The sequence below is a fragment of the Chenopodium quinoa genome, unplaced genomic scaffold (assembly GCF_001683475.1).
Source record: "Chenopodium quinoa cultivar QQ74 unplaced genomic scaffold, ASM168347v1, whole genome shotgun sequence".
NCBI classification, from domain to species: Eukaryota; Viridiplantae; Streptophyta; class Magnoliopsida; order Caryophyllales; family Amaranthaceae; genus Chenopodium; species Chenopodium quinoa.
Genome location: NW_018743175.1, coordinates 1975452 through 2116112, shown reverse-complemented (window position 1 = coordinate 2116112; position 140661 = coordinate 1975452). Strand labels below are relative to the sequence as shown.

General features: G+C 35.6%; 16 protein-coding genes, 2 long non-coding RNA genes and 2 pseudogenes across 27 annotated transcripts in view; 11 read left to right on the top strand and 9 right to left on the bottom strand.

The window, feature by feature from the left end:
• Positions 1–6860, top strand: part of LOC110732409 — a 7778-nt gene extending 918 nt beyond the window's left edge. Inside the window, exons 3-16 of the mRNA XM_021912348.1 lie at positions 1141–1395; positions 1549–2094; positions 2351–2414; positions 2490–2552; positions 4010–4073; positions 4158–4251; positions 4360–4443; positions 4549–4638; positions 4759–4786; positions 5224–5757; positions 5842–5903; positions 6088–6197; positions 6268–6355; positions 6470–6860. Coding sequence (XP_021768040.1) covers positions 1141–1395; positions 1549–2094; positions 2351–2414; positions 2490–2552; positions 4010–4073; positions 4158–4251; positions 4360–4443; positions 4549–4638; positions 4759–4786; positions 5224–5757; positions 5842–5903; positions 6088–6197; positions 6268–6355; positions 6470–6787 — 2400 coding nt within the window. The 3' untranslated portion in view covers positions 6788–6860. The remainder of the gene's footprint in view (positions 1–1140; positions 1396–1548; positions 2095–2350; positions 2415–2489; positions 2553–4009; positions 4074–4157; positions 4252–4359; positions 4444–4548; positions 4639–4758; positions 4787–5223; positions 5758–5841; positions 5904–6087; positions 6198–6267; positions 6356–6469) is intronic.
• A 1535-nt stretch (positions 6861–8395) lies between these two features.
• Positions 8396–9662, top strand: LOC110732228 (transcription repressor OFP17-like). The gene is made up of 2 exons (XM_021912148.1): positions 8396–9016; positions 9095–9662. The coding sequence occupies exons 1-2, from the start codon at positions 8687–8689 to the stop codon at positions 9494–9496; spliced, it is 732 nt and encodes a 243-aa protein (XP_021767840.1). The 5' UTR covers positions 8396–8686; the 3' UTR covers positions 9497–9662.
• A 1336-nt stretch (positions 9663–10998) lies between these two features.
• Positions 10999–16245, top strand: LOC110732408 (2Fe-2S ferredoxin-like). Its single transcript, XM_021912347.1, has 8 exons — positions 10999–11194; positions 11487–11574; positions 13590–13672; positions 14989–15044; positions 15182–15288; positions 15468–15517; positions 15646–15728; positions 15808–16245. Exons 2-8 carry the CDS (start codon positions 11517–11519, stop codon positions 15920–15922), a joined length of 552 nt encoding a protein of 183 aa, XP_021768039.1. The 5' UTR covers positions 10999–11194; positions 11487–11516; the 3' UTR covers positions 15923–16245.
• Positions 16246–17255: 1010 nt separating this feature from the next.
• On the bottom strand, positions 17256–19450 carry LOC110732406 (50S ribosomal protein L27-like). 2 transcript variants are annotated; one of them, XM_021912346.1, is made up of 4 exons: positions 19274–19450; positions 18776–18913; positions 18567–18691; positions 17256–17680 (listed from the first exon to the last, which is right to left on the bottom strand). In XM_021912346.1, exons 2-4 carry the CDS (start codon positions 18855–18857, stop codon positions 17447–17449), a joined length of 441 nt encoding a protein of 146 aa, XP_021768038.1. In that variant the 5' UTR covers positions 18858–18913; positions 19274–19450; the 3' UTR covers positions 17256–17446. The 2 variants fall into 2 exon arrangements, with proteins under 2 accessions (XP_021768038.1, XP_021768037.1); XM_021912345.1 differs by having other exon boundaries at positions 18776–18907.
• A 1582-nt stretch (positions 19451–21032) lies between these two features.
• Positions 21033–35890, top strand: LOC110732404 (bax inhibitor 1-like). Its single transcript, XM_021912339.1, has 6 exons — positions 21033–21239; positions 33748–33891; positions 34004–34095; positions 34704–34890; positions 35107–35262; positions 35522–35890. Exons 1-6 carry the CDS (start codon positions 21126–21128, stop codon positions 35570–35572), a joined length of 744 nt encoding a protein of 247 aa, XP_021768031.1. The 5' UTR covers positions 21033–21125; the 3' UTR covers positions 35573–35890.
• Positions 35891–36579: 689 nt separating this feature from the next.
• LOC110732405 (vesicle-associated protein 2-1-like) lies at positions 36580–44862 on the bottom strand. Of its 5 annotated transcripts, none has more exons than XM_021912341.1 (9): positions 44305–44862; positions 44074–44161; positions 42055–42125; positions 41578–41659; positions 39626–39741; positions 39412–39534; positions 39182–39208; positions 38705–38779; positions 36580–37066 (listed from the first exon to the last, which is right to left on the bottom strand). In XM_021912341.1, the coding sequence occupies exons 2-9, from the start codon at positions 44144–44146 to the stop codon at positions 36929–36931; spliced, it is 705 nt and encodes a 234-aa protein (XP_021768033.1). In that variant the 5' UTR covers positions 44147–44161; positions 44305–44862; the 3' UTR covers positions 36580–36928. The 5 variants fall into 5 exon arrangements, with proteins under 5 accessions (XP_021768033.1, XP_021768034.1, XP_021768032.1 ...); XM_021912342.1 differs by having other exon boundaries at positions 38705–38773; positions 44074–44186; positions 44305–44861; XM_021912340.1 differs by having other exon boundaries at positions 44074–44186; positions 44305–44855.
• A 5147-nt stretch (positions 44863–50009) lies between these two features.
• LOC110732403 (50S ribosomal protein L19, chloroplastic-like) lies at positions 50010–53304 on the bottom strand. Its single transcript, XM_021912338.1, has 5 exons — positions 53154–53304; positions 52717–53067; positions 52082–52168; positions 51855–51988; positions 50010–50363 (listed from the first exon to the last, which is right to left on the bottom strand). Exons 1-5 carry the CDS (start codon positions 53175–53177, stop codon positions 50255–50257), a joined length of 705 nt encoding a protein of 234 aa, XP_021768030.1. The 5' UTR covers positions 53178–53304; the 3' UTR covers positions 50010–50254.
• Positions 53305–58065: 4761 nt separating this feature from the next.
• On the top strand, positions 58066–64919 carry LOC110732402 (putative glycerol-3-phosphate transporter 4). 2 transcript variants are annotated; one of them, XM_021912336.1, is made up of 5 exons: positions 58066–58521; positions 59539–59648; positions 59911–60961; positions 61802–62341; positions 64333–64919. In XM_021912336.1, the coding sequence occupies exons 3-5, from the start codon at positions 59929–59931 to the stop codon at positions 64368–64370; spliced, it is 1611 nt and encodes a 536-aa protein (XP_021768028.1). In that variant the 5' UTR covers positions 58066–58521; positions 59539–59648; positions 59911–59928; the 3' UTR covers positions 64371–64919. The 2 variants fall into 2 exon arrangements, with proteins under 2 accessions (XP_021768028.1, XP_021768027.1); XM_021912335.1 differs by lacking the exon at positions 59539–59648 and having other exon boundaries at positions 58068–58521.
• A 3599-nt stretch (positions 64920–68518) lies between these two features.
• On the top strand, positions 68519–68926 carry LOC110732826 (cyclin-dependent kinase inhibitor 1C-like). Its single transcript, XM_021912829.1, has one exon. The coding sequence runs from the start codon at positions 68519–68521 to the stop codon at positions 68924–68926; it is 408 nt and encodes a 135-aa protein (XP_021768521.1).
• A 1587-nt stretch (positions 68927–70513) lies between these two features.
• Positions 70514–73026, top strand: LOC110732401. Its single transcript, XR_002513482.1, has 2 exons — positions 70514–70703; positions 72534–73026. It is a non-coding gene; the product is annotated as an uncharacterized LOC110732401 (long non-coding RNA).
• A 15-nt stretch (positions 73027–73041) lies between these two features.
• Positions 73042–73296, top strand: LOC110732824 (classical arabinogalactan protein 2-like). Its single transcript, XM_021912828.1, has one exon. The coding sequence runs from the start codon at positions 73042–73044 to the stop codon at positions 73294–73296; it is 255 nt and encodes an 84-aa protein (XP_021768520.1).
• A 4140-nt stretch (positions 73297–77436) lies between these two features.
• On the top strand, positions 77437–87951 carry LOC110732398. 3 transcript variants are annotated; one of them, XM_021912332.1, is made up of 7 exons: positions 77437–77714; positions 79084–79172; positions 79311–79386; positions 85910–85959; positions 86035–86367; positions 87041–87088; positions 87332–87951. In XM_021912332.1, exons 1-7 carry the CDS (start codon positions 77522–77524, stop codon positions 87506–87508), a joined length of 966 nt encoding a protein of 321 aa, XP_021768024.1. In that variant the 5' UTR covers positions 77437–77521; the 3' UTR covers positions 87509–87951. The 3 variants fall into 3 exon arrangements, with proteins under 3 accessions (XP_021768024.1, XP_021768025.1, XP_021768026.1); XM_021912333.1 differs by having other exon boundaries at positions 77439–77714; positions 87050–87088; XM_021912334.1 differs by lacking the exon at positions 77437–77714 and adding an exon at positions 77727–77825.
• Positions 87952–88191: 240 nt separating this feature from the next.
• Positions 88192–89503, bottom strand: LOC110732400. Its single transcript, XR_002513481.1, has 2 exons — positions 89352–89503; positions 88192–88839 (listed from the first exon to the last, which is right to left on the bottom strand). It is a non-coding gene; the product is annotated as an uncharacterized LOC110732400 (long non-coding RNA).
• Positions 89504–90788: 1285 nt separating this feature from the next.
• On the bottom strand, positions 90789–94372 carry LOC110732397 (protein ECERIFERUM 26-like). Its single transcript, XM_021912331.1, has 3 exons — positions 93630–94372; positions 92171–92211; positions 90789–91613 (listed from the first exon to the last, which is right to left on the bottom strand). The coding sequence occupies exons 1-3, from the start codon at positions 94042–94044 to the stop codon at positions 91587–91589; spliced, it is 483 nt and encodes a 160-aa protein (XP_021768023.1). The 5' UTR covers positions 94045–94372; the 3' UTR covers positions 90789–91586.
• Positions 90937–91554, bottom strand: LOC110732823. The gene has a single exon (XM_021912827.1). It carries the CDS (start codon positions 91552–91554, stop codon positions 90937–90939), a length of 618 nt encoding a protein of 205 aa, XP_021768519.1.
• A 9807-nt stretch (positions 94373–104179) lies between the features above and the next one.
• On the top strand, positions 104180–106958 carry LOC110732395 (annotated as a pseudogene).
• A 55-nt stretch (positions 106959–107013) lies between these two features.
• Positions 107014–109070, bottom strand: LOC110732396. Its single transcript, XM_021912330.1, has 2 exons — positions 108544–109070; positions 107014–107474 (listed from the first exon to the last, which is right to left on the bottom strand). The coding sequence occupies exons 1-2, from the start codon at positions 108797–108799 to the stop codon at positions 107308–107310; spliced, it is 423 nt and encodes a 140-aa protein (XP_021768022.1). The 5' UTR covers positions 108800–109070; the 3' UTR covers positions 107014–107307.
• Positions 109071–114690: 5620 nt separating this feature from the next.
• LOC110732394 (ras-related protein RABD2c-like) lies at positions 114691–119048 on the top strand. Its single transcript, XM_021912329.1, has 8 exons — positions 114691–114838; positions 116097–116169; positions 117368–117415; positions 117530–117577; positions 118014–118085; positions 118177–118332; positions 118438–118541; positions 118741–119048. The coding sequence occupies exons 1-8, from the start codon at positions 114825–114827 to the stop codon at positions 118832–118834; spliced, it is 609 nt and encodes a 202-aa protein (XP_021768021.1). The 5' UTR covers positions 114691–114824; the 3' UTR covers positions 118835–119048.
• A 1062-nt stretch (positions 119049–120110) lies between these two features.
• LOC110732393 (RGG repeats nuclear RNA binding protein A-like) lies at positions 120111–125177 on the bottom strand. Of its 2 annotated transcripts, none has more exons than XM_021912327.1 (7): positions 124749–125177; positions 123036–123327; positions 122872–122940; positions 122664–122790; positions 121662–121820; positions 121410–121466; positions 120111–120593 (listed from the first exon to the last, which is right to left on the bottom strand). In XM_021912327.1, exons 1-7 carry the CDS (start codon positions 124921–124923, stop codon positions 120414–120416), a joined length of 1059 nt encoding a protein of 352 aa, XP_021768019.1. In that variant the 5' UTR covers positions 124924–125177; the 3' UTR covers positions 120111–120413. The 2 variants fall into 2 exon arrangements, with proteins under 2 accessions (XP_021768019.1, XP_021768020.1); XM_021912328.1 differs by having other exon boundaries at positions 123036–123330; positions 124751–124892.
• Positions 125178–127574: 2397 nt separating this feature from the next.
• LOC110732392 lies at positions 127575–140293 on the bottom strand (annotated as a pseudogene).
• Between the last annotated feature and the right edge of the window lie 368 nt (positions 140294–140661).

Below are 140661 nucleotides of genomic sequence, written 5' to 3'. Positions count from 1 at the left end.
CTTAAGCAGACCTAGGCTTCATATTAGCTTGGTTTATGGATAGGCTGAGTTATTGTCCGGAACTTTTATTTCTATATATTTCGTTTGCGGTGCTTGGACACTCGGCTATAACTATGGTTGCTTAGAGCTAAGTTTGAACAATGATCCAATCAAATGCTGGTCTATGGATTTGTTTAGCGTATCTCTTCAATGATTAGTTAGCCTAGTAATCATGGCTGCTTAGTAGCTTAGTTTAATAGGATGGTTAATCCAAATGTAGCTTAAGGATATGTTTAGTGTGCTACTTCCAAAAGTTCCAATTCCTAAGTTAGCATCTTAGTTCAAGAGAGAGGGAGAGTGTTTGTTGAAGTCTTGGTGCTGTAATGAATAGAGAATGTTTAATAATACTGACAATTACCAGGAGAGGTCCCTAGGTGTGAACTTTAGCAATTGACGAGACAAGATACAGTTTAGTTCTTTTTCTTGTACATGAGCTAACTAGAATCACTGTGTAATAATGATGTCCTAAGAACCTCATGAGGTTTAAGTGTAAAATATCCAAGTGACCTTTTTCACCAATTGAAGGAATATCACTTATTCACCTATACAAGGTCTATGGTGGTTCCCTCAGGTCAATTCTCAATACTATAATCACGGAATTCTTCTCTAGAGAGGATAAAGTTATTCTTTGTATATTTATGGTAAGTGGATTTGACTGAATTGGTATGGTAAGATTATTTTTCAGCATACATGAATTCGGACTCAAATCAGATCCATACAAAATTACAAGTATACTTCACAAGCTCAGAGCCTATCAATTTTTTAATTAAAAATGTTTTTGAATTGTTTGATAGCCAATCAAAGCAATTTTGTTCGGGGACAGTTTCCATTACTTCAATTCCCTTTCACTGATCCCGTCTTTCCCCCCTTTAACCTTTTCATGAGGGTGAATATAAACTTGAACCTTTAATAGCTACACCAATATTATGAAGTGACAAGTATATGTCAGACCACTGTTCCGATCCATTTTTTCCTGTTTGGTCATTTAACACTTTCACTGAACATGTTGAGTTGTCATCTTTGTTTTCTCCTTTCTTTTCGGTGCATAGAGATCTATTCCATTCCAACCTTTTTATGTTATCTGCTAATCATCTGTTGCAGGGAATTGATCTACAAAGTTATCATCCCAGTACATCCTTTAATGCACCATCATTTATCAGATTTCCCAAAGAAGTTAATCCTGTAACCATCAGTGACATGGTTGCGACCACATCTATAGTGAATTCCAGTATTCAATTGTTGGAGTATCAGTTAAATATTGATGATCAGGAAAGTGTACAAGGGCTAGATACATCTGCGGTTAATGCCATGGATACATGTGTAGCAATGGAGAAGTATAATTGCTATACCAATGAGGTATTATCAGATTTTCCTTGTTATTATCATAAAACATTTACGGATGCTCTTTTAGAGAAAATGGCAGAATTTTCAGCCATTCTAAAAGGGCCTGATTATGACTTGGCAGATATGGAGTGTAATATAAACACTGATGGTCCTTTCCATGTACAGCCTAATCAGCATGATAAAAACTCATTGATGAAGCCTATGCCTGTCATTAATACTGCTTATGACTTTAGTCACAGTAAAAAATGTGAAACAAAAATGCTGGACTTGAATGAGCAACCATTGATGGATGATGATGGTCCTGAAGAAAGGGTTGAGAATATTACGTTTGGCTCCTGCACTGAGGTTTTTTCTTCTGTGGATAAATTACGAGAGCTAGATATGGAAATTGTTGATTTTAAAGAGGAGGTGGCAAATATCAAATTAGCAAGTCCGCCTTTGGTTTCTGCTGGTCCACAATCTAGTGCTCATAAGTCACCCACAAAATCTTTAATGCTGAAAGATGTTCCTCAGGTTGAGCTGACAGAGAAACAACAAACTCTGTCCAAGTTAGTGCAACATAATAAAGTTGATATTATCCATAAAGAACAGAGAGGTCAAAAAGGTCAAAATCATCGGATAATATTGGCGATGATGGACAAATCCAAGCCCATTGCTAGGAACAATGCATCCATCCATAAAAGATGTGATGATGTTCATAAGTTTTCCAAGGTAGGCATCTTTATGCAAATTATGCTTGTATTAACGCTTTATATACCCCATTCAAGGCATTGAATTGCACCTTCCATATATTCATAGGTTTCCAATACTGCATTTTCAAAGTTCTGGAATTTCTGGTTTGACATTTAGTTGACAGTGGGATATGGCAGCTGATGTGTTCATTTGTTGCCTTTCAAAGTTTTCTAATGTGAATCTTATCTCTGCTTCAAGTATTCAATTATCTTAGTAATTGATGGATTTGTTGCAGGATCAACAAAAGTTGAAATTTCCTGAGTTCAAGCCGTACACAGTAGAAGCAGAAGAAGGGTCAGGTAAGATAGTTGCTATGCTCGTGTATGGTTAAATGTACCATACATTCACTGATCCACATTTTCTTCACTTTACAGGAGGTTATGGCACTGTATATAGAGCAAGAAGAAATAGCGATGGATTAACATTTGCTATAAAATGTAAGGGAACATAAAAAATACATACGATTTGATATTGTTAATAAAATGCTATACCTGTATTATTGTTATTTAAAATTGAATTCTTTTGTTTCAATATATCTTGCAATAAAATATTTCTGTGATTTGGTGAAGAAGTCATTATTAAATTTATGTTGCTTTTGCTAGGAAATATTGTCTTCATCTTAAATGCCACATTGATAGTTTGATTATACAATCAGATTGACAACTGCTTGTTGATGGTGCTGAAGTTAAAAAAAACTGATCGATTTATTCTTTGTGTTTTTGAATTCTCTATTAAACTTGTGTCTTCAGAAATAAAAAAAATTCTTGTCCTTTTTTGTTGCTTTCTGTTTTGGAGATTGGATTTTTAATATGGAAACTACTGGAATTTATTACTTTCTCTTTCCCTTTTGTCATGTTTGTACATTAATTTCAATTTAAACAAGGTAAAGAAATTAAGATGGCAGCAACAAGGGCTTGCTTTTCTGCTGATTGAACTTTCCTTTCCTTTATACATAGCATAGTAAGATTCTTAGTTTGTGGAGTTTGTTCCTTCCATGAGTTAGTCCAGGAAACTTTTTTTATTCAAGTAAGAAGCAGGTCCGATAGTGAAGGGAGAACACTTGCTTGGTACAACTCTCATGCGGACGTCCTGCTTGATACAAGCAATCAGTAGAAAATAAGACAATAGGCAGAGGCGGCTGCTATATGTCTAAACAGGATAGGGTTTATGAACGTTGCAGAGACACTGCACTAGATGCGCATGAGGCTCCAGTCACTACATTTATGCTAAGTCTGGTTGCTCGGGCCGTTGTACCTTTTGATTATCTGGATGTTGCAGCCAATATATATTTTCATTATGCTGTGTTCTAGCAACACTAAAATTTTTGGAGAACGGCAGTTTACAGTCTGAATTGTTTGTGTGAAGTAAGCTATCGGGAAAGGCTGGACATTTTAGTTTTTGGAATACGTTGTTGGAAATCTTAGCTCACCAGTTATTTTCAGTATATTAACTACAAGTATAAAGTTGTTTACAACAGACTTTCTCCTACATTAACAATCTCTTCTGTATCCAGCTTTTGGTAGGGTTGTTAGGTTGTATAACTGTTTGTAATTTGTAATTTATTAATCAAACCGGTGTAAATTCTGGTTGTTTTATTGAAGAACATAATACAAGTGACTGTAATATTAAATTCGGCGTTCTATATAATCTGCAAAGGCAAAGGCTCTGGAAGTTTGAAATTGCAGAAATGAAACAATAGAACTTGAAGTAAAGTTTAATATCAGGGCTAGTATTTAGGGGGCATGCTTATAGTCATTGTAGTTAATACTTGCCAGTATTACCAATTGCTGCTGCTTCTTTTGTAAAATTACTTTATTAATGTGTTTCCACTGCTGCACAAAATATTCAAAATAATATCCTAACTGATGCAAGGAGCTTTTTTGTGGCAATGTAGGTCCTCATGAGAATGCTCATAAACACCATTTGAAGAATGAGCTTAGGATGCTTGAACGATTTGGGTACGTACTGTCTAGACTCTGAAGCTAATTGTTGTGAGATGAATTCCTGTATGAAATAAAAATATTCGAGATCTTGTTTCTCAGGGGAAAGAATTATGTGATAAAATATGAATGTTCCCTTAAGAGCGATAGTTCTGATTGCTTTGTTCTTGAGCACGTTGAGCATGATAGGCCTGAAGTAAGTTATTTGCATTATTTTCCATTGCTTTGTATATTTGTATCTTAGATTTTTTTATTTTTATTTTTTTGTCTTTCTGACCCTTGTACAATCTTGTTTCTGCTGCAGGTTTTGAGAAAGGAGATAAATATATTTCAGCTTCAGCTGTATGGTTACTGCATGTTCAAGGCACTTGTTAGTCTTCATAAGCAGGTACACAATGCTGCCAACTAGATGTGTATATTTGTAGACGTTTATTTTAGCCTAGTGGTAGGATGTGGTTTCTTACAGAAATAAAGTACAGTTATATGCGTGTAGGGAGTGTTTCACAGAGACATCAAGCCTGGAAACTTCCTGTTCTCACGCAAAACCCTGAAAGGGTATCTGATTGACTTCAATCTTGCTAAGGTGAGTACATACTGCAGTATATATAAATGCTTCCCAATGGGGCCTGCACCCCTCCATTTATCAGTCAATTGTTGTTTTCCTAGTAAGCATTTGGTTTACCATTTTTCTTGTTAATTTCAGGATTTGAATCAAAAGCATGGGAATATAGGTGAGTTTTTCATCAGCTCTTTTTGTTTGATTTTTTATTTTAATTTTTTTACAGGTTCAGCAGCTCTTGATTCAAACCAATTTAGTTTCATTTTTCTTGTTTTATTTCCCACTCTTAGCTAGCTGCTTATAATAATGAAATTCATTGTATTAAAATTTTAGCACTTGCTCTTTTTATATTGTTGGGAAAGAAACAGATTACCTTTGAATGAGAAGTTTGCACAACATAGCTGACTTTCTAAATTAGTGTTTTCACCAACTTGAAGTCTTAAGTTAATTTTAGGTGCTTTGTCAAGTTTATTTGACAGCATAATTCTTAATCATGCCTTTTAACAGTGCTGTTGGTAGTTATTTCCAATTTCTTTGGTATTTGTTAATTGGTGTGACATTGAACACATAAGAGTAAATGTATGACCAAAGATCTTTTTGTTATGACAGAGAAATCACAACCTTGCAATGTGACAGATATTCAACAAATTCCATCAGCACATTTTAAGTCTACTTCCCCCAACAAACGAAAGAAGATTCTGGGTGGTAAATCCTCTGAACTGTTCAAGGCAGGGGCAGAAAGTGGCTCTAATCGTAGCCTGGAGACCAAGGCACTAAAGAAGAAGGATTCGGACAAGGTTAGGGCTTTTGAAAATATAGGTCGTTGCAATTCGCTCACAAGCCAAGGCGCAGAGGGGTCTGGCATAACTTCTGCAAGGGACATGACAAGCACTCGAGCTCCTTCAGCAGAGAGACAGAGGAAACCCCAGCCCCTTTTTAGTAAAGGTCGCAAGGAGCTGATCAGCCTAGCCCAGAAAGCAGTGCAAGGCCCAAATCTTGGAGCAGCAAAAGCTCCAGCTTCTAATCGTAAAAGGGTGGCTGCTTCACCTGGGATCACAGATAGAAAATTCATTCATCCTACTCCAGCTCCACTTCACTCATCTGGCATTGCAATTCCGGGTGCTGGGTCACTGAAGAATAGAGGTTTGCTGCATAAAAATTGTGAACGGAGCTGTCCTAGATTGCATGCTCTTATGTGTGATATGTAATTTTTTTTGTTTTCCTCAGGAGAAGTTAAGCCTATCAAGGATGGCCCATCAGCTGGAACAAAAGGGTTTCGTGCTCCGGAGGTGAGTTTCGTAAATGCCTGTCTGCCTGTGGTTTCTTTTGCTTGTAGCTTTCCTGTTGTCAAAAACTTGTGGAATAGGGAGGATAAAAGGGTTTACCTGTGAGAGGATCATTAGTCCACATCCTTCTATTATTGCATAAAAATCATTTACTTGATTGCATTCTTTGTCCCCCATATCTTTGCAGGTCTTGCTTCGGTCTGCGCACCAAGGTCCTAAGGTTGATGTTTGGTCAGCTGGTGTTACCTTACTTTACCTAATAAGTGGAAGAATGCCCTTCAACGGGGACCTAGAGCAGTAAGCCTTTTCACTCCTCATATTCAAGCGTGTACTACAGCCGTAAACTAAACCGTTTTTATTATTGTAGAAACATGAAAGACATTGTAAATATGAAGGGCAATGAAGAGCTATGGGAAGTGGCCAAGTTACACAGCCGCGAATCTTCTTTTCCAGTGGTAATTAATTTCATATACTTTTGAAAATTTATTCTCTCTAATCTTTAAGAAAAAAAATTGGCTGTTGTCTTCTCTAAGCACATGAATGCTTTATACTATAATTGGATGTTGCAGGAACTTTTGGATATAAGATACTTACAATCAATAACTATTAGAGACTGGTATAGGACACACACGAAGAGACAGGACCTCCTTAAGGTTATCCCTGATTCTCTTTTTGATCTACTTGAGAAGTGCTTAACTGTGAATCCGAGATTGAGAATCACTGCAGACGAAGCTCTTAATCATGAGTTCTTTGCGCCAGTTCAAGATGCCTTGCTTAAAAAAAGAACATTTAGACGGAGTCAAAATGAGGATTCTAAAAGCAACTCGTTGCCTTTGTTATGTGAGGCTGTAAGACAAGAGAATTTAAATGCTTCTGTAAAAGTTTGAAGATTCTTGTTGTAATGTTTGGTTGTATAGTAATCCATTTTCCCAAAAGATTATATGGCTGACTGCTTTATCATAGGAAGTGTTCCTGTTGGAGATGTCCAAAGCCATACAAGGGGAACTATTTTTATCGTACATGCAGGTTTTTTTTTTTTTTTTTTTTTTTTTTTTTTTTTTTTTTTTTTTTTGTATGGAGAAACCTCTACAGGCTAGGAATATAAAAGGGATCTCAATCTGCCAAGAACGAGACTTGATCACATTACCTACTGAAACCGGGGGATGCCCTATTTATTTGGCCAGCCCTGATGCTCAATATATGCAGAACTTGGAGCTTTGGAAGCAACACATTAGTGGCTCGTTTGGCATAAGGATACACAAAGGAATTATGATGAGAAGTGAGTTTTGGTGTAGAATGTCTCATGGAAATGTCAAGGTAATGCATCTTCATTACCATATAATTTGAATGTTTATTCTTCATCAATTTTCACCTCAAACTTACAGTTGATTAAGTTATGAAAATTAATGGGGGATAAAACTCTAAATTTGGTAATGGAGAACTATTACCTTAATTTTTTACTCTGTGAAACAAGCCGATAAAGGTGTTAAAATGTGCAGTTGTCAGGTTTAGCTAGTTAGTGTTTATATTCAGGGATCTTACCCAACAGAGATGTCATGGACACAGTTGAATATGACTATTAGGATTTGGATACTGGTTGAATCAGAACTTCAGTTTGTAAATTTCTGTATTGAATATGATAGTTTATGATAGGTATTCAGTTATTGTATAATGATGAAAGATGCTGTCCAGATTCTACAGCCTTCGTTGCAGTTGCTAAATTACTAACACAAGGCTCAATAGTAATCATTGCAATTGCTAAATTATACGTAGTAATACATCAACATCCATAATTACTTTTTTCTCAAATTTTTGTATGACTCCATGTCTTATGTCGTTGATATGTACAATATGCTTGTCCATACTTTGCAAACCATTTACAAAAAAGGTTGCTCCTTAAGTAGGGAGGATAGGAGGAAATATGGTTCTTTTAGGCTTACTAATTGATGCTTTACCCTGATCGATCTGAGTTTGCTGAGACATACGATTATTCGTATACCACATTGATTTTGCAATTCCCAATGATCCTTCCACTGCCTGCGCCATTGACGGCTGTTGTTAAACTAGATCAATACTGATATTCAGACAGATAAGTTTCAGCTTAGCTAAACAAATTAGGATCATGAAAATTATATAGTGGCCAATCAATGTCCTGAAAAATCAACTCAATTTAGTTGGAGACACCATTATATTGTGCTTTGAACAAGAAATTTATCCTTGTTTTGCATATCTGGAGGATGCTCATGCGACGATGTTACGTTGAGTGTAAAGAGTCACTGCAATTCCATTGTTTTCAAAAAAAAAAAAAAAAAAAAAAAAAATATCATTTTATATTAGGATTAAGCTCTCTGTTTATGCCATGGTCAATCAGAAGATTTGATGACTAGTCAACTAGGATATATAGTAGGATGAGTGGTATTCCAAAAATTGTATAGTAGCAAGAAATATAGTGGTTGTTACAGGTAGGTAGAAGCATATAGTATATGAAAAGTATATGAAAAATTCATAGTAGTCTGTTAATATGACAGTGACACCAAATTTTACTTCATGGGATCCCACTTTCCTCAAGTTTTTCTAGACGTGTGCCCCAGTATTATTAGCACCAATCCTTCAAATTTTAGAATAACCAGAGCATTGGAAATGCTCAACCACCAACTCTTAACAACATCAAAATCATCATATCCTTTCTTTCCTCTACCTAAAGTTCCATGTAGTGCACCAATCCTCCAACAAAACGTCGTCGCTAATCGAAGGCCAACTTCTCCCATAAGCTCAATCATTAAGAAATGGGACTAAAAACATTGTTTCACTTCAAAGCCAAGGTGATTGAACCCTGTAGTAAACTTTTGTCCATCTTCAAGCATAAAAATAATGATATGCCTTCAAGGAGTCCTACATTCCGTTTGCCTGCTGCTCGACGGACAAAACCCAAAAAAGTCAGAACCAAAACTGTCAGGTTTAGGAAACCCTTCTCCATGAAGTCCTTAAGTTTCCCTCGTTGTCGCCCCAAGAAGAAACTTCGTGTAAAGAAAAGCCGGTCTTCATTCTCCTCTAAATTTAGAAAAACATTTCGTCGAAAGAAGCATGCCAAACCATACAAGAAACCTGTTCAAAAGGTACGCATTGCTGAGTACCTAACTGTTCTTTTCTCCCTTAGAAAGGCTAAAGACTTAGACACTGATAGCTGCGATCAGGTGATGGTCATGGGCGATGTAACAAGTGTGAGTCCGTCATCAGGAGGAGGAGGGCACGCAAAAGAGCCTTTCCCATCACCTATAACACCGGGGTATGTACATGTCAGAATAAGCGACGATGACAGCAGCAGCAAGAAAGAGAGCAGTTCCGATGATTTTGTGGATGTACAAGATGTATGCAAAGACTTTGAGAATTATTTAGTGGAGATGATCGTCGAAGAAGGGAAGGTGAAGGACTTGATGGACGTCGAGGAGCTTCTCTATTGTTGGAGGAATCTGAAAAGCCCTGTGTTCATTGATTTGGTATGTAGGTTCTATGGAGAATTATGCAGAGACCTGTTTTCTCCCTCAGAAGACGAGACTCAGAGTCAAAAAACAACTACATCGAGTGATAACATCTAGTGTTCTTTTCTAATTCACACTTATTTTGATGTCTTTCTCTTTTGCAAGTAAGAATTCTTTAAAGGTACATTGTTGTTACATGTGCAGTTTTAACACATTTGTAATCTGTGGAACCAGACATTATAGATTTCCTCCTTTTTTAGCAATGAAACACAAATTTGGTTCATAGACTTTCTCTATCCTCGATAAATTGTACAAAAACGTGTGTCATAATTTTGTCATTTTCTATCCAGGCCACTTCTCATCTTGATTGAGGTACTGGCATATTAGGATGTTATAAAGTCATGAAACATCTAACATCCTACGACTATTAATTTTGTCAATCCAGGCCACAATATTAGAAATGTGGTAAAATTTAACGGATATCTTAACGACTATTAATTCCGGGCAGAAAGAGTGCCATGATTTTTATTGCTCTGCAAAATCTAAACACCCTCACTAAATTTCGGGATGTACTGCAGCAAAGGCTTATCAAAAGAAAGCTTGTAATAATGGTCGTTTCTGAACTAAGGCTTACCAAAAAAAGGTTGATGTTTTGAATAAATTTTTCAAACTAGCCAATCCTTGTATGTTGTCTTTGTATAAAATGCCCCAAGAAACAGCCAATAAATAAGGGAATAAGAGTAGTATGACAATTTCATATGAGATGCATGTATCTTGTCAATGTGAGCCTCTTTCCTCTCCCCATGGCCCTTGATATGGTCTTTTCATTTTTCTTTTCCCGTGAAATACACCAGGAAACTGGAAGGGATGTCAAAAAATATTTAATTTGTTTGACCCATTTGACATATTGGTGATCTGATTCGAAAAATTCTGGATGTTAAATTTGGTTTTTAATTTTAAATTTTTCTTAATGGATATCACGTAAAAAAATAGGTTTTGGAGAGCTCATGGTAAATTAATCATTAGTAGTATTTGTATATGACAATTTATTCATTCATGACGATGATATGTTTACCAAGTACGAACAAAGGTGCTTGGCATTTTTGAACCCACGACCTTTGCTTATAATCATAAAGCTTCTTGGTCGTTGGATATATTCTACGTAGTAATATGTATGCATTGTTAAACCATTTTTTATTACTACGTATAGACCCTTTTTCTAACTCTCACTCACAGTTTTCCATGTCGCATGTGGTGAACACGCAAAGAACTAATGTTTGTGAAGAACCGGTCAATATATAATTTAAGCTCGGGCTTACCTCGTATTTTTATTGTGAGACGGATTGAGCTCTGTTTGGTAAATAGCTGATTGCTGATTGATATAACTTGTTGTATCAACTAGTTTGACCAGGTGGGTATACTAATTGACTGTAAATAGCTGATTGTGTAAAAGTGTGGAAAATAATTGTTAATCATTAGTTATTTTTAGTGTATTTAATAGCAAAATGTTAATTATTCAACAAGCTAATTTCAAAAACTCTTATAATGACTTTTTGAGTCCCCAAAGCTCTTTTAATACTACTGTACTAAGCTATTTATAAACACCCAAATTAACCTTTAAATTGGTCAAACGTTTAATAGAGCTCAATAAGCTAAAAGCTTTCTAAAAAGCTATCTCCTTCCTCATTTTTCCCTTTGTAGTTTGTAGCATTCCACGTTTACGCTGCTCTCCTCTCTCTACCATTGTAGCGTACTCTGAATCTTCTATTTGAGCGGCTTCTAAGCTTTCTCTCCTCCATTGAAGCAGCTTCTCAGGCAAGATGTTTTGACTTTATTTTTTCTTCTTTAATCATCGAATATCAATTTAACAATCTAGGGTTTATCGTTAATTTGTCAATTTAGGGTTCTTCTAAGGTAAATTATTCAAGTATTTGTTATAATTACTGAAATTATGAAAATGGAGCTTTTCGGAAACTGGCCTGGAGCTGCCCCTTTAATGTTGCCTGCCAAGTGTTTGATTTTATGCCCAACTTATTGGTGAAGAGTTTCTCCAATGTTGAGAATATGTAAATGCTGGAATCATTTTTGTTCATTTCTTCTGTTTCAGATTGATAGTGCTTAATAATCTTCCAAGATTATGTGGGTTTCTAGAATTTCAAGTTTTGGAGCTCAGGCAATCAAGAAATTGACTCAAGGTTTGGTTCTGAATCCTCAAATTTCCATGCTTTTTCCTAATTTTGAATAGTAATAGTAACTATTGGTTAATGCTTTACAATTCGCTCGTTCGGTTGAAGTTTCTGATATTTGGTTGATGCTATTTTTGTGCTTCATTGAAGTGACAATTCCCTTGTATGCATTTTTGAGTGCAAAACACTTTTTTATATGATATTTGTAGATTGTTGAACTCCGTCTACCTTAACCTTAGCACTTTGGATAAGAGGAAATGGAGAGAAAGAGATGGAAGGGAAAGGGAGGGGAACAATTTCTTTTGTTTGGATAAGGGGTTGAGGGAAGATAAGGCAGGAATCTATTTTCCATCCTATAATAAACACAATCCCTCCTAATTTGGATACTTTGGAGGGAGAATGGAGCTCTATGGCTCTACCTCCCCCTCTCCTTCCTTTCTCTTTTATCTTGCTATCCAAACAAAGTGTAAAAGATAGAATTTTTCACTAGGAAGTCTTTTGGTAGGATGGTGAATGGGAATATGTTATGCTTCTAGATACTCAGAGTCAGTCAGAGATTGAGAAGTATTCTTGTATGCCAATAGTTTTTCCTCGAAGGTGAAAATTGGGGTTATCAAGTGTTAGCCATGGATTAGAATTCTGCTTTAACAGTTTGGAGATAATAAACATTAAGAGTATTAATACTAAGTTGTTGCTGTTACAGAACGTCTAGATTGATTGGGATGCTTAGGCATTAGCACTGGTGTATGTGGGTAGAGGAAGGGAAGGAAAGAGAGGGAATGGAGGGGAGGGAGAACTGTGCTTGTCTTTTCTCTCCAAATTCCAAATCCAGAATGATTTTGTTTATTAAAAGGGAAACAGAGTTGGAGTCTTCCATTTACCTTCCCATAATCCCATCTCCCCCATTCTATATGCAAATGAAAATGGGTCCTCTATAGTGCTCCCCACCACTTTCTGTTCAAATCCTCTCATCTAGATACTGAAATACATTATCAAGAGCTGGACAAAATGAATATCCTAGGAATCAGTAAGAGAGTGAGAAGGAGTGCTGATTGTATTGATAGAGTAACAGTTAGCCAGCCTTCTTTTGAGAGGAAGGAACTCTCCCCAAGCCTAAGCTTTCTGTATAATTTTCTGGATGCCCATTCTTGCATCCATGCACTGCTATTTAAACTACTATTCCTTCTACACAATTCTAGCTTACATTCATCCCCCTTCCCTAACAGAATTTTATTCTTAAAACAAAAAGACTAATGAAGCCCTCAACAAAAATAACAGAATTGCAACAGAATCTAGAAGCATTAAGACAGGTCAGCTCTCCTCACATTCTTCCATCAGCCTTCTTACGTCTTGAGTAAGTAGCCACAATAGGGGGTCTAGGCCCATTCCTTGCAGAATATAACCTCAGCTATTTGTTTTATGGACTGAGAATGGCATTTCAATCCAGGATTTTGCTACCCATTCTACTTATATTTGGCTACCAGGCTCAAAATTAACAATAAAATGCATCTTCGATTTGATGGAATCAGCAGAAGAGTCAGTAAGATTTGAGAAACAAATGTTGGATAGACATAGTTAAACAAAGATTAGATGGCTGTAGCCTATCAGTGTGGATGGCATTGAGAAGATTTCTTTTAGTAACTCTTCATAGCTGCCTACTTTCTGTGCTTAATTTCCCCCCCTACAGTAAGTCAAAAAGGAAAGATTATGTACATAAAAACTTTGGTGTGCTCCATTAATGGAATCCCTTTATCTTTCATTATTTATGTTTAAAAGTGGAAACTCAAGTTTCCTGTAATAGTGCTGAATGTTAGTTGTCTTCCTAGAGCAAGGGAAAGAAAAAATGAAAAAAGACAATAGAAGGCCTGGTAACTTGAAGTTTAAAGTATCAAATATCATGGGAATCCTAAAAACATATTTGCATTCTTGACTAGTTATGCTTGTGGATGAAAGTACCTTGTGTATGCTCTACACTTAAATGAGTTTCTGCAAAAATCTAGTTTTGACCTGAACTTTTTTGCTAGGGCAATTATCACATATACAAAGAACACCATACCTATATGCATCTTCAAGCAGGATGGAGACTTTGCTTCAGCTTCCCCCACAGGTATCTGTTATCGATATTTAGAAAACTTTTAAAATAAATAATAGTACTGGCTTGTTTGTAATATTTGTCCAATTTTCAATGTTATATGATCACCAACACTATAACAAGTTCCTCTTTCCTTGAATCTTTAGTCCTTATAAGGCCGAGATTTTAATGGTTTAAGGTTCGTTAGCTATCATGTGAAAGATTCTCTTGGTAGTTCAAGTTTTATAATTTAAGGTTTTGGTTTTGGGCTTTTAGTTCACTACAACAAGGTCAACTTTATTTCATTTACCTATGGCTGCTAGCAAGTGGCAAACTGGCTATACAAACTCTTAAATAGACCTGGTTTATAATAATTTATTGTGAACAACTAATAGTAGAGATACTATGACTGTTTTATTAATGAAAAAAGGGCCACTATGTTAAAATAAAGATTATTATGTTAAATAAAAATGATTGTGTTTCTATAAAGGTAGAGATTAATTAATTTATTTTTTTTTAAATGAAAATTTTAAATTTAGTCAATATGAATAATAAAGGTTTATATGTTAAAATTAAGGTCTCTATGTTCAACATAACGTCATACTTTAGGTTTGCAATAATATTAAAAATCACACAAGTTTTTATACTCCCTCCGTCTCATAATACAATGCCTCTTTTCTTTTTTAGGTAAACCGAAATACAATGCCTCTTTCTATTTAAAGATTGTACTTTTTGACATTATTACCCTCTTTTTAATGAGCTGTCATCTTTTTTCCTTTTTTTTTTTAACATCAATTTCCAACACTTTATCTCTCTATCTCTTCAATTATTCCCAATACTTTTTCTTTCTCTTTATCTCTCTCTAACCCCACATGCACATATGTATTTCTAATAATTAATTTTAAGAAATTTACAACTTTTTTAATTCCCGTGTAAAATCTCAAAGAGACATGGTATTATGAGATGGAGGGAGTAAAAGTTACTATGTTAAAATTAAATTTACTATATTTAATATTAGGGGTACTATGTTAATTATAAGGTCACGCACGTAAAGACCTCAGGTTCACAATAATACTATGTTCATTTTAATATCAGGGGCACTATGTTCATTTTATATTGTGAACCAGGTCCACACAAGTTTTTCTGAATTGGCTACTACTTGTTGATTTGCTGTATGTGTGTGCTCTCCGGGCCTCTCGCTCTATGCAAAAGATACTAAGTTGTCTGATTTGTTAAAATGAACAGATAAGAAGATTATATTTTACTGCTATATGTGTAATTTGAGAATTACAAGGACTGTGTTGTTCCTACTTTTATATTTACTCATATGCACGTGTTGGATTTTTGTTCAGACGCATCGATATTTTTGTACCACTGATTCCAGCAAAGATGGAAATGAGGAGCAACAGTGAGCATTCTTACCTTTTCTTTTTCCCCACTTTTAACTGCCATCAGAACAATTTCCCCTACTTTCCTTTCACATTTCTGTTTCTATCATTTTAATTACCTTCCTCTCCTGTTGATTTCATTTACTCTCATCTGCAGAATAAATGTGACATTTGTTGAAACAGATGGTTCGGAGAAACAGGTTAAGGTTCCGATAGGCACAAGCATGCTAGAAGCTGCTCATTCGAATGACGTTGAGCTAGAAGGTAGGCATTCCGCTTGTCTTGTTACACTCCGTTCTTGAATTTGAATTTCTTTGTTGTAGACAAGGCTCAGCATCATGAAACTCTACAGTGCCTAAATATTTTCTTTGTTTGTCTTCTAAGGCTTCCATGGCTGCTCGTAACCAAGGGAGCATTCTGCTAACATTATTTTGTCTCTGTAGGAGCATGCGAGGGATCCTGTGCATGTTCCACATGTCACGTTATAGTAATGGTAAGGAAGTCCATCTCTCTCTCTCTCTCTTTTTCTTTTTTCCTTTTTTTTTTTTTTTTTTTGCGTAAATATTTGTTACCTCTTTGCCCCCCAATGGCTTCAAATGTTTAACACGTTTTGTTTATCAGGATGTGGACTACTACAACAAACTGCCAGACCCATCTGATGAAGAAAATGACATGTTGGATCTCGCCTTTGGGCTTACAGAAACGTAAGTATATCTTCTCTACTTTATTCAATTACTCTAAGTTGTCTCTCCTGGTTCTAGACCTCAATGATTGCTTATTTAGGTCTCGCCTTGGTTGCCAAATTGAAGCAAAGCCTGAACTAGATGGAATTCGCTTGGCTCTGCCTGTGGCCACCAGAAATTTTGCAGTTGATGGATATAAACCAAAACCACACTAGATTGTTTTATGACCCCGATAAAGAGGTACAAAGGCATAGTGCAGCTTTAGTTGGACATTACCAATGAGTAGAATAGAGATACATCAGGCATGCCGTGTCTGATAATTTATTTCTTGCTAAACCGACAAGTGGTTATTCATTGGAAGTGTAATAGAGTGAATGCCCCGTTGTATTTTGTAACATGAGGCTTGGTAGCATACAGCTATAGAGCTATACCAATTTTGCTGAATAATGGCTACTGGAGAAAGTACCATAAAGAATCGTTGAGTTTCTGCATGTACAAACCTACCTAAGATATCACTCAATGGAAAATTTTCTCAAAAGGATGTACTACATTGCTCTTGTAGTGTTTTGCATGTTCACTATCTGTATTCTTCTTCTTTTTTGTCGTAGTCGTATTATCGTGCGTCAAAAGTCATGTATGGGGAATAGAGACTGATAAACAGAAAGTCCATAAAAGAATTCACTACAACTCTACAAGCAGCAAAGCTTTATCGCCATTACAGGAAACAGGAAACAATTACAAGATATTTAAGTGTTAAGAAGGTGGCATTTAACTTGTAGATTTGGTAATAATGCCTATACAATGAAATTTGGGCTAATTTTATTATACTCTTCATTTCAAATAAATATATATCAGTGTCTATATTGACTTGTTCTTGAAACCAGATACGAAGTGCAATTGAACGGAGTGAGTAACTTTTTGAAGTATAATAAAGATTGAATCTAATGATATTCAATTACGATACCCCGCATACAAACGAAGGAGATTAACATAGAGTTTCTCCTACGAAACAGATTACGGAGTATATAATTACAAGTGAAAAACTTGTGATGTTCCTTCATACAATACACGTTGGTTAGTTTGGTTACTAGGAGATCTGAATCCTGCCGCATTTGCTTTCGTTGCAAATCTTCAATCAAGTAATTTTTAGTATTACCATTTCAGAATGCAAAGTGCCTAGGATAACACGATCTTTCTACTGTCTATAACCATCAAACTTTCTATAGTTATAATAGTAAGATGATTAGTTAAAATACATTCGCAGTCAAGCAATCAATGAATTTTAAATCATAATAAAATACTATTCCCTAATAAACATTATATGGATTAATCACACTAACTCAATTTCGATCTCTGGGTTTTTGTTCAAGATTTGTCAAAACCAAATTTGTCTAAGAAATTTCAAATTTGACGCCAATAAACTAAAGTTTGTCACTCTCATGTTATGTGTTCCTGTGATCATAGAATGAAGGATCAATTATGTATTTTGCCGGCACACAGTGAAGTTGAATAGAATCAATTCGAAGTCTGTATATGGCAAGCAAAATATGCAAGGGAGGAGCAAAATGACACTTGAGATTAGAACTCAATCAGAATTCAGATTTGAGTGAGCATCAACGCAAACTATCTGCAATTAAACTGAGAAAGATTGGAATGGAGTGAAGCAATGCTAAAATACAGATAACATAATTTGACAGAGTTTACATCATCTTCAATGTTGAACTAAGCATTCTAAGGCTCTAAGCAGCAGTCTCCAGTTGAGGGCTCTGAATGTCTCCATAAACAGGATGGAGCGTGTGTCCGTCCTTGGGCTCAATGTGCACCCACTTGCGACCACTCAGCTTATGTGTCTCGAATTTAATATTTCCTTCCTTCAATGCATATAGGGTGTGATCCTTTCCAATCCCAACATAATTTCCAGGATGGAAACGGGTTCCTCTCTGCCGAACAATGATGTTACCAGGTATAACTCTCTGCAGGAAACCACCAAAATTCAGTTAATATTTTTTTTTTACAGCTTCGAGGTGAATCTAACTTTCTTCAACTTCCTTTCTGATAATCTATTTACTATCAGCACCAAAAATTTGTTTCTTTTGCATGAAAGCCAATAATTCCCTTGGTTTTGTTCCAAAACCTTCACTACTTTTTCATTTTTGCATCAAACTGAAAGCTATTAATACAATAACACTTTCTTCTAAATTGAGTATGGAGGTGCTGAAGGAAGACTGCCTGTGAAAAAAAGAGGGGTACGGAAGTTCAAAAGCATCTTCAGGCAGAAGCTATGCTAAACAGAACATATAATCAATTGGAAGAATTCCATGCATACATGGACAAGGACCACAAGGTTGCCAATAGTGTTCTTGATTGTGAAAAACCTTCTTATTAAATAGAGCATGTTAAAAGTACAAACTTTTAAAAACACAATCTTTGGAGCAACAAACATACTAGCACAAAAAGTTGCCGAGTTTGAAATATGTCATTGCACACATCAAACAAAGAAAGGTTATGAAACACCAGAAAAATCATTATCTAGCATAAACCTTAGTCAAACAAATTTTGAAGATCAAGACAAGCTGTATAAACACGAACTTGCTAAATATTGAACTGAAGTTGTGTATATTAAAGCAATTTAAATTATAGCACGGCACATTTTAGAGTGATGTTTACAGCAAGGGAACAACATAAGATGTCAAATACATGTTTTCCCTCACAAGATTATTGATTGTACCTAGCTTCTACACTAAAAACATTGCAACTTATTCGAGACAGTTAAATTTGATGAAAACAGGAATATTTGAACCATACAAATCAATTCCAATCAAGTCTAATTTTTTCCTAAAATGGCAAGATGTGCTATACCTCGCCTCCGAATTTCTTCACTCCAAGGTTTTTAGGCTTGGAATCTCTTCCATTTTTCGATGATCCAGCCGTCTTCTTAGTAGCCCACCTCCTAAACACTAAAGCCAAGCCTGTTCCAGATGCATCTACATTCGAAAACACCGAATTCAAACAAAACATAGAAAACGAAATTGGCGACTCATTACTTGACTACACTGAAAGGGCCATACCAGTTGCACCTGCATAAGCAGGAACATTTGCGACCAAATCTCGGAGACTAACTCTTTTGCACAATGATGCAGCGAAATTCATCGTATTTCAATCGATTAACACCGATTACACGAAACCAATCACTGAATTTCCTGCAGCTAGGCATTGAAACAGCTCAATTACTACAGATTGCAGTATCAATTTCATAGTTGCATTCTAAAATTAAAAAGGGTTTCTGCAATACATTAGCAAACAAATTTGATTCGATTATCAGATAAGGCTCGAAAAATCACATAATTTTAGGGATATTTGATTCAATTATCAATTAAGCTCATAATTTTTTTTTCTAACAACATCATCGCTGGTTAAAATCTTTCAAATTCTTAGTCATTAGAACCAACAGTTGAGATTTTCGAACCCTAAACTTACTACACTGACAATTAAATTAAATTAGATGAAAGATAAACCCTAGATTGTGAAATTGACATGATTGATAACAAAAAGAAATAACAACTTACCTCAGAAGCTGCTTCAATGGAAGATACAAGTACTAGAAGGGGCTTCAATGGAGAACGTCAAGTGCGCTTCAATGAACGTCAAATGCGCTTCAATGGAGAACGAACAGTGAAAGAGAGGAGGAGGAGTTATTCAGTTATTGGCAATTAGAGTAATTCAATGGGTTGGACTGTTGGAGACCCATTAAAAGCCCGGTCCGCACCAATTATAAATGGGTTAGATGAAAGACCTATTGAATCGACAAGCCAACTTTGCATGTCAATACTTGAGAGTAGAGAAGGAAAGGTAAGAGAATCCCCTTACTCTCAAGCAAATGTAGCCGAACTTCAACCCTCACAGTTTTTTTAGTCCGATATTTGCGGGCCAAACACTTTGAGAGTGAGGGGAAGGTAAGGGATTCCTACTCTCAAAGTGTCTCTAGTGGGGATTGAACCCCCTACCTCAAGGTTGGAAGGTACAATCTTACACCAAGCTTAGCCGTGGTGAACTTCATAAGGATATGGCATTAGAAATAAAATACTTGTAGTTAACATCCAAGCTACGATTAGATTTCTTAAATGAATATAGTATAGGGTTAACCATAGAGTAATTGATAATTCATTGCTATTTTTTTTAAAAAAAAATTATTAGGAATTACTTAATATTTTGAGTAAGAGAATACATATTTTTAGTGGTATTACATTAAATTAGAATTAAATATATATAATTAGTTTTGTGCTCGGGCAATGTAAAAGGTTATGATACACTTTTTAGATTGAATGTTTAATACGGTCATATAATCCATTTTGATAATGCACAATATTTAGACATACATACTGAACTGAAATTATATTTTATTTAAGTGAATTTTTTTTTATTTAACTGAAGGTATTTTTACTAAAACTAAAATTATTTTTTCTGATTAAAACTTATTTTCACTGATTCACTATTATTTTTGTAATATAAATTAATTATATTATAAATGGATGTACCGAGTTATGAGATATTTATTAAAAGTTATGATTAATTTTTTATATATGAAATATTAGAATTATATCGATAATAAAACTCTATACAATATTTTTATCTTAAAAAATCTATCAAACTTCTCTTACTTAGCATCATATGTGTGTCAGAGTAAATACCAATTTGTCGCCCACGTGGCATGACACTTGTCGAAAAATTGGAATGTCAAGTGTCGCTGTCTCGTGGCCGGTTGCAAGATTGACTTTATTTATTAGTGATATGATATGATATGATATCCGATCTTATGAAAGTATAAGTAGTAGTTTGGAAATTGCTTTATAAATCGATTTTTTTTTTATTTAAGCAATTTCTAGGAGAATCGATCTTTATTTTTTCTTCTTTCTTTTTGTGGAAAAATACATTATCATACTGTGATATCCAACAAAAATTAACATATTAATGCCGCTGCTGAGTTGTCCATCTCCCATAGGTTCCACCATGTCACTAGAAAACCTTATTATCAATGAAATTGAAACAAAACTAAGTAATTACTTCGTTGCAAAGTCTTTTATTATTAAAAGAATAAGTAAACGCAAATTAAGTGGACTTCTATAAAATTCGAGGTCATTCTGGAATTTTAAAATTGATCATAAATTCTTAACTACTCTTATCTTCCAAGAATACCCTTCAAACCCAACCAATTTCCTGGAACCCAGAAAAGGGCAAAATCGTCCAAAAACACCCAGAAATTTCCAGGAAACGCCAAACACCTCCTCCGCAAACAATCCCTATAAATACCCATTTTCCATCTCTTTAGGAAACAATATTATCTTCAGTTTTTTAACAAAGAAAAAAAAAAGGAATATTAATTGCTCTGCGAAAGAAATTCAAAGCGAAGAGAGAGAAAATATGGAGTCATTCTTCCAATCGCAATCGCAACCTGGTTATGGAAGTTCTTGGAATTTCGATGCTTTCAAGAATCTTCATGAGATTTCTCCCACTGTTCAATCTCATCTCAGACAGGTTTTCTACCTTAATTTTTTTTTAATTATTTTTTTCCGTGGATTTTTGGTGTTTGGTGGATAGAGTGAATTAATTTGGAAATAAGTTAGCGTTTTGTGTGAATTTTTTGGTGTTTGATTAGGTTATTTGAATTTTGAGGTTAATTGGATTAAGTTTCGTGGTCTTCATGTCGAAAATTTAGGGTTTATGGATTAGAAATTTTCCGATTAATTTGCATATTTTTGTGTATAATGATTATGTTATGATGATGATTAAATTAGCTTTTAATGATACCTTGCTTAACTGCAACCGTTTAATTTGTGTTTGGGTCCAATTTAGTCCAATTGGGGCTAGGCATTAAATGATCCAATTAAAAGCCCAAGGTCAAGGTTCATCTCTCCAATTGTGCTAAAGTCAAAGATCAGTTCTCAAGGTAAGCCAATTGGGCTAAGACCCAACTTATCCATATATGCAAAGGTATAAAAGCCATCAACATTACATTTGTACATTAATTCAAGCAAAGCCTCAAGCAATTAATTCTCTTGCATAGTGTTCTCTTTCTACACACTGTACTGACTTTAGCATCGGAGGGGCCTTCCTCGGCAACATCCCCGAGGCTAGTTTACGTGTGTTTACTATGTAGGAAACCTTCGGCCCAACATCACTTGGACCGAATCCAGTCTTCTCCACTTCATCGGACTTTCGACAAGGTCCCATTGTTTTCACCCGAAACAATTTGGCGCTGTCTGTGGGGAGGACTTTCAAAAATCTTTAAGCCAAATTTCTAACCAAGATCATCTTGCAATTATCTTAGTAGCAATGGCTAAGAACCGCAAGAGCAAAGGCCTCCGTCAAGGAGCAGGCGAAAAGCCTAAAACCCCTACACCATCACCCTCGTCGGACCGGAACTCTCCCAAGGGTGCCAGCTCGGGGGGAGGATCATACAGGGAGGATTCCCTTTCTACCGTAATTCATAACTCTCATCATAGGCCGAGTCACTCTCGGTCTAGCAGGGGTGAGTCCGATCATAGGACACATTCAGTGCCCCAAAGCCAACCATCGACTGTGCGCTCTCATTCCCATACTCGGCCGAGGACCCCTTTGACGGGGCCCAGCTCGAAGGAGGTGGCAAGAGCGCTGGCAGTGCTCATGGAGGCAATGAGGGCACAAAATATCCCACCACCTCGTGATCGAACTTCTCGCATACCCGGTATCACCGGAGGAAGCTAGACCATGATGGTGGGAAGCTTCCTTCCTTCCGGGAACTGGAAGAGTGGGAAGAGGATACCTGAAAAACTGAAAAAGAGAGGAAAAAGAACCCTCAATTTTTCAAAGGATCCTCAACCTCCCGACCAGAAACGCATAAGAGCAGCAGCTCAGCTTCTCGGCCAGAATCTACTCACCGAGAACAACCTGAGACTGTTCGCCGAAGCGTCCTCGACCGACTCGGCGGCAAGGAACCGAGCGTGCACAGTCGCCTCTCGTTCCATGCGCCCGAGGCCCAGACTTCCCAGCCAGGGACGAAAACCACTCCTACCTCTCTAAGAGGGCGGAGCGCGGTCCCTTCGGCCAGGAACAAGGGCAAGGCTGTTATGCTACCCGCCAGTTCGCCATTCGAGCAATGGATACTGGAAGAGCACGTGCCCACGGTTAAAATACCGTCGCACATCACATATGACGGGACCTCGGATCCGAAGGACCACGTGGCCTCGTATGAGACTCATATGCATCTTTGCCCCAGATCCGAAGCGACTTGGTGTAAATATTTCCCAACCACTCTCAAGGGGGTCGCGCAAGCGTGGATCTCCAAGGGAGTAAAGCAAAGCTCCATAACAGGGTGGGATGATCTGTCCTCCAAATTTAGGAGCAAGTTTTCCACGGCAAACCGCCGAGAGAAGACTACTGCAGAACTCATGAGTTTGCAACAGGGGGAAACCGAAAGCCTCCGAGACTATCTGACCCGTTTCAGTTCTTGATTGCATCCGTGCTGTGAAAGTTTCAAATTGATGATGGTGGGGTCATGGAGTAACGAGTCATCCAGCGTCTCTCAGCTGGACCAGGGGCTAGCCGTTTTTGCAATGCAGAATGGCCTTCGGCCCGGGAAGTTCCTAGACTTCATGGTCATGCATACCCCGCAGACCTTGGAGGAACAAAGCGAAAACCCAACCTCAATTCGGGGGAGGGAAACAAAAACAAATACCCTTGTCTGAAGGCCAAGGCCATAAGGCAAAGGGAAAGTCAAAGGCCTCGAAGCAATCTTCGGCCAGCGACCCAAAGAAGGAAAAATCTGCCTCCAACACAGGCAGATACGAGTCCTACACTCCGCTCTCTCTTCCACGCGCCAAAATTTAAAGCGTGACGAAGGAGGAGCAGAATTACCGAAAGCCGAGACCACTCCCAGAGTGGTATCAGCGAAAAAATAATATTCAGTTGTGCGAGTTCCACGAATCTCCGGGACACAACACTGAGGAGTATTGAAAAAATACATCGCGGATCACCGCGAGAAAAATTGTCCGAGAAGTCAGCAAAGGACTCTCGGCAAGACCTCGACTTCCCCCGGAAGAACAGTAAAAAGCCAGAGGGGAAATTCACTCCGATCAATGTTATCTCGGGAGGAATATGCTCTCGGAGGGAGCACAAGCGACACCTTAGGGCTTTGACTCACCAGGTGAACAACGCTGACATTCAGTCTCCCCAATCGCCGGTGCCGAACATGACGTTCACAGCCGCCGACTGCCGGGGGGTAACGTTCCCTCACGAGGATCCGTTGGTGATCATCGCCACGGTTGCCAACCACGACGTCAGTAAGGTGCTTGTTGACGGTGGCAGCGGAGCAAACATTCTGTTCCGAAAGGCCTACAATCAAATCAAGCTGAAGCCCAAGCACCTTACGCCGGTACCCTACCCGGTATCCGGGTTCAACGGGGCTTCAACTTATCCAGATGGGAAGGTGACACTTCCTATCACCATCGGCTGCGATGAGGCAGCCAGGAACGTCATGATTGAATTTTTGGTCATTGACGCTCCTTCAGTGTACAACGTGATTTTAGGGAGACCCATAATTCATGAGATCCAAGGGGTCGTTTCAACTTATCATCAGCTGATGATTTACGTCTCAGACGCTGGCTTCCCCGAAAGGATACAGGGCAACCAAAAGGACGCCCGAAGGTGCAACTACCTCAAGCCATCCAGTAGTCGCCCAGATGACGACAAGGATGAGGAGGAGAAAGAAAAAGAAAGAGAGCCAAACACAAAAAAGCCGAAAGGCCCAAGTGCTTCGGCCCAAGGATTTGTACCCAGAGATAAAGGGTCCGAAGGGGAAAAGGCTAGCTCTTCAGCTGAACAGCAAGACTCAGAGAGCCAGCCGAATAACAAAAAGACTGGGACACCTGCTGACATAGGCAGCAGGCCAGATTCTGAAGAGTCCAGTCCATCAGCAATGGACATGGACCAACAGACTGAAACAGTTGAGTTGGCCGAAGGAGACGTTGAGAAATGTGTAACAATCGGGATGGACCTTGATCCGAACACCCGTTGTGAACTTATTCAGCTCCTTCGGGACAACAGAGATGTGTTTGCTTTCTCGGCAGCTGATATGCCCGGGATAAGTCCAGACCTCATCTCCCATAAGCTTAATGTTGACCCAACGTGTCGACCAATTAAGCAAACGAAGCGGAATTACTCCGCTAATAAGAACCGAGACATTGCAGCCGAGGTCAAAAAATTGCTGGAGGCAGGCTTCATCGAGCCTTGCCAATATCCAGAATGGCTGGCAAATGTGGTGATGGTTCAGAAGGCCAATGGTACCTGGAGGATGTGCGTTGACTTCACGGACCTAAATAAGGCTTGTCCGAAGGATTTCTATCCCTTGCCGAGGATCGATCAGCTAGTCGATTCGACAAGTGGCCATGCCTTGCTTAGTTTCATGGACGCATTCTCGGGGTATCATCAGATCTTCACGCACCCCGACGATCGAGCAAAGACGGCATTCGTCAAGAACGCTGGGGTGTACAATTACAAAATGATGCCCTTCGGATTGAAAAATGCGGGGGCAACCTATCAAAGGCTGGTGGATCAAGTTTTCGTCGATCAAAAAGGCCGAAACATGGAAGTCTATGTCGACGATTCGATCGTCAAAAGCAAAAAATCTGAGGACCATGTTAAGGACCTGGCTGAAACTTTTGTCACCTTAAGAAAGCATAAAATGAAGCTGAATCCGAAGAAGTGTGTCTTCGGCGTGAAGTCAGGGAAATTCCTTGGGTTCATAGTCAGCAAGAGGGGGATTGATGCCAATCCCTCCAAAGTCAAAGCATCGCTCAACCTTCCCGAGCCGAAAACAAAGCGGGATGTTCAGCGGCTCACCGGAAGAATGGCAGCCCTCTCGAGGTTCATTTCCAGAGCTTCGGATAAGGGGTTACCTTACTTCAAAGCCCTGAAACTCCCGAAAACAAAAGAGCTCGTTTGGGAGGAAGAGCAAAAAGACGCCTTTAAACAGCTTCGGGAGCATCTGGCTCAACTCCCAACGCTGGCTAGCCCAGCAGAAGGAGAAACTTTGTACCTGTATGTGGCCGTTAGCCCAGCCACCATCAGTGCAGTACTGCTGAAGGAAGAAAGCAAAAGTCAGCAACCGATCTACTTCGTCAGTCATACACTGACGGATGCCGAGACTCGCTACCCTCTACTCGAGAAAGTCGCTTTCGCGGTAGTAGTAGCTGCTCGGAAGCTGAGGCCCTATTTTGATTGCCATCAGATAGTGGTCTTAACTGATCAGCCGTTGGAAAAAGTTCTCGGCAAGGTTGAAAAATCTGGTAGGCTAGCCAAGTGGGCTTTTGAGCTCACCGAATTCAGCAACAGCTACCGTCCGAGGGTTGCCATTAAGGCTCAAGCTCTAGCGGATTTCTTGGCCGAATGCTCATACCAAGAAGCGCTAGACAATGAAAAGAAAGTCTGGACCGTGTTTACGGATGGATCTTCCACCGAAAACGGTTCGGGGGCAGGAGTAGTGATAACTTCTCCCGAAGGCAAATCCTTCGAGTATGCACTAAAATTTTCTTTTAAGGCCTCGAACAACGAAGCCGAATATGAGGCAGCAATCGCCGGCCTAGAATTGTGCATCTCCCTGGAAGCTGATCATGTCTGCCTGAAAACAGACTCTCAGCTAGTTGCATATCAGATTAGCGGCAGCTACGAGGCCAAAGAGCCCTCCATGATAGCTTATCTTGCCAAGACCAAATCAGTCATTGCAAAGCTGAAAACTTTTGAGGTTCAGCTGATCCCAAGGGGTCAGAATACTCAAACCGATGCACTCTCCAAACTTGCCAGTTCAACTCTTACCGAGCTGAACAGATCTGTATATGTAGAAGTGCGTCGAGAGAGAAGTGTCGACGAAGCACCTGAAGTGTGCTGCGCTGACCCAGAGCCTAGTTGGATGGACCCCATCCTAGCTTTCAAACTTCGGGGAGAAACTCCCGAAGATAAAGCTTTGGCCTCCAAGATGAAGAGAACCAGCTCAAGGTTCATTGTCTTCAGGGGGAACTTCTGAAAAAGTCCTTCTCAGCCCCATTGCTGAAATGCGTGGGACCAACAGATGCAGATTATATCCTACGGGAGATTCACCTCGGCATCTGTGGGAACCACATTGGGGGAAGGACCTTAGCCCACAAGGCATTGAGGGCTGGATATTACTGGCCCACCATGATCGCAGATGCTAAGGAGCTTGTCCGGAAATGCGAAAAATGTCAAAAATACGCTCCAGTTATCCACCAGCCAGCAAGGGATCTTCAGCCGATCCTTAATCCACTCCCGTTTGCCCAATGGGGACTGGATATACTAGGACCATTTACAGAGGCTGTGTACCAGAAAAAATGGCTGATAGTTGGTGTTGACTACTTCAGTAAATGGATCGAGGCCGAAGTAGCCTCGAACATTACAGAGCAAACTGTTAGAAAAATTTATCTGGCAGAATATCATCACTCGTTTTGGCATCCCGAGAGTATTTGTCTTCGATCATGGGAGGCAATTTGATAACTTACCACTGAAGCGGTATACAGATCAGTTCGGCATCAAACTAGCATATTCAGCGGTATGCCACCCGCAAAGTAACGGACTAGCCGAAGCTGCAAATAAACAGATCCTAAATGCCCTCAAAAAGAGGGTGGAAGATTAAAAGTCCAAGTGGCTGGAGGAGCTCCCTGGAACCCTTTGGTCCCTTCGGACAACTGAAAAAGAGGCAACGGGCTATTCACCTTTTGAACTGGTGTATGGAGCCGAAGCCGTTCTTCCGGTGGAAATTGGCTCTGAGAGCCTACGAGTGCACCATTTCTCGGCTGAGAATGAGCGACTGATGAGGGAATCTCTCGATTTCCTCGACGAAGTAAGAGACTCAGCCCGAGACAGAATGGCTGCTTATAAGCAGAGAATCAGCAAATTTTATAAACGAAGGGTCCATGCAAGGCCTCTTAAAATTGGAGACTTTTTTCTTCGGAATGCTGCTGCAGTTCAGAAAGGCCGAATCCATGGGAAACTCTCAGTTGCATGGGAAGGGCCTTATGAAATCTGTGATGAGCTTCAGCCAGGGATATACCGACTTCGGCAGTTGGATGGAACTGAGTTGAAAAATCACTGGAACGCTGATGTACTGAAAAAATATCATGTGTAAACCCTTCGGGGCAGAACAATCTTTGTAAGTACATTTTGAATTAATGAAAGGCCTTGGAGCCACCATTTATATAAATATTTGCAACTTTTTATCCTTTCAAAGTTTTCTTGGTTCTATCTACTCTTTAAGGGTTTTTTATTCAACCTCGTCTGAAACCTTCGCCTTCGGGTAACTGGGTTTCAGATTGCTGACAAAACTCGTCTTTTTAGAGAACACTGGTCTTTCAGCTGAAGTCAAACTTTAGTAAGACTTGTTCTCCAAAGACATGAGTCCATGGACAATTCTGGGATATTGCCTTAACTGAGCCTTGTATCCTAGAAAGCCATTATCCGAAACATTGCCTTCAGTTGGCCCTGTGTTTCGGATATCCATTTTTCAATGATAGACAGAAAATCAAGGATAACAGCAATTGTTGGAAATTGTTTATTCAGCCTCGTCTGAAACCTTCGCCTTCGGGTAACTGGGTTTCAGATTACTGACAAACTCGTCTTTTTAAAGAACTCTAGTCTTTCAGCTGAAGTCAAGCTTCAGTAAGATTTGTTCTCCAAAGGCATGAGTCCATGGACAATTCTGGGATATTGCCTTAACTGAGCCTTGTATCCCAGAAAGCCATTATCCGAAGCATTGCCTTCAGTTGGCCCTGTGTTTCGAATACCCATTTTTAAGACATAAAGAAATTGTTTATTCAGCTGAAGCCATACTTCAATTTCTAGGGGGGGCAAGAAGCACTACCAGTGCAAGTTTATGTTCAGCAGAATTGAAGAAACAGTAAAGCATTCAAAAACAAAGCAGCTGAAGAAAAGAACATCAAATTAATAATTCATGCTCAGAAATTGAGCTACAAGTTCAAATAAGTTAAAAAACTATATCGGCAGCCGCCCACAAGCGTAAAATAACAGCTGCCGAAATACGTACAGAAGCAAAAAAATAAACTGTTTTGTACGACAAGGCAAGCTGAAGCAAAAAACAAACAAGGCAAAAATTCAGAAAGCGGCAAGTCTAAAGTTGAGCGCATGATGAACCGCAAGATTCTGAAGACGACTGCCCGAGTTCTTATGCTTCAGTCTAATCACTGGTCAGCATTGTTGGGCCCCATGGTGGTCTCAGCCCCAGCAGCAGAAGAAGCAGGCTTTGCACTCTGCCGAGCCTCCCTTTCCCTTTGTTCAGCCTCCAACTCCATTCTCTCAGCTTCTTCTTCGGCTTCCTCAGCCTTAAGGATTTCAGCTTCGACTGGAGTTGCATACTTCATATGAGGGTCTTCGGGATCCTGGACCCATTCAGCACATTTGGACCAGTCCAACTTCGGCTCAGCATGAAGGCAGACTCTTCGGCACACTCTGAACCCGTTTTTGAAACCCATTTCATATTCTTCCTGGGTATAGACACGGACTTTGAGTAGAGCCTCAGCATCAACCAACTTCTTCTTTGTCTCCTTCAAGTCTTCCTTGGATTTCTTCAGCTCATCGGCGAGCTTGGAGGAGTAACCTTTCAGCTCATTCAGCTCCTGCTGAACTTGGGAAGCCTCTGTCTGAGCCTGGGCCACTTCTTCCTTTTTGGCCACTTCTTCCTTTTTGGCCATCAGCTGATCCTCAGCTTCAAGAAGCTTAGCTCTCTGAGCTTCAGCAGCAGCAGCAGCCTCCGAGAGTTGGACATCCCTGGCTTGGAGCATCTCTTCAGCAGCCATTCTGCTGGCTTCAAGAGCTTCTAGCTGTTGCTGCACTTCAGCTTGTGCAGCAGCTCCTTCCTGGATTCGGCTCTCAATGGTAGCCTTGAATTTGGAGATGTCCACTCCCATGTGCTCTTGGAGGAATTTTTCCCCTTCCATCAGTGGGGGAAAAACTTCCTTCTCCATAGCATCGCAGAAGGTTTTGAGGGCTTCAGCAGCTTTTTTCTCATATTCTTCACCCTTCTGCTGCTTCTCTTCTGCTGCTTGCTTCAGCTTAGCAAGCTTTAACTCCTCTTCGGCTACCTTTTTGTCGTGCTCGGCAGCGTCCACCCTATCTTGTAGGGTATCTATCAGCTCTACAGTGAGAGTCTGATTGTGCACGAACTGAAAACAGGAGCACAAGTTAAAATAAAAAATAATAATAATAATAATGATAATTGAAGAGCTGAATTTTAAAGGAGATAAAGGTAAGGAAAATCACCTGCATCATCAGCAGTTGGTTAGACCTGGCTGGGTCAGGAACTGATCTGCTGGATTCGCCCATCCCTGCAGTGGCCTTCAGCGACCAGATTCTTGCCCTATCTACTTCGGACATGCCAGCAAAATCGCCGAAGTAGGCTGCAGCACCTTCTCGGTTCTGACCCCATATGAGGTCCCAGATGTGATCTGGGATTGGAATTCGGGGGGCCGAGAAACCCATTTCTCCAGATTGCAGAGTCTGGAAGGAAGGAAAGGATGACGATGGAGCTTCTTTAACTTTGGATGGCTCAGCATCCTCCATCCTCCTTCTTCTCAGAAGAGTCAATTATTATGACTTCTTCTTCTTCTTCAGGGGTGAGGACGAAGGCCTCAACCTCTCTTGCAATGTCTGCTGTGAAACCCTCAGCACTGGGCATCACGGCATCCTCATTCTTGTGCTCAGCAGCACTCTCTTGAACTTCTTCTTGGACCCCTCCCTTAGGTTCGGGAGTTTTCTGATCCACCTCCATCTCGGGAGGTGGCGGAGGGGTCTTTGGAGGTTATTGAGGTGGTGGCCGGGGAACCCTCGGTGATCCATTGCCTTCCTCGGGTTCCCTTATTTCGACGCCGATGGTCATCGGCCTCCGCTGAAAGTCATGGGGGCCGATGATGGCCATTCTTCGGCGCCTTTTCTGAAGCGGCTGCTCGTCCATGTCTGAGTCTGAGGACTCTTCTTGTATCTGGTCTTCGGGACGAACAGGGGCTTTCCCTTCTCTGTGTCTATTACTCTCTTCAGACTGTAAAAGACAGGGGGGAGGAAGAATGTGAGTAAAAAAAAAAAAAAAAACAAAACAACAAACAGAAACAGACAAAATTAAGTCTGAAAGCTCACCGAGGTCTTCAACAAAGCCTCGTCTTCTTCAGCTGCCCTAGCTGTAGCTTTTTCTTCAGCAGCCCTGGAGGACCCTTCTCCTCCTTCACAAGCTTCAATAACCCGTGCAACCTCTTCGGCCGTACGGGCAGCTTCAGCTTCTTCGTCCAGCAGCTGAAACCAGGGATCTCTCTTCTTCCACCAAGGCTTCTGCCTCTGATACAGAGCAACAGCCTCAATTTGGAAGTGGGAAGAGTCTAGATTAACTTCTCTATGCCTCGGTTCAGTGATAGAGGGGGCCCGATCAGTTACAACTCGTTCTCGGTTGACGCCAAGACGAGCGTAGTTAATGCCGACGTTGGTCTCGTCTCGCTCTGAAAAAGAAAAGGGGAAAGGTCAGTTCAGTTAGGTTGGCACAGCATAAAAAAGCGAAGTGAAAGAGGAGAAAAAGAGATAATTAAAAGGCCTCGGCCCCAGCCGAAGAAGCTTACCATCCTTAAACTTTCGGCTGAGGCCGACAGCTGCTAGCATGTTCTCTTGGAAAACATAATGCGTATCGGGGAGCCAAGTCTCCGGGATATGCTGCATTCGGCCGCTGCCCCCCCGGTTCGGCAGCTTGCCGAAGATATTCTGTTGATTAAGGTTCGGATCTGGGCCGTTATCTGCGGGGGGACCTAAACTTCCCATGTCGGGATCAGGCTCAGCAAGGTACCGGGGAGCGCTGAAGACGCAAGGGTGGCCCGGGTCCGTGGGTGCCCTAACCCAAATCCATTGACCTCTCCAGTCCTTGTCTAAAGAGTCGTTCGGCCACATGGTTAGGTATTGGGGCCGAGACTCAATCCGGACCATGACTTCCGTGCCCACTTTAAAATATTTGGCACTAGCCGATGAAGCTTTTTGAAGCAGTGCAGGTTCGGCACATACCTGAAGAACTTGCAGACCCATAAGTATGTCATCACCCTTCGGATGCTAATAGGAGTTAGCTGACATAGGGAAATATTGTAATGGATCAGCAAGTCTCGGACGAATACGTCCAAAGGGAGCCTCAGCCCATACTGAAGTTGTCTTGTGTACACCCCCACATACCCCGGGGGTGGACGATGGATTCTATCGGATGTCACGGGCATTCGGCACCAATACCCATCAGCTTCAAGGATGCCGTAATGCAACTCAATTTGTTCGGCAAACCAATACTGTTCGGCATTCTCCACCCACCATGAGTAGGGGCGGTTCTTTATCATGGCCGAAGCTACTTCGGCATCCTCCCACTCTGAAAACCCGGGAAGGATATCCCAAAGGACAGCGGGAACTTCATCGTCCCGCCCAGAAGCGCTCGGCCCCTCCGTTCTCTGAGGAGGAGCCGAAGAAATTGGAGTCGCCCTAATCCCTTCAGCAGGGTCAGACTCTGCTCTTTGTCCATTCCAGGTCCCAATCCTGTTCCTGGGATCGGGAATTAGCCTTGCTCTTCTTGGAGCACGGGCTCTACCCCTAACTCCTCTCGCCATTGATAATTTCGAAGAAAAAAGTCGAAAAAAGGGGAAGGAGTTCAAATTCGAAGAAAAATAAACTAAAATCAAAGGAATTTACCTTAATCTGAAGCGAAAGTTGCCGATTTACGAATTGGTAGTGGCGAGTCTCAGTTTCTAAGCTTAATGCTCGGGGAATTTGCGAAATTTTGATGCGGGTTCTTGGGTTCTCTCGAGAATTCTGGGTTTGTGTTGGTGAATAAGTGAGGAGAGATGACGCGCCTCTAATTATTTCTCCAGAAATGGGAATACGGGGAGTCCGCGTTTCAATTTCTCTTAAATACCCCACTAAGTAACCGTTAAACACACGACCTTGCGATTAAACTACCCATTATCCGTCCAACTTCCACAATTATCCGTCTTAACTGTTGTTATCTCATTAATTACGGTTTAATTACGATTTAAATTCAAATTTTTGGATTAATTAAATCATTCACTTCCCTCCTTTTCTGATTAAATCAAACCCGACCCGTCATCCTTCCAAATCGGGTCTGGGGGCAAGTTGTTTGGGTCCAATTTAGTCCAATTGGGCCTAGGCATTAAATGATCCAATTAAAAGCCCAAGGTCAAGGTTCATCTCTCCAATTGTGCTAAAGTCAAAGATCAGTCCTCAAGGCAAGCCAATTGGGCTAAGGCCCAACTTCTCCATATATGCAAAGGTATAAAAGCCATCAACATTACATTTGTATATTAATTCAAGCAAAGCCTCAAGCAATTAATTCTCTTGCATAGTGTTCTCTTTCTACACACTGTACTGACTTTAGCATCGGAGGGGCCTTCCTCGGCAACATCCCCGAGGCTAGTTTACGTGTGTTTACTGTGCAGGAAACCTTCGGCCCAACATCACTTGGACCGAATCCAGTCTTCTCCACTTCACCCGAAACAATTTGTTTGTTCTGAATTAGTTTAGAATTTTAATTTAAAGCCTTAATTACCATATTTACTGCATTTTTAGTGAAATTCTGTTAAATTTATTATTCATATCTCACCTAATTTTACCTTCCTGTAAATTATGATAGTTGTATGAAAAAATCATCATACTGTGCATTAGTGAACTACGTACCTATTACCTACTTTGAAAATAGATTTGGTTTATGCAAGATAATTTGTAGTTTAAATGCAAATGAAAGTATTATGTAGATGTTAATCCTCATTAAGCTATGCAATGATGTTGACTAGCTTAATTAATTAAATTCAAGGGAATTTGCGATTAGCTTAATTGATTCCCGTTTTATATCAGTGAAATTGTCGCTCCTAAATTGGCTGTACTCCAAAAGTTCCTTTGTCTGTGGTTTATTTTTCATGCCTTTTACTGCATTTCATCTAATGTATTGAACCTTTGATTTCAGGTATACTTGACATTATGCTGTGCTTTGGTTGCATCGGCGGTTGGGTCGTACCTTCATATCCTGTGGAATATTGGTGGTCTTTTGACTACTCTTGCTTGCTTGGGCTGCATGGCTTGGTTACATGCCACCCACCCATATGAGGAGGTAATGTATGTGCTTGATCTTCTCGTTTTCGCTTTGTTCTTGCTAGAGAGGTCTTGAAACTTTGACCTTTCTAAGGGTGTTTTAACTAACTGATCATTCATTTGGCATGCAGAAAAAAAGAGTTGGCCTGTTAATGACCGCAGCCGCATTTGAAGGAGCATCTATTGGTCCTGTGGTTGACTTGGCCATCCAGGTTGATCCAAGGTATGAATATATGATGCTTGAATTGCGTGATGGATTTCTTAAGTTTTAATGATCCTGTTTGTTGTGATTTATTATGAGCTGTTTGATTTACTTGTGTGTGAGATGGTTGCATTACATTCATATTCTTAACTGTTTTGTAGGTGATTCTAAAAATATCTTAGTTATATAATTTGTTTTGCCTAATATTTGTGGAAGTGTCTAATTCAGTTACAGGCCACTTGTTCTCAGTGTCAAATACAAGTGTTAAATGGTATTTGCCTGACATTAGATCTTTGTATTTGATGGTTCAAGGGTAAAGTATGTATTAAAACTTGCACATAACACTTGTTACAATCCAATTTAACAGTTTATAAGTTGGGTGCGTTTACTGCTATTTTTCAAAGCAAATGTTTTGCATAGAAGTCATCTTGTTTGAGAGGCTAGTCAGATTCTTACTTGGTGTGGTGGGGCAGGGTTATGCTCCTTTTGCTGCTTGCTTTTATGCATTTATTATATATTTCAGGTTTCTATTATGTTATTGTTGCTCGTTCACAAATACGAGTATATTAGTAGAATAGTCTTCGCTGCCTTTTCTAGTTACTGATACTTCTGTTTGGTTGACAATGCAGTCTTCTGGTTTCTGCATTTGTGGGTTGTGCGATAGCTTTTGGCTGCTTTTCTGCAGCTGCTATGTTCGCCAAGCGTAGGGAGTTTCTCTATTTGGGGGCTTTACTTTCATCTGGTGTCTCCATCCTCTTCTGGCTACACTTTGCTTCCTCTCTTTTTGGAGGCTATGCAGCTATTTTCAAGTTTGAGGTATGATACCATTTGGATGATTATATATAATAAATAAATACTGGTCACATACTCGCATGCTTTTACTTCCGACTGGAAAGATTGGCAGTGCTTAAGTTAGTTCTAGTGGCGTACCAGTAATTGTGAAGTTGGAAGGAGGGTTTCTGTAGGCAGTGCTTTGGTGTTTTTTCTGTTAAAAGCTTTTACTGATAGATTTTCTAATTTGTGATGTTGCAGCTGTACTTTGGCCTTTTGGTCTTTGTGGGATACATTGTTTTTGACACTCAGCAGATCATTGAGAAGGCTCACTTTGGTGACCTGGACTATGTGAAACACGCCTTGACTCTCTTCACCGACTTTATTGCTGTATTTGTCAGGATCTTAATCATTATGGTATGTTACCATTTCTGCCTTGTTGTCAAAATTATCTAGCTTACATCTTCCATCTTCCACCCCCATATCCTACACAAAGAAAAAAAGAGTATTAAGGAAAAAGCTAAGAGGGAAATTAATGAACTTTCTTTTTTGTCCTAGTTCTTTGGAGTGTGATTGCTGATTATAAGTTGCTAGTTACTCTATTAAGTTGTCTTCATTCGTTGTTTCCTACATTCTAATGTGTGGATGGAGCTAATGATGACTTGTTTTACTGCAGCTGAAGAACTCAATGGAAAAGAATGAAAAGAAGAAGAAGAGAAGGGATTAAGCTCACGTGCTTTATTGCCACTGTCAATCATGTGGAGTCAGCGCGTTTTCCTTAAGCCTCAAATTTCTGAACTCAGCATTATATCTGTAATAGTTTGAATCTTTTTTTTACAATCATGAGTCAGATAGCTAGATGGAAACACATAACATGTAGATATTTGGACAAACTAGAATTTTGTGTCTTAACAAGTTAACATACTCGTAATGATGTTTGATCTTGGATTTCTTTATATTGGTAGTGACAGTCATGCATCTTATGTGCAGTTATACATTTCAGATATCTCTATTGAATGGATTTTTTCACTGATACTGCTGTACACTTGAAATTTTATATCACAGTGAGTTGCAAATCTACTATGTTTATAATACGAAGTACAAATTTATTTGCTACAACTTATCAAAGCAGTAGTGTACTACTGTGCTATGATGACAGCATTTGAAAAAGTCGTATAGCTTATGATGTATAAGAATACTGCAACGTGAGCAAGGAGGCTCCTAGCTTCGGCTCTAAAATTTCAATACTGCCTTCCTGAAACCATTCTAAAGCTTAGATCATACATACCTCATTGCTGTTGCTGTTTTGTACATGATTTAGTCAAAAAAATAAAAAAAAAAATTACTCCGTATATCCCTTTGAAATTCTTGTGATGTCATTGGTCTTGTAAATGTTTAGAGATTATGTAAACTCAAAGAAGTCTCTGCGGTAACAATCATTATGCTATAGTTCTGTAGTTTGGTCTCAAACTACATATTTGAGATTAATTTTGATACCTATCACTTTTAACACTAACCATGAATCCATGACATATCCGGTCTGAAGTTCTCAAGTTGGTGAATCAAAATGACAAAATCGTATCATATACTAATTAGAAAACTTCTGTATGACTGTATGGTCATCATTATGTCAATAATTATTCCTGTACCTTCAAAGAACACAATGTTGCAAATTTCAATTCGTTAAGTAGACACTGTAACTACAGAAATTTACTTGCCTGATAATATTTCAACTGAATCAAAAAACACTCCCAGGATTTCATTTCAGTTGAACTCCAGGTCTGCTGATTTGCTTTTGTCAAAATGCTAGAGTGCTAGACAAAAATAGACAAGAAAACTAAGCTACTATGTTTTTCACTGCAATCATTAGATCCTTAAACCACAAGTAAATCCTATTTGACATATCAAGGGCAAGGATACACAGGAGATGAAAAAATGACAGAAACGAGCGCAATGAGCAAATTTTGATCAATATACAGAAAGCAAGGACCACCCTGAGAGAAGATGGGAGAACTTATGTAAAACCATAGCTAATGATACAGAGAAGAATCTGTTTCCTGCACTGATGAAGAGTTGAAGACAACTATGCTGTAGCAGGTGGAGACAAAGAGAGTTTTAACAGGATGCCGAGCATAATCCCTATAATTGCCACAAAAAGAGAGAATTTGCATGAGAAGCCAGAGTTACTTTTGCGCTGTCTGCTGCGTCTTCTCCACATTTCCTGAATCAGCCCTAAAAAAGCAATATAAGTGATAGCTTTAATTTCAACCAGCTAGGTGTTCCAATACTCATTCATGATTAGAATAACATGTGTGCAGATAAACTATTAAGATCCTAATTAAATTAAAGGAAAGGAGTAAACTATCGAACTTTGCAACCTAACTTTCAGTGTTAAACAGATCATTTTTCTGGTTTATACATCAAGTAACTATCAATGGTGTGAGAAGTTCAACAATATAATGATTTTAATCTTGTTCATGCATCGCGATATATTAAGTATCAATTACTGAACACAAAGGGTCAGGGCCATTCCAAAAAGAGATTTGTCAACCCCTTAAACATGCACTACAGAGGCAATTTCTTTTGCACTTAATCCTTTTGGCCTGCTTTTTGAAGGAGTGTCCTCGATCAAGTACAGCAATTACTAAATTTAATATAGGATTAATTAAGGAGATTACTAATTCGGTTATTTTAAGAATCGTAATGTTTTGCTAGAAACCAACTACGATTTGCAGGCCTATTATTTAATAGGCTTGCTGCTAAATGTAATCGGATCCTATAAGGTCACACATAAAAGCACGAGATGGAAAAAGGCACACCAAGCCCAATAAAGGTTAAGTGGGCGGTTATGTGAGGAGTCATTAGTGAGTTGGGCTTGCTAATCTTTTAACCTAATAACTTCTATATATTAGGCCTATTACTGTGTATGAGATACACAATTACAGAGAGAGCAAAAACAACGTATAATATTTCTCAAATAACTGCATCCCTAAAGTGAGAAGAGTGAAAAGTTTCTTCCTCCTTCTTCCGTACTAGCATACGTGGGATTCATCTCGGGTTTTGTGGACCAAGTAGAGGAATCACAATTGAGGTTCTGGATCTCCGAAGGAGGACAATCTAAGGCTAACGAGGAGTACACGCATCAAAGGTATATCTGACTACTTTATGTGATTCGTATTATTTATATGCATGAGATCCTGTTTTAGATGTTTAGGAAATGTTCCTGAAATTCCGCTATCGCATCTAATATGATCCTACACTTTTACCAACTCTTTTATGCTAATAGACTTCAATGGAAAATAGTTGATGAGGGCATTCTAGATTTGCATATAACCCCAATCATTTTTGAGAACATCTGTCATATCACAGCTTAAAAGTAACATTGATGAACTTTTAAGACAGGTCAAAGACCACCATCAACAAGCCCCCATCATTACCAAAGATAGACCCCTGCATTCACCCCCCCCCCTCCCCCCCCCCCCCCCCCCACCCCATAAGTGAGTTCAAAATCTATGCAGCCTTACTTCATACTAGTCTATTAGAAGAGAGGGGAAGCGATGACTGATGCAGATTGATTGCAAACCTGGCAGTTAAGCAACCAATCAGAGTATCTCACTCTTGAACAAACTAGACTTTGTTTCACATTCTCGCTTGCAAATTTAAGTTTAACTGGCTCAAATAAAGAGTTCCACACCTCTATCAGTGGGGAGATAGAAACGGAAGCAACATCTTAACATAGCCTCAACAATGCCTATTTTCTTCCCATTTTTTCACTTGCGATGGAAGTAATAGCATATACCAAGAAAACAAAGTGACAAATCTAAAAGATCCAGCAAATCAAAGCTAGTTGTATGCTTACCAGTTCCTGTTGGAGTTGCTGTGTTTGTCGAACGGCTGCATCTCTTTCTTCTTTTATGCGCTGCAAAGTCTGTTTCTACCCAAGTGGGGGGAAAAAAAAAGGTAAGCAAAAGGGGACAAAAAAAAGAGAGGCTAAAAAGAAGTTAAGTTTATTCTAATGCGTAACTAATACCCTAGTTCATTCATGATAGTGGTACATAAAGAAAGTCAAATCAGGGTCGTTATCTGAGATGATGTGTCCAAGAAATCACCCTCCCACAAAAAAAAAATGCAGTAACCTACCCATTTAACCCCATTGTAAAAAAAAGCTGTCTATTTTTTGGAAGAATTACATTCATGTGATTTGGTTGCTTCTGTGGTAAGAAAAAAAAAAAAAAAAACCTGATAATAGTGAAAACTTGCTAGTTCAAACAATGTATCCTTCATTATGGCAACCCTATATAACAGAAGAGTAAGAAGCTTTAAGATGGTATCTCACATCATCGACACCTTGATTGCCCTGAGCCTGAGATGTAGAAAGAAGAAAGATATTACATTAAAGAAATGCTTCTGGATCAAAAAAAATTAAGAAGAAACGCTTAAATGTAACTATGCAGTTGAGAGCTGGAGACATATTGTAGAGCAACATCAACTCCACCACTTGAAAGGAAATCATAAAGGAACACAGATATAACAATGCAATCTAATGGCTAAGAAATAAGAACTCACATTTAAGCCTCTTCCAGGCTTACTAGCTGAGTCGTCTTCTGCGTTACCCTGAGTTGAATTTGGAGAGACGTACACAACCCTGAGTTTGCATTCCTCAATTGTCCTTCCACTATCCTTGTTAAACTATATCAATATTTTAAATGAATCAGCCATGATATGTATCAACCTCTTATGTTAGGAATATGGCAAGTAATGTCCAGTTAAGTGTGCTTACAGTATCTTGTGGAAGATCATCCTCATCACTATTTGGAGACACTATTGTGCTCTGAAGTAGAAACTTATCCTTGCATTGCATATCTGGAGGATATTCCTGCTGAGCCTGGAGAGTGACTGCAATTCCATTGTTTTCCAAAAATCAATATAAATTCTAAATTCCAGGTAAGAACAATATTAAAAAATAGAAAGCAATAACGTTAACCAAATCATAGCCACAAATCAATATGTTCATGAACCTCTGGAAACGAAATTATCTTGCAGCAAGTGCCTTCTAAGGGGAACTAAGAGTCCGAGATTAATTATAAAAAAAATCCTATCCCAAGCTCTTAACCCACCCAGACACTTCTTAACATTTTTTTGAAGCTCTTTTTTTTAACCCAAACCTAATATGTGAAAGATCTGTGCTGCAAAAGACATGAAAGGATTGAGAGCATGAGAACAAATCAATACTATTATTTTAAAAAAGGAAGTAGGAAGGACACTTGTCCTCTTCCTGTTTTTCCTGTTTTAAAATAATTTTTTTTAATTACAAAAAAAAAAAACAAAAAAACATACATCTCTTCCATCCCAATGCTCTAATCATGCCTATTCAAGAAAATAGTTTTTTTCATCAAAAAAAAATTATTAAAACAGAAAATCAATCAAACAATTCTTCTACATCTCTTCCATCCCAACCCCTTAATCATGCCTAGTCAAGAAAATAATTTATTGGATCAAAAAAAAAATTATATATTAAACAGAAATTCAATAAATCATCTCTTCCATCCGAATTTACAAATTTATTAATCATGTCTTTTCGAAATATATTTGTAGGATTATTATTAGATTTTTATTGTATCTTAAAACAAAAAAATAGCAAAATCAATCTTTTACCAACAAAAAAAACACGCCTTTATAAATCAACCCATTCTTATCTATACTACTATTCCAAAACAGGAAAATTTAAAGGAAATTTAGAGTGTCCACGTGTCCATTTTTATTTTTCATGATTTTTTTTTTTTTTTTTAAATTTTTGTTTAAAAAAAAAAAAAAAAAAAAAAAAAAAAAAAAAAAAAAAAAACTTTGATGTTTATCTTTCTATTTGTTCGGTTTTTTCCCCAAACAATGAACCAACGCTTCATTCACTTCTCAATTTTCAATTAATTTATACATCAAGGGTTGCATTAGTTTTTTATTTAATTTTTTTCATGAAGTGTTGCATTAGTTTGATATTTTAATCAAACTCCCATTTTCGTTATTGCTTTTAATCGATTTTTAATGCACTTATTTTTGGGCATTCTACCAGCACTAGATTTCATTGAATGAAGTAGATCTTTGTGTTTTTCCTCATTTTGCATCTGAGTCAAAAAGTTCAGTCGCTAATTAATTTTTAATCCATATAAATTTTTTTAATTGACAGATATTTTGAAAAATACGAATGGTAGTAGGCCTAACTTTCAATGTTGTTCAAGAGTTGCAATCCAATTTTTGGCTAGGAAAATTCAAATTTGAGGAATTATATTTCATACATATGTTCGTTATTAAAAAATTTCCCCTATTTTCACTTTTAAAGGCGCGGCATACACAACTTGATCAATCCTCCCATTAAAAAAAATTACAAATAAATATAATCCGTGCATCGCACAGGCTGAATACTAGTTGCATCTTCATAATGTTACAAGCTATGCAAATAATTTCAAATGGAGAAAAGGCTATCATCCATCATTAAACAAATTTCAAGGACCCCCATGCCATAGTCTGAGTACTGAACAACTGATTACTGAACAAGTCCATCATAGTCACCATTAAAAAAAAAACTATTGGCAGTGAAACTGTAACTTGCTAAGTGTAGTTTTTCTGACCAATTGACCATTGCAATCAAGAAACTGATATTTACAACAGGAATATAACTTTTGATTTCGAATTTTGGACTTTCTAATACTAATCTTTGCAAGTAAAAGGTAAAATTACCTCTTATAACACATGAATCCCAAGGATGTAAAACACCAGTGTTGGGTCGTACGTAGTACCTTTTGGGAGAAGTGGTCTTCACCTGGCAAAAGTGCATCAACACTCAGATCCCGCATAAGAAAAAACCGGGGGGAAAGGATTTTGGGGGGGGGGGGGGGGGGGCTATTTTGTCTTGTTTTGTTTAGAGATGATTGACTTTTGTAACCTTATCGGTAAAATTTGACAATTAATATTTAATACCAATGATTTAAGAAAATATACAGAGTATAATTTATTACAATGATAAAATTTCAAGATTACAATGATGTAGATAAAGAAAAAAAATTTAAAAATTTAAAATAATGTAGTAGCAGTTTTTACGTTCTGAGTTTATAAATACCCATATTTTTGAATAAATCATTGACAGTAAAAAAAAAATTGACATTTAAATTAGAATTAGTTGCAAATAGCTTTGGACAGATGGATTAGTATTTTTACCTTAAAAGCAACATTCTGATCTGTGTTGTTCGTAACTTTCAGGTCACAAAAGCTTTGCCTTTCCAGTTCAACTGTTAAACAGGAAAAAAAAAGAGCAAGATGGGATTTATAATTAAGACTCAAGAATTGAAATTTTCAAAGATAACCAAATTAAGCATGTGATTCTTTCCAAACTAAAATATAGTAAAAAGGTTCATTTGCTAAATTTCAATTGATTTCGCAGAAGAATGACTCAGTTGTTTGCAAAACACTACAACACCACTCTGCTTACAGCTTATATTTTGCTACTTATAGCTCAAGCACTATTCCATCCCCCCAAAATAGAGAGAGTGAGAGTACAACAGCAACAACAACAATAACAACAAATTGCAGCATGTCTCAAAGACAAGGTTCAAGTTGTGGTCTATATTATCATCATCATGGCACTGCAGTTCACTAATTGCCAACAGCAGCAGAAAGACCCAAAACTCTCTTCCACCAAACGTCCAAACAAGGTCCAAACAAGCCGCAATCACACAGATGGACAATCATCCCTTTAAATGGATACCATACATCTTAGAAACCTGGCCCCTTACGTTATATAAGTTGTCAGCCTTAATCTACCCAAAACAAGGTCCAGGCGAATATCAGAGTAATTGTGATCCATACAGACCTATTGATTTCTACATATGACATATTCTGTAGTCTGTAGACTCTGTACTCTATTTGTTGCAAAAAGAAGTGGTTCAGTCTGGTGTTATCTAGGGTCTAACAGAAAAATTCACAAGGTTAAAATCTAACCAATCCTAAGATTAGCCAACTTCTATGGGTGGGGCATAAGGACATAGTGAGAAGTTAATGCTATGTTATACTTCATAGTCCATAATATAATTCTTTTTTTTTCTTTTTCTTTTTTTTACAGCACTAAATCTCAACATAAATGATTACAAAGTCATCCAATAGATTATATGTATTTGATCATAGTCAATTAGTAGATGCACTTTTCTTAAACAAGAGGCTCTAATCCTATACTGAAACTGAGAAATACTATGTACTCATAATTATGCATTCAGCATTTAAGTTTATTTTTTTACTTTTTCATATTTGATTTCTATCAAACTTACTATTCAAATCACTACATTTCTTGAATCTAAAAGTTCAAGAGCCTCCTTCAAAAGAGAAGTCCAAAAAAGAAACATATAAAAATAAACAAAGTAGTGCAGTTCAAGTTTCTGAACTACTAGCCCACATAAGGATCTTTTTGACTAAGCACTCCATAACAAACTGATTTGTAATAAATATAATGCAGCATAATTCTTAAACAAATCCCAATCAAATATCAGGCCTGAAATAGCTTCTCAAATGTATATCAAATGTCAACTGTCTACATAACCACACAATACTAATAGCAGATAGTCAGAGAACTGAGACACAAACAAAATATAATATTTGTACCAAATAACTCCCCAATTTGTCGCCATCTCAACACTTAATAACTACATTTTCCTATACCTTATTGTACTCGAATTCATACAACGTCGTAAATTGGTTGTACTTTTAAACAAAGGATGCAAATCTATCAATTTTGGATGCCTACAATAAGTAACAACTCCTTAGCATAGGAAAATTGCCTCCACAGTTTCATATCAACCTATATATGACACTATCCTATGATCAAACTCATATACTAAAAACGAAAATATCCTCGAAGAATATTACAACTCGTATCCACAATCAAGGCCATTCAAGTACTCATCACCTAAAAAACAACATCCTCATCATTTAACACTCTAGATTAAAAAAAAAAAATTAATCACAGCAGCATATTGCCTATTATGATGACGACTTAATTACATTGTTAACTAATCAATTACTCAACTAATTAATACAACAGCATAAAAGACACAAATCAAGCAACAAAATCATATTCCGTACAAAACAACCACAAAATAAAACAGAAATTTAATACAAAATTACGCATTCAACAACAAACACAAAAGATAAAATCAAAATCAACGAAAAAATGAGGAGAAAATTTACATTGAAATGTAAGCTCGTCAGGATGAACAAAGATCAACTGTTTACTGGTAACATTCATGGTTGTAACCACCATTAATTCCTTCAAACCCTATCAACAACACTCCAAAGAAAACCTGTTCAAATTCATCAAAAAATTCGAAAAAAATTCAAAAAAATCGACAAAATTCCTGAACAAATTAGAGAGAAAATAGCGAAAAGGTGTAAAAATGAAAGGGGAAAAAAAAAACTAACATAAAGATGCGAGTGGAGGAGAAGAAGAATGAGGTGCGAAAATGGCGGGTCGAACTCGCGTCAATGAGAAAGAGGGCGAAAACTAAACTAATTATAGCTTTCCTCTCTAAAATTTTCAACCTAAGTTTTTTTTTTTTTTTTTTGAAATGAATTCAACCAAAAAAAAATATATAGTAGTACTATGGTTGAGAGAGAGGAAGAGGAGGAGAGAGAATTCAGGTATTTTTTGCAGAAATTTGGAGGAGAGAGAGAATGAAGATGAAGTGACGCGTGGCATTTATATGATGTCAGAGGAGAGAGAAAGAGGAGAAGAGAGAGATGTTATTGGGTTACGGTTTGTGGGTTGGAGTTTGCTGGCTGGATTTGGGACCCATCTTACTTGGTGGTTACCCGCCTCTTTTTTTGTTCTTCAATTTTTTCTACTACCACTCCGTACGATTTCTCTAAAATCGATTTTGGTCATGGACTCATGGTGATATTTAGAGGTTTCACTTCGGATAATTGGATTTTGAGTCAGGTCTGTTCAGAACGGGTTTGTTTGGATCAAAATTATTCTTTTAATTCGGGTTCATTAGGTTGGGTCATGGTCTATCGAGTTCAGGTATGAGTCGGGTCAACTCCAGATCGGTTCATATTCGGTTCGGATAAATTCGAATCAGGTTTAAAACGGGTTTGACCGGGTTAATTTCGAGACGGATAAATTTGGGTCAGGTTGATTTCGGTTCAGTCAAGTTCGGTTTGATTAGGATAAAGTTGGTTCAATATTTGGTCAATTCCGATTCAAATTCTTTCCGTGTTTGTCTAGATTGGTCGAGTTGACCAAATTCAATATCCAAATAAGGTTATTTTTAAACTAGAGTAATTATTGAATTTTTACCTTATTATTGGGTCGATATCAAGTCATTCATGTGTCATTCCTCATATTACGTGGTTAATTATTATCAAATGCGAAGAAATTGTTTTCTCATTCAATCAATTCTTGTGTAATTTTTATCTTGAAGCAAAATTTAATTTTAATAATAATCGATGACTTATCATACCTGCGTACATACGTGAGACGATTAGTAATGAACTAGTGATAGATTGATAGATAGTCACATATGATGATATAAAAACAAAATGTCATCTTTTAATTTTGAGGTACTACATACTCTTCAATTGTTTAATCTCAAGAGGCTATGAGTACTAATAGTTTGCTTTATTACTATTTACTAATTCAATTTGTATAAGATATTTGTTAGAGTTTTAGACTTTCTAACTTATTAATAATTAGTAAATTTTAAATATATAGTAGTATAGAACTTGAAAAGAAAAGGTCAATAATAGGTTAGGTTTAAAATTATGGCTGGATTATTTTCGGATCGGGTTAAAATTGGATCGGTTTAAAATCGAGTCGTGTTAATATCAGTTCGGGTTAAAACAGATCGGATTAATCGGTTATTTGTCGGGTCATTTTCAGATTGGGTTGAATTCAAGTCGGATCAAATCGGTTCGGTTTGAGTTCAAGTCGGCTCATATCGGATTCGGGTTGAGTTCAAGTCGGGTCCAACAGATGCCGGGTTAAGTTCAGATCGGGTTAAATTCGGATTCGGATCAAGTTCAGGTCGGTTACAGATTGAATTTGGGTCCTGAATTTCTCAAGTAAATCGAATCAATTACAGTAGAGGTGATCATTGGGCGGGCCGGGCTAAACTAGAGCTAAAAATATATGCCCACTTCTCGGGGCGGAATTTGTGTGCCCAAATCCGCCCAAAATGGTCGGGTCGTGCGGGCTTTTCGGGCCGGGCCTAAAAAATCAACTAAATATACATAAAAACGCATTCGCAAACCCGCCCCTAAAAATAATCAGGCCGGGACGGGCCCAACCCGATTTTAGACCAAAAAACCCGCCAAAATGGGGTTGGGCTAACGGGTCGGGCCATACTTGATCAGGTCTAGGTTACAATTCAAAACGGATGATTTTTTTCGGATCGGTTTGGTTTTGACACCTTTAGTCATATTTCTAGCAAGTGTGGTGTGTCGTGTACTCGTGTCATTTTCGTGTATGTGTTTGAAGTTAAACGGCCTGAAAAAGCTCATCACTAACCCAATCATATCACTAATAAATAAAGTCGGTCTCGCAGCCAGGCCACGAGACAGCGACACTTGGCATTCCAGTTTTTCGCCATGTGTCACGCCACGTAGGAGATAAATATGTATTATTGTGACACATATGATGCTTAGTAAGCGATTTTTGGATAGATTTTTTAAGATAAAATTGTTGTATAAAGTTTTATTATTGATAGAATTCTAATACTTCATACATACATACAAAATTAATCATAACTTTTAATAAACATTTTATAACTCAATTCTATTTCCATCATCAAATTCGTTTAAAAAAGTTCTTTAAAATAAGATCCGTTAATAATATATTTAATCACAAACTTTTATACGTAATTGGCCAAACCATATCACCAACTATTACAAGAGTTACTTTGTTAGTGTTATAGGGGTTACTTGGTCAGTGTTATAGTAGTTACTCAATCAGTGTTATAGATAGGGGTTACTTAGTAAGTGTTATAGGTTACTCAGTTAGTATTACTGGGGTTACTCGGTCAGTTTTATAGGGTTACTTTGTCCGGCTAGATGGTGTGGCTAGCCGGCATACAAAATGCATTGTTATTTAATTTATATAAAAAAAAAATTAGAGAATCAGTAAAAATAAGTTTTAATCAGTAAAATTAATTTTAGTTTGGTAAAAAATACTTTCAGTTCAGTAAAAATAATTTAAGTTCAATAAAAAATAATTTCAAGTCAATAATAACATAGATATCTATTTACAAACAAAACTACAAAAAGTATTATGATATAAATATAAGCCATATGATATCGTATGTCTAAATATCCTATATTATCCGAACGAATTATTTGACCGTATTTAACATTCAAGTATAAATGTTATCTTAAAATTTTATCTTAAAATTTTATCAACCATTTGGACATCGTCCGGGCACAAAACTAGTTTATTTTATTAAACTTGGTGTGTCACTGTGTCGTGTTGACTCGTTTTACTTAGGGGGTGGCAATTCGAGACAGCAGGTCGGGTCGATTTTGGGCTATGCTTAGAAACAATAAAAATAGTGTAAAACTTAATATTATTACGAAATGTGAAATTTGGGTCAAATCAGATCGAATTCGGGATGTTCGGGTCGGGTCGGGTTTGGGTTTCTCTCAGTAACTTCGGGATGGGTTATCGGGTCGGGTCAGGGATGCCAGCCCTAGTTTTAATAAACAGGTTGATTCGTGTTAGGTTTGTGTGAATTTACAACACTAACCCAGCCTGTTTAATTAAACGTGTCATAAACCCTTTATATTAACCCAGTTTTTTCGTGTTCGGTTCTTGTCGTGATATGCCAACTTTTGCCATCTTTAGGTCATGTTCTGTTCACGTCATTTCTGCTTATTTATAGGTTAAAATTTTAGACAAGCTAGAGTTGTTATTTTACATATAATAATATTATACTATAACTTCATTAGTTTTAATGAGGTTTAATATGTTTAAAAAAAAAATGATAAATAATTAAAATAGCTTAGCTAAGTCGATAAATATAATGACCCTGTGATTATTTTGGTTCTAATGGAAAGATGGGTGACCTTTATATAAAAAGAAACGTTACTATATACAGTACATTATACGATTTTTTTTTCAAACTTATTTTGTTTGGAAGTAAATTATTCGTGTAAATACTAGGTTAGGAAAAAAAATTTATTTCATTTGATCTTCTAATAGTAAGTCAAATAGAACAAGCCCTACTGTTTTGTTCTCTATTTTCTCCTTTGTTCTTATGCCTTGTCCTTCACTTATCTTTGGTAACAATTCCTTTATTTACCCTTAATTAATAAGTTTAGTCCACTTTCATTGATAGTAGTCTTCCATCTTACAGTATTATTCCTTTACTTTAGTTATCTCTACGAATACAAAGTTGTATCAAGGTTGAGTAATTTTGTAGGAGTTAATCATCGTGAAAAGATTTGGATATATTATGGTCTACCAACCACATTGCATGTAATTATGTAAGTGTTAATTATCGTGAATAGATACGGATATATTATTTACAACAAAATCACAAATCATCGTGTAGCTTCAGATATATTGGTCTACAAAATCACATGGTAACTAGTGTAATTGATGTTTAATTAGGCTTAGCATTTTTACTTGTAGCTTTTTAATGTAGTCCTAAAAGTGGTCTATTTTGTTATTCTATTTTAATATGTTGCCGAAAAAGCATAAAATCGTAATTAAGGAACTTTAGTTTGATTATTTTTAATGATGGTAGGTGAGTAACAGCCTAGAGTTCCATCATTAACGTTCAATAATGATTGCTTACTAATTTAATCATCATGATCAAGGCGTTGCTAGTGCTACTTAAGCGTTTTTTAGTAATTTAAAACAAGATAACACGTCAATGTCAGGTAAGGTTTAGCAAGAATTATAGAGTAAATATCAAATAATTTTGATTATTATATGGTAGAAAGTGAAGATGATAACATCATACCTATTAACCTACATAAGGGCAACAAAATAAAGGGATTTTTCGGCAATCGGCGGTTGGTTGTTGGCTATTGGTTGTTGGCTTGTTTGCTTGGCTTAGCTAAAAGTATTAGCTGTATGGATTGACTTTTTAAGTTAATTGTTTAAGCCGATTGTTTACAAAAGTGTTTGGTAAAATTATTAATGATTGTTTGCTGTTTATTAGTGATAAAGTGGGCCAACAAGCCAAAAGTCAATAGAAAAAACTACTCCTATTAGCTTTTGGCGAAAAAACCAGCTTAAAAACTAATTACCAAACATATTTTTTTGGCTGTTTAACCAAACTAAAAAACCAAAAGTTAGGCAAAAAGCCAATAGCCACACACTCCCAAAATTATATGGAAAAATCATGATTGCCAATACTATAATACATATCGATCAAATTATACCGTATTAGAAAGACGTCCTGGTGTATGCCCAAGGGTCATATCGCATCCTCGGGGTGCGAGGTTTGAATCTCATCGTGAACAAATCCCCTCCCTTTACGGCCTTACCCCCTAGGCATTATCGCTTAAATTCTCATCAACAAATTAATTTGTAAACAAAATTAGGAGTATTTCGTATGATAGTACATGATTTTGTAGGGTTAAGTGGGTAGGTGAGTCCTGCAATAAAGCTACTTGTATTAAAAGTGAAAAAAGCATACTCTTATTATTTAAAACAAACCCACAAAAAAGGAAGGCTTTCCTAGAAGGTTTCTATAGCTCAATTAACTGTAATGTCTATACTTTTGATTTTGGAGGTTTCAATGTGTATAACTATGATTAGTATTCATGTCATTAAAGCATCTCTTATCATTAAAAACAAATCCCAAAAAGGCTCTTTCTAAAGTTCTATTTTATGGTTGTCCTTTTCAAAAACCTGAATTTTGCATATTCTAAGAAATAGCTCAATGATATGGGAGATCAATGTTCACAAAAGTGGTTTATTATTTATTAATAATGCGTGTTCTTCTTTAGATGTTTTCACTTGTACTTGTTTTCCTTCTGGTGAAAGACTGATCTATTGGCACTGCTCATGGGCTAGTTAATAAGGGCGATGAACCATATTCTATGATGCTTGCGCTTATCAGATCTACTCGGACAAGCTTCTCGTAAACCCAGCTGAAAGAGTTTCCATCTTATGCATAATATAGATTGTATCAACAAACAATTGGCATTACTCTGATTAGTATTCTCGAAGATATTATACATTGCATATTTCAATCTACTCTCTATTACAAAGGCAATCAGGTTTCCAGCACCAATATTACAAGTACACAGTTTCCCTAAAAGATATTAGATCTTCAAAAAAAATTCTTACAATATGTAAACCATAAACGATGACAAAACCATGAAGGGCTTCCAAGACGAAATTGCTTCAGCAAATTTTATGTTTTCACTTAAAAGTGGAGAGCCTGGGAAGTTTGTCTCGTAGATAGTACAGCCTTGCCTTCCTGACTTTCCGGTGAGCAACAACTTTTATCTCCTTGATGTTTGGTGAGTACCTGTACAAGTATCACATAGAAGCATGATTATAGAGATGAAAACCAGAAGCAAAATATAACTTGCACAGTATAATAAATTTCAGGATGCAAAGCACATCCAAATGTACTTCAGCAATCACTACAACATTAACAGGCTTTACCAATAGTCCAATACCCTTGGTTACTTCTAAACTTGACTAATGCCCATTTCGCAGCAATAATTAACACAGCCTAGCTAGGCTAATTAAGTAATTATCTCAGCCCAATGTGCATCAACTTCATTTGTTAAAAATTCCAAATATCTCGTTATACCAACTCAAGCCAGTGGTCAAGCAAATATACAAAATTAATAAATTAACATTCTGCATGCCAAATCCCTACCTTATAAAAAGTAGAAGATTTACTCTTATAAATAGTGTGTAGCCAATTATACCCTTTAAAATGTGTATTTACATATATACCCTCATTAATATGTACAAGTTTTTTTAATGAAAAGTGTTTGGACAATTATACCATCTAAAATGTTTATTTACGTATTTATCCTTTTTAATGTTTTTTTAACTCTTAAGAATAGTGTGTGGACATTTATACCCCTAAATTGTATTTGTTTGCGTATTTTCTCTCATTAATGCTGTCAACAACTAATTTATGATGTAAGACTAAATCGAAAGAATTTTGGATATGGCTTGGCTATCTATGGTGTGTGCATCGCGCGCATTAGCTGCCCTAGTAAAAGTAAAAATGTAAAATCACATGCACGCCAATCCATTATCACCCTTCCCTTACAAAAAAGTCTTTCACTGCACTAAGCCGTGCTTTGCTTCTTAATTGTAATGATAATTTGTCGCAAGTTATTAGTTTATTACCTTTCAGCTCATGGCTTCCTTTTAAATTATGAGAGAAATGCTAAAGATCCTCTGTGCATGCAATCATTATTTGCATGAGAAAGGCTATAAGCATTTCCCTAGAATCAAAGGCTATATACATCCTTACACTGCTGCAGGAGGCCTTGTTACTTGTAAAAGTATATGGGTAAAGGTGATGTATAACACTAGTCAGGGTAGTAAGAGTCAGGAAGCAGCTTAGTAGCTACAAACTCCACTGAAATGTAGATAATCTAGGGTGATTGTGATGTTATTATCAATATCCAGCAAATGGAGCAGCATCAAGATCTGTTTTCAGAAAATGATGCAGTTCTTCATGGTCTAAACGAGACAGGCAATTATCAGACAGTACTAATTAATGACGCACCCAAAGCTTCTGGTCGTAAAGCAAGCAACCTAATTGACATATTGCAAAGATGGACAGAGATTTTGCTCATTCAAACTTTGAATCAGATTTGGTAGCTATTATTACTCAAGAAAGCACCTATCCTGCTGCCAACATTCACAAACAAGAAGTAGAAAATTCTGTATTCTAAAGAACCAGTACCCCCTCTCTCTTCCAATGCAGATTGCAGAACATAATTTATAACGCAGAGAATTTAAGCACAAGAACAATACTAATACTTACAGGGGAAACACAATCTCTACACCAATACCAGCAACGATCCTTCGAGTCCGGATGGTGGTATGAATTCCAGCATTCTGCCTAGATATCACAATACCTTTGTACACTGATAGCCTACGCTTGTTTTCTGGAACTTCCTATAAAGACAAACCCATCAAAAAATTAAACAGAGCATAAGTAAGCAATTGAAAATTTAGTACGAAAAAAGAGGAACTACAGCCACTACTAACCAATTTGATTTGTACAATGTCTCCAGTCCTGATGTCTGGCACAGGACGCAGCTCATCTGAAGCCTCAACCGCTCTCTTGTTCAATATCTAAATTAACAAAATAGAATCATACTGTAAAATCCAAATTTCAAGCTCAAGAAACACATACTCAAATTATTAACTAATCCACAATTATGACTATTTGTCATCTCATTATCATTGCTAACAATCAATTCCATTAAGGCCTTAACCTTTCCAGATTATCATTGTTCTTCATTTATCCACTCTTCACCATAACACAACACCGAAAGCTAACGCCTAACACCAACCTATGATTTTGATATCCATATTTTTCCATAGTTTTATTCAACTCTTGGTATAGTAACTAACATTTGATCACAATCAAATAACCTAAGATTCCGTGGTTCCGCCAATACATGAAAACATTTTGCCCAAAATTTAGCAGAAACAAACTAAACAACATTGCATCAACAATTCCAGAACCCTAAAGCTTAATTTCAACAATAAAAGAGCATTAATAAACAAGCAAATTCCAATAGAGCAAATCATGGTCTCAGAAAACAAGCATACAATTCAATTTAAATTGACAATTTAGAAAAATTAGAACTAAATTATAGCAACAAAGTAAATTATACCCCCATTATATCTCCCATTTTGACCCTTGGCTTCCATGGCGACCTCGCTTCGGCTTCAGCTTCGGTTTCGGCTTCAGCTTCGGCTTCCTCCTCAGCAACGGCGGCTTCACTCTCAGCCGAAGCGTCGGAACTTCCCTCAGCTTCCGACCTCACAACGAACGAATTTCTCGCCGGAGAACTGAAAATGGAGCTGAAATTGGAGCTAAAGAGGTTAGACGAATCCCTAGAAACCGTGAGATTACCTCTGGAGTAGGAGAGAGAAAATCGACGGTTAGACTCAAATGGAAACCCTAGCTGCTTCTTCAATGGCGGACATTGAAGTGAGTGATTCGAAGGAATTGCAAAAAGTGCCTGTAAATAAATAATTGCAAGATAATTTAGGTATTTCAAAGAATTTTCCAGGAAAAAAATAGGAAGAGAGAGAAATAAAGAAAAACCTGTGGAAGAACCTTGGACGCCATTGATGATGAAGAAGTGAGCTATCAGAAGATGGAACTCCTTATCTAGTTTCTCATTCCAGTTTTCTGCGTTATTTTTTTCCTATCCGTTTCAATTGTTTATTTTTTTTTAAAAAAATCTCATTTTTCTAATTTTGTACAAGGAAGGGATGGGCTTTGCGGTAAGGAGTTCTCAGTTCTAAACTGTACAGATTGGCCCATTAAACCAATAAGATGAGCCCTTAACCCTTATGAACAATTTTTAAGTTTTTGTTGTATAGGTAGCTTACAAAGTTATAGTATATTGATTGGGACGAAATTTGATATCAAAGGTCCAATATATCAAAGTTATGACCTTCTAATAGAAGAGGGGATCCAAACCTCAGATCATAAGAACATGTAATATGGCACAATTTAAATGCTCTTAAATTAATACTTCCGCCGTTCTTTTTTACTTGATCCGCTTTGACTTTTATACTATTTATCACTCTTTTTTTTACTGTGTTACTAAAGAAGAATGCTACAAGAGTGGGTGAATTGTAGTATAGGAGGAACTAGACAACTTTTTGTGGAATTATAAAAACTAAGCTAAAGGAACTCAAAGTCACACGGAGAGATTTTAGCGTGGAAAACTTCTTGGCCCTAACAAGAAGGAAAACCACGATCATTAGGGATTTTAGGAAAGATTCTTTACTATAATAGGGCAAACAACCTATTACAAGCTAAAGACTCTATCTCCAAGTTCCTCAACGAACTTAGAGTTCCCAACAATAAGTCCCTCAACTTACTATTATCCTCTTCTCTTTCTCTTCTCTCTCTTTCTCTTACAGTTCCTCTTGAGTTCAGTCAAACTCCCCAATTCCCGATTACAACTCTTGGAAGAAAAACTCTAATGAAAGAAAATAAGAAAGTAATACACTAAAGTAGAATGCGACTCTTAACTCTTAGAATAACTTAGAAGATAAAAAGTGTATTTGAGCAAGGTGAGTTTTTCCAGAAAACAATTTCTCTATTTATAAGAAAAACATAGCTTGATTAAAACGCCATATTGCTCTACACTTACGCCACTACTACTGCAAACCAACACCACTATCCTCCACCACTTCCAGTGCTTCAATCATGTCCTTCAACCCAGGACACGTTAAAGCAACAAGAAGTTTCCTTGTTTAGTGGAGAAAACCAATTCAAATACCAGTAGCGCAAGATTAGGAAATTATTTAAAGATATTTTTTTGAAAAATCTTTATCCGAAAATAAAAGTTATTCTTTTAACCTAAAAGTCAGAAAAGGATATTTTTTATAAATAGCTAAATTCGTATAGTTAAGCAATTTCAATTTTTATCTTTTAACAAAAACGTTTTAGGCATTCTACTAAAGTATCAAACTCCTATTGAATCTCACTTACATAAAACCTAAAATAAAAATACTTTAGACTTTATTAATTCTCTAAAGAAGCCTCCACTCCGAGTCTTCATTCTTCAGCTCCTAATCCGAAGCTTCTGTTCCTTTAAAGGAACACTGCAAACAGTCTTTGCTTTTGAGCTCCAGTTCCTTTGCTTCGAATGACTCTGCAACTTGTACTTAAACTACACAGTCATGAAAAACATTAATCCCAAATATAAGTTTGACTTGTGTTATCATCAAAACATCAAGGGTAACAGACCGTATTTTGTGAATTATATGTAAGGAGAAACATATTCATTTGGAATCTTGTTGAAATCGTCTCAATAAATACTATCATAATATATAAGTTTTATAATTTTTACTTATAGAGAAATATAGTTATTGATGGTTATAGTTGTGCATCGGCAAGCGTGATAAAAGAAAAAAGGTCAAGTAAAAAAGAACAGAGGAAGTACGACTTATACAAGTACTATTCACAAGGTCAAAGTTTTAAAATTTTGGCCTTATCTAATTGTATATACTTCCTCCGTTTCTTTTAGTTGCTACACTTTCCTATTTTGGAAATTGTTAATTACTTGCAATACTTTTCATTTTTGACATTTCTTTCTCTCTATATCTCTCCTACCCACATGGGTCCTTTTTATTTTTCTCTCTATCTCTTTCCTCTTCAAAAATTGTCTAAGAGACAATGAAAATAAAAGTGTTGCAACTAAAAAAAAAACGAAGGAAGTATATAAGAAAAAAAAAAAAACATTATCAAGTTTGATCTTATTAGATTCGTATTGTTATGAATTTTCAATAAATCAGCTTTGTATAATTTCACTAATGCACAATCAAAGAAATTCATGGTAAAAGTAGTGCATTGGAGACCGTGTAAAATGCAAGTGAGTAGCATCTAGCAAACAGAGATATTATGAATAACATGATTATAGGCAAAATATCAAGAGCACCTATTTATTCCCCATGGCCTATATTATTCCAAAATAACATGATTATAGTTTGAACCTTTTGGGGCTCAATCTTAACATAATCCATTAGTAAATAAAGTGATTGTTGCTAAAATAAATTTAATTAGTATAGATGGTAATGTTAACAAAATTAATTAAAATGAAGCTATCCATTTTTTATAAAATATGAATTTTGATATTTTGATGTTGACAAAGTTGAATCCTGAATATGCTACGGTGTATTAAAAAAAAAATCCATTTTATGGATGTTTAGTTTGTGTAAAAATGAAGCGTGCTATGCCAAATTGCCACTAATTAGATTTGATCTACGTTCAATTGCAATGTTGTATTAGCAAATGAATGTCCAAAAACGTGCAAAGTAAATCACGAGATAATGAGTTCTACAGATTTTGTGGTATTAAAAATAAGATGGAAACAAGTCACCACCTCTTAGCCGAAGCCAATAGACGTACGTAACAAATAATATAAAGATTATAAATTTCTAATAGTACAACATAATATCGAACCTATAAAGGGGCAAATTAATAAACAACAAGAAATTAAGTACAGTATATATGAATAAATATAATACTAACAATTCGTAAAATAAGAAGAAGTAGAAACAAAGGACCACCTCTTAGTGCAAGCCAATAAAGATAGGAGGAGAACAAACTATTCCCAATAAAAAAAAATATCCAAATCAAACAATACTATCATTATTGTTAATTATCGAAAATGAATAAGTTCCATTTTTGAGCAAATATAGGAATAGAAATAAAAAAGTAGTACAAAGTAATTATTGCAGTTTAAGAAGAAAAAAACATCTATTCATTAATGACTAAAATAAGAAACTAGGTATGTATCAGCCAATTAATGTTTGATATAAGTCAATATTATGGACATATTAGACATTAATAAAAACGTATCATCCAACAAAAGGAACCTATCAGCTAACAAAAGATACATATCAGCCAAGAGACGGAACATATTAGCCAACAAAAGATACATATCAGCCAACAAGAGGATGAAATCAGCCAACAAAAGGTACAAATGAGTTAACAAAAGGAACATGTCAGCCAACAAATGAAGCATATCAGCCAACAAAATGATGAAATCAGCAAACAAAAGCAACGAGTAAGCCAACAAAATGAAACATATAAGCCAACAATTAAAATATACTTATCAGTCAACAAAATAAATATATCAGCCAACTAAAGAAACAAATAAGCCAAATGATGTCTGATATCAACCAACAAAAGGAAAAAAAAACATATCAGTCAACAAAATGAATATATTAGCCAATACAAAAACCATATCAGCCAACAAATGAAACATATCAGCCAACTCATGAAACATATCAGCCAACAAGTAAAATATATCAGCCAAGCCTCCCGCACCAAATTGTGTGCGGACGTCCGCCCCCAATACCTTATCTCTTTTCTTCTATGTTAGTATAAATATGCAATTTAAGAAAGTATTATATTAATAAGGTGAGTGGATGTAAAATAGAGTAACAGAGAATATAAAAAATGAGTAAATGTAAGAAAAAGATGAATACTGTAACAGAGTATATGACCAAGTGTGATTATTGTAGAGATAAAAAGATATAACGTTAAAAGGAAGAAACCTAAGATAAAACAACACAAAGTGAATAGAAGAAAGAAAACCAAGGGAATACAAACAACCATATAATTGTGATAGGAAATCGACATATTTTTATAAAAAAAAAAAAAAAAAAAAATCCCAAAAAAAATCTTGTACGAAGTATCTATGAAAATAGACTAATCGAGTGACGAGCGTATTTGCATTTAATTTTTAATCGGTTTGGATTAATAATTTGAAATAGAGGGGCACTTTATTAAATTATTAACAACGAATAGATGTTTTGAAAAAAAAAATCTATATCTATATTTATTTATACTTATATATTAAAAAGCATTCTTAAAATTGTTTATGTGTCACGTGTGCATTAGCATTGTGCCACATCATCATTTTGCGCCACATCACCACTAGCATTGCAACAAGCCAACAATGTCATTATTAACTTGAGAATAAATAACACTAAACCTCATGGATGTAAGATTACATTTCTTATCATCTTAGCCAATTATAATTAATGTACTTTGTTTACACATAAATAAATTTATCTTTCTTAAATACAAAAAAAGATAAAGAATACTTATGTAACCTACAAAAAATGAATAAAGCGGAGCAGCCTTAACAATTCCAAGTCAATTGGAGGATTATTCTCATTAAATCCATTTTATTTATTATATTTTTTTTATTAACGTTATGTGTTTAAAGTAATACTCCGGTACAACGCTCGGACCATACCCTAGTTTCCACCCTTAAAAAGTTAAAACTCAACTCAAATTTAATTTAATTTGAGCTCAATGAAATCTAAATGGATCTAAATCATAGAACTCATACAGTCATATCCTAGTTCTCTAAATGATTATTGTAAAGCATAATAAATATTCGGATATAGAATCTAAACAGTGGAATATTCTTCTACTTTAAACAAAAGAACACCCCTTAACGCAAAGCAGCAGACATGACGTGAGTGGTGAAGGAATTGAATTGTTTCCATTCACAAAACAACTCGTAACTTCATAAGTTACTCACTTACTCGCCTTTCTTTTGCCTAAAATTGCCAGCGTGGCACCGGAGTAAAAATAATATAGCCTCACAAATAATCCACGTGTCCATCTCGAAACCTCCACCCATCTCTTATTTCTCTTCCTTTCACTCCCGCCATCGCCGTTCACCCTCTTCTCTCTCTCACTTTCTCTCTCCCTTTTTTTTTTTCTCTCTCTTCGTTTTAGCCTCTCTAACCGTTTTTCTCTCTCCTCTTACTTTGATTCTCAGTTGAATTATCTCGAACAAATCGGTTTCCGATTTCGACTTTTTTTGTTTTTTTTTTGAAATTTTGATTATGATGTCAGAAATTATAGCTACAATGTGTTCATCTTCAAATTCTTGTTGATTCATTCATTCATCTGTTTTTTTGAATAATCGGTGAGTTTTTTTTTTCTTCAGTTTGCTGTTTAATTGAAGTTTTTCGTACGAGGTGGGATTGTTTAATTAGTCATTTAATATTTAAATAATTCAATTTATTGATTTTTTTCCCTTAATTTTGTTGGTTTATATAATTGAAGTTTTTCGTATTTGTTCTAGTGATTGTAATAGGTCTCATTTTTTAATCTGTTGATTATTGATTTATTATTGTTGCCATTTCTAACATTTAAAATTTAAATTATGGGAATTGGTTACAATGGATGCAGTAAAAATTTATGGTAAGGTGTATGTAAGAATAGAGGGGTAGAAAGGAAACATAGGGTAAAATAGTGATGTAGACGGAATTTGATCCAAGGTGTTGGATATTACTACCCTCGTACTTTACCAACTTAGCTACTTGACACCCACAGGTAAGCCGGTGACTTGGAAGAGTAACTGTAATAAACTGAAGGTTTAAAATATTGGTGACTTAGGTCTAGGTGGAATATTTAAAGCAAGTGATAAAATAAATTGTATGCAGACAATTTAATGCTCAAATACCTGAAAGAATTTTAAATTTAGGATTAAATTGATTTGTGACAGAAGTTATGCTTTATATTAATTGTGTTTGATGCAGCATTGACTTAATTGTTGTCATATTAACACACCTAATTAGCCTGTATACTACTGGAGAAGGAAGGATGCTAATTCACTAATTAACCCCATGTACTTTGCAACTTATCGAATTCTTCGTCTTATTATGTAAAGTTCTTAAATTTCCAAGATGATCGATTTCACCGACGAATTCTATCATATATGCAATGTATGGAAAGTAGATATCTGTTGACATTGTGGTTACTTGGTTGCTCAATTAAATTGTTATCTGTTATTCTTTGTTTACGTTGTTATTTTCCTTTCAATTTTCAGGAATTTTTCATACAAGTAATTTTTTTATTCATTTGGTAAGTAAGCATAATAATTGTATTACCGCATAAAAAAAATTCACTGATTAACTCTAGACCAATGCAAACTTTCTAGGAAGGACTGCCAAGAGTTAGGAAGCGGAACAACCAGGCTTAAGCTTAAAACAACCTATTTACGATGTAAAGCATCGAACTGATTTGTACACCTGTCACTTATCTTCTGAGGTATAGGGCTATGAAGTTATAGGTTTGTTATAACTGGTCGTTGAACTTAAATTGATTGGTTTAGGCTTAGAGTAACGATACTGAGCTATCTTCTTAGAATCTCTCTGGTGGTTTGGCGAAAAGCATCATTAGCTAATCTTTATGATTAATGTTAACTTTATTAATAGAAGATTGAAGTACCTTATAAATTTTTTGTGATGGATAAATATCAGTATTCAAAGTTGACGTTGATGCTGAAAATTTTGTTATATGTGACTTGTAGGTTTTTTTGACCATCAAGATGGCTCGTAGCTCTAATGTGTTCAGGGGGACTCCTCCTCCAGGGATTTCTCTTATAAGAAAATTGAGAGGCAAAGATTGGAGTTTTAAGTCATACAGATATGCTGTTCTGTTAATTACCTTTATTGCTTACACTTGTTATCATGCTTCCAGAAAACCTAGTAGCATAGTGAAGAGTGTTCTGGATCCTGAACGAGATAAATCTACACTGTCAAATATCTGGCCTATTGGGAATGTTTTTGTCAGGGAAGAACTATTTGATAGTGATGTAAACAGATTAACGAAGAAAGGCTGGGAACCTTTCGATGGAAAAGATGGGACGTCAAAATTGGGTGAAATTGATGTTGCATTTCTTGCATGCTATTCCATGGGTATGTATGTTGCTGGTCACCTGGGGGATAGTCTTGATCTGCGGCTGTTCTTGACTACTGGCATGATTGGTAGTGGCATATTTGTTGCACTTTTTGGAATGGGTTACTTCTGGAATACTCATGCTTTTTGGTTCTTTCTACTGATGCAAATGATTGCTGGATTGTTTCAAGCTACAGGTTGGCCCTCTGTGGTTGCTGTTATTGGTAATTGGTTTGGCAAAAGAAAGAGGGGTTTGATAATGGGTATCTGGAATGCTCATACATCTGTTGGGAATATTACCGGGTCTCTACTTGCAGCTAGTGTTTTGGAGTATGGATGGGGTTGGTCTTTCATTCTTCCAGGAGCTTTAATTTTTTCCGGAGGCATTTTGGTTTACTTGTTCTTGGCTGCCTATCCTGAGGATGTGGGTTTCCCTTGTCCTTATGCTTCGAAGAATGAAGAGACAGGGCCGAGTAAGCTAGAAGCACAGAGTTGTAAACTTGAATCAAATGATGGTCAACCACATGTTGCCCCTCAATCGTCTTCAACTTCCAGGAGAAGTGTCGGGCTCTTTGAAGCATGTTTGATACCAGGGGTGATACCTTTTGCCTTGTGTCTCTTCTTCTCGAAGCTTGTGGCATACACTTTTTTATATTGGCTACCATTCTATCTTAGTCAGACAGGTTGGTCATGCCATTTTGAATTCACCTTAGATGTAGCTCTTTGTTTAGAACTTTAAATCAAAGTTTTTCTTACTTGGAAATTATGTGAAGTCTGATGCTGTTAATCTCTTTGTAGCTTCTCAATTTGATATTCTTCTCTTCTTTTTCAATCTGTGCTTCTTTTTAAACACAATTCTTTTATGAGGTCAAGAAATAAACTTCCTAGATATGATCTGGATGTTGGTTGATTGAATTTTTCTCCCCTCCCCCCCCCTCCTTTTTTTTAGTTGGGGAAGAAAGGATATAAGACTGATAAACAGACACGTTGCCCGTAGGACTTGCATGAAACGGATCTCCTTTTTATTTAATTTTTTTTTTTTTTTGGGGGGGGAGGGGGTGGTGGGGTGGGGAGGAACTGCGTAGACAAATGGCTGTGTAATTTTTTCAAGTACTATGAACTTTGGGAATTAGTTTCCCTTAAGTACCTTCAATATCTTAGTGAGCAGTTGATAAACTTAGATTCATAATGCGCGAGTGAGTATTTTTTTAACTCATCGTTTTGAACTAGGATTGGGGGATAGGTCAAGGGATCACTTGATGGCTTAGGATATGGTTTCTTGACTAAGATATTAGCTTTGCAAATGTAGCTAAGATTCTGTATCGTTCATGTGTTATATTTCATGTTATATGACTTAAATATAGGTTCCAACATTCTAAGAATGTTTTGACCCTTTGTTGCCTTTATTGATATCTATTTTGCATGTGATGAGTTTGAACATGGACTTTTCTTACTTTTAAAGGAAATTGAAAAGTGGGCACGGGAGTCTGACGTTTTCTTTATAATTTTATCTATCTATGCAGCAATTGGTGGAGTTTATGTTTCTGTAAAGTCTGCAGGAAATCTTTCCACTCTCTTTGATGTAGGGGGCATCGTAGGTGGCATAGTTGCTGGCCACCTCTCTGATAAACTTAATGCTAGAGCTATTACTGCAGCCACTTTTATGTACCTTGCAATCCCATCAATGCTGCTATATCGTTTTTATGGTGGTGAATCCATGACTATGAACATTGTCCTCATGATGGTTGTTGGATTGTTTGTCAATGGACCGTATGCACTCATAACTACGGCAGTTTCTGCGGATTTGGGCACTCACAGTTCGCTGAAAGGGGATTCTCGCGCACTGGCAACTGTTACTGCTATCATTGATGGTACAGGTTCAGCAGGTGCAGCATTGGGTCCTCTTCTGACTGGATTCCTTTCAAGAAAGGGATGGGATGAGGTCTTCCTGATGCTGATGATTGGAGCTCTGATCGCTGGCCTTCTGCTGTCACGGCTGGTAATAACAGAAATCAGTGATTTTCTTAAAAGGAATCAATCTAATAATGCACAAAGCACCACAGGTAACTTTCCTGCTGTTTTAAATTGCTGTAATATTCTGAGTAAAGTTCCACCTCTTTGTCTGCTCTTTTTGGGATCAAACTAAAATAATAGATTGTGGATCTTGAGAATAAGATTACTGGTAAATATTATTGATGAGGATTTTTAGTCTCCATTTGCTATTGACTTTTAGCTGCATGCAAAATGGTTGGTTCTTTCGTGTAATTCTTTTGTTTTTTCTTTCATTTGTTCTGTCTGTAGGGAACACATTTTGTGCTCACTGACCTGTTCTCATGACCTTGTTTTGCTAGATCTTTTGGGATATTAAGCTTTTTTTAGGACAAGTGAATCAAGCAGTGCTTAGAAAGATAGGGAATATGACTATTTGATTCCAGATGAGCTGTTCTCACGACCTTGGTTTTTCACTACTCTCCAAGTTTTAGTAATTGGGATCGTCATGTTGGCCTGAACTCAGGCACACCAATGACGCTCTGCTGTGTTAAAACTTTGGTAGGGTAGATTTGCTTTGTTTTCTTCCATGGTTAAATCAGAGCTGCATGTTGTGATCCTTCTTAGCAACTTTTTTGCAATTCTTCTTTTTTTCATTCCTTGGAGGACGACGATTAGACTGGCATTGTTATATACAGGTCAGAATGCTGGGCATTTAAGAAGATGAGTGTATCAGAGATGCATATGTTGAGATGAAAGTGTGGGAACACCGGGAGGGATAGAATAAAAATGTAGATTTATGGAGGAATTTTGGAGTTGCTAATGTTGAGGATAAGGCAAAGGGGAATCGGCTATATTAGTTTGGGCAAGTGAGACGACAACTGGAAGATGCTGCAGTGGTAGTGTGAAGGGTTGGTATAATGAAGATATCTAAGGCCTAAGATGATCTGGATAGGAGTTAAAATGGACACGAAGAAAGTGGTTTTCAAGATTATGCATCACTAAATAGTAGTGAATGAAGGAAAAGTATCTTAGTGGATGACCACTAGAGAATAGGAGATAGATTCTTAGGGAATGATGCTTTGGTTTTGTTGTTGCATTTGCATAGAAATTTCACTTATTTCAGCATACCGTTGGGTTGGCAGATTGGTAAGGGTTAATTTTCCATGGAAACTGGAAAGTCTACCGGTATCCCTTTTGTTAGTGTCCTAAAGGAAGCAGTAATCTTATCAAGGTGAACTCATTGTTTTTGCTAGGGTAGAAAACTTCTTCCTTATACGAGGAAGAAGTGCCGTATTAGTTACCCCATAGTCCCATACCTTACCGTTCTCCTCTTCTCCCCTTGATATCCCCCCTTCCCTTCCTCTCTAATTTGACAAGGAAACAAAGGAAAATAAAGTTTTAAAGCTGACTTCTTTTGTAATGTACTATATACAAAACTTAAATTGGAGTTTTATTCTCACCCAATGAGCAAGTGTACTTCAGCTCTGGAAGAGTAGGCAATAGAATGGTTTTAGCATGCCATGCAGTTCTGATGGGTTACCCTTCGAGGGAAGAAAAAAAGGGGGTGGGGGGGGGGTGGGTGGGTTTAAGATGAATAGGTATCCCTGCCTAAGGATTAATATTAAAAAAAAAGGTGGGAGTGAGATCAGGGGTTACAGGGGTAAGGTAGACGAGACAATTATGTTGAATACTAAAATGAGGTTGCCCTGTTGTTATTCATCTGGGAAGAGATCGTGGCCTGATATGCTGTTAAAGATGGAGAGATATGAGCCTACAATTTGGGATTGATGAGAAATTTTGATTTCCGTTTATAATCTTGCTGAGTTTGCTGTCAACATTAAGCTATAAGTAAAACTAAATGCAAAATTAAGAAATTGACCAGTTTTAGTGTAAGGTGTTTGAGACTGCGTTGAAAATGTATCACTGATCTTTAGTGCCTGATAACTCATCTAACTTGATGAAAAAGTTTTTTTAATCTGAAAATTCGAGTTTTATATAATGTTGGCTGTTATAAACTCCTTATGAAGATTTAGATTTATGGGTTCTGTATTGATTATGACAGGTTCTGAATCTCAACCTCTTCTGAGTGACCAAAGGTGAAGAATGGGACCAAAGGTGAAGAATGGGTGTGAGATATGGCACTCAACCACAGGAGCCTTATCCAAGAACAAGAAGTTGAGTCCATATGTCAATGCTATACTGCAACAGTGGTCCAATAAGTTTATTTCATAAATCGGTCATTGACCTTTTTGAACTTGCAGCAATGATACTTGACAATGTGGTTCGTTTTAGCGAATTTAGGGTCTTTTGTTTCAATTTATTTAAGTTTTTGTCGTATGCCAATGTATGTAATTGTATCAAAGCCAAGAGCTTAGATTTTGTTTTGTTTTGTAGGGCAATGAGTTTGCCTTTGGTGGTACCATAAACGGATTATTATCCGAAAGTAGGGGCACTAGATTTTTTTGTGCTTGAGTTAACAGAGGGTTTTGCCGCCTCAGTTTCTGGCTTTCTGCAACAAGTTGCAGATAAATTGTACCTTATTAGAGTCACAAGTTGATAGAACTGGTCCTTGTTAAATTGAAGATTGTATTCCTTTCACTTGCTGGTAATTATTATCTTTGATAAGAATAAAAGAAGTTATTGAAGCAACTTTTGTCTTGGATCCTTGCAAAATGCGCATGTTTAGATATCATTCATGTTTTTAATGATGGATTTTACTGCAAAACACTAGTTTTGATAACATCTTGGAAGAGAAAGAAAGGGAAAAGGAGGCGGGAGGGAGGAGATTAAGGGGTGTTCACCGGTCTAAAAACCGGACCGGACCTGTTGGGACCGGGACCTGAATTAGGGGATTTTGAGGACCGGAGACCGGACCTGATTCAATAGGTCCGGTTGCGGGTCAGACCTGAAAAATCATGTCCGGTCTGGGATTGGACTTGAATAGACCTGTTTTGTTATTTTTTTTGTTTTTTTTAATAAATAACCTGTTGGACCTGCATATGGACCTGTTTTGTGATTTTTAGACCTGTTGCATAATTTAATAATTACATAAAATCCGAAATTATCAATCACAATTTATTTATTTTTAGACCTGTTGCATAGACCTGTCTTTGATTTTAGAATTTTTTTTTTTCAAAAAAAAAAAAAAAAAAAACAATTTTACCGGGTTTCAGGTCCGGACCTGAAAACCCCGATTTTGAACCTGATCCGGACCGAAACCGGAAACCTTGAATTTTAAGGACCGGGACCGAACCTGAATCTACAGGTCCGGATCAGGTCCGGTCCCAACAGGTCGGTTTTCAAGTCCGGTCCTATTTATGAACACCCCTAGAGGAGATGGCGCTCCATTTCCCTCCAAATCTCCCCAAGACTTACAACTCCTATTTGGGCGATAATAAAATCTTAACTGGTCCGTATACAAGCCTACATCAAAGGAAAATTCGTTGATAGGAGTAGCCTACTAGTGTTATCTGTTATATTTAAGTCATTATTCCTCTAAATCTTCTATATGAAACAATTAGTCTTAACTCACATATAAATTATTTTCAGGATAAGACATTGATTAATCACTATACCGATGATTTCCTTTTAAACTTTTCTTTGCATAACCATTCATAATAACTCAAGTGAAATATTATGGCAATATAGCACCTACATACTATACATACTCTCTCCGGGTTTTTTTTTTATAAGTTAGAGTTACTATTTTCGTCCGTTTTTTTTATAAGCTAGAGTTCCATTTTTGGAAATTTCTTACAATTAAAAATATATCTTTACCCACTAATGTCCCCATTCTTTCTTACTTATCATTTCTCACTCCTCCAATGTTCCTCACTCCCTCTCACATCAATTTACTTTATACAATAAAATAAGGGTAATTTGTAAATTACCACCCAAAAATAAGACCAATATTGACATAACCACCCAAAACAAAATTATTTTTATTTAACCACCCATTACATTAAATAAGCGTGCAGATTACCACCCATTTCTAAATTCCAGTGAAAATTCCGTCAGTAGACCCCACTTTTTTTTTTTTTTTTCTTTCCTTTTTTTTCTTCTATTTTCTAGCTTTCTCACTCTCTCTCCCCGATTTTTTCACTCTTCTTCTTCCTACCTTCTTCCACCTTCAATCCTCACCCCAATCTCCCCCACTTTCTCTCTCCTCAATTTTTGTATACTTCCTAGCCACTGCAATCTACCCCACCACCCTTAACACACCCCACCGACCACCGCCTTCAACTTCCCTGCCCTCCACACACATCTCACCGCCCTCAACAAACCCCACCGAAAGAATAAGGGTCGATTTAGGGTTCATGCTTCAATTGAAGTGGGGGTTTTCTTAAATTAGGGTTCCTATTTTAAGAAAACCCCCAATTCAATTGAAGAAAACCCCCAATTCAATTTTTCTCTTTGTTGGTTATTCTTTCTTTCCCAAATTATCCCCAAATCCCCTTTCTTGTTCCTTGTTTGGATGAATTTATACCCGACAAAATCTGGGATTTTGAGAGATTAATTTTTCTAGGTAACTTGAATTTTTGATTAATTGATTATTCATGCCATTTTTTCGGTGGCGAACGGAAGGGGAGGAGAACAATTATGGGGGGCTGGCGAACGGAAGGGATGGATTTTCAGGGGGTTGGGGGGAAGGGGAGGGGTGGGGTGGTTTTCGGTGTTGCTGGAAAAAGAGATAAAAGGCGATTTGCGGGGTGATTTTCGTGGCTGCTGGAGAAGGGTGGTTTCCGCGGCTGTTTGGGATAGGCGGTTTTCGGTGGTGGTGTTGTGGTTAACGGTTTCCAGAGGTGGTGTGAAAGGTGGAGCAATGATGGTGGTGGTGGTTGGGAAGAAGAAAGGAAGAAGGTAGGAAGAAGAAAGTGAAAAAATCGGGGAGAGAGAGTGAGAAAGCTAGAAAATAGAAGAAAAAAAAGGAAAAAAATAAAAAAAAGTGGGGCCCACTAACGGAATTTTCACTGGAATTTAGAAATGGGTGGTAATCTGCGCGCTTATTTAATTTAAGGAGTGGTTAAATAAAAATAATTTTGTTTTGGGTGGTTATGTAAATATTGGTCTTATTTTTGGGTGGTAATTTACAAATTACCCATAAAATAATAACCTTATCTACCCCACTTATATCTTATTTTATTAAATATCCTAAAACTCCACGCAATCTCATCTCTAACCAATAAAAAAAACGGAGGGAGTACGAATTTAATGGCTTTTACTCAATTTGGCTTTCGCATACATGAAAATATTATAACTAGTGTTTCGGTTAGAAAACAGTGGACCTTTGGCAGATCCTTCGGATGAGTGGAGACGAAGCCCAATTCGAGTGATGACCGAATTGAGGATTTCCTGCACAGCTAAACACACGTGAACTAGCCTCGGGGGTTGCGCCGAGGAAGGCCCCTCCGAAGCCGAAGTCAGTACGGGTGTAAGATAATGAGAGAAAAGCTGTGCAAGAGAGTTTATTTGCTTGAGGCAATTTGTGTGAATGAATGTAATTGTGCAAAAATATGAGCTTTTATACCTTACTCCAATTGAGTGGATTGGGTTTAAGGAGTTAAATGGGCTGCCATTTAACTGGGCCTTGCATTACCTGACTTGGCCTTTTGAACATGAGGGTTGAACCTTGCCTTGTGGGCTTTGTTTATTTTCATTTGTGGACTGGACTCAAATACAAGTTATTTGGACCCCAAACAACTAGCTAGCTTCTTTGGCTTCAATATACAGCTTGCAGTATATAAACTACCTATATATCGTTAGCCTTAAATCTCAGGTATTTCATAAGTAAGTCATATGTTGTTCCCCCTTCAATTTATTTTAATGGATTTCTCATTTATAACTGAACTTTGTATTTAGCATTAGCTTCACTTATTGAACTTTTCTCATATTCGATTTCGAAGTATATTATTATAGAGCTTGAAAAAAAAAAAATAAAGAAACTGCTCCCCCACTAAGTTCTTATTTTCTGAAGATATATTCTCCAATCAATTCCTTTCTTCCCCTAACGTGCATGACAATTATCCCACTAATCCCATTATTAAAGATTATAATTATATTTGAAATATTTATTTAATTATCTGATAAGTGATCATCATTTTCATTTGTTTTGCTATAAATCAAGCTCAGTTCCACATTCATTTTCAAAAAACCAAAAAAACTAAAAATACACACTCCTCCCTATTTCCTTAACACATCCTCTTTGTTTTTTTTAGGTTGGTGTGTGTGGTAGAACAAATAATACCAAAATGACTCTTTCACGTGTCACTCTTGCCCTTACTCTTATCGTGGTCTTTGTAGGGTCCGCCTTTGCCCAAGGACCCGTTATGGCCCCAAGCCAAGCCCCCACCACATTGTCCACACCCGTGGCACCCGTCCCAGCCCCAGCAGTAGTTGTGGCTGCACCTGTCCCAGCCCCAGTGGCTGTAACCGCAACACCCGTGGCACCCCCAGTAGAGGCTGCTGATGCTCCTGTAGCCGAAACCCCAACCTTGGCTGCTATGCCTCCAACTGACGTTACCATGGACGGCCCCTCCATGGCCCCGGCCCCGGGACCGGATGGTGATCACGATGGTCATGATCATGATGGTGCATTTCTTCATGGAAGCAGCTTGGCTCTCATGGCTGCCCTTGGAGCAGTTGCTGTCTTTGCCTAATTCATCAAATTACAAGCATGAGATTTTTCTATTTAACTCTTTTATTGTCATTTATTTATAAAATTATATTGTGCCCTTCAAAAACAAAAAAAGAAAAAAAAATGTGTGTTTGTAGAGGGGCAATTCGCTTGTTTTTCTATATTTGTTTCCGGTGACCTTTTTAACACATGCTACGTACTCTAATCGTACGTATGTTATGGGTTGACTTTTGGTCATTAAATCTTTTCTTCAGCAATTTATTGAATTACTATATACTTCGTATTAAAGCTCCAATTTTTTCAATTGTTTGTGTTGTTTAATTTACATATACATGAGTGTTCTAATCTTTTCTTGTTTTATTTTATTAGACAACAACAATTTATTCAATACAAATACGTGTGGTAACATTGTAATCCTTTCTTAATTGATTTTCATTCGTTTTTAAAGATCTTATCATTTCATTTAATATTCATCATGTGGTCAAAGTTATAAAATTTTGACGGCCTATTTATACAAGTAGTAGTCATTTATATGAGTACTTCATAAAATCATTTGTTTGGATCAGTTTGGATATATAATTTCATAATATTAAGTTTTAATATATTTTGACCAATATGAAAAGCTTTCATATTTGTATTTGGTATTAGACAAAAGTTGACTACTGATAGATATTATAGTTATGATAATATTTGTCACAGATTATGATAATATATGTATATTTTATGTATCCTTACCGTATGAGGATTACGAGTCTTGTAAAACTCTATATATATTGATCAATGGTACACACTCCAGAGTAAAGAGTTTTCCCGAAATCTAACATGGTATCACAGCTTAGGTTTTAGATCTCAAATTTTTTTTTATTTGGTTTTCATCATAAAGTCAATCAAAAATCACACCCCTCAAATTATGTTATACCTTTAATGTCATTTTATACAATGAAGCTAGTAGTTATCATCTACTTTACTCGTTACAAAATATACTTAATCTTTTATACAGACAACTAATATAATTTGTTAGTCAAACTAGCCATTGCAATTAGATACACACTTAGTCTAATATGGGCCACAACCTGAAATTTTGACTCAACCTTTAGCGAAGGCATAATGTCAACCTCAATGTTGTTGACTTTATACTTGTATTATGAGGAAATTAGACCAACTTAGCTCAAAAAGACTCAAAGTTGTTTACAAATGCCAATCAATATAAGGAAAATAAAATTCGTCCAATCAAACTCAGACCATGCTTAAGTTGTGAATAATTCAACTACAGAGTAATTTATGCTTAGTAAACTTTTAACAAATCTATTCAGAGTAGTCAATGCCATTATTAAGGTCTTGTTCGTTTCAACCAAAATTGATTAAGATTGACGCTTAATATTCCACTTAGATTAAACAGACTGCAGATAGTTTAAGACTTAAGTCCATAATTAGTTTATATATCGTCTTAGACGTACTCCTTACCCGAACTTATTACGGAGTAATCCAAGAATAGCGGGTACCTTCATCAAATCTTAAAACCTTAAAACTTTGCACAACTTCTTCAGATGTAACTCCCATTTGTGGGATTGAGCGAAATACTCGTACATGTACGGTGCATTCGGGTGTATATAACAATCTTTCAACAGCAAGCACAAGTGGCAGCAGCAGCATGAGTGATGAAGGTAGTACCATAATAGTACGGCAAAGTCAGAGTATGAGAATCGAGTTTCCCTTTACGCTTAAAGTGGGTCAGGTCTTTACTGGCTTTGGCGTTGGTTGTGGTCTTGGTATCGGCGTTGGTCGCCCCATCAATTTAGGTACTTTCTCTCTCCTCAATTCCTGATTTCACATTCTACTTATGGATTTGGGTAATTTGTTCAAACGCAAAAATGGCGAAAACCCACATCAATTACCACCTCAAAAACCCTGTAAACTTCTAATTTTGTGTTTTATTATTTTTTATTGCGAGTTAATGTACTAGTTTCTATGTTAGTTTATGTTGATTGCTAGATTTATTTTGTTTTCTGTACTAGTTTTGATAGTTTATGAATTAGCCCCATAAATTGTTATTTGTTTGAATTTTTTTGGTTATTTATAGAGTTATAATTGTGTATGAATGCCCTATTTTCAGAAATCAAATGGGTGACTGTTTATGTATGATTGTCCAGGAAAAAGGATAGCAGGAGCTTTAATGTTCCTCAAAATTTATGAAATGGCACTTAATTTTTTTAAATTTGAATTTGGAGCTATATGCTTTACTTGTTCTGTATGTATCTTTTTTGTTGTGTTAATGTAGAGATGTAGACATTTGTTGATCTTGTTAATGGAGCTTCAGGATGACTATTAGACATTGGGGTTTGTAGACATGCTCATTGCTACTTATTGGTTGAACAGGAATTTTGCGGAGGGTCCATTTGCCCCTTCATGTATCGTGCTTTGTGTTGGTCAATTTCGAAGGATGGCTATAACTTGCTTGACGAGATATGCATACATTGTTGGAATTTTTCGACCTTCAAGTCATGATATATTTCTTTCAATTCTTTGCCTCGATTGTTGTCTGGAGTTGCCGGGCTTAATGGCATTAAGGTTGTGTAATGACCTTGCCATTAGTGAGATCCAAAGGGTGGATTTTAGGGTCTAGAGTTGAAGCTGTTACCTTTATAGGAAGAAGAAGCAAGTCTGAGTGCAGTCAAAAGTTACCCATATATGAAAGAATCAGATTTTAAGTGTGCACAATCTAGGAGATTTTCCACCCAATTGCTAGGAAGGATCCAGCCATTCATGCAAGCTATTCCATTCAGGCGAAGCTTGGGTCTTGATCCTACCACTATCATACTTTAATTGGTTTGGGCTATATGATATTTGAGCCATTGAGGTTAGGCTAGATTTTTGCTTTGTTGTATAGGTTGCTCTTGGGCTTTCGACGATAATCTGTTTGACTGCTTACTTTTTTTACCGTAGTTAGACTAGTTACATGTAGTGATGTACGAAATATGTATTCTTGGAATTTGGCTTCTCTATTTTTTTCTTTCTTTCTCCACTACAGTGTATTTACACTTTCATTTACTTAAGCCATAATCAGTGGCGGACCCAGGAATTTCCGACTGGTGAGTCACAATCGTTAACCAAATACGTAAGAAAAATTTTGACAACATGACAAGCTTAGCTCTCTAATAATTGACAAGATTAAAATCTATACAAGCATTAGGGTGTATTGACAATTTGACAGACATAATTGACTATATCATTAGGGTGGGTCGACTATATCATAAGCAATCGTCTGAATCGCCAATCAAATCAGCACATATGCAAAACCCCATATAAATCTACTAAAGCCAATGGTGTATTGACAATTTGACAGACATAATTGACATCAATAAACACCCTAAATAAACACTGACTACAATTCACATGGTCAAAAAGATTCAAATTTCATCAAAAACCCAGCAACATTAACAAGAGGTTCAAAGTTTACCAAACAAACAACAACAAAATCAACCAAAGAAAATAATTTTTTTTTTTTTTTTTTTTTTTTAAAAAAAAACTTAGAATTTTTTTTTGGGCACTAATCCAGTTGTTTTGAAGCAGTAAATAGTGTTCATATCATTATGCAGTTTTCAGATCATTTTATTGATCTGTGGAATGAGGTGCTATCCCTATGCTGAACCAAGTTATGAGTGCTGCTAGTGGTGCTACACAGGCTTTCTCTGGTATGTAATTTTTTCTCCTCTTCTTTAGTTTTCAATCGTTTCATTGTTTTTTTTTTTTTTTTTTTTTTTTTTTTTTTTTTTTTTTTTTTTAATATATATATATAAAAGAAACTGCTCCCCCAATAAGTTCTTATTTTCTTAAGATATATTCTCCTATCAATTCCTTTCTTCCCCTAACGTGCATGACAATTACCCCACTAATCCCATTATTATACAGTATAATTATATTTGAAATACTATTTAATTATATGATAAGTGATCATCCTTTACATTTGTGTTGCTATAAATCAAGCTCCAATTCCACATTCATTTTCAAAAAACCAAAAAAACTAAAAATTCAAACTTCTCCCTATTTCCTTAACACATCCTCTTTGTTTTTTTAGGTTGGTGTGTTGTGGTAAACCAACAATACCAAAAAAAAAAAAAAAAACCCTGACATCCAGGGATGGGTCTTTCACGCGTCACTCTTGCCCTTACTCTTATCATAGTCCTTGTGGGGTCTGCCTTTGCCCAAGGACCTGTTGTGGCCCCGAGCCAAGCCCCCACCACATTGTCCACACCTGTGGCATCCCCAGTAGAGGCTGCTGATGCCCCTATAGCCGAAACCCCAACCTTGGCTGCTATGCCTCCAACTGACGTTACCATGGACGGCCCCTCCTTGGCCCCGGCCCCGGCCCCGGGACCGGATGGTGATCAGTGATCACGATGGTCATGATCCATGATGGTGCTTTTCTTCATGGAAGCAGCTTGGCTCTCATGGCTGCCCTTGGAGCAGTTGCTGTCTTTGCCTAATTCACCAAATTACAAGCATGAGATTTTTCTATTTAACTCTTTTATTGTCATTTATTTACTAGTATAAAATTACATTATGCTCTTCAAATAAAAAAATTGTGTGGTTGTAGCAATTATTCGAGAATCATACTCGTTCCGGTGACCTTTTTAACACATGCTACGTACTCTCATCGTACGTATGTTATGGGTTGACTTTTGGTCATTATGTCTTTTCTTCAGCTATTTATTGAATTACTATATACGGAGTATTAAAGCTCCAATTTTCTACTTGTTTGTGTTATTTTTCGTATGGAGGACAACAATTTGTCCAATACAAATTCGTGTGGTAACATTGTTATGCTTTCTTGATTTTCATTCGTTTTTAAAGAGCTTATCATTTAACATTACCACGTAGTCAAAGTTATAAAATTTTGACAGTTTATCATATAAGTAGTAATTCGTACAAGTACTTCATAATTTTTTTTGTTTGGATTAATTAGAATACTTTATAATATGAAGTTTTCATATTTTTCACATCAAAGATGTTATCATCTTTTTGTAAATTAGGAGAATAATATTGAAATAAAATAGAAAATCAGCATATTGAGCTATAATTATTATTTCTAATTATTTAAGTACGTAGGTGTTATCTATGTGAACTTTCAATTGAGCTATGATGAATCTATTTTGGAGGTACTTTTATAGTAGCCTTTTTATGGTTTTGTTGATTAAAGACTCTTAAAAGAAAATTTTGGAATGAAAATTGTTTGAGTTGGGATTTCAATCAAACAACTGCATCCTCAAATAATTAATATTATATCGATCAAGACTCAAAGAGTACATAAAGTTGATCATAAATCAGATTCACGTGGGGCCGTGGGGGTGTTTTGTTGTAAAACTTGGAACATATAAGAAAATCGGGGCAAAAGAAAAAGAGGTTTGACTAGAGTAGACCTTAGAAGAAGAGTTTTATTGAGATAATGGAAAAGATTTGACTCCAAAATTAAATTTTTAAAAACGAAAAATTTTGGGTGAGACGGACTCACCATGAATTCCCCGTCCAAATACGATCACCGTGACTCATCAGAAATTGGAGTATAGAAAGATCGAAGCATACAGAAGCAGGATCGAAGAAGACGATCCAGATGATGATGATGATGAAGGTGCCGCGAAGAAGAAGATTCAAATGATGATGATGAAGGTTTTGCCATTGACATAAGAAGATCGAAGAACATGATCCAGATGATGATGACGAAGGTGCCACGGAGAAGATGATCCAAATGATGATGATGAAGGTGCCGCCATTAACATAAGCATGGTGAGTGATTCTTTGGCCATCGAAAATTCCGCCATTGATGCAACACCTTCATCTTGAGAAGAGAGAAAGAGGAGATGCGTTTATTGAGGAGAAGGTTGAGGGGAGAGAAAATCAAAGGAGAGTGTGGGGAAATAAGCCCTAAAAATATTAATGTCAGGCATTAGATTATTATTGTTTGGTATTAGATTATTATTGTCAGGTATTGCATTTTTATTGTTTGGTATTAGATTATTATTGTCAGATATTAGAATATCATTGTCAGATATTAGAATATTATTGTCAAATATATTGTACTCACAGTAAATTTGGTCTCACGCAAAACCTTTTCTTTTAAAAAGTTGGTTGTAAAAGCTTTTTGCATTTGACAATTCTATAATTGCGAGGAAAATTGACTATTATTTGATTTTCATCATAAAGTCAATAAAAAATCACTCTCTCAAATTATGTCATACCTTTATTGTCATTTATACGGCGAAGTAGGTATCAATTACTACTTTACTCATTATCAAATACACGAACGATTTCCCACAATATTGTTAAAATAAACATAAATTTTCTCTGTGTGTCAATTTTAAAACAAATTCCTCAAATACCGTCCACATAGGATTGGTGTTGGGTGTCAATTTTTTTTTTATTTTGTTTAGCTTAAAACCGCTAACGACAATAGCGGTTGTAGCTTTAAAACGCTATTGCAATTAGCGGTTTCAGCAAAAACACCGCCTTTTGCTATTTACAGGTCTCTTTGCCTCCTAACTCAATCCAGAGATTCCTTAGCCAAAAGCAGGAAAGAGAGCGCCAACATTAATATTGCTAAGTTCAAAGAGACCAGATTTCAGTGATAACCGGTCTCTTTGCCTTTTTTAAAAAAAAAAAGAAAAAAGAAATACAAAATCACTAATATTGTTAGCAATATTAAAATAAAACCATTGACGACATTAGCGGTTTTAAGCCAAATCAAATACTCCATCCGTGTTTAAATAAATGAAACGTTTTGACTTTCACGGAGTTTTAGGAAGGTTAGTTGAATGTATTAAAATAATAGATACTGGGGTATAAATTTGAGGAGAGAGAATAAAATAAGGGGTTTTGCGGGGACCATTAGTTAGTAAAATATTATTAAAAAGTTGAGAGAATATTATTAAAAAAATAGAGAAAAGCTACTAAAAAAGAAAATGTTTCATTTATTTAAACACGGCCGTAAAAGAAAAACGTTTCATTTATTTAAACACGGAGGAAGTACCAAATCTACATAGATGGTACTTTGGAAATTTGTTTTTCAATTGGTGCATAATGAAAATTTGTTTTTGTTTCAACATTATTGAGGGAAATCGCTCCCAAATATACTAGGTCTTTTATACAAACAACCAATATAATTAGATAGTCAAATTAGCCATCGCAATTAGATACTCTCTCTGTTTTTTTAAGTGTCTCATAATGACATTTCACATATGTCGATGCAAAACTTTAACCAATAATATCTTTAATTATCATCAACTACAGATTATAACAATTGAATATTAATAATCTACTCATTGAGATGATTCCAACAAGTACTCACAAGATTATAGTTTTTTCTTATGTATAATTCACAAACATTAGTCTAAATATGTTTAATGAATAATGCCAAAATCTTCTACGACATACTTAAAAAAAACAAGGGAGGAATCAGTTACCTAATATGGGCCGCAACCTGAAATTTTGACTCAACCCTTTAGCAAAGGCATAATGTCAATCTCAATGTTGTTGACTTTATGTTATGAGGCCGACTTAGCTCAAAAAGACTCAAATTTGTTTACAAATTGCCAATCAATATAAGGAAAATAAAATCTGTCCAATGAAACTCAGAGTCTCAGACCATGCTTAAACTAGTGTTCCATTCAACTACGGAATAATTTATGGTTAGTAAACTTAACAAAATTATTGGAGTGTATTTCAAACATAATTAAACATTAATGAACCTATACTAAGGTCTTGTTCTTTTCAACCAAGATTGGTTAACCCATACTTGACGCTTAATATTTCATTTAAATTAAGTGAATGGTTAAAGTTTATGATTGCTTTGTACTCCGTATACTTAGAGCTAGCTAACGAGTCCTGTTGTGTTGGGTTCGTGTTCGTGTCGATGTTAAACAAGTTGAAAAACTCTTGACCCAAACCTAACTCATTTATTAAACGGGTTGAAAACCTTTGATCCAAACCTAGCCCGCTTATTAAACGGGTTACCCGGGTAACATTTTATCCACATAGTATGAAATAAACTAATAAAAAATCAATTACAAAATTAAAAAGACATACATCATTATTCATTATAGATACATAAGAATTCAAAGCTAGTAGTTTTAGCAACACAACCATACATAAAATTGTCCCAAATTAACCGTCGAATTTTAATTTACAAAAGTTGAAATTTTTTAATTTCTTTGTCAAATTAACTGCCAAAAATTTACCAAAATGTACAAATGACGCTAAGTGAATTTACACAATTACAAGTTTTGAATAAAAAATCCAGTTTTTTTTTAACTACATAATTAATAGGTTAAGCGTGTCGGGTTTGGGTTAACGACATAATCGAGTTATGCGTGTTGGTTTCGAGTTGAAAATTTCAACCCAAACCTTATCCGTTTAATTTCGTGTCGACCCAATTATATAAGATGGTCGAGAATTCTTGACCTTAATCCGCTTATTTCGAGTCGGGTGCATATCGAATTATCTTGTCGTGCGTATACCTTTAACTGAACTTATTAATCCAAGAATAGCGGGTACCTTTATTAATCCTAAAACCTTCAACCTTTGCACACCCTCTTCTCATGTAACTCCCATTTGTGGGATTGAAAAAATGGAGAGCAGAGCTTCAACAGCAAGCACAAGTAGCAGCAGCAGCATAAGTGATGAAGGTAGTACCATAATAGTACGGCAAAGTCAGAGTATGAGAATCGAGTTTCCCTTTACGCTTAAAGTGGGTCAGGTCTTTACTGGCTTTGGCGTTGGTTGTGGTCTTGGTATCGGCGTTGGTCGCCCCATCAATTTAGGTACTTTCTCTCTTCTCAATTCCTGATTTCACATTCTACTTATGGATTTGGGTAATTTTTTCAAACGCAAAAATGGCGAAAACCCACATCAATTACCCCCTCAAAAACCCTGTAAACTTCTAATTTTGTGTTTTATTATTTTTTATTGCGAGTTAATGTACTAGTTTCTATGTTAGTTTATGTTGATTGCTAGATTTATTTTGTTTTCTGTACTAGTTTTGATAGTTTATGAATTAGCCCCATAAATTGTTATTTGTTTGAATTTTTTTGGTTATAATTGTGTTTGAATGCCCAAATTTCAGGGTTGTTTATGCATGATTGTCCTGGAAAAAGGATAGCAGGAGCTTTAATGTTCCTCAATATTCATGAAATGGAACTTAAATTTTTAAAATTTGAATATGGAGCTACTCCGTATATGTTTTACATGCTCTGTATATATCTTGTTTGTTGTGTCAATGTAGAGATGTAGACGTTTGTTGATCTTGCTAATGGAGCTTCAGGATGACTTTTAGATATTGGGGTTTGCAGACATGATAATTGCTACTTATTGGTTGAACGCAATTTTTGCGGAGGGTTTATTTGTCCCTTCGTGCATTGTGCTTTCTGTTGGTCAATTTTCGAAGGATGGCTGTATTTTGCTTGATGAGATATGCATACATTGTTGGACTTTTTCGACTTTCAGGTCATGATATATATCTTTCAATTCTTTGCCTTGATTGTTGTCTGGATTTGCCGGGGTTAATGGCATTAAGGTTTTGAAATGACCTTGCCATTTGTGAGATCCAATTGGGTGGGTTTTGTGGTCTAGAGGTGAAGATATTACCTTTATAGAAACAAGTCTGAGTGCAGTCAAAGTTACCCATGAAGCAATCACATTTTAAATGCGCACGATCTAGGAGATTTTCCACCCAATAGCTAGTTCAGTTGGTAGAAACTAGGAAGGATCCCACCATTCATCCAAGTTATTCCATTCAGGCAAAGCTTGGGTCTTGATCCTACCACTATCATATTTTAATTGGTTTGGGCTTTATGATATTTGAGCCATTGAGGTTAGGCTAGATTTTTGCTTTGTTGTATAGGTTTTTCTTGGACTTTGGACAATAATCTGTTTAACTGCTTACTTTTTTTTTTAATTACCGTAGTTACATGTAGTGATATACGAAATATGTATTCTAGGAGGTTTGGCTTCTCTCTTTTTTTCTTTCTTCTTCCACTACAGTGTATTTACATTTTCATTAACTTAAGCCACAATTCAGTTGTTTTGAAGCAGTAAAAATTGTTCGTATCATTCTGCAGTTTTCAACTCATTTTTTTGATCTGTGAAATGAGTTTCTATAAAGACTGCTAATCAATTGACCACTTTTGTTAGGTGCTATCCCTATGCTGAACCAAGTTATGAGTGCTGCTAGTGGTGCTACACAGGCTTTCTCTGGTATTGGAAGACATGTGAACCATTCCGTATGTAGTTTTTCTCCTCTTTTTTAGCTTTCATTGACGATTTCTTTTTTTAATTTTAATTTTTTATTTATCATCTGATATGTTACAGTGACTTGCAAGTCATTTTCGATTTGATCACAAATTTCCTTTTTTTTTCAGTTGAAGAAGATAGGTGCAAAGAACATTGAGGCTGGCATAGGATGTGGAGTTGGTTTTGGTCATGGTTTTGGAGCTGGTAAGTCACTTGCTATGAAAGTATAGGTAAAAAAGCACTTTACAAGCTTGCTGCTGATTTGGTTTGGTGAAACTATATATAAGATGTAGTGTAGGGTGTATAGTTGAACTTAATGGCGAAAGAAATCTAGGAGCAAAATACTTTTTTTTTTTTTAATAATCTGAGACTGCTGTTGGTGACATTATTGAAAATTTGAAAACCATTTTATTATGTATTTTGTTCCTTAGTAGCTAAAATTATTATGTGATTAAGATGGCCAGTCATCCTTATTGAAACCAGTTTTAGCTTAGTCGCTAATTAGCTTAATATATACTTCCTCTGTTTTATTTTATTCATTTATTGCAACATTCTATAGTATACACTATTCACTACTCCACTTTTATTACACTTTGTGATTTATTAAGAAAAATTTAGTCATATGGGATTTTGTTAGATATGTCTCAAGTGTAGTTTATTAACTTTTAATCTTATAATTTTTACAAATGCATAATTAAAGATATTAATGATACATTGGAAAACGTGAAAACAAAAATGTTTCAAGTAAACAAAAAAAAAGAGGAAGTACAATGTACTTGTACCTTTTTGTTCGTGATATCGTAGCTGTTCCTGTAGACTCTTTAACTTTCTTGGGGTGTATTTTCTTTTGCTTTCAATTTCTATATGGTAACAGAAAGACCTGGGAGAATGGCAACAGGCAGCATGAACTCATATCATTAAGAAGTAATGATATGCTAAATAGGGATGAAGAAATGTTGAAGTCAGTGTCTCCGTGACAATGTGTCACGGTCCGAAAAGTTTGGCTTGAGGCCGTGCGACGCACACTCGTCAAAGGGGCAACGAGGGTGCAAGCCAAGAGTCTTGAGTGTTACGAGGTTAGTAGCAACACGATTGAGAAGACGTCTTTGGGGTTCACTTTTGTCTATTGGGAAGCAAGACTGAGAGCAAGGGTCAGTCAAGGCTTGTGACAAGCGGATCCGACGACAAGTGTATCTTTTGGAGGGTCTCTAAGGGGCGCTTTGAGAGTTTAAATAAACACAAGATTCAAAGCAGGTAGGAGCCTGTTGAGTTCATTGATCACTTGCTCTCTAAAGAGTTTTAAATAGAATTTACAATGGAAATCTAGTGAACACTAGATTGACAACAACACAATAATTCTACTTAAAGCCTAGAAAAACTTATAGAAAAGCCTAGGAAACATAACATAAGCAAAATACAAGTAAAAAGAAGGAAAATGCATAAGAAGAGAGGTGGATTCTAACATCTTCCTCCACTTAAGCCGTCGACGTCCTCGTCGACTTACAAATCATATACTTAAAAGAAAAGAAAAGAAATAGTAGCTTCAATCCTCTGTTGCAGGCGTGGCTCTTGTCCTTGTTCTGATGTTGGCGCGGTTGCTGATGTTACGGTTGTCTTCAGGATCTTTGGTAGGGTTTAAGACGACTAACGTGGAAGACGGAGTGTATCTTCATCCACGCAGGTGGCTTGTAAGCATTCTTCCCAATCCGTTTAGTGATGCGGATAAGGCCTTTATATTTTTGTATCAATCGACGATTTCTTCCGAGAAATTTCGGCTATTCTCGTAGTACCTTCACCATCACCTTGTCCCCAACTGCGAAGTCCACCAGCCTTCTGTTTTGATCTGCCCATTTCTTCAGGTAGGCTCTAGCAATTTCAGTGTTTTGCTTCCATCTCGAGGAGCGCTTCTCCCTCCTTCCAAATCCGCCACAGTGTGAGGAAGAAGAGGTTGTTGCCCCATAATCAACTCAAAGGGGCTTTTGTTGGAAGAGGAGCTCTTTTGAGCGTTTGAAGCAAAGTTGTGCTACATCTAGAAGCCTCACCCAATCCTTCTGGTTGGCACTTACATAATGCCGCAAGTATTCTTCAAGCAATCCATTAAATCTCTTTGTTTGTCCATCGGATTGTGGATGGTGGCTGAGGTCAGAACCCATCATATGAAATAGCTCGGACCAAAATATGCTCGTAAACTTGGTTTGGCAACCCCCAATACTTCACTAGGTGTTTGAAGAAAAGCGATGTCGTCTCTTCCGCTCCGCAGGCCTTTTGCATGGGTACGAACATGGCATATTTGAAAAACTTATCTATCACCACCATGATAGAGGAGAACTGATTTACTTTCGGGAAGCCACTAATGAAGTTCATGGAATGTAGCTCATGACATCCTCCTTCATTCTTGGTCTTCCCTTCTTCGATCATCTTCATTATTGTTTTTGTCATCAGATCATCTTGTAGGTAAGCTCGTACTTGATCCCTCACAGATGTAGCAATGCTGCTCGCAGTCATCAGAGCGAGCTTGTGAATTGATGCAGGGCATCGGGTACTCGGTTGCTTGACCCTGTTTTGTAAGTGAACTCCACATCAAAGTCAGCAAGTACCTCTTGCCACCAAGCTTGTCTCCCCGTCAGTTTAGGTTGAGAGAGAAAGTGGCTTGCCGCGGTGTTATCATAACAAGTAGTGTCTCCATCCTCTAAGGCGGTGCACAATTACTAGCAATTCCTTCACTTGTGCCGCATACCTCCTCGACATCATTTAACTTCCTACTTTCAAATGCAATAGGGTGTTCTTCTTAGAGAAGTACTCCTCCTAATGCAAAGTCCGACGCATCACCATAAATGGTTTGTTGATGTCAGGAAGAGCAACGACCGACTCTTTCATCACTGCCTCCTTGAGCTTTTGGAAAGCTTCTTGTTGTGGTCCTGACCATTCCTAGTGACTTTCTTTTCGCAATAGGTCGGTGAGAGGACTTGCAATCTTTGAGTAACCCTTTATAAATCGCCGATAGTAGTTTGCCGATTTCAGAAAAGATCGCAATTTAGAGGTGTTTTTAGGGTCTTGCAGTCACGAACATCATGTATCTTCTTTGGGTCCATTTTCAATTAACCCTTTCCCACGAAATGTCCAAGAAATCCGACTTCTTCCCGGGCTTTAAGAATAAGTGATGTTTTCTTAATTTCTCAAAGACCATCTTCAAGTGATTGAGGTGTTCTTCAAAAAGTCTTACTATAGATCACAATATCATCTAGGTATACAACAACAAATTTGTCCAAGTATTCGCGGAACACCTAGTTCATCAGGAGGTGGCGGGTCCATTCGTCAACCCGAAAGGCATAACTAGCCATTCAAATGCCCCATATCCTCGTCGCACAAGTTGTCTTCAGTTCATCCCCATCAGCAATGCAGACTTGGCAATAGCCGGACTTCAAGTCTAGCTTGGTGAAGTATACTGCATCCCCTAACTTGTCGAACAAATCTGCCACCAAAAGAATGGGGTAATGATTACGCACCGCTACTTCGTTTAATGCTCGATAATCGATGCATAATCGGAGACTCCCATCTTGTTTCTTCTTAAAGAGTACGGGTGCCCCATAAGGAGCCTTGGAGGGGCGGATGAAACTTGCTTCTAGAAGGTCCTCTAGTTGTCTCTAGGGGGAGCCGTGCGAGAGGGGCTTTCGCCCTAGGCACGAGCTCGTTCTCATGGTCCACTGCCCTCCTAGGCGGAAGCACTTTTGGTAGTTCTTCCGGGAGAAGGTCCTCAAAAGTGTTGGAGGGAGATCCCCATTTGCTTCATCTTCCTTAGTGGAAAGAGTTGCGAATGTGGGCTCGTTCCTCTTCAATCCCTTGTCCAATTGCATTCCCGAAAGAAGGGGGCCCTTTGACCCTTTTCTCTATTGCAAGCTTTGAGGAGGCACGGTTGCTGCTTAGCCACTAATATTGATCTGAGGTGTGGCATCGGAATGACCTTACTTGCATGTAGGAAGTCTACCGAGCACCAAGCTAAAATCATCCATGGTAGCTACTGTAAAGTCCAATTATCCGCTTCAATCCCCTAACTTCGTCAACACCTTCTTGACGACGCCGTGGATGAGTTTGGAAATTGAGTTCACCGCTTTCATGCTACCCCCTTTTCTTAAGAGTTTCAACCCCAGTCTTTTTGCCTCCTCTTCTGAAATGAAGTTGTGGGTGGCGCCCGTGTCTACCATTGCTCGGGCTTTCTTTCCATCGATCAACACATCTAAATACATCAGTTTAGTATTCCTGGGTTGGCCCTAAGGTGCCTCTCTCACCATAGCATACATCATATGCCCTAGACCCTGGGAGGTTCCTCTTCACTAGGTTCTGCTTCATCAGTTTCTTCGGGTTGTGCCACTTCTACTGACATAGAGGACAATTTCTTATAGAGATTGTCAATTTCTCCTTTCTGTCGACACTCAAACCACTTATGAGGTCCTCGACAAAGGATGCAAATCAAGAGTCTGGCTGCCAATGATGATCCATTGGTGCTTCCTATACTGGAGAAGGAGGAAGCCCCATTCTTCTTGGAGTCTTCTCCCCCACTCTTGTTGTATTTATTGTTCAAGTTGTTGGAGCTAACTTGGGAGCTATATGTTGAGTTTTTAGGAGGGTTTAGTGTTGGGCCACTATTCCCCTTCTTCTGATTTTTCCCTTTCTCTAACGAGTAATCCAGCTGCCCCAGACAGAGTGTCGATTTTCAGGCGCCAAATCTCCCTGTGTGCCCTATCTTTCAATCCCCGCACAAAGTTGAACAGGCGATTCTTCTCGGACATGTTGTGGATCTCCAACATGCACGTGGAGTATTCTTTCACGTACTCCCGAATGGGGCTCTTGTGCTGAAGGGTTGCCGGTTTTGTGTAGGCCACAAATTCAGTGTTCTCCGGGTAGAATTGTTCCATGAGTTCTTTCTTTAGGTCCTCCTAAGTATCAACCAACATTCTTTCTACTTGGATGTCGGCATACTTGGTTCGCCACCAGAGTTTCGCATCGTTTACCAAGTACATTGTGGCAGTATCGACCTTCAACTCTTCTTCTAGTTGACAAATTCAGAAATATTGTTCCATGTCAAAGATGAAGTTGTCAGCTTCTTTTGAATCTCTCGCACTATTGAAGGTGTGAGGCTTAAAGGGTTTTATCTCAGCACCTCCAATGGGCACGCATCAAGGTAGCACATTTGTCTAAGTGCTTCGTTAGCCAACCCTTGCACATAGTTGAGGTGTTCCATCAATCCCTCCACAGTCGTCTCAAGCTTCTCCACCTAATCGGCTTGCTTTATCACAATATCTATGAGTTTGGGCATCCTTTCTTCAAGCATGGCCCAATATTCCGACTTGCCTTCAAGACAGGCAATTTGTTCTTCCCACGTATCCCAATGTTTAGGCATCTCCATGTCCAATGTCTCTAGAGCGAGCCTCAGCTCTGATACCAACTGTTACAGTCCGAAAAGTTTGGCTCGGGGCCGTGCGGCGCACACTTGTCAAAGGAGCAACAAGGGTGCAAGCCAAGAGTCTTGAGTGTTACGAGGCTAGTAGCAACACGATTGAGAAGACGTCTTTGGGGTTCACTCTTGTCTATTGGGAAGCAAGAGTGAGAGCGAGGGTCGGTCGGGGCTTGTGAGGACCGATTAAGTCAAAGTGCTCACAAGCGGGTCCGACGACAAGTGTATCTTTTGGAGGGTCTTTAGGGGGCGCTTTGAGATCTGCAAGCACTAGTATTAAGAGTTTAAACAACAACAAGATTCAAAGCAGGTAAAAGCCTTTTGAGTTCATTGATCACTCGCTCCCTAAAGAGCTTTAAATAAAATTTACAATGGAAATCTAGTGAACACTAGATTGACAGTAACACAATAATTCTACTTAAAGCCTAGAAAAACTTAAAGAAAAGCCTAGGAAACATAACATAAGCAAAATACAAGTAAAAAGAAGGAAAATACATAAGAAGAGAGGTGAATTTTAACACAATGGCATATATCTATGAAAACAAGATGCAATATAGGCTGACCTAGTTGAAGAAAATAGCTAGAAAATTGATTGATCCCTTCCTAGTGCATTTTCTCAACTGGGGAGTAGTGTCTATTGAGGACATAATTTGGCTCGATTGGAGTAGCCACAAGACCTTGAAAGTAGAAATTGATACACTCGCTATGTCTTATGTACATCATGTAAAGTGATTTTCCATTCTGTCTTCATTCTAACAATTGTAATTGGGGATAAGGTTGTTGGTTTCCAAGGCATTAAGGTAGCAAATTTCCCTGTTTAGGACCTTTTAGCCTTTTTTCTGAAGGAACAATGTGCCTGTAGAACTGATCTCTGGTAAGCTGGAATCAGGGCTGCAAGGTCAGTCAATAGAGATTGTAGGTAAAATTGGTAAAAGGACGATCTAACTGATTCAAAAGAGAGTTTATTATGTCAGTGTAGTGAGACTCCAATCATTTAAACTGTAATTTTATGAGATTTATTTAAAATGTTATTATCTACTTTCTGCTATGCTTCAAAGACCCATAAAACATACATTTTTTTTGCTGATATCTATATGCCTCCTGTAGTTCTGTTTCTGAAATCTGGACTTTGGGAAAGGGGATTTGGTGTATGCTAATGGTTTCAGTGGACTGGTTAAATCAGCTAGTAAGAAATAGAAACAACTAAAAAACTTTGAGCTTTGCCTTCTGGTGCTTCAGTGTTACCTGTTAATGTATCAACTTGCACCTGTGCAGGTCTTGCTCTGAAGCCGGGAGTGGTCCAACGAATCCAGTTTTCCATGATAGTATGTATTGATTTTGCTATAATCTCTTAAGCTCTCTATGACTCTGTGTAAAGGTTTAATATTTGAAATTACTAGGAATTAGTGAGCAAAATGATGATGAAATTTGGAGTAGCCCCTGATTTATCTATTGGGCAAGGTCTTCTCCCTGCATCTGTGCAAAGTAGTATGACTGCCATTCAAGGTTCAGCTCGAGATCCTATGGAAAGTATTGCACAATTTGGAAAGAAGATACCAGGCGTGAATAACCAAGATCCAGCAGGAGATGGAAAAGTGAATTTAGGGATTGAAAGGTTTGGATCAGAAGATGTGCCTTCAAAATTACCCTTGAAAAATCGAACTGAGAAGCTTATCAATGGCTTTCTGAAAGATCCACTTTTGAGTGGAGAGAATTCTGAGCTACATGACAGGGTATGTATGTTTAGGAAGATTATATGCTAGTACATAATTACCTACTTCCCTATACAGAGTTCTCTATCACTATGTTATGATGTCCCTAAAAAAATGTTCCATTTTGAATTTCAAGGTAATAAAGTTTATGTTTCCAAATGGAATCAAATATGCCTTTCTACTGGTTGATTGTTTGATTAAAACATGTTCAAGGTTAAAAATATTTGGTAGCGATAGTGTATATACTTCTGTATTGGCTTTGCATTACACTGCTGAATTCCATTGGCTGGTTACTCTTGATTGTGTATTCCATCTACAAATAGTATATTATGGCTCCCACGATTTCCAATAGAAAAGTCATCAAGCTATAACTTGTTTTCTCCCAGTCTGCTGAGCTGATATGTGTTTAGTAGTTGATATGACGTTACAATTGTGAATGACATGAAGTGCTGCTAGGGCAGCAGTGACTTAGGTTCCTCTCTTTAGGGAACTGCGGAGTTCTACTAGCATGAACTTGCTTAGATGAGTTAAGTCTTGTAAGATGTAGTCAGTTGAAAACCTTTAATTATGGTCTGGTTAAAGCTTCTGTGTTTGAGTTTCATCTGTTATATTTTTTTTTTTTAATTTTTTGTATAACATAAATATCATTCAATATTTCAATGTTTTCGAAGTTCATACTAATCATATTGGATAGCTCCTGCAGGATGAACAGCTGGAATCAGAAAACAGGATGCTTCGAATGGTCGGTTCTGTTGTTAATCTTTGTGCGATCAATAATCATTTTCAAAATTGTACATATATATATATATACATGGTGAATGAACTAAATATAAGCAAATGAATATAATCACTTAGCCAACCAATTGCAAATCCAAAAAAATGTGAACAAAAAAATATAGTACTTAGTAAAAGATGGTTGTTTTTAAGCAGTACATATCAGCTTGGTAACAACTACAAGAAACTAAATCTTTCCTCTTTTGATCAGGTTGTCAAACATCAGCAAGTCATTGAGGAGCTTATGGAAGAGAATGAAAGACTTCGTCAAGTATTGGTTGAAGACTTGAAAGTTCCATCTAGTAAACTCCAAGTTAGACATTCTGTTAGAAACGAGTCTCCCTGTTCTGATTGTTTCAAATGTAGAAGAAAACAACGGAGGAGATAGAAATTTCATGGTGAATAGGTGATCAATATGCATAAAATCAGTTTCAACTTAGGTTTAGCAATTAACCTTTTGAGTTCTTCATTTGTATCAGGTTCCTTACCTTTTTTGTGTGTTCATGTTCCTGAAACTGTTGATCTTGGTACGTGTATCAGCATTTAGTACAATATACACACTATAATTGGAGATCATAGAGAAACAAATTAACATCACAGTACACCAAATGAGAGAGAAGGGCATACCTTTTTTTTTTTTTTTTTAACATCTAAGTCTAAGCCTTACATTTGGTACTCTGCAATTTATTTTATGTTATGTAGTCTAACAATAGCATATCTTCACTCTAATTCTTGTGATTCCATCTTATCTAATCATGTTGGCATCCTATAGCTAACTGGTGCTGCATTACTTCATACACCATGAATAAAATGTGATGAGATTTGGTTACTCGTGTTGGGTATTACCCCAAGAGTTTACTTGTAGCATAGCATAAAGCTCGAATTTACACAAATTGCATCTATTTATTAGAGTGCATATCAGCGCATAGCACTTATTGACAAATGAAGTGTATAGGAGAGTAGAAGTGTAATTTACCAGGCATTAGAAAACTTGAAAGTAGTACTTACTTGAAAGCGTAATACTCCGAAAATGTACCACTGAAATCACATTGGTACATTTAATCAAAATAGTACGTAAGTTTTGTACTTTGAATTGTACCACTAAAAAACCAATGTCATCCTATACACTTTTTAAGCACATAGGTGCTATGTGCCAATGCTTTTCCTATTTATTAAATGTTTACGAGCTATAAATTGATAAGATTGATTGGGACCGTGTCCTCCATGATAAGACGTATATGAACCTTGGAAACCTGGTCTAATACAATATTTATTGGGTTTACATTATTGTTAATACAGAATAAATTCAAGACTTTATTGTACACCCGAATGTGAACCCCTTTCGTGCGTCATCTTATAGTACAAAAAAGTAAGACGCGTGAACATGGAAACCATAAGTAGGCCAAAGGTCTATTAATGAGATTATGAGACTTGGAAAATTAGAACCATCAAGTTATCAGGAGCATTTAAAAAATCCGTAGATGGGATCAACAACGCATGAATTACAGCACTTGGCGTAGGGTTCACAAGGATAGCCTTTTCGTATACATGCCTCTTTCTTCATCTCAGTGTCTACAAGTTGATCTTGTAGTATGCCACCTTCTTTTGTGTTTAGAACCACTTGGTTAACCCTATCTCTTCCTTTGGCCGGCTCTGTCGCTTTCATGCTATGGACTCTCTGCCCACTGGTTGTTTCCGATATTCTTGCATATACCGGACCTATATTAGCATAGCAAACCTCGATTATTTTTGGTTAATTAGTTGTTATAGTCTATAGATTAATTGACAAGCAATGAGGACATTATTCTAGCTTAGTGATTAAGACTAAGGACATATGTACGATTAATTACACGTTTGAGTCCCCGGCCTCCCTCATTTGTAGTGCAAAATTTAGTCAAAAAAGAACAGCAAGATTCTTATATACTAACTTGCGTCATTTATGAGGATACAAATATGCTTTATAGAATAAAAGTAGCTAACCCTCAACTTTAAGCTGTTAATACTTACCTTTTGGTTGTGGTTGTAGTTTATACTTCATAGTATACATGTCATAATTCAAGTTAATTAGCAGTATAGCCGGTAGGTTATTAATCGACCTCTAATCGATGTTATTTGGACGGAATGTAGTGTTAATTATGATTATGGACAAGAAACCAAAAGAAAAAGTTAAACGTAGATGAGTGAAATGCATATATGAACTATGAAGTACAATTAAAGAAATGAAAATTAACCTGTTGTAGCAATTATCACAAGAATAAGTAGGATGATTAGCTTGATGCAATTGAACAAAACTCTCTCCATTAACAATAATTTTGGTGGTTATAATTAGCTATCAAGTCGGTATTAAGATCTTTGATTATTGATAGCTCAGTGACTGATTTTCTACTTCAATTTTTAGCATGTCATGATCTCTATTTATAGCCTAATAGTTAGTTGTCTGTGATAATAAATATAAATTATATCGTGAATGAGAGCTATTATTGATAATAATTTTGTAAAGCGTGGTGGAAATTTGAAAATGAAAAGTCGTTATTGGGGTCCTTTGGCCAATAGCAAAAAGTGGTTAATTATCCATCACATAATAAATAATTGAATAAATATGGATTATATTGGCCAATAGGTGAACTATATAATTAAAGCAAATGTTTCTTGCTAACGAACGTCCCTGAGGCGTTAGATAAGCATTTAAAATATTATCAAAAGTGGTATTAATTTGGGAATGCATGACAAATTCACACGTCGATCGGTGTAATTAATGTTCATTTTAATTTAATCTTTCTACTTTTGCATATCTTATCCAACGCTCCCGGGGACGTTCGTTAGCTTTTGTCATGTTATAAAGCCTTAAAGTATATGTGTAAGGAGTTAAAAGTGGTAGTAATAACCAATAAGTGAAATACAACATTAATTACATTAATCGACACATGATTTTATCACATTTATAAATTAATACTACTTTGTATAAAGTTAGGAGATATACTAAATGCTTATTTGTAGCCTTATTGCTCATTCTAGCATCAAGCATTTTGAAGTTTTATTGCTTAATTTCTAACCCTATATTGTTGAGGGTAGCATGTGATGAATGCCAAGATGTAGGAAGCGAGGGGCAAATAAATGGTGAGATCCGTCGAGATGATTAAGAGCTACAATGTGATCATACATGTGAAGATGACATAATATTAGACAACCAACAATCTTAGAGAGCTAAGATGGAAGAGTGTTGGAAGCATAGCGTTTTTAAACAACACATGTAAGTATTTCATATTGATAAAAGGAAGAGAGAGTCAAACAACTCAAGATAAAGCTAAGGGACTACTCCTGGGTCTCCTGCAATTGTCATATGATTTTGGGATGAAACCTGTTTGAACTTATGAAGTGGACTCTCTCTCTTGATGATGGGTGCAGCCCAGACCTGTATTTAATTGAAACTAATATATGCAATCACGGGCCTGGAGGTGGTTTAATTTGGTGCTTGAACAAGCAGGTGTTGAATAATGTAGCTTGATGATGTGGGTGCAAGCCTTCAAATGATAATGTACGGTGTTCTTGAAGATGAGTATATCAGTTCTATTTCTACCATTATTATGATATTACATATTCCATCCCGATTGGATACCAAAAACGAAACAAATGCGGGTCGATGACTAAAAATGAAAAAAAAGAAAGCATTTATTCACTCAAACAAGCATGAAACGCATGCTTTCATATTCGTCCATAGGTCTAATTTAAATAAAGCATTTTTTTTTTTTTTTTTTGAAAAATTTGGTGACAAGAAATACAGTGGATTTCCTACTATTGTTTCTAGTATGGAACGAGTCAAAGACTCCGACAAAAGATACAAACAAAGTAACAAGTTGATTGACCAAACAGAAGGTTGACGTAAACATGTATGCCAGATTTGCCCTCGATTGCGCCCGAAATTACAACCAAGACCACTCCTTCAAGGGCATCACAAGAAATCCAATGTGAAGCATCAATTGGCCCATTTCCTCTTTGAAAAGCAACATCATTAATTCTCAAATCTTCCCAACTAGAAGAATTAAGCTCATATTTCAAGTCTTTGGGTGATGTAAAATTGGCTTGTCTTGTAAAAATCTCAACTTCGGAATTTCCATTTGGGTCTTTGGTAATTAGAGTGAATGGTGAACCCAATTTGTTACCAAATATGTTCTCTACCTTCTCTAAGCAGTGTAGCACAAAATACTTGCAAATTTCATCTCCTAAATGTTTTGTTTCTTCGATTGAAATGTTGAATATCATGGTTTTGGAAGTTTTTCTTCTAGTATTGCTTGAGTCATGTATTGTACCATATTCGTGTTCAGAGCACCCGAATTTGAAATTAGAGGAGTAGATACACGAGAGTGTTTTCGACATTTCACTTCCATAGATCATGCTCATATGAATTTTTGCCAATTTGTTGAGAAACTTTGCCATGTACAAAGGGTCAGTCAAGAGAAGGCTACAACTTATCCACCACATTTGAATTTGGTCATCTATACCAAGAAAATAGATTAGAAATAAGAACCTAAAAAATACTCGTACTGTAATTCAAGTACTAGTACCAAATAATATATAAAAAGCTTGTACTTTTTGAACTACACTAGTAAATGAATTATCTCTACATTATTACCTTAAAAATAAAAAATAAAACAGCAATCTAGTACATAATTTAAAATAGATACTCCGTATTAATAGAGATGATCGAGCATTAGTACCATTATTATGATAATGGAAGCTACATTATTAGTTATAATTGATTTATAAATTATAATCATACGTGTATTGAACATTATTACCCTCTTCTAACAAATGAAATAGAATGATAATATCGTCTCAATAAGTTAATAACAATTATATTGTACTCCCAATTCTTCACAATTTAAGAGAATCTTTTAAATTATTTCAAAGATAACGTATTAATAGAATGTTTAGATCTAATCACTTCATAGATCAGATCTTAAAACATTTGTCAATTCGCTCGAGATCATCTATAATTCTTTCATGTAAAGATGAAACATGTAGATAATAGTGTGCATGTAATATAAATTACCTGAATGTAGAAGAGTGGAGAACATATAGGATTAGATTCATCTAGGGGTGAAAGTTCGGTATTCGGTTTGGATTATACCCCAAACCGAATCCAAACCGAATTATTTCGGTTTTGGATTTTTGAAACCGAATCCAAACCGAATTTGGATTCAATCCAATCCAATCCAAACCGAAATAATTCGGTTTTGGATATTGAATCCAAACCGAACCGAATTTCTTTGGGCTTGTTTTTTTGGGCCTTGAATTCTAGGCTGTTATTGGACAAATAGTTTTGGGCCTTTTAAAGACCTAATTTTTGTACCTGTTCCTGAACAAAACATAAATTTTTAGACAAAGCTTCCACCACCACAATTAATGTCACGAATTACAACACTTAAGTTTGTCCAGCCAAAATAAAAATTACAGACAGTCAAACACAACAGTAATCTTAAACATAAAATGACAGTATGGCAGATTGGCAGCAGCTTCATTCAAATCTGGCATTAGCTTCTTCTTCTTGGCAGCGTACTCTTCATGCATTCAATCAAGCTCAACCAAGTTTGGGTTGATTGGATCAGTAATTTTCATATTCTTCAAGTCTAACATTCAAAAAATAAACAAGTTACATAATACATATGACATAATGAAAAAAAAAACACATGATAATTAATCATTATACTACAAAAATAAGGCTCATAAAGTAATGAATCTATCAAAAATAACATAAGTACTCACCAATTTGAACATAACAGAACAAAACATCACTATAAAGATTGAACAAAACATCACCAATTTGAATGGAATCAATTCGAACATAATAACCCAGAGATAAATCAAAATTCCCAATTTGAACATAATAAATTAATAACTCAATTTCACAATTCGAACATAATAAATTAATTTCCCAGAAATAACTCAAAATTCCTAATTCGAACATAATTCAAATTCCCAATTCAAAAAAACAAATGAAAGAGGAGTAAATAAAAAAATCCTTACCTTTGAGTGACTGAGAGAGGTGGTGGCGATAGAAGGTGGTGGCGCGTCGCGGATTGAGGGAGTACGAAGTCTACGAACACCAGATATGAAGAAAGGAACTGATATTCGACCAAGGAGACAATATACGGTGGCCGGAGTGAGATACGATGGTCGGAGTGAAGGAAATGAAGGGTTTTGGTGAGGAAGTAGAGGAATTGAGGAGTGAAGGTGGCCGAAAGTCAGAAAAATGAAGGAGAAAATTAGGGTTTGCTATATATATGTAGGGGAATTGGGCTGGAATCTATATGGGCTTTAAACATTTCGGTTTGGATTTCGGTTTTCGGTTTTTTAGGACCAGAACCGAATCCAAACCGAAATAATTCGGTTTCAGGATTTTGGAACCGAATCCAAACCGAAAACCGAAAAAACCGAACCGAATTTCTAGTTCAGTTTGGTTTGGATCGGTTTTCGGTTTTTATCCAAACTACTTTCACCCCTAGATTCATCAACATTTTTCCAATAAAGCAATTTGCCTTCAACTTCATTCTTCTTCTCCTTGGACAATTCAAGAAAATGTACCAAACTTAGTGAAATTTGTACATCAATACATCTAATTCCACTATCATTAGACACAATATTTAAATCTCCATTATTATTTTCAGATTTTCGAAGTCTTCCTGCCAAAATAGGGTGCTCTAACAAGGCCTTTCCTAGGGACTCCTTGATCCATCCCTTAGCATGCAACCCATTATCTTCACTATCACTTTGCTTTTTGTAGCAAAGCACGGTATGCATCCATTTTTGCAAAACTCTTTGATGATGATCGTTGTTTGAGACCGATATCTTGTATGATAATCGTGGCTCGGTTGTCTTCATTGGTGATGTTGAGTAAGCACATTCGATGTCCATGGATGTTGCCATCTTTATGCACCTAATAGTAATGTTTTTTATAGCTTGGTGTATTATTATATATCTGTCCTTTATATGTAGGAAATATGTAGTTTAAGGCTCCAAGGAAGTGAACAAAGAAAGTACAAGTATATATAGATATTCTAGCGTGGTAAGATCCACTGCCTTGAAAACAATATTTGGTGTGACTTGAGTGTGTTGCATCATTATATTCACCTATACGTTCCCTTAGGTTAAACACAACGCTTTCACTGAACTAATATAGTCGTATTAGTTAGAGCTTGGAGACAATGGAGTCATGAAAAGGGAAGATTAAATTTTGAAGAAGCAAGGTGTAATAGTCAAGGTGATTACTTTTGTGAATAGTACTTATTTGGTTGCTTTGGGGATTATATTCACCAACATTTTTTCTAGGAATTTAATTACTGAAATTATTTGGTTAACATAAGATATAAGTGTACTTCATATTTCATGTGAATTGTGAATTTTCGGTGATTTAGGTAATTATTTTCCTGGGCCATGATATTAATATGCGGCAATGAACTAAAAATTCTTATGTTGTAATTCCTACATTTTGCAAATTTTATATAAATTAAATTAAACAGCAAAGAACCTAGGTTTTTAAAAGAATTTCCATTGCATACGTCAAAAAGTGCAACCAAGCAAACACCAAAATTATTGATAAGGTTATCAGAACCAATCAAAGATTATAACCATCAACTAAATAGCGTTAAGGCTTTCAAACAATATACGCTACTTCCAATAACTCCGCCATTTCATTAAATATGACCATGCATTATATTGTCAATTTGTCATTATATATACCTATACTAATTTAACATTTTTTTTTATTTTTGGATGGCTAATGCGCCCGATGCGTGCATGTAGTTAGCCATGTCCTGAAATTTTTTCAGTTTCGTTTTATGTTACACCGTTAGTTGTTGGTAATATTAACAAGAGAAAATAAAACAAAAGGAAAAAAAATAATAAAAAAAACAATGTTACACATGTGATTCGCATGCATAAATGAGGGTAAATATGTATATAGACATTTTTAAGAATATAATTGGCATAACACTCTATTCACAAGTGTTTAATTAAACTTTTAATTAATATAAGGTAGGGATTAAAAAAAAGTTCTTCAACAAGTCTATGGATCATGTGGCACTATCCATTTGGCTGCTTTATTCTATGTCGTCCATATATATACAAATGTTACAATTAAACTAAACGTATTTTGTACAAGATTTGATTTAGTGACCTCGACTTTATGTGTTTAAAACCATAAACTTATAAAGTACAATATTGAACCCAATTGATTGTTGGTGTAGTGGTGATTGAGGCTACACTTGATAGGGAGAACCGCGTGTTCAATCCCCCGCAACAACAATTGGGAGGGGACTGGAACCTAACCACCCAAAATTGATTCTCGAATCCAAATTAGTCCAAAGGGTGAACCAAGTAGAACACCAAAAAAAAAAAAAAAAAAAGTAGTACAATATTGATAACTCAAAGTATAATGATGATCTAAAATATTGCCCGATCTTACAAGTTTAATTTATTTATGATTAGAAGAGTTATTTATTTTATGTTTAATTTATTTATGATTAGAAGAGTTATTTATTTTATTACCCTTTGAAAACAAGAGTTATGATCAATTAATCTTTGTTTAATGAAAAAATAAAAATAAATAAACACTAATTTTTCATGTGTGGCCGGGTTACTTGATCAGGGATTACTCGGTCGATCAGAAATTACTCGGTCGATCAGGAATTATCAGATCAGTGTTTTGATGCATCAGCATGCCACACGGCATGACCAGCCACGCCAAAAAAAAAGCTATGTTTTGCTCAACCTAAATGTCAGTTATTTAACTTAATCCCACTTAACAACCTAAATTATATGCCTGACCAGCTGACCTAAACTTTTTTTTTTCGGCAGTTGGAAAATAATTAAAACAGCCTGACCTAAACTTAATGAATAAAAAAAAAATGCTTTAACGTTATTTTCATTAAACACGCCATGTTATTCCATTAAAGATTAAGCTACCCAACGAGCAACCAAAACTGCTGTATGCCTGACCTTAGAGATACAAGTAGATTTATTCAGCGTTAATTAACTTGATTTAGACACAACACATGCTAGTATATACTTATGCAACTCCCTCCTTATTTAAATAAATTAAATATTTTGATTTTTTGCACTATTTATCTAGTTTACTTTTACTAAGGTTTGTCAATTGTCATTTGTACATTAAAAATAAATATAGTCTTGTGGATTCTTGTTGGAATCTTCCCAATTTATAGTTTATTAATATTTAATTGTTATAATTTTTACTTATTTATAATTAAAAATATTATCAGTCAAAGTATTACATTGACATACCTGCACAAGGTAAATGTTTCATTTATTTAAATACGGAGGGAGTACTAATATTATGTAATTAATGTATACTCTTTTACTTTAAATTGTACGTAGTGTGTTCATTTAAGAACATCGCTTGATTGATTGAAATAATTAAGGGTTGATTTAATGATTTTAATGGTTAAAACTAATTAAGTTTTGTTGATTAGCTAGTTATATATAACAAAAATAATTGGACACTAGTTTGTGCCCGTGTGAATGCACGAGACGATTTTTTATAAAAGTTGTACGGTATTGAATTAAAAAATAACATGAGGATAAAGAAATTCGAATGCCCAACCTTTTATAAAAAAGATGGGTATTTAACCATCTAACTCAATTATCAACCATGTTACAACATGAAAATAAATAAATATACTTGCAAATCATCTCAAGATTTAATCAGGCTTAATTAGAAAATAACACCTGCAAAAAGACCCGATTTTGTTTATAACACCTTAACATTTCGAAATTTTATTATAACACCTACAAAAATCCCAAAATTTTGGTTTCACCACCCACTAACGGATTTTTGGATGGAAACCGTTAGTGGGACCCACTAGGGACACGTGTCAGTTGTTTATTGGCTTAAAAATAAAAATTAGGGGTTTTTTTTTATTAATTTTTATTTTTAAGCCAATAAACAACTGACACGTGTCCCTAGTGGGTCCCACTAACGGTTTCCATCCAAAAATCCGTTAGTGGGTGGTGAAACCAAAATTTTGGGATTTTTGTAGGTGTTATAATAAAATTTCGAAATGTTAAGGTGTTATAAACAAAATCGGGTCTTTTTGCAGGTGTTATTTTCTAATTTGGCCTCACCATAAATATTAAATACATATAATCACAAGGAATAATTAAAGTAGCAATCCGGTACAACGTCCGGGCTACACACTAGTTGATTATGAAAATTGTTGAAAATTGTAGAAAAAAAAAATCCTTAAAATGACCACTACTATTCTTAAATTCTATTTTTTTATTTTTCCTTTATTTTAAATGCTTGGTCAAACCTCTTTTTTTATTTTTTCCTTTTTAATTCTTTTTTTTTTCCTAAAATTTATTTCTGATTTTTCGAAATTTTTTTCTTAATTTCATAATTATTTTATTAAAATCACTTTTTAATAAAATCCAAAAATAAGATTAAATTAAAAAAATCAAAATCAAAAAATTAATCTTCATTCTACTTCAACGTTCTTCAAGGCTCTTCATCCATATGGATGAATTTAACCACCAATTCATGATCTATGACTCGTAAAAACACTCAAGCATCGACAAAGATTGAACATATGCCCCGATTGACATTGCATATGTGAAAATTTTCAGTTTTCGAAAATCGGGGTTCGTGTGAATTTGGGTTATTTTCTAATCTTAGAATAATTCTTATTAATTGGACTATTTCAATCAAGGGATGCGAAATTGGCGATTCTATGTATTCAAAAAACTTTATTTATTTATTTTTTATGTATTCAAAAATCTTAAATGTTCACTTTTTCGATAATCTGGGTTCGTGAGGAAAATCTTGGAATAAATCGTATAATAATTTTTTCAAAATCCTATTTGATAAAAGAAAAAATGAATATGAAATTTTTAATCTTGTTTTTGTATTTGTATAAGGTATTCGCCTAAATACTACTAGGACATTACCTGTGATGCACATCTTTATAAATTATTGCCTACGACCATATGTCATTTTTTATTTACAAATTTATTCATGCTCTAATCTTGTTACTTTATGTTAAATTACTTTCTTTTTATAACTTGAATTAGTCAAACATTTGTATGGTAACATTTGAATATATTTTGAATATATTATATTATAGTGTATATGTCATATTTGTTAAGTTTGTATTTATCTCCTTATTGTCAGCTAGATAGTTTCCATAGTTGTAGGCTAATCAATTATCTTATTATACTCGTGTATATTGTGTATATATTTTGAGCTTAACAAATACTTCCTCCGTCCTTTTTTACTTGGCCTGTTTCTTTTATCACGTTTGTCAATGCAAAACTTTAACGATCATTAACTTTAATTCTCCATAAATAAAATTTATACAATTTATATTTTGTGATAGTGTTTATTGAGACGAATTCAAAAAGATCCTACATGAATATGTTTTTCCTTGCATATAATTCACAAAAGTCGGTTAAATAAAAAGTAGTAAATAGTGTAAAAGTCAAAGCGGGTCGAATAAAAAAGAGTAGAGAAAATATGATATATACACTATATATAATAGAATATATTCAAAATATTTATTCTAACAGCGTCGTCTATAAAAATAACATATGCGTAAAAGTGAAGAAAAATGTAATTACGTGGGTCTTTTCATTGAACTTTGTGAATATATACAAAATACAAGCTATTAGTTAGGCAAATATTTTGCTATCATATATTCATATGCGTGACTATAGCTACTGGTTGCTAGGAATTAGGAGATCAACTATATAATGTTTGATACTATTTTCAAAGCTTACATTACAAAAAGGAGCCTAAATATTTACTAGCTATAAATACAAAGATACAATATAAAATAGAATAAGAAGATATGATAATGGTTCCTAGTTTTTTGCTAGGGTTTTCCCTCTAGGTTTCTTCTCGGGAGGGTGGTTTTTCCTAATTTTTTTGCTAGGGTTTTCCCTCTAGGTTTCTTCTCGGGAGGGTGTTTTTTCCTAATTTTTTGCTAGGGTTTTTCCAGTTTTTTTTAGGGTTTTCCTTCAATCTTCTCCCTTCTCCCTTTTTCCTCCTTCATCCTTCTCTCCTTGATCGCCATTGTGATTACTGGTAGGGGCTAACACTGGTTCGTTGATCAGTTGTAAGCCCCAAAATCCCTTTTTAATCGCTTATAATAATAGATCTCATCCTTACGATGTTTTGATCGGTGTAGATGATTTCTCTTTTGTTATCGGAAGTTCTAATTTTTTGGTGGTGGCTCGTGTGGCGTTGAATCAGTTGTCAGATCAACGACTACAATTAATTGAATCAGGTTTTGATCAATTCAAAAACTATCAGGCAAGGCCCCCTTGTAGAAGAAGGTTGTAGAGGACACCGATTCAAAGAGACGAAGGTATTCGTCAATTTCAAATCTCACTCGCGATCGTAATTCTACAAAATTAGAATTGTTATTTGGTTCAATTTTCATTGTATTTATCGTTTCTGATCTCTTTTGTAGATGTCGTATGATTTCTTATTAATAAATTCATCATTCCTTCAAAAATATGGATTCAATAATAATTGTAATGTACGGAGTATTATTTATTTTTTGAAAGTTATTTTAAAATTTATATTAACTTTTTTTTTATTATTATTAATTGATATCCATTTGATATGAACCTAATTTAAGATCACTAAATATTCAATTCTACCACTTTATTAGGATAGTATTAATATACTACCTCCGTTAACAGTTATTTGTAACATTTACCAAAAAAGGATGCTAACTATTATTTGCAACAAACTTATTTCTTTCCAATTTTAGTAACTTTTTTCTGTCAAAATGACAAAAATACCCTCATTCAAAAATTATTAACACATAATACTACACATAATTACAAATCATTATAACTTTAATCTAAATTAATTATGTAAGTCTTCCCACCCTAATAATCAGATTAATCTCAATTCATATAATTCTAATTAGAGGGAAAGTTAAGTCCCTTAATCACCTTGTCTCTTTTTCTTTGATTATATTATTGAGGGAGTTGTTTGGCTGATGATCATTTGGTTCATTTTTTATGTTGTGGTTTAAATATATAAGTTGTTGAGAAACTTTTTTGTTGCTAATAAATTAAATAATGCTATTCCGTCTAATTTAGTTCTTGTTGGTTAAAGTTTGCATACGGGAAAAAAATTATTTACATAACTTAAGGTTGAGAAAATTAAAACATGTTGCATTAGACACTTACCTTTTGTGTTGGTATTTGTTTGTTATATGGTTCTCATTTTTTTTTTTGTTGTTGTTTAATTGTAGGATTGAGAACTCTTGGTGTAATCAGCAAAATAGATCAAACAACCGGAAAACCTAAAGCTCTTGCTATTGCTCTTGCTGCTATCCAAGCGTTGTGTTATGACCAAGAAGCACTGTTGATATCTCATGACTCCATGAGTTGCATTAACCTGTTAAACATTGTCAATAGATACCATTTTTGGAACTGCTTTTGGCGAGCCGAAACTGAGAACCTCAAGAATACCTTATTTGGGCTCCTCGAGACAAATATTTGGTTGCTGATGAGTCTATTTTATATATATTTTTATTCCCCGTCTCATGGTCATATTTGTGCTTATTTGAACTCTACGGAGCTATTTTTATTACTAATATACGTTTCTAGTGTTTTTGTAGAGTTGGTATTATTTTGTAGGAATTTATAGATTTATGTTAATTCCTGAGCTTATTGAGCCACTAGAAAGAAATTGGAGTTGGATCGTATTTTATCACCGTATATTTAAAGCCCAAGATCGAGTTGAAGAAATTTGGTTCGGTGATTAAGGGCTCGATTAAGTGTGTAGGCTACGAAGTTCCAAGTTATTAGCATGAGTTCAAACAACTATGACGGACCAAATTTATTATAATGGACGAATTAGTGAACAAAAGAGAGAATTAAGTCCTATAATTAATGTCCCAATATTGCAAATCAATGGACCAAGAACAGTCAGCTGACCGGGCCCGATCGAGCGAGGCGTGGCCCAGTCCGAGCGGATATCAGCGCCTGTGTCTAGCTATTTGGGCTTTGTTGTTTTGGGCTATCCAAACTCTTGGATAATGGTGGCAGCAATTCTGGTATTAGTTTTTAGGATAGACTTTGTCAGCTTTTGGATTGATTTATAATACTTTTAGTTTGAGTGGAATTAGGGGGATTGGACTTTTCATATATAAGGAAGGTAGTAGGCTTTTACGTAGGGGAGGATTAGCTTAGTTTTAGTTTTCTTCTTTTTATAAGTTTTGTTTTTACTTTAGTTTAATATATTGTTTTTACTTTAGTTTTATTATTATTGCTTTTATTTTAGTATTTGCTTTCTTATTAGTTTTATTATTATTGTTTTTTATCATGCTTTTTTTATATGCTTTGATTAGTTTAGATTTAAATATATGTGAGTAGTTATTTCTAGGGTTGTGGGGATCCATAAATAATATGAAGGGGTAATTTACTATTGTTGATTGTTAATGCTTTGGTTGATTTCCTATTGATTGGATTAATGCTATACAATTAGATTACGCCTGGTTTAATTGTATGAGTTATGCAACATTGATTCGAGATTCGGGAGATGAGAATTGATGTTTAGGCTTAGTTTTAATAGGCAGGTTAATTTATAAATGGTTAATTCAAGATTCGAGAGATGCGATTTAATACCGGTGAATTAATTCTGTGATTATAATACGTAGCGAAAGCCCTTTATAATCTGATTAATTGATGCATTGATACTTGATTGTTGTGTTTTACCCTGAAATATTATTTATTGATGAACCTATACCCTGGGCCTTTTATTATTGATTTCCTCCTTTAGTTTAATTATTTTCCATTAGTTTAATTCTCATTAAAGAACAATTTGGTTACTTGATTATTTAGATTATATTAATTGATTAGGAATATAAAGACTTGTTTCTCTGTGGATTCGACCCTACTTCCCTATCTATTTTAGTTTGTGGATTCGACCCTACTTCCCTATCTATTTTAGTTAGTGGTTTTAGGAATTACTTTTGATTAGGTGATACGATTTTAGCCTGTCAGTTGCACAAATACACAACCGTATAACCATCAAGCTTCCAAGTCCTTTCTTGGTACACTCATTCATCCATTAATAATGCTCTCTCTACTAAGAAACAAAGCTTCTTACTTTGATGTTCCCGTACCTTATGTGCACATGTTCTCTCTGTTGATGCAGCTGCTAGTGCCCTCCATTGCTGGTGCTATTGCTCGTTGTTTCAGTTGCTGCTATATATGTTTGTTGCTATGCTCACTGCTCGTTATCTTGTTGTTGTAATGTGAATTTTTTATTTTATTTTATTTTTTAAAACAGGTGCTACTAATTGTTATGGTTGTGATGTATACATTAGATTCATTTAATAAATTCAATTTCAATATTTTATTTGCATAAGTGTGTATGTATTTCAATTTCAATATTTTATTTGTAAGCAATAAATTATTACTTACAATAAATAATAAAAAGTAGTCGATTCATTTTAGCTTGTGCAATTCATAAGTAACAATTTCAAGGTGTTACCTTTAAGAAATATGGCAACACTCTAATACTATTACTAACAAATATAACAAGTGAAAAGGTTGTTGCATATTATAACATAATGTGACGATTTTGAATTGTTTTTTAAGGTTGCAACAATTATCACCTGTTGCCTTTGTAAAAGTGTTGCCTTAAGTATCATTTTACCTTGGCTTTAAAAATTGTTGCTTTTGGATAAAAATGTGTTGCCTTAGGAATAGACAACGGGGACATAAACTACACCTCATATGTGTTGCCTTAGCTACAAGGCAACACTTTTTTTTATGTTAGGCAATAGTTTTTCACTGTTACCTATGCTTTATTTTGTTGTAGTGCATCTCTCCAATTATCTTTCTCTCTCCTTCTTCATCTCTCATTTCCTTTTCTTCATCTCTCATCAAATTTCAAACCTTTTGTTAAAGGGGGTTCTAGATCTGGTTAGTTGTTCGTCGGTGGTTTGCTTGTATTTGTGGTTGGATTTGGTGGTTTGTGGGTGGGTTAGCAGGTTTGTGGGGGTGCATTGTAGGTGAGTTTGCTGGGTTCGTGGTTGGGTTTGCTGGGTTCGTGGGGGTTGGTTTTGGTGGTAGTCGAAAGGTTTCGGTGGTTTGTGGTTGGATTTGGTGGTTTGTAAGTGGGTTTGAAGGGTTCGTCGGTGGTTCGTGGTTGGATTTGGTGGTTTGTGGGTGGGTTTGAAGGGTTTGTCGGTGGTTCGTGGTTGGATTTGGTGGTTTGTGGGTGGGTTTGAAGGGTTTGTTGGTGGTTCATGGTTGGATTTGGTGGTTTGTGGGTGGGTTTGAAGGGTTCGTTGGTGGTTCGTGGTTGGATTTTGTGGTTTGTGGGTGGGTTTGAAGGGTTGGTTTTGGTGGTACTCGAAGGATTTGGTGGTTTGTGGGTGGGTTTGAAGGGTTCGTCGGTGGTTTTGTTGGGTTAGTCGTTGGATTCCGGTGGTTCTGGGTTGTGGGTTTCGGTGGCTTTGGTGGTTCCTGTGGTTTTTGGTGGTTCTGGGTTTCCGTGGTTATGGTTTTTTCTTTTAATTGTTTTTTTTAGTAGGATTAATATATATACTTAAGCATATGACCTTATTTTTCAATAATCATTCTTAAAAACTTTTGCTTAGGAGTCCGTGCAGACCCCCTTTGTTGCAAATAACTGTTAACGGAGGTAGTATATGGAATACAATTTATGATGATAAGTTATTAATTATAATAACTCGATTTATTAAAGGCGTGATTTATTAAATTGGCACATTGTAACATTTGTATGTAACATACGGTTAGTCTAACAATCTTTTGTCAAATATTAAAAGGCATTTACACTTTTAAGTTAACCATATATATAATTGTTGATTAGCTATTTTTTTGGAAAACAATATTATAGTATTAGTTTTTCAATTCTAAAAAATTACGCCAAATTAAATGAATAATCCATAGGTCGTTGTTCGTTGATAAATTAGTTGAATCACATTTCCAAATAAATACTTCACGACGTTTTCTTACTTATATAAATGATTTGAACTGATTTACAATAATTGCTTATCAAAATTTATATAAACTAATTGAATAATTTTTCTTCAACATTGTGATTTAACGTGGAAAGAACAAGACCTTAGATTATTTTTTCACCGTTATTTCTCAGCCACTACTTGCCACACCCTCTTTTCTCTCTTCTTTGTGCAATTGACTGTGTTTTACTTTCTTGCAACACTAAAAAAAAATGTCTTCAAAAACTTTATCATCCCTTTTTCTTGCCAACAAATTTCTCCCACCTTATTCTTCAACTGCAATCAATCACCAAAAATCTACATACTCAACTAACAAATTTATTCCATACAAACCACAAAATGGGAACAAATTCTTCTGTTTAGCAAAATCAAATTCTGATACTCGGAATGAAGATGTAGTCATTGTTGGTGCTGGAATAGTGGAATTGCTGGTCTCGCCACCGCTCTCGCCCTTCACAGGTTTTATTTGACACCCCGTGTGTATTACCTCTGTTTGAATTTAGTTGTCACGTTACCGCTTCAAATCAGATTATTAACGTACTTTGTAGTATTTAATTCCGAACATACTATATTACCTTTGTTTGGCTTTAGTTATCACGTTACTAATTCAAATTAAACCATCAACTTAATATTTAATTCCGAGCAGACTACATATAATAAGATCTCAAATTTTGGGGTTGAAACTTTTTGTTCTTTGAATTTGTAACTTTGGTTAGTATGATAATGAAACTTTGCTTATGCTTTATGAAAGGCTTGGAATTCCATCATTAGTTTTGGAGCAATCAGATTCCTTAAGAGAAGGGGGAACATCACTCAGCCTCTTTAAGAATGGGTGGAAAGTATTGGATATTCTTGGTGTTGGAAATGAGCTTAGGACCCAATTTCTTCAAATGCAAGGGTAATGCTTTCATATTCTTTATTACTTCCTCCATTTTATTTTATTTTATTTTTCCTTACAACAGTTTGAATTTTATACTATTCACATATCTCACTTTGACTGGCTTTAATGATTTATAGATTAGAAAAAATATAATCATGTGGGATCTTGTTTTACTCGTCTAGATTTATACTTTCTTAATATCAAATTTTTATAATTTCTACACGTTGGTAATTAAAGATATTGACGATTGAAATAGTGCATTGACAAGCGTGTAAAGAGAAATGTTGCAAGGATTAAGTAACAGAGGAAGTATTATGCAATCATCTTTGATCATTTCGTTTCGTTTACTCGAATATTAAGCTTTTTGCATTTTAAAAGCTAATTTCACAGTGCAATATCTGAAGCATAATATATACAGTAATGAGAGTTTGATCAATATTGAAAATCGCGATAGAATCCATGAATGTTTCCTTCTAAATCACCAATTTAAAGACTAAGACATGACAATTGATTGAGCAATACTTGGTATAATCTTATGATTCATGTGTACGCTTGTTTTTGCCATTGAATATTTACATGATATCAGCTGCACAGGATGACTATAAAAACAGACGAAGGGAAAGAACTCAAGTCATTTGAGTTCAAAGACGTAGATCCAAGGTAAAGTAATTCACATTTTGAGCCATATTTGAATTATCCTTCGGATTCAGCTTTCAGCCTATATGGTTTGATACGGAGTACTAATTAAGTTGAAATACTCCGTAACAAATTGTAGTCAAGAGGTACGTGCAGTAGAGAGGAGAGTTCTTCTGCAGACTCTTGCTGATGCACTACCCCCAAATTCTGTGCAATTCTCGTCCAAGTTGGCTAAGATTGAAACAAATCAGGGAACAGGGGAAACTCAGCTAGAGTTAACTAATGGTGCTAAATTATCAGCCAAAGTTGTTAGCTATCTTCTGATGTTTTCTTCATATGTCAAGGATCAAGGCTAACAGCCTAACAGCTCATATCACTAACTTCTGATATCATTTTCATTAGGTTGTAATAGGATGTGATGGAATCCGGTCTCAAATAGCACGGTGGATGGGTTTTCCAGAGCCTAAGTATGCTGGCCATTGTGCCATTCGAGGGCTGGCAGTTTACAGTGAAGGGCAGCCTCATCAACCGCGGGTGAGTTACATCTATGGAAGAGGAGTTAGAGCTGGATTTGTTCCTGTTTCGCCAACAAAAGTTTATTGGTTCATCTGCTACAACAGAAGCTCTCCAGGTCCAGAAAATTACATTCTATAGAGCTATATATCTTACATTCTTATATTTGAGTTCTCATAGGGATATCTTCGTTCATCCATTTTCATCAAGCCACCTATAACACGAAGTTTTTTAAAATTATCAGGTCCGAAAATTTCGAAACCACTGGAGGTGAAGAGACAAGCACTCGATTTAGTCAGAAACTGGCCTTCTGAGCTGCTGACCTCCATAGATCTTACGCCTGAAGAGACAATCAGTCGAGCAGCCCTTGAGGACCGGTGGCTATGGCCCACTCTAACTCCCCCAGTGTCGAAAGGAGGAGTTGTGCTAGCCGGAGATGCCTGGCATCCGATGACTCCCAATCTTGGTCAAGGTGGATGTTGTGCCCTAGAGGATGCAATTGTCTTGGCAAAGAAGCTCTCTAGAGCAATAAATCATGGACAAGGATCTATTGAAGATGCAATGAAATCATATGGAGATGAGAGGTGGGCTCGTGTCTTTCCCTTAACCATCCGAGCAAACCTTGTTGGCAACCTCCTCCAGTGGGAGAATCCTGCAGTTTGTGCAGTGAGAAATGGCATTGTTATACCCAAGGTAGTTCAGATAGGACCTCTGCTGGAGCATACAAATTTTGCTAGTGAACCTCTGTAATTGTGACAATATTAAACAACATCGGAGTGGTTTTTGGGGGGAAAGAGATAGACATATAGTCATAACTCAATGTGCAAGACTCAGAAGTCAACAATAATATAAATATTATACGAGCTATAATAAGCTCTTTACCATAAATTTATACATTTAATCTTCCACCTACATATGTATATAACCTATACTCTCAGCTGCAATATTAGAAAGAGTAGCTGATCACAGAAACTCTCATCTAAACATATTTGATTCTACTCTGCATCTCTCTAACTATCTTCTGGTCGAAGAATTTAAAAGGATGGATGCTTGCCTCAACCAAACAGAGCTTCAGTTGGTTCTACAGATCTCCATGAGTGAAAAGAGCGCAACAGCTTTATCCGTCTGAATTCATATTGAGTGATTTTTATCAATTGTCCGATGCTGGTGCAACAAATCATGTTCTTCAAGCTCCAAGTGCACAGTGTTCTGAGTGCCATCAATGCCAACAGCCCCAGCAGCCTGCAAACCTTCAATTCTTGCAGCAATCGAACCAGGCTTGTTACTTATAACGTCAACTGAAATTTTAGAGGAAAACCAGTGATCATTAGGCACAAGGGAATGGATTAGAGGGAGACAATTACACTCAAATTGGAGGGTATTACTGTTCCCAAAAGAATCATGTCAACATGAATGGAACAGGTAGTAATGAAATGAATCATAAACCAGTATTCCTCAGTCCTTGAAGATCAAGTCGCTTACAAGAACGCATTACCAAAAACAATTGAAGTGACATGGTACCAACATCTAGCCGGCTGTAGTGTTTATCACACCCAACACTAATGAGAAGATTGAATATACAATTATTGTTTTACAGGATTTATGGATTCATTTTATAATTATTGCAACATTCTTTTCAAGAGATAAAAATGAAAAAAAAAAAAAAAGCAAAACTTTGTCCAACTAATAGTTCTACAGCTAAACAACTAAACAACCTCGGATCAAATCATACCTACCTACATCATTGCCCATTGTCGCTCTATCTACACAAACACACACACACACACACACACACAAAAAAAAAAAAAGAAAAAAAGAGATTACCTTTAACTCCTAAATTAAACAACAATGGTAAGAAATCCCAAAACAACAATGGTATATTGGTTTTAGTTCCTAACAGGGTCACAAATCATTGAACTAATAATTCATGCTCCGTAGCATACAAACATATACTCATAAACACCAATTATTCGTGTCATTATAACATGATTTCTAATTTTAGTGCAGGCCATAAAGGACAGTGATACGGACGGGATTCGATTCGACCTCAAACCAACTAATAACTAGCCAACATCCCTTCCCATATCTCCATGAGCTCATAAGCAATAACCATACAATACAATCATAAACCCACTTTCATAAACAAATGGGATTCAACACTAAACAACACAAAATATCTCACCTTCAAAAAATTTCTAATTCCAATTAAATTAAATTATTCCATCTAATAACATAACAATCAAAATCCATGATTAACATAAGAATATCAACAAAACCCAGATGATGAAAATAACAGGGCAATTTTTATAAGATATAAAGAAATGACATAAATTTATATTGATGATATAAGAAAAACAAAATTCAAACCTGGGTTAGAGAAAAACCAAAGGATTACAGCACAAAGAAGAAGAACAAGAGGGATAAGATGAATAGCATTTTCAGCGGATCTAAGGCGAGATTTCTCCTTCTTAGCGGGGTGAGATCCAGGATTATAAACTGGAAGATTTGCATTGGTATTCCCATTTGCATCACCATCGATTGGTAATGGAGAAGATGAAAAGAAGGAAGATGAATTTCTGTAATATTCATCTGCTACTCTTGTATTGCTCGATGATCTATGCATTTTTTTGGTTGATTGATTTTGTCTGTGATTTTGATTTGGTTTATTGTTGAGAGATTTATGGAATTTGATGAAGGTTTTTGTGTAGAAAGGATGAAAGGAGAGAGAAAAAGGCAAAGAGGGGTGGCGGGGGAAAGAAGAGAGAAGGGGATTTTGGGGAGAGAAATGGGGATTGGAAGGAAACCTTACATTCTCGTATCTTGGCCCTTTATATTTTTTTAATACTCCGTATTACATTATTTACGTACTGCCTCCGTGTTTTTTAAAAGTATTACACCAAATACGGTCATTTTTTCTAAGTGTTACGGTACATTTTAACATCAGCGTGTTTTGTGTGTGGTTGACCACATTATATGGTCGCTTGTAAAAGAATAAAGTAACCCCTATAACACTGATTGAGTAACTCCTGTAATATTGACCAAGCAACCCCTATAACACTGACAAAGTAACCCTTGTAACACTGGCCATGTAATCCATATAACACTGACCAAGTAACTCCTATAACACTAACGAAGTAACACGGTGTGACTATCCACATATGAAAAGTTTGTGTTTTAATATATACTTCCTACGTTCTAGTAATATTGCAACAATTGGACTTTTACACTATTTATCACGCTTGTTTGGCTACATATCATGATTTATACGTAAAGTAAAATATAGTCATATGAAATCTTGTTAGATTCGTCTCGTATAATACTTTCACAATATCAACTTTTTATAATTTTTACTCTTATATAATTATAGATATTTAGCATATAAAATGTGTTTCGGAATGCGTAATTTCATCCTTGTTGCAATATTTATGGAGCAGAGGAAGTATTTTTTTTTTTGACAAGCCTTTCAATATTATATTTCTCTCCTTTTATGATCTCCCCAAACTCACTAATACTTTTTTTTTTATTATTTTTTTCCTCTTACATTCATTACTTTTCAATAAATTATTAACCCACTATCTTTCTTTTACATTTTTTTAAATATTTCAACTATCCCATCTACTTTTTTGGAGTAATTTTACTGAAAATTTGAGAATGAGGTGGATGTGTGGGGGTGTATTGATCCTAGAGTGATAACTGTTTTTTTAACCATGATCTGTCTAATCTTAAGAATGAGTTTATTGATTTAATGATATGGTCGAAATTAAAATTAATTTGATTCAATGATATGATTGATAATGAGTTTAAATTATCAAAAACTAACATACTTTATGATATTCGATATAGGTGAAATTATATAGAAGAAGCAGTAGAGAGAAAAAGGGAAGAGGGTGGCGAGGGAATGAAGTTGGAGATTTTGGGGAGGGTAATAGGGATGAGAAGAAACCTTCAGTTCTCTTATAGTCTTAACCCTTTAAATAATTTATTACACCAATTAACTTGATTTTATTGTGATTTTTAATTTAGTTTAAGTTATCAAATTTAACATACTTTATTATATTGGACATTTTAAATTTTGAAATTTTATGTATTAAATAGATGGATTCACGGTGAAATAAACTCACCCAATACTTTATGATATAGTTTTATGAAGAGTAAAAGGGCATTAATGTAACTACAAGTATCATGCATCATTCATTTATGTGGTGCACACTTCATGATGTATATAAGTGCACAATGTGCACATTTAACCTATATGTTTTTATTTAAAAAATATTGTTAGTGACACCTGAATGGGTATTTGATATCATAATATAGTATTGTACAAAAAGCAACTTCTTACCGCTAATTTACATTTGAATAGATAATTTAACCTATTAGCCCACAAATTAATTTATACTGTCACTAGTTTAAGTCCCGTACAATGCACAGTTGTATTAAATTTTATAAAGAGTTATTGTATTGAATTTTATAAAAAATTATACTCATAATACTAATGCAAAAAATAAATATAACTTTAATTTTATACCAAGCTATACCAATGTCAAGTTTTTTTTTTTTTTTTTGGGGGGGGGAAGAATACTAATGTCAAGGCTAATGACACTTAAACTTGTTTTTTTTTTTAAAAAAAAAAAAAAAGGGGGGGGGGGGGTCTATGAGTTTTCATTTTAAAAAATAAAATTATAAGGATAGTACCTGCTCGTGCTGCGTTATTATTGATACGACTTTTAAGAGTAGAAAATTAAGTATATATATTTGTGTATTAACAAAATGATTTTATTTTTAATTTAAACATTATTGCAAAAGTAACAAAATTGGAAAAAGAAAAAAGAAAAAAGAGTTGATAGTATTATCGAAAACTAAGATGATATAGAGCGGTATTGTTTAATAATATTTACCTAATATACATTTATTTTTTACAAAAAAAAAAATACCTAATATAAAATACTACGTATATGTAAAAGTGTATTAGTTGGGTTAATATGGAGAATTATTAATGTTAAGAATTTTAATTGGAAGAAAGATATTTTGAATTATTATAAAATAATTTCCTTATAGAATCTGCGTAAAAACGGAATGTAACACCCTAATAATTCTCTCTTAAAAATCTGTAAATACCTTTAACAATTTGCAAGAGAATTACTGACGTAATACCGCCACGTGTTCAAACATTAAGGCTAGTTCAGAATTTAGTAGCGGAAAAACTAACTCAGTTATCAATAAGTATCAAAACCAAATTTAGTCTACGAGTTGGAACCATCAAGGCCCTTATTCAAAACCAACCCAATAAAAATAGTAAATAAATCAAACCAGAGTTAAAATAAATCCAAACTTATAAAATGGAATAAGCTGTGGAAATATCCAACACTCCACTCAAAATCCCACCACCTTGATGCATGTTTTGATTATGTAAAAACTTGTGATTAATCTGCTCCCCAATATTACAAGTGTAAAACTTGGATCATTACAGGGTCATTGAAAAGGCGAAGGCCATGACCAAGAAAGAGACACACAAAAGCACGCACTCAGCAACGCTGAGTACATACAAGCTACATACGAGATATAGCAAAGGATCCCTAGCATGTTACTAAAAATCAATCAGCACACACAATTTAATTATTGACCCAAACACATGCCTCAACTGTTAACATTACTAAGACTTTACTAATTACAAACGATAATTCATTTCATTTTATTCATTGATTGGATTAAGCAATAGACAAGGTTGTCTCCCCATGCTTCGTTTCAAAACATCAATAAAAGAAAAACCCCATGCCTCATTTCGGAAACATCAATAAACATCCAATGCCACACGGGCGCGACTTCGTGGCCTTAGCTAGTGTGAGATCTCATCTAATTCCCTATAGTTTTAAAAAGTATTTGAAAACAAGAGACTCGTAGATCAGACATCCTCTAGAAAAGTGCACGGCTAATACCCCGTGTACCCCAACTCCTGTTTGTCATTACTCTAGATGTGCACAAATCCAGAGTTTTATTGCTCATCCTTCTTGCACGTTACGTGATTTACCAGTTTAAACTTGGTGATGACTCTAATGCAAAATGATACAACCAATCATACATCAATCATTCAAGCAATTCAAATTTCCAATTCAATTCTTGATTTATTAGTGAAAAACAATATTTATTATTAAATCCCTTAACTACCTCGGTGTATAAACACCTTAGGTGCATAAGACACCTTAAATCATCAACCTCGTCCTATAAGACTTTAATTCTCCCTTTACTCATTCCATTTCAATAAACATGAACGAATATTAAAATAATTCATTCCACATATTCATTTACCTTTGCCTCTAAACTTCGATCATCTTGCAAGCTATTGCATAAATAACACTTATAAGAAAATCAATACGCATTTCTCATACATGAATAAAACCAATCATCACATTAATCATCAATCAAACTCACTACCAAACAATTTCAACCAATCTACAAGTTTCCCTAACATGATTCTAATTTTTTTCCAAGTCCTTAAACATGCTTCTAAAGTCAAGGTTTTCGTATCCTTTTACGTAACTTGAGTAAACGAGTTGGTTAGCCACTTTAGGAACTAGAAATCGCCTTCTACAAAGTCCTCTCCTAAACCAAACAATAATAATTCAATCAATACCCAAGCAATATAAGTTACAGTAATACTAACTTACTTTAAAACCTTAAAAATTCAATTAAACAACACTTTAAAACCTTCCCTTTTACTAGAATTAAAAGCTTATATATAGTTCTTTAAGTTTCCTACATAAAAACCTTAAAATACATACTTATTCATGAAATTACAGCTAGTTTAGAACTTTATAAAAATCTGAAAATTTATTTTACACATGAAATCTTGAAATTATAGAAATCTTTATCGCTAAATACATTATATAGAAAGTTAGTAGACTAAAAACCCAAAAATTCCTCAATTCAATGTAATTAAAGACTCCAAAAACAATAACCAAAAATCTGAAAATTTATTCTTGCAATTAAACTTTAAAGTTCCAAACTTTATAATTATAAAATAACCACAACCTTTGTTTAATGAAATTAGAGACTTGAAACACACGAAATCAATACAATTTAAACCCAAGATTAAAACTTTAATAATCTGAAAATTTATTTTAAACATTAAACCTTCATTAAAAATCAAAAACTGCCCGAAAACCATATTTAGAGGCTGAATTTGACCACGTGAGGGTGGTGCATACTACCAAAGGTAGTGATTTTTGATTAAAACGTCGTTTACACACGAAAACACTGTTTTATTGTAAAAATCGGACGAGTTAGAATCTAAACGTGATTAAAAAAAATAAGAACGGAGATCAGAAGTTGATTACGGAAAACTGAAAATTTGTTTTTGAATTAAACATCATCATGATCATGGTAGAATTACAATATAATCATTTTAATTAAATAACTTGTAGAACACAGTTTAAAACCCCAAAACATGAAAACTAACATTTTTAAGCCCTTATTTTATGAACAAATTTTTTGAAATTTTAAAGTGTGTAATAAGATTCATAAAACTAATAATTTAAGATAAATTATCACATGATTAAACCATTAAAATCAATTAACAATATCATAAAAAATAATTATCAAAACAATGAAGGATTAGGGCAAAAATAAAAAGGAAGGAAGGAAGGAAGAAAGAAAAAGAGAAGAAGAAGAACCGCAAGGGGGTTGCTGGTGGTGTGCTGGGCGGCGCGGCAGCAGGCGGACCCCGGTGGTTGTGGTGCTCGGTGGCTGCAGTGGCTGGTGTAGCAGCAACGTTTTTTTTTGTTGTTGTTGATCGTGAAATAGGAGGAACAAGAAGGGAGGCAGTAGCAACAACACTTCAACGCGAGATTTTGGAGTGAAAAGGTGGAAAATTTTAGATAGGTTTAAATAATAAGAAGTGGGGTTTTGGGTTTCCTAGTTCTAATAAAACTAGGATTGTTACTTGGGGTTAAAGTGAGTGGGTTTTAGATAAAAGAATAGGCTTTTTAATTAATGGGTTGGACTTGCATAATAATTTATGATTAAAATATGAGTAGTGAAATAATTTTATTAATTTTATAAACATTAAATTTATTTGCTTAAACCATAATAAAATGAATTATGTAAATAAATAACAATAATTAAATATTCACATAAATATGTTAAAATATAATTTTAACTTTCACAAAATTACGGAGGATTACATGGAAAGTAAAATGGCGGGAAAATTTTTAACCAGAAGATGACATGTGTCATTCATAGTTTCGCTTTTAGTATATAGTTATTGATTCATGAATTTTTCTTACATATTTTTTTATCAAAAAAAAAAAAAAAAAGGAAAAAGGAAGAAGAATTGGCGAATTGCTTATATAAGAAATTCATGATTGGGTGGAGATCCCAATTTCCCTCCAAAAAATATTGACCCAATAAATAAAATCACACATTATCAAACAATTTTTAACCACGATCTATGCCACGTGGCAGCTCCTCGCAGCAGTTACGACGTCATAAATTCACGCCCCTCCTTCTTTCCCATATATAAAAGGCCGACACTTTCGGTTCAATTTAAAACTTTGAACCACCTTCATTTTCTTCATTTTCTCTCTCCATTTTTCTTTGATTATTTTTAATTATTTGATCAAAAAAACAGGTGTTGTTCTCCGTTAATTTCAGTCATGAATGCTGAATAGTGAGTTTAATTTATCAATTTTAGCTTACATTTTATTTGATTTTTGAATTATGTTTCGATTGATTGATGATTTGATGTTGTTACTTAATAATTCGTTTGATTATCTAATTTACAGATCTAGTTTGAAATTGAGTGCAAATTTTTCACATGCATTTGTTATATTTGATCTGATTATATATTTTTAGTGATTTTTTTGGTTATGGATTAATCGATATATTAAAGTTTTGATCTTTGATGAATTTTGATTTGTTTTGATTGGCAAAATGTGATAATTATACCTAACTGATGAATGCTTCATATTTTTAGGTTTAGGTTTCTGGATTAGAATTCGCTATTTTCATGTGTTAGTAGCAGAATTATACGAAGTACATTTGTAATTATGCTTAAGATATTATGCTAATTCAGATGTGAGACAAAGATCATATTTTCAAAATGAGGAATGGTTGAATCATTCCAATGTAATGCAATAAAATTGGAAGCAAATTTAGGAGCAATTTTATCGATTTTCAACTTGTGTTGTGGCAGTTGCATACTGCTTTGAAGCATACATTTCTGTAATATGTTATGAATGATTTTAATTTTTTCTCAATGATCTTGAATGTTGATTTATTTTGTCAATTGTTAATATCATTCTTCTTATGAGATTTATTACTTTCAGAAGATTAGGATGCGTAGTTATTAGTGCGTATGTTGAGATGTTATAATGTAATATGTGGGATAAGCTTCATTTTTATACGACCACCCTTGCTTTCAGCTGCATTTTGGGTTGTCAATGTTGATTTGGGATGTGCTAGCAGGCATCAACTTGGCTACCATCATCATGAAACCTGTAATTTAAATGAACTATATCAACATTAGGAAGAGTGACCTACGGGGGAAAATGAACATGAGTGATCCTTTTGATAGCTCAATAGCTTGCCAAAGCTTTTGGCTGCGTTAAGGAAAATTGTTGTTGAAATAATGGATTTTGCGAACACATATTTGTACATATCATAGGTGTGCTATCAAGGTTAGAACAACTGATCAAAGTTGTATAAAGTTGCATGACGAAGAACTGTCCTTTTCATGATTTTTGCTGTTCTGTCATTTCTGTGTGGACCTACATTTCCTGTAATTCTGGTTTCTTTATATATTTCCTTTTAAAGCAACTTAATTGCTGTTATAAATGATGCTTTGGTAGACTAAGACTAGAAGAGTTTTTTATTTAAAATTTATAAATTCAGCTTATAAATTTTACTTATCTTATAATTTTATGCAGTGATTACTTGTTCAAACTTTTGCTCATTGGAGATTCTGGTGTTGGCAAGTCCTGTCTTCTGTTGAGGTTTGCTGTGAGTTTCTGAACCTTAATATTTTTATCTCTTTGTTCTTAAATCATTTGTATGGCTCGGTGGCTCCTTCACCTGACTTTGTGTGGATGATACCATAAGTTAGCTTCAACAAATTATTTGCAGAGTTCCTCTTTATTGAATAGCCATTGCAGGGTGATTTATTTGGTGTAGATTTTTCTCTTAGACTCATTCTTAATTTTTTTTACATTCTGATTTATTTAGTATGGATGACTTCTGAATTTAGATTGGCTGTAGCTTTTGCATTAATTTTAGTGATGTACATAGTATATAATTACTTTTTCCAGAGAGCTGGAATAAAAAAAAAAAAAAAAATGGGCCTCATTTTATAGTATATTTGAGTATTGGAAGGCCTGAGATTGTGGTGCCCTTGATGACTCCATAGTTGTTTTTGTTGGTGATTGCCTTCCCAAACGTTAAATGTATAGTCTTTTAGGCAATATGCTTGAGTGCTATAGCAATATAGCATAGCTGCAAAGGAGATTAGTCTGTTATGTGGTGAACTGGACAATTGGACATGATATATGCTGAGCTGGGGCTGAATCGCTGATTCTTATAGAAACAGTTGTAAGTGAGTTTATTAGCTTTATTTGTAACCTATTAGCATTTTGCATCTCTGTATGTAGATGCTTATGTATATGTAATTTTTGAGCTGTCTGCTTCTCCCTTTTGTTTGATTTGATTCTGAATATGTTTGATTTGATTCTGAATTCTAAGATTTTCTCAATAATCTTATATGATTTAAGTCAAGTTAATAAAGCAATTCATGAGCAGAATTTTGGAATAGACATCACTATTGCTTCTCTCAACACTTCAATTTCTAGTTTTTTTTTTTTTTACTCATTGTGTGTGACGGAGACGGAGACCCGAGAGTGCACCGGTACGAAGAGTGGGACCATGGAGGGGTTAAACGAGGGAGAGGGAGGCCAAAAATGACTTGGTTGGAAGGAGTTAGAATGGATATGAAGTATATAGATTTGCATGAGCATGAGGCATTTGATCGTAACGGATGGGGAGAAAGATTTTTGTGGATGACTATACGGAATAATTATTTTTGGTTCATGTAGCTGACCCCGCTTATGGGATTAAGGCTTTGATTGTGTGTGGTACTGTGGTGTGTTGGTTCCTTGAACATTACCTAATTACATTTGACTGACATTAGATGGCTTTATGATATCAGGATGATGCCTATCTTGAGAGCTACATCAGCACCATTGGAGTTGACTTTGTAAGTTTATGGCTCTTACTTACTTTTCAATCCCTCCCCTCCAACAAATGGGGTTTGTCTAATCTCTAGTCACATGATGTAGTATCTGATTTAATGCCCATGATTTATCGACAGAAAATCCGCACTGTTGAACAAGATGGGAAGAGTGTCAAACTCCAGATTGTAAGTATATTATGACCTCAAAGTTTAGATTTTTAAAGTTGATGTCAAAGCCACAGGTAGAAAATAGGCTGAAGCAGAAACAGTGCCCCCAGCAGGGCCCAGAAAGGCCAATCAAGGACTTAATTTCATGTTTGTAACATTTCAAATCAATCCTTCTCAATTCAAAATGAGAATGTAAATAAAAGAAGATGAATGTTGGTTATTCCTTTCAACTCATATACAAGTTAAGCAGGAAAGACATTTATTTAATTCAGAGAAGGGGTTGTTTTGTGGATATCATATAAGCTTTTGTAATTGGGAGTTGTATTTAAAACCACTAAAAGTAGATTCATCTATGTTCTCAGTGGGACACTTCATGTCTGAATTAACACTATGCGTCAATGAGGTGCAAATCTTTTGGAAGTACTTGCCATTTACATGGTTTGTTATTGTTCAGTGGGATACTGCAGGGCAAGAACGTTTCAGAACAATCACTAGCAGCTACTACCGTGGGGCTCATGGGATCATTGTGAGTAGAATAAATACTGGTCATTGTGTTGAATATATCTTCATCTTTTATAATGATCGTTATAGAATAATAGCTGTATGCTTATTTGCAGGTGGTTTATGATGTGACTGACCAAGAGAGCTTTGACAATGTGAAGCAATGGCTCAATGAGATTGATCGTTATGCAAGTGATAATGTAAACAAACTTCTAGTTGGGAACAAGTGCGACTTAACAGCGAATAAAGTTGTCTCCTATGAGACGGGTAAGGTGAGTGATTTAACTTGGATTTTCATCCACATTATTTATTCTTCTTTTCTTTTTGGTTCTTGACTTACCCTGCCTAGTTCTAAACTTATGCTTGAGTTTATACAGGCGTTTGCAGATGAAATTGGGATCCCCTTCATGGAAACCAGTGCAAAGAGTGCCACCAATGTGGAACAAGCTTTTATGGCTATGACTGGTTCAATCAAGAACAGGTAAATTAAATCATATCTTCATCTTTGGACATTGAACTTATAGTGTAGTCATACACTTTTACTTCTGAGATTAGGAATTGAGAAATGTCGCTGCAGATGACACTAGCTTAATCCCTTGCACAGACAACTGTGATTTCGTTTACAGTATAGTGTTTTAAGTTTACAACTCCTTAACTAGAATTTTGATTTGCAACTGCAGGATGGCTAGCCAACCTGCTATGAATGCTAAGGCGCCAACTGTTCAACTTAAAGGACAGCCATTGAATCAGAAGGCTGGCTGCTGCTCATCATGAAGCGGCATCATTATGGTCTCATTTTTAAATGGCTATTAAGTAGTTCTATTGTTGTAAACGTAGCTTTCTGTGAACACAATCTTGCTGAGAAAATACAAATTTTGCTTCAGCTGGTTCACTAACGTTTTATCTTTACTCTGCAATTGTTCTTGTTTAGCAAACATATGTACAGTATTTGAAACTATAGTACTTTTTGTCTCACAAAGAAGTTTTAGAGAGGTTGCAATGCTATCTCAGTCGGTGCTCTGCCTGGATTTTAGGTTTCAGCCCGGCTTGGGGTCTGAGACTTAACCCCCCTCTCCCCCACCCTCGGCACTCAAAATGTTCATGGGGGTAATATTTGCTGTAGATGTCCCTAGCATCACTGGGTAATAGTATCTTTTTTCATCCGGAATAAAAACTTAACCCAAGCCGAACTGACAATTAGTCTTTCTTCGGTGACTATGACAAACATCTCCCAGTACCAATCACAAGTAAACAATATTATCTAGATATTGAAAACCCAGGTCAAAGTCTAGAACGATCTCCAAAAGCTTAATTAAATTACAGTATGAAATACTATAACTTTTGAGGTTGACTAGATAAGAGTGTTCCTCTTTTATTGAGCTTACAAGTATGAAGATAATCCTAGTGACTTTTACCCTAGAAAATGACTCAAATTTTTATCTATAGTAGTATCATAATCTCAAAGCTATGAGCTCATTTGCAATTTCCTTTTTTTTTTTTTTTTTTTTTTTTTTCTTCTCAAAAAGTCTAAAACCAGAATACAAACCAGCCATATCCCAGAACTGATTGTTCGACAATTTCTCATAAGTGAGAGCATATTGGCATGAATTAAGCCATGTTAACTCACATTACGTAGTAGACAGTTTTGGAGATTATACAAAGTACAATGAATCAAGCCATGTTAACTCACATTACATTTAGGTAGTTGAAGATCGAGTTATAAGTCATTTTGTTGAATTCAAGTATACATAATCTGATCTAGAAAACCATTAGAGGAAACACATTCAAACTGGACAAATTAATCACCTTCAAACAAACAGTTCACCATAACTTTGCCAAACTACTTCTCCTGCTTTAGTGCTCTTATTAATTGATTGGTCAGCCACACGTTTTCAAACTACCATTAGAACTTTAAACGCTTCAAAAGTTCACACACCATATGTTTAGTTCAGGTACTAAAACCTAGAAAAAGAGAACAATCAACGGTTTGATCATTAGATTTTGGCTTGACTAAATCTACCTCAGCATCTGAACAAATCTTCCCAAAAAATAGTTGAAACTTTCCAGCAGTACTACCTACCAGCCATTCATAGATTCCAAAATTAAAGTTCAAAACTAAGAACAAAGTTACACTCTTGCTATCGAACCTACTGATTTGAAAAAAGACGAAGACACAACAGACAACAAAGAAAAATTTGCAAGGTGACAAATCTAAGGGATTTACACTCTTAATACAGGAAAAAACACAATTATTCCTGTCAAATCTTTTTGCAACTGTTGAGCTTCTGAACATCATAAATAAGTCTCAAATTTTAGAGCGCCAAAAATAACTAAGACAACGGCGGACAAAATCTCAGTTTCCACCCAAGGATGGGAACTGGTTGGGATCTTCAATTTTAGGAGCAGAAGCATGGTTCATGCCATATGCTCCTCCATTGCCACCCCTACCACCACGGCCTCTTCCTCTTCCGCCACGCCTGTAGCATGAGTCACCACCTTCGGCAGGCTTCAGAAATTCATTTATGCTCACAGACTGAAATAAAAACAAACAAACAAACAAAAGAAAACACATTCAATACAGAAATATCAATAAAGCCTGATACTGTACTAGAAAGTAATAAATTTAACTTGATGTATTCATTTTTTTGGTGTTTAGAGAGCCACAAGGGCAGATGATGAAAATCGATCCTTGTATCCTCTGGAACCGAAAAGGAAGCTCTAACCATTTGAGCTATCCTTCACTCTCCACTTGATGTATTCATCCTTCAATTATATAACTCTTCAAATACTCAACAGCCATAATTCTTAGTTAGATACCTAACTTGATACATTTTCCTTTGTACTCCGTAAAAAATATCAACTTGCAGACTACTACTAAATTTAATTTGGACCAAAAGAATCCACAAAAAACATCTATCCCAAGCCTCAAACAAAATTTGTAGATCATAACCCAACAATTATGGCTTTACAGCAGGTTATAGCTACCCGCTGCAACACCCTAAAATCTACAGATCAATCAGAAACTGGGAGTCGCAAATAGAGAACAGACACCAGGGAAATGAAGTAAAGGAGGATTGCCAACAGAAACGTAAGAAATGGAAAACTAAAAAGGCAACTTTGATAAACACAAGAGAACAGAAAAGACAACTTCCATTAAGGTCAAAAGGTTTAACCAAGGGTTTTTTTCCTCATTCATAGAGCAAAAGTTAACAAACTATCCTGGGTAAAACTAGACTTCAATGTAATCAGCTGCACATGTAACATGTTCAATTGTAATATTTGTAAGATTCACTTATAACATAAACTATAAAAATAAAAATAAAAAATAAAACAGTTAGGACACAGATACCTTCTTAGCCCTTTCTTCTTTCTCGGCAGCGTCTTTTCTCTTGTCCTTGTCAGAGCCCTGATGACAAAAAAACAATTATATTGGTTATGGACTTGTGGTATAGCATATAGGACACACTTCAAAATAATAATTTTGACATGAAAACTGCTTAAATGAGGAGTTCAGTTGAAAATTGGTGGTAGTCTGATAGAACTTTATATTCCTAAATTCCTCCACTTAAAAAATTAGTACCCAAAATAAGAGGGACCTTACCAATTTAATGAAGACCTCGTCATCAATTTTCTTTTTTGAAACCAACTGCATAGATTCAAATTCCTTGTCCACATCGACCTTCCTTTCCTCAGCCTTCAATGCCAGCAAAGCCTTCCTCTTCTCCTCCAAGACCTTCTCATACTCCTCAAGTGTCATTTGCTGACAATGATAAAACACCCACATAAGTACAAAATATTGGCCCGTGTTTTTTATGTAAATATGAAGAATTAACATTTTTACAACAGATTAAATGTATAAAAACTACTTGGACTACTCAACACAATAAAGTCAAAAGCTTATACATCAGGCCAAAACTACTTGTCAAAGGGCAGTCATTAATACAAACCACCAACAAAATAAATAAAAAAAAATTAGTCAAACATCAACTTTACTGTAACTTTTAACATACAGGAAAACTTTCAAATTATTTGTCCTGCTTTCCTGCCAGCAATTCTCAATTTATGTGGAAGGTGAGCATGCTTATATGGATCTATACATGAAATACATCAACAACCCATAACTCTTCTGTAAAATAGTATTTTCAGTCATTTAACAATAACCCAAGAGATGTTGCAAGTATTGAATAAATCCTACAGATTAACAGAACAGTTAACTTCTAGAACTTCAACTTGATAGACTCGTTAGATTAGCAATTACAAAGCAGAATAAACTAAAACCATCCGACATTATATTCAATTGAACCATTAAAGTTCTAACGTAATTTTGTGACACGTGTTGGTGTGTATATGAAAATATATTTTTAAGTATTAACAAGTTCAAGATTTGCATAGCCTTCCAAATCTAGTACACGTTGCACTCAATTCCTTGAAAATTCTAGACCTCATAAGGCCCAAGCATAAAATCAAGGACATCAGCATTATTTTGGCAGTTGCATAAATTGTAAGGAAATATCATGGTGACAAAAATAATAGTTCCGGTATTCCTATGCCAGCAGAAATCTGTAGTGATAAAGAGGAAATAAAAAAATATAATAAAACCCACCTTTTCTTCAGGCTCAACTTCTTCAACCTCCTTTTCTGGATTCTCCTTCTCAGCATCAACAACTTCTTCTCCTGCCGGCTTCTCAGCTGCAGCTGCCTCATTTTCCACAGCAGGTTCCTCAGTCTCCCTAAAATAAAGTTTTATATTAGCATGTTTGCCTTAAAGAGTATTAAATTTATTGATAAACATAGATAGTTTTCACACTCACGGAGCAATTTCATCAGCAGGAGTTCCCCAGTTTCCACGACCAGCACCCTCACGTTTAATGTCACTGCCCCTGCTCAAGAGAATCAATTGATGTGATATTCAATCACTCTTAAATTGACATAGCACACGAACAATAATTGCTATTGTAACAGTAGATAAACTCACCCTCGACCAGTGCCACTACGGCGCTCAAATGTCCTCCTGGGTCGTTCTCCTTCAGAAACTTCTCCATTGCCAAATCCTCCACGGCGCCCTCCACGGTAAGCACCACGAGGACCAACATACCCTCCACGTCTTTCAGTTTGCCCTCTTTCCTCCTTGTATGCCATTGAAGCTCCATTTTCATTAGCAAATGCTTCATCATTATTAGCAAAATCCCTGTTAGCTCCACCAGAACCACGTCCACGCCCACCGCCACCACGACCACCACGACCACCTTCATTCCTCGCTTCTCTCACTGTAAACATTCAACTTATAATCAGCAGCAACTTAGCAGTAAGACTAGAATGCTGCTAACCTAAATGATGCATCAAAAGGAAAGCTATTGAGCTTGTGGTACTTGCAAAATAATCCATCAGTAGTAAAGGTTTCTAAGAACACCTCCTATTCGTCCACTAAATCATGTCAAAACTACCATTCAATAAATTGAAAGATTGAGACACAACTGATGCTATCAATATTTACAAAACGTAACGTAACCAATCATTTAATATTTTCACTGGAAGTTCAATCTGTAAATAGAGAATAGATGGAATGAATGATGAATCATTGGAAAAAAAAAATAAGAAACCTTGGGAAATCTTGGGGAAAAAAGCATTTCTACACGTCATATAACATAATTAACATTTTTAATAAACTAACAACCAAAGATAGGAAATAAAACTTCTAGAAGATCAGATTAGTCATCTTCTGATTGGAATGGAATCTAACAGTATTAGGAAAGCAAAATACGGTTCGGGCAGTGATAATAAATTTCTGTTCCTTAAGCATAAAGCCACTAGCTAGCAATGAGTTTTGGAAAATTACACTTCGTTAATTCCAACGCATGGAAAAAAAACCCAAAGTATTGGAGAAAAATTTAAATGCCAGATACGGACATTATTAACAAAAATTATATACAGGTCCACTGACTTCTGATTGATTTCTAATTTTTCGGGTCTGATTGGAACAATGGCAAATACAAAACCTTATATGCATGGCAGAGCTACCAAAATGGCCCGGTAAAATATTGAAATATACCCATTAACACGTACTATGATCGAATCAATAATTTAACTGACTTCTAGCTAAATCAGCTCAAAAATAAAAGGCCAAAAAGGTAACAACGAAATTACTAAATCCTATACAACTCCATATACAACTTACATTAGTTAGCTTTATTTGGGATGTTTCATCTAATGATGAAACGATAGCAGGAAACCAGAGGGACAAATACTAGAGTCAACTCTCGTTGACAAATACAAAAGAAACGCAAAACAAAATTAAGAAATAAAAAATAAAAATAAAATCAATACATAATGATTTGCAAATTAACAAAAAAAGCCATTTTTATTATTCTATAGTGATTTTCAACCCAAAATGACACCAATTAGAAAAACTACCTTAAAATTAAAATTATAAAAAAAATTAAAAAAAAAAAACATACCCAAAAAATTCCAATATAACAGCATTCATCTACCATCAAAACCAGTTTAATCAATCATATCAATCAATATTTACCAAAAATGACCAAGAGAAAAGCTCAATGAAACTACAATAAACAAAATGAAATTAAAACTAAAAAAAAAAAACAAATTTTACATTCATTAATTATCCAAATACACATTAAAAAGCTAGATTAATCAGTTAAATAAAAAAATGGAGGGGAGAGAAAATCACCAGCTTGAGTAGGAGGAAGAGGCTTGGACGGAAGTTTGGCGGGCTTAGCAGCGGGTGCGGCAGCAGCCGGAGCCTTCTTATCGACGGCAACAGCCTTCTGCTCCTGCGCAGCAATGAGGAGGGCGGGATCCTCGGCATCATCATCCAACAAATTGAAGGGGTTTGTTGTTGCCATTTTCTCACTTGAATTATTGAGAAAAACCCTCGGAAAAACCCTAACCTCTAAGAATTAAATAAAACCCAGAAAAATTGAAGAGAAACCCTAGTTTAAGGATAAAGAATCCATGGAAATGAGCAGAAATTTGGGGGAAGAAGAGAAATTGATTGAGTAATAGAGAGTGGGTGATAGAGAGAGAGAGAGAGAGAGAGAGAGAGTGAGAGAGTAGAGAGAGAAAAACCCTAACTATAGCGGCAGGAAAATGGGGGCTGAAGATTGAACCTGATCTTTTAAAACCCTACTTTGGAATGGGATGTTATGCTGTGATTGGGCTCACTGTAAGCTTGATTATCATACTACATGTCCAATCTTTTTTTTTCGAGACTATTTTTTGGTAATTTTATTTTTAACTCATGGGTTGTTTTCCATGTAATAAGAAACAGAGGTTGTATAAAATTAGATTAGTCTTTTTTAATATATGATTATAATGTGCTACTAGATAAGCTCCCGTGAGATGTACGGATAAACACAAAGAATTTGTGAGAATTTTCTATAATTACGTAAATTTTTCAAGACATTATACAAACTCAAATATATTAAACCCACAAAAATAACAAATTAGACAATTGGTAAAATAAAGTAAGCCTACAAAATTGAAAATTGGAGGAGCATTTGCCTAAGTTAAAATAAAAAATTGATTTCGAACTATTCAAAAAGTTCAAAGTTGAAAGAATTAGTTCAAGTTAGGCAAAAAGATTTAATCCATTAGTCAGTTTTTAACCTTCAAAAAGTTTTTTTTTGAAAAAAAATCAAAATCAAAATTTTCCCAATAAAATAATCTTGCTGATTTGAGATCCAAATTCATCAAATACCTTGTAAAATCGCTTCAATTATAACTCAAAATAATAACCTTAATATAGGTTAAAAAAAACATATATTGTTGGTTTAGGGAATAACAGACAAAGTTTTTTGATCATCAAGTTTAAAGATCACAATTCAATTCAAACACACCAACAGTAAAATTCGGTAAATTCCTCATCAAAATTCAAAACCCTTTAATTTAAGTAAATTATTATCACCTATTAAAAAAAAAGTTAAGTATTTTTTTTAAAATGGAAAAAAAAAGACAGGAAAAAAAACAGTAATTCAATATCTATCTATCTATCTATCTATCTATCTATATATATATATATATATATATATATATATATATATATAGGTTGTTTGATTTTTTATAATTAAAAATAATAATTAAAATTATTATTATTATTATTATTATTATTATTATAAATCAAAAACAGACAAAGTCATAAAACCTATAAAAAATTAGTGGGAAGCCGAGATACTATCTAAGCCCCCACTCTTCTAGCTATAGCAAAGCCTATCCTAGTGAAAATATTGTTTGCATTTTCTTTTCAACCATTAAACTACAATAATTATGATCAAATTAACATTATACAACACGTTTGGTGTATGACTGACCACACCATGTGGCCGCTTGTATAAAAAAACAAAGTAACCCCAATTATACTAACCAAGTAATCCTTGTAATACTGATGGAATATCTCTTATAACACTGACAAAATAACCTATACACACTGATGGAGTAACCTTTAACACTAATAAAGTAACCCTCATGATGACATTATGGTAGCTATAAATTAAATTACAATTGTTTTAAAACAATCATCAAGTAGCTTAATGGTACTTTATAACACTTTTGTTTGTTAGAAAATATACTTCTTGAATTTCCTTGAATTATTTGCATATCCCTTAAAATAAAGAGTAGTTTTCAGATCACTTCCTTTTAAACATTAACTAAGCTAATTAATTTCAAAGTAACCATAATAGTTCTTCTAGTAAAAAAAAAAAAAAAAAAAAAGTAACCATAATAGCAACTAAATCATAGAATTAATTATTGTAACTCAAATCAATTGTTATATACATTTATTTAATACAATAGATTTGATTTACTTAAGATGCGTTCTATTCACCCAAACTTATTTCATCTTTTTCAAAACTTATTTTCTTGAAAAAGTGAAAATAAGATTAACAAAACAAATCCTTAAGATGTGTTTTATTAACCCAATTTTCATTTTTTTGAACTTATCTTTTCAAAACTAACTTGAACTTGTAAACATTATTAAAATTTATTTTAGCTGCATTTCAAACTTGAGTAATCCTTAGCAAAACTTTTTTTCCTTGAACTTAGTTTTATTTGAACTATCGGAATTTCAAAATTAATGCTCCAATTTATATAATGTGCAGGAAGACCGAGCTAGCTGCCACATGATATATCATTCAACCCAACCTTTCGATTTTGGGACTGGTAGGGAAGGTGTAGAAAATCTAGAAATCCTTACCCCCAAAGTGCTACAAGTGGAATTTGGACCAAATATAATACAAAGTACAAAACTTCTACGAGAAAACCTTTAGTACAAAACTTGGGAAGATCCAAACAACACTTGATTAGCTAGAGCCACATACGTTGCATAATGTATTTTATGTTCCTAACATATTCCGTTTTAGACTTTGGTCCATTTCATAATGTTCTAACTTATATAATTCATTTTATTTTTGGCAAACATCTTTAACTATCTTAATCTGCAATATTTACACATTTCCACTCAATCTCTTTTACTTAATTCACAATGCACTTTATTCAAAAATAAAAATAAAAAAATATAAAATTCACAATGCACTTACGGAGTATCTTTTTACACACCTTTACTTTATACACTCATTTCCCTATCTCTTGCAAGAATGATATGAAAGTAATGTAATGAAACAGACGTAGTATGTATGCTGCAACTCTAGCAGGTGTTAATGTATGCACATATTCCCCCTCCATTTACAAATTATACTAGTAATGAAAAGAAATACAGATTGATTTAAAATAAAAAGGAATAAAAAATAGACGGGTAAAAAGAAAACGTTGACACTGATCAGTTACAAATTTACAATGGTTTATATCTGCTCCTGTTTGATTAAAATGTTATTTTTTTGCAACAATGGCCAACCAGCACTTTTCAGCCTCAACGCACCAGTCTCAAAGCGTCTGTTCATTACTTGATTTACAACCATAGCACCTGTAAATACTATTTCAGCTCTAGTGAAAACCAACAAGATTTCATCGTCTGTGTTCTAAACATCAAACCGAACACAGCGAATCCTGCCACCAAACAATGCGTCCTTATGGTACAGCTACTGATGGGGAAAGAAATTGCTAGAAAGCAACTTGAAGCAATATGCAACAAAACATTGTCAGCCACAAAAGGGTAAAGAAAATCATGTTATTAACATTGCAAAGACTAAGTTCTTTATATGCATAGTATACAAGATATGTGCACATACGTGTGGCATCACAGCAGTAGCAACCTGCAAAAAATGTCAGTCCTAAAAAAAAACAAGGGAAGAACTCCCTCTATTACCACCAATGAATGTTCTTGGAAGATGCTGAGCCAAATATTCCCCAAAATCATTACATCAGCATATACACTGAAGAGCAAAATTCATCCTTCATGATTAGCATTCGCTGAACTTTCAGATCCCTTGCTGAAGCAGCACACTAGGACCTCTAGCATGGACTCCTAATCCAGAAATTTCTGTAGTACTCACTGATTATGGAAACATGGAAATGGTAAGACTACCCTTATTGAAAAGAAGGAAATGAAGGGGAAAATAAAAAAGAAAAGAACAATTTTAAACAGGAAGGGCATAACTGGAGAGAGATATTGACCAACAACGAACTACTTAATGCTTGAGCTTTTAATATCACTTGTTTGATTCTAAAACAGTAGAAATATCAAGTTATTACCAATACAGTGATTTGATCACTTTGACTTCAGCCTCGTCTTCAAACTTTCAATTTCTTCTAGTTGTTTCTACAAATAGGGAAAGACAGATTAGAGGAAATGATCACAAATATTCTTCTCGGGAAAAAAAAAAAAAAAATTCACTTCACAGATGCATGCAAACCTTATACAATGTTTTCCACCACATGTTTGATCTCTCTTGTAGCATTCGCCAATCTAGTGCCAATCTCATACTCAAGGTTATTTGGCTGAGAAGTATGAGAAGTAGAAACTGCATCTCTCTGAAAGAAAAAGTCAGAAACATGTTACAATATAGAGAAGACTAGGCAACTTCAAAGTAGGAAACAAAAGCAAGATGCTTTTAAGAGGTACTAGAAGACGTAGCCAAAAACATAAACCAGCAAAACATTACCGATTCTCTTGACATTTGGTGTCTAAGCTTATCAATTACCAGATGCCCAGGATATGAAGACTTCTTTCCAGAGAAGCTTAGAACTTTAAATACCCCTACAAGAGCCCTGAAAGCATATGTAAGTTATGCTCTGAACAAGTAGTAAAGATTTATAAATTCATATAGCATGGAAAGGGCTTCTCTTAAAAACTCATCAAGATTCATTGAAATATTGGCAAGCTACATAATAACAGAAAAGGGTTTCACTTGGAAACAAAAAAATTCCCCTAAAAATCTCTTGGACATCCACTGATAATTAATTTCTAACCCCGCATATATCATACCACAAGAAATACTACATTCATCAAAAAATCATCCACAGAAAAAGTAATTCCCCAATAAGGCAATAACCCATCTACACCTCCCAAAGGAGGGAATTCTAGGCTTTGACAAAATCCTTAACCAAAGAATTCAATTTCACAACATTACTGCTGGTGGAAGCACAATAAATGAGACTAAAAAAAAAAAGCCAAGGACCATGAAGTGGATGAAAAAGCTTCTTCTCCAAGATCTATGAACAAGGTATCGACCTCACTACCAGGCAAAAATGTCCTGAAAAGAATTTCCACCATTTATTTTTGCAAAACTAAACAACCAAGATATAATACACAAGAAGATCCAATCTCAGGCTACAAAAACAATACACAAAGCAAATAAGGAACACACTAATTCTTGAATAAAAATAAGTTAAATAGCAGCAAGTTTGACAATTAACCCCTAAGGTTGAACAGTTGAGCATGTCTAATGAATAATTATCTCACCCATTCCCTATTTACAAGAGCAGTAAACAGAGGCTCAGAAGCTTTCCTACAGATATCAACTCTAGAATTGGAAGTGGAGGATGAAGTTCAATGACAGGTGATCTTGCACGATGTATCTTAGAAGTTACAATCACATTCATGCACATAATAATCATACATCTTGCACAATGTATCTAAGAAGTTACAATCACAAGCACAGTTATAAATGATTAATAAAACACCCTTTTTCCCTTCTCAACTCTACCCCTCTCCTCTCCACCCCCACCTACCATAGCAAGCAAGAACACACACACACACACATTTAGTTGCACAAACCTTCCATTAGGGAGAATTAAGCACTCCTCATCAAGCTTCCTAACAATCTTCTTTGCAGCTTCCGGAGTTTTAAAAATAGCATAAGCTTGTCCTACAAGCAGGATATTCAACATAACTCAACATGATAACAAACTAAAGAGTTAAGGTTATGTAAGAAATCCTTAGTAGTATAGGGTGACTTGCCAGAATGTGGGCTAGATAAGGCAGTATGAGGCACCATTTTCGCCGTGCAACCATATCCAAGACCATGCCATACTATGTTCTGACATAAAATGCAGGTATTCCCAATATTAAAGGTATGCTCCAGAAACAGACAAATTCAAGCACAATTTTACCCTGCAGCCAATTTTCTTTCTTCTTTATTTGTGCTGGCGTGTATTGTGGCATGCAGGAGCAATAAATCAACACTACATATATAGCTCAACAAGAAGGATCAACTTTTGTATGTGCAGGGGAGAAAAAGAAAAGAGGTTCCATAACTGTTAGTAGATCACTTCTCGAATCTCATGAATAGAAAAGCATGCACGTGATTTTAATTCTTTTAGTAAGGTCTTTAATAATTACTGATAAGTTTCAATTTCCAATCACATATATAAAGAAATTCAAAAATGGATAAGCAACATAAAAAGCAAAATAAAATGAAGAGACCACATTGTTTATAAAATCTACCATAGCAAAAAGCACAGACCTTTAGAGACATTAAAGAAAATATTGGTTGTTACAACAGACTTAGACTTTAACATAGAGCTCATTGACATGAAGACAAACTTAAACTTGTTACAGAAGACAAATACATGAACAAACACATTACTCCATATTAAATAAATAATAAAATCCAAAAGGTCATTACCTCAACTTCGTGTGAGGTGTATGTGGGATCCAAATTCAAGAGCAGAACAAGAGATCCCCGATCACGGGCTTCCTTCATTCTTTCTTCCCAAGGCTGAAACACATATTTCATAAACTCTTTGGAAGGCATTTATAATAAATAACATCATTCTAAAATATTAAAAAAGAGTTCAAGTGAGCTTTCTTGTTTTAAAAGTAAAGAGCTTGTTTCCACTAAAAGTCTATTACTGTAACAAAAAAAAAGACATGTTAAATCCTATATGCTCTCTAAGAGTCCTCAGCTTCAGTCTGTTAAAATTTTTACAAGTTCATTTGTTTCTCCACAAATTTTATACAGGTATGTTATAAATTTTTACAAAAGAAACGCTTAACACATAGATCAAGAAAGGATCCCATTCATGCATACATAGTCTATCTTAGGCTATGTTTATTCACCTAATATTTGCTTATCTGATCTGAACTTATTTTTTCTGATCTAATCTAATTGTCTAATTTGACTAAAATTGGACCTTATGTGTATGCTAATCTACAAGGAAAAAAATATCAAATGACTTTATTTTCGCTTTGTTGTATTCTCTTTGTTTAGGTTAGGCTGTGTTGGGGTACTTGAGGGCTTGCCCTAATCCTGTTTTTGGTTTTGTTCATTAGTAATATATTCTTACTTGCTTAACAAAAATAAACAAAAGATTAGCATTACATAACTCACATATCAAATCTTCAAATAAATGCATCAAATAGATCAACTACATCACCTATCTATAAAAAAAGTCAACCTTTAAGCATCATCATTGTCCATTAACTTTAATCATTAGATATAGCGGTTAGTAAGCAGTCAATATGTGATAATTATTTAGAGCTGTGCTTCTATTGCTTCATTAAAATAAGACTATATTACACATGAATAAGATAACAATTATATCAACACCACTAATGTTAAATATAAGGAAAAATTAGCAACAAGGAAAACAGCAGTAATGTTATAAAGATATTTCATTTTAATATATAACTAAATTTCCTCTGTAATTACTGTTATAACAATAGATATTTAAATAAACTCCAACACTTAATTCAATTATGTAAATATCAAATTCTTTATGTTCTGACAAAAGCCAATACAATAAGCACAATTAGAAAGAATGGATAGTTACTAAAACTCTTTATCCTAGACAACCAAGAAGAGTTATTCTATCTATTTTTTCATCAATTTGAAAGAAACGGCCAAAGGCCAGTTGTCTTCATTTTTCACTGAACAAAAATCAGCAGCAATTCTATACTCAATGACAATTGAGCAACCTCCTAACCAAACTCCAGTAAGAATATTCTCACAGGCAAAGATGAGTCATAGCATGAACAAATTGATTTCAATATTTTCCAATTACATTTGAGGAGTCAGATAAGTATCAGCCACAAGGGAAAAAAGATAACTGGAGAAGCAGAACAACCAGAAGTATCAAACAATGTCCACCAAATTCCACATCAACCTCTTCTCTCCCTAATTTTCACGTTCCTTGAATGACCCATACTAAAAATCAAATATTCAAATATAAAATTCATTAGAACTAAGCACCATCCATTACCAACTTAGGCAATCACATCTCGGGACCATACATGCATAAATTCTATGATAGGATTGCACTTTATACTTACAAATTTTGGCACATACCCCTTCCAACCACACCGAAGAATCAAATATAGCTAATCACAGAAAAAGATACGCGTAAAGAAAAATACTCACAACATTGCAAGCTCCCACCCATTTGCTCTCGTCCTGTGTACAATATGAGAATGAAAGCAAGAAGATTACTACCACAGGAAAATCATATCATAATCAACAGTTTTTTCGTAGATAAAATATTTATAAAAAATAAGAAAATAAGCTACAAAACGGAAGAGAATAAAACCAATAGAGAGAGATAAAAGTCAACAAATGAAAGAGATGACACGTTAGTACAAGAAGATATTTTTACATGGCTAAACCAAAATTAGAGATGAGCGGGGTGATCACTTTAACATTCAATCCATTAGGAAACATCAATTGTATATAAAGGGAGGCAAAAGAGATTTTTCAAGTGACAAAATAGTTTTATGCATCTTGGGTATGTCTTAGTGAGCCTAGGCATTAAAATTGCCTTGACTAAACACAAAAGGCATATGTTCCTTTCGGGGCGTCATAGTGAACCTAGGTAAATCTCCTAACGTCGCCATGTCTAAACACAAAAGGCACATGTTCCTCTTGGTGTGTCTTAGTGAACCTAAGTAAGTCTCATAACGTCGCCTTGTCTAAACATAAAAGGCACATGATATTACAATAAAGGTCACAATCAATGAAAATGATTTTTATTTGGGAGCTTAACGCCCAAAAAAAATAAAAAAAAAATTAAAAAAACCAACATGAACCCTTGCATCTTACAGTTCGAAGAGCAAAGAACTAACCACCACTACAACAAGAGGTAATGCTCCCTCCATCAAAAGATTACCCCATAATCCCATTAACAAAGAACGAAGTCCTTAAAAATTGCTCTGTACATCCCACTTGAAAACTTTCTTGCTGCGTATCTTTCTCTCAACATCAATGATTGTAACCATCTATGTGCATAAACTTGCACTTGCTTCTTTAGAAAGTGAAATAAAGATTTGGGACATTCTTTAAGGGACGGAAGGAGTATTGTTTTACATGTTAGCATCTAATTGATAATATATGATGCTAATAAATGAATGAAAATTCTTTTTCAATATTCTTTTCTTGCCATTTAAAAAGTGTGAACATTCATTTTACCATAATAAAGTCAGAGTAAGTCATTCCTCCAAACTAAATAAGTTACTTCTCTCTTTATCCAAGTTACTTTTTACCTTCTCTCTTTTCACGTAGACAATTAATTTTACACTTTGTTAGAAGAAAAACCCCGCTATTATTTTAATACCTCTTTTTCCACCACCAAAAATATATGGTCCCACACACTCACATCCAACAAAAATACACCCCAAGATCTCTTACACTTCTAACATCTCAATAAAATAATACCTCCCTATAGCTTTTCGTTCTTTTTCAATAAAACAACAATAGACACCAAACAACTTAAAACCTAGAATATGCGTTTTGATAAGTGTTATAACTAATCTGGGAATGGGAGTACCTACACCAGAACAAGAAATTCTAAAATAGATTTTCTCCACAAGTCTCTTACACATTCACTCACACATTCTAATAACATATAAATGTTTCATAAAGAAGAAAGCATTATACAAAGTAGCATTTAAATCTTCACAAGTACAAGGGATTGCTTTATTAGCAAGTGGTTTTATTAAAGCACGTCCGAAAGCGAGAAATTCAAAGACGAGAAAATATTTTATCCTTTTTAAGCCATTAGAAAATCAACGGGTACAAGATAGTGAAATACTATAGATACAAGGTAAGGAGCATCCAATTGAAGGTTGAATAACAACAAACTTACCGGGGGTCTTTGAGTGACTTCGATAAGATGCCCATAAGCATAAGCGCCCATAACTTTAGCTTGTTTGATGGACGCTCTATTCAACTTAAGATTAGATTTGTCCTCTACTTTGCCCTTAGATTTGAGATGTGTGAGGCCATCCTTTGTACCATCCAACCCCACACCACAACCGCTCTCCACTTTATTGCATTGTGGAGCCTTATCACTTGTACAAGAGGCCAGGGTTGATTTTCGCATATCTTTTGATAGCATTGCACCCGTTTTGCTAACTTTGTCACTAGATTTCTCCTTCATCGTGTTATTGTACTTAGGCTTCTTAGGCAGACCATGACTTATACCCCTGTCCAATTGTCTGCTATCACTAATTTCAGCAGCATCACCAACAGGTTGTCGAGTAGACAGTTTAAGCAACTTTCCCACAGGTTTACTCTCAGTTATGCTATTAGACTTTAGCATCTTAGGAATGACACTGCTTCTACCAACCAATTGTTTACCCATCTTGCTTTTATCAGTTGTTTTAGCAGCAATACCAGAAGGCTCTGAAGCATTATTATTTGCAGCAGAAACAGAAGCAGTGTTTTGTGCATTGAACCCACCATCATCCAATGGTAATGGATTCATACCATTATGCTTAAGTTTCTTTGATGGCCTCTCCTCCAAAGCACCAGAATCATTAACAGACTTCAATTTCCTCACCAAACCAGTTCCTATTTGAATACCCATTTTCACTTCTTTCTTTCCCTTCTCAGAGACAGAAGAGGATGGAACTGAAGCAGAGCCATCACATTTTCCACAATCATCACCTGACTTCAACCTAAGATTAATTGCCTTCCCACCCGATGGTTTAACAGATTTTATCATCTTCCTTTTATCAATTGTTTCAGCAGCAACGCCAGAAGACTGTGACACCTTATCATTACTGCTTGGTAGTGGAGCAACATTATCATTAAGTTTCTTTGAAGGCTTCTCCACCATAGCACCAAAATCAGCAACTGACTTCTGCCCATGATTCTTTGCTCTCTCATCCGATGGATGGACAGATTTCACAAGCTTGGATTTTAGCAAGGTACCACTTGATGATGGTCCTGTCTTTGCAGCAAATTCAGTAACTTTGTCCACTTCAGTTTTCATGGAATCAGGTGATCTCAATCTGAATTTTTGACCAGAACCCAAGACCACTTTAGTCTCACATAAATCCGCTGAACCTGTATTATCAGATCTAGGAACATCGCCCTTTTTGTTTGACACTCTGTCATACTTCACCAAGAAAGAACACACACCAGCATCAAACAAAACATTTTCATCTGCACCAACATTATGCTTGTTGGATACCAAGTTTTTCTTTAGGCCCTTTTTTAGACATGTATCATCACATTGAACATCTCCACGATTTTTTGGAGGACAGGATTTTGACTTGTCCAAAATATCTTCTGCTCCATCATCATCATCATTCGATGTTAGAGGGCCTACAATGCCGTCATTCTCTACAGCATTTTCGGCCACGAGAGTATTTTCAACAGAATTAGGTGAATTTTTTATCCTCACTACTGTATTTCCGCTATCTAACTTATCGTGACTTGTTTGTGGAAAATCACTTTTGTTCAATAAGTAGTTAACTGAAACAGTATAGCAACAAAACAATAGTGTCAAAAGAAAAACTTTTTCTAACAGAAGGTTAAACCAAAAGATTTTTTGGTTCAAAACACACCCTTAACCGTGGCAATTGTTTCCCTCAGCACATCAGAAATTGTAAAATGTTGAATATCAAATGCACGATAAAACACAAAGTGTGCTGTCCTAACTTCTTCAGTTGATGGTTGCCGGTTTCTCTGATCCTTGGAAATACACATAACATTACACTTCCCGGCAATTGCTTCCTGAATTAGCACGAGCAGAATCAGAGGCAGCATCTTTATGCATATCGAAATCAACATTGAGAACGCCCTTGCAACTTAAAAGGCCTAAAGGCGAAAAATTGAACGGAATTTAGCTTATGACTCCAAAAATGTCCTCTTCGTCGATGAGATGTGGTTGAATTTAGGGAATCAAAACCTCAGTCACGGGCTCACAGCCTCCATCACAACCTTTAGGGTGTGTTCTCTTCACCTCACTTATTACACCTGATTTCACCTTATATCTCGCCTAATCTTCATTGATTAAACTTTATAACTTTTTTAAAGTGAACAAAACGCACCTTTACTATGTGGTCGCATCTTCTGCGACCAAGATTAAGTACCCCAAATACTATCCCTCACCTTTGGTAAGATATTAGAAATTGTTTCAAAGCCAATATGGTTTTTTCACTTCAATCACCCGAGAAAAAACCCAACAAACCATATTTCATTGGCTTATTAATCTTAAAAGGTGGAGCAGTGGAGCTCCTCCGGCTCCCCTTTTTTTATAAAGTTGAAACAAGAATGAAATCAAAAAGGATCATTAAGGCAAACAATGAACTAGCTTCCATAAGAGCAACTTCTCATGAACGTTAAAGTTCATACTTCGTATATGCTTGAGAAGCGCAAATGAAATGCAAGCATATATTAAAAAAAACAAAAACAAAAACCAAAAAAAAAAAAAACCCACCATTTCCTTTTGTGGTCTCTTGAGAGTGAGAAAGTGATAGTGTGTAAAAACTTGTTTAAGCCAAGGGACAACTCTTATTTTTTGCATTGTAGTGCGGTGATGTGAAGTGGGGTGGGGAAACTAAAGGACTAAAAGGACAATCCTTCATGGTTTCACCTCAATATGAAAATTGGACTACTTAGTTTAGTGAGTAGATTAAACCTAGTGGAGGTCAAATTTGAACGCATAGAATTGAGAACATAAATGACTGTATTTAGCTTTCAAAAGTCAGCCCTTGTCAATTGCTCAAAAGTACAAACTATTATGATTTTGGAATTAATTTTGCATCATCACCTTCCACTCCCACGGTTGTGTCATATTAGACTGACACTAGTGATTTTTTCCTAAGATTTGAGTATTAAACTAATTGTTGTTAGTTGAAGCAAAGATGGAAAACTGTGTAGCACATAATCACGACGGCCAATGGGCAATAAGGCTGTGTGCGCAGAATTTCATGGTGAGATGAGGATGGAAGGATGCTTGTTAAGGGAAAACATATGGGGGATCAGTTGATACTGTTAGTGCCATGTTGAAGATGTCTAAGTAAGCATTGTGGTGTCATAACCGGAAAATGGAGGAAAACATACTGCACATTAGCACAGCCATTGAAAATCCAAAAACATTACTACTTTTCATCCTCCCGCCAAGAAGAAGCAACAACTAAGTTAATTGACCACCTTACACTAAGATACTAAAGTACTAGACAAACCGATATTTAAGCCATCTCTTATTGATGCCTCTAATATTTTAATTCTTCAATCAAGCATAGCAAACAATATCAAAATTTTTAAACCCATTGCCCATCCACCTCAACATAATTTCCTATTTCAACAAACCAATGCTATGGAACATGCACCACAAGTCATCCATCTTATCAGAATTATCTTCAAGTACCCACACTTACCTATGCCTTCCATTCAGCAACTTCTACCTTCTCTATGAGACAGTAATACTATAATGATCTTTGATATATTAACTCCCCTGCTACTTTAATAGCCTCACAATATCAGTTCAACAACAATTAATAAACTTCCCCCTTGATTGGTCACACAAAGACAAACCAACTCATGATCTTAAAGACAATTAAATAGGATAGCATTAGTGGCTTGCTGCAGCGCCTCAACACCCATCAAATCCATATTGTTACAAACAAAACCCAAAACACCATCATCAGTAGAATCCTTAAGCACCTACTAGTACATTTCAAGAGGTAAAAAGGCATAGACAGTTCTATCCCTGATTGACTTAAGTGCCAAAAATTAAAGAATCAGGTGAATTCACAAAGAGACACGACTTCAGCAAAAGTGAAAGAAATAATAACTAAAGCTAGTAAACTATAAAAGGTAAAGCGACACACACACACACACACACACACACAAACAAAAACAAAAAAAGAAAAACAAAAGAGAGAAGTGCAATATAAACATTAGTAATATATAACTACAGTAAGCTCATAAGGCACGACCAATGATGGGAAGCAAAGTACATATGACATACTCCAAACTCAAAAACAACAAAAAAGTAGAGAACATTACCAGGGGATTAATATTTGCCAAACCTCTGCCACAACCAGTACCTAAAAATAGCTCATTCTCAAGCACATTTTCACCTCCCAAGAAATTCGACACTTCCGAAGGACGGAAAAACCATAGCACTATGACCTTCCTTTCTTTATTAGGACGCTCATAAATTTGGATGAGCTTACCAATGTATGGTTCTGGTACTCCGTCCTTGAACAGATATACTGAATCATAGAGAAAGTACTCTACACCATCATATGTAAATGAATTATAAATCTGCACATCCCCATGCTTACCACCTAATCCCTTCTTTAAACCCCACGAGAAGTCAACTTCATCAAGTTTACCTTCATCGCTTACAGACATTTGTATAATATGAGTGATGATGCACAGATCTGCATCAAAAGGCAAGCACTGTCTTAGACAAAAGACATTAGGACACTACAGCAAAAAAAATAAAATGCTAGTATCTCCACATTAAAATTTTAATTAATTGTCATCAATAAAGTGAAATTCCATCACCTAGGAAGGTATTTAAAAGCAAATAGAATAACATCAGTAAAATTTATGTATGATCAAACACTTTTATGAAAGTAAAACAGTTCACATTTTAAAATAATATCAGTAACAATTCGCGTTTAAATATTTCGCCACACAACTAGAATGCACGCAAACCTAAAAACTTAAACAATTGATCCCCAAAACCTATACAGCATAACCCGATAGGCCTATATGATGGAAGACCATTCAAAGGGATCCACAAAGCAGAAACATACACAACGACATAACTAGGATAAATTTTCAGATACTTATACCTTTACAAGGTAGTAGTATTAGAATCACTTTTTTCCCAAAAAAGCTAAACATTCCGATGGTTACACTTGCAGGTAAATCAGTAGCCTAAAGTCCAATTAGACGCAAACTAATAATCTATCAACTGAACCCGACAAGTACGACATTTTCCACCACATAATGCAATTACACTAAACAACTACAAAACACTAATTACACTCTGTAATTACGAACACTAATTACACTCTGCAATCACAAATGCTAATTACACTCTGTAATTACAAACACTAATTACACTCTGCAACCAAAAAATGATAATTATACTCTGTAAACAATCATCTACTTTGCATCAATTTGAAGGCAAGAGAAAAGATTATTATTTATATCCAAAGAACAATAACTACAACTACAATCCATAATTAGAAACAATCACATGATAAAATCAAGAACCAAACTCTAATTGTCCAAGAAAGCTAACAGAATATAATTAGGTGAAAATTGCATAAGAAAGATGATCAAAACCCTAATAAGTAAATATTTCGCTGAATAAAGAAATTATACCAAATTGGAAAGCAGAATTTCGAAATTAAACCCTAAATTGTTTGCATGCAATTGTAAAAACTTAAAAATCAAGAATTGAGAGGAGAGAGAAAGGGCTTTACCTTCAAGAGAAAATTATTCGAATTCTAGAAGTCTCGTCAAGGACGGTTAACGAGGGAAGTGATGACCGACGTTACAACTTACTCCGTACTACAGAAGTGAGAGAGTAGAGTAGAGTGAAGTGAATTGATTAAAATATTTCTTTCTTTAGAACTCATTTTAATTTTAAATTTTATTTTGATTAAAATATTTTTGTCGTTTGGTAGTTTTGGGCTGGAATTTTGGATTAGTCATGATTTTATATAGCCTACATAACCTTTTTGAGTTGGGCTTATAATTGAATTAGGCCCATATGAGAACAACATCCACCAATCCACTCCTATAATTATATGCTCGTATCATCATCATTCATTTCATTCCTATGCATTCTCTTCACTTGAATTATCTAAACTTCATAACTTACGGTCTGTTATGTTCAGCTTAATTTCAGTTCAGTTCAATTTACAATTTCTTACTCTCATAAACAATTCAGTTCAGTTCAACCCCAATCACTTCGGTTCACTTGTTTTCAGTAATTCG

Bases quoted from the DNA above. Each gene is read 5' to 3' on its own strand.
- LOC110732404 (XM_021912339.1), top strand. From the start codon at position 21,126: ATGGAGTCATTCTTCCAATCGCAATCGCAACCTGGTTATGGAAGTTCT. The intron at 21,240-33,747 runs GTTTTCTACCTT...CTTTGATTTCAG, and splicing joins TTCAATCTCATCTCAGACAG to GTATACTTGACATTATGCTG. The intron at 33,892-34,003 runs GTAATGTATGTG...TTTGGCATGCAG, and splicing joins CCACCCACCCATATGAGGAG to AAAAAAAGAGTTGGCCTGTT.
- LOC110732397 (XM_021912331.1), bottom strand. From the start codon at position 94,044: ATGGCAACATCCATGGACATCGAATGTGCTTACTCAACATCACCAATG. The intron at 92,212-93,629 runs ATGAATCTAGGG...TTTCACCCCTAG, and splicing joins GCTTTATTGGAAAAATGTTG to ATGAATCTAATCCTATATGT. The intron at 91,614-92,170 runs GTAATTTATATT...TTCTTGGTATAG, and splicing joins CTCCACTCTTCTACATTCAG to ATGACCAAATTCAAATGTGG.
- LOC110732405 (XM_021912341.1), bottom strand. From the start codon at position 44,146: ATGGTGGTTACAACCATGAATGTTACCAGTAAACAGTTGATCTTTGTT. The intron at 39,535-39,625 runs GTAAGCACACTT...ATATTGATATAG, and splicing joins ATGATCTTCCACAAGATACT to TTTAACAAGGATAGTGGAAG. The intron at 38,780-39,181 runs GTGAGATACCAT...CCACTTGGGTAG, and splicing joins GCAATCAAGGTGTCGATGAT to AAACAGACTTTGCAGCGCAT.
- LOC110732406 (XM_021912346.1), bottom strand. From the start codon at position 18,857: ATGAATTTCGCTGCATCATTGTGCAAAAGAGTTAGTCTCCGAGATTTG. The intron at 18,692-18,775 runs GTATGGCCCTTT...TTTCGAATGTAG, and splicing joins TGCTTATGCAGGTGCAACTG to ATGCATCTGGAACAGGCTTG. The intron at 17,681-18,566 runs GTATAGCACATC...GGTTTCCTGCAG, and splicing joins TGAAGAAATTCGGAGGCGAG to AGAGTTATACCTGGTAACAT.
- LOC110732228 (XM_021912148.1), top strand. From the start codon at position 8,687: ATGGGACTAAAAACATTGTTTCACTTCAAAGCCAAGGTGATTGAACCC. The intron at 9,017-9,094 runs GTACGCATTGCT...AGCTGCGATCAG, and splicing joins ACAAGAAACCTGTTCAAAAG to GTGATGGTCATGGGCGATGT.
- LOC110732824 (XM_021912828.1), top strand. From the start codon at position 73,042: ATGGGTCTTTCACGCGTCACTCTTGCCCTTACTCTTATCATAGTCCTT.
- LOC110732826 (XM_021912829.1), top strand. From the start codon at position 68,519: ATGACTCTTTCACGTGTCACTCTTGCCCTTACTCTTATCGTGGTCTTT.
- LOC110732408 (XM_021912347.1), top strand. From the start codon at position 11,517: ATGTGGGTTTCTAGAATTTCAAGTTTTGGAGCTCAGGCAATCAAGAAA. The intron at 15,289-15,467 runs GTAGGCATTCCG...TTGTCTCTGTAG, and splicing joins GAATGACGTTGAGCTAGAAG to GAGCATGCGAGGGATCCTGT. The intron at 15,729-15,807 runs GTAAGTATATCT...TTGCTTATTTAG, and splicing joins GCCTTTGGGCTTACAGAAAC to GTCTCGCCTTGGTTGCCAAA.
- LOC110732402 (XM_021912336.1), top strand. From the start codon at position 59,929: ATGGCTCGTAGCTCTAATGTGTTCAGGGGGACTCCTCCTCCAGGGATT. The intron at 60,962-61,801 runs GTTGGTCATGCC...CTATCTATGCAG, and splicing joins ATTCTATCTTAGTCAGACAG to CAATTGGTGGAGTTTATGTT. The intron at 62,342-64,332 runs GTAACTTTCCTG...TGATTATGACAG, and splicing joins TAATGCACAAAGCACCACAG to GTTCTGAATCTCAACCTCTT.
- LOC110732823 (XM_021912827.1), bottom strand. From the start codon at position 91,554: ATGGCAAAGTTTCTCAACAAATTGGCAAAAATTCATATGAGCATGATC.
- LOC110732394 (XM_021912329.1), top strand. The intron at 118,086-118,176 runs GTGAGTAGAATA...GCTTATTTGCAG, and splicing joins GTGGGGCTCATGGGATCATT to GTGGTTTATGATGTGACTGA. The intron at 118,333-118,437 runs GTGAGTGATTTA...GAGTTTATACAG, and splicing joins TCTCCTATGAGACGGGTAAG to GCGTTTGCAGATGAAATTGG.
- LOC110732398 (XM_021912332.1), top strand. From the start codon at position 77,522: ATGGAGAGCAGAGCTTCAACAGCAAGCACAAGTAGCAGCAGCAGCATA. The intron at 77,715-79,083 runs GTACTTTCTCTC...CACTTTTGTTAG, and splicing joins TGGTCGCCCCATCAATTTAG to GTGCTATCCCTATGCTGAAC. The intron at 87,089-87,331 runs GTCGGTTCTGTT...TCTTTTGATCAG, and splicing joins AAAACAGGATGCTTCGAATG to GTTGTCAAACATCAGCAAGT.
- LOC110732393 (XM_021912327.1), bottom strand. From the start codon at position 124,923: ATGGCAACAACAAACCCCTTCAATTTGTTGGATGATGATGCCGAGGAT. The intron at 121,821-122,663 runs GTGGGTTTTATT...TATCATTGTCAG, and splicing joins AAGTTGAGCCTGAAGAAAAG to CAAATGACACTTGAGGAGTA. The intron at 121,467-121,661 runs GTAAGGTCCCTC...TTTTGTCATCAG, and splicing joins ACGAGGTCTTCATTAAATTG to GGCTCTGACAAGGACAAGAG.
- LOC110732396 (XM_021912330.1), bottom strand. From the start codon at position 108,799: ATGCATAGATCATCGAGCAATACAAGAGTAGCAGATGAATATTACAGA. The intron at 107,475-108,543 runs GTTTGAATTTTG...CTAAAATTTCAG, and splicing joins TTGGTTTTTCTCTAACCCAG to TTGACGTTATAAGTAACAAG.
- LOC110732403 (XM_021912338.1), bottom strand. From the start codon at position 53,177: ATGGCGTCCAAGGTTCTTCCACAG. The intron at 51,989-52,081 runs GTTAGTAGTGGC...TTGTCTTTATAG, and splicing joins ACATTGTACAAATCAAATTG to GAAGTTCCAGAAAACAAGCG. The intron at 50,364-51,854 runs GTAAGTATTAGT...ATACTTGTACAG, and splicing joins GTAGAGATTGTGTTTCCCCT to GTACTCACCAAACATCAAGG.